Source organism: Rattus rattus, chromosome 1 (genome assembly GCF_011064425.1).
Source record: "Rattus rattus isolate New Zealand chromosome 1, Rrattus_CSIRO_v1, whole genome shotgun sequence".
NCBI lineage: Eukaryota > Metazoa > Chordata > Mammalia > Rodentia > Muridae > Rattus > Rattus rattus.
In genome coordinates this window covers 70,285,701-70,429,879 of record NC_046154.1, presented here as the reverse complement: position 1 = coordinate 70,429,879, position 144,179 = coordinate 70,285,701, and the positions used below count along the sequence as shown (strand labels likewise).

The 144,179-nt window shown below is 42.3% G+C and overlaps 2 protein-coding genes and 4 pseudogenes across 6 annotated transcripts; 2 read left to right on the top strand and 4 right to left on the bottom strand.

Moving 5' to 3' along the window:
- Positions 1-6,694: 6,694 nt before the first annotated feature.
- On the bottom strand, positions 6,695-7,097 carry LOC116888145 (annotated as a pseudogene).
- A 5,506-nt stretch (positions 7,098-12,603) lies between these two features.
- Positions 12,604-19,078, bottom strand: LOC116893982 (annotated as a pseudogene).
- Positions 19,079-39,022: 19,944 nt separating this feature from the next.
- Positions 39,023-39,193, bottom strand: LOC116888134 (annotated as a pseudogene).
- A 32,779-nt stretch (positions 39,194-71,972) lies between these two features.
- Positions 71,973-72,901, top strand: LOC116888123 (annotated as a pseudogene).
- Positions 72,902-82,009: 9,108 nt separating this feature from the next.
- Positions 82,010-109,540, top strand: Snapc3 (small nuclear RNA activating complex polypeptide 3). Its single transcript, XM_032902346.1, is given in 10 exon segments — positions 82,010-82,347; positions 82,980-83,057; positions 89,705-89,789; positions 96,484-96,588; positions 98,433-98,582; positions 103,647-103,729; positions 105,449-105,613; positions 106,756-106,863; positions 108,623-108,666; positions 108,669-109,540. Coding segments are annotated over 10 exon segments (1,221 nt in total). The 5' UTR covers positions 82,010-82,045; the 3' UTR covers positions 108,770-109,540.
- A 1,741-nt stretch (positions 109,541-111,281) lies between these two features.
- Positions 111,282-143,139, bottom strand: Psip1 (PC4 and SFRS1 interacting protein 1). 5 transcript variants are annotated; one of them, XM_032902311.1, is made up of 16 exons: positions 142,959-143,139; positions 142,407-142,616; positions 138,687-138,763; positions 132,302-132,440; positions 130,181-130,285; positions 128,930-128,992; positions 123,283-123,376; positions 122,376-122,451; positions 120,449-120,674; positions 118,961-119,082; positions 116,655-116,710; positions 115,929-115,999; positions 115,627-115,728; positions 115,319-115,532; positions 113,787-113,898; positions 111,282-112,708 (listed from the first exon to the last, which is right to left on the bottom strand). In XM_032902311.1, exons 2-16 carry the CDS (start codon positions 142,476-142,478, stop codon positions 112,648-112,650), a joined length of 1,590 nt encoding a protein of 529 aa, XP_032758202.1. In that variant the 5' UTR covers positions 142,479-142,616; positions 142,959-143,139; the 3' UTR covers positions 111,282-112,647. The 5 variants fall into 5 exon arrangements, with proteins under 5 accessions (XP_032758202.1, XP_032758208.1, XP_032758216.1 ...); XM_032902317.1 differs by having other exon boundaries at positions 118,961-119,079; positions 142,959-143,136; XM_032902325.1 differs by lacking the exons at positions 111,282-112,708; positions 113,787-113,898; positions 115,319-115,532; ... (1 more) ...; positions 115,929-115,999; positions 116,655-116,710 and adding an exon at positions 117,326-117,901 and having other exon boundaries at positions 118,961-119,079; positions 142,959-143,128.
- Positions 143,140-144,179: the final 1,040 nt, after the last annotated feature.

Sequence of the window (144,179 nt, the reverse complement as noted above, 5' to 3'; positions counted from 1 at the left end):
TAAACATGGCATTGGAAAAGACACAAGTAATAATGAAAAACATAAAAAGGAAATTTATTCAGTGTGGTCACATTAGAAAAGGAGCAAATAAAGAGGGGGCCTGGGTTGGAGAGATGGCTCAGTGGTTAAAAGCATTGACTGCTCTTCCAGAGGTCCTGAGTTCAAATCCCAGCAACCACATGGTGGCTCACAACCATCTGTAATGTGTCTGAAGACACACAGTGTATATATAATAAATAAATATATAATATTTAATAAAATTAATAATAATATATAATATTATATATAATAAATATATATTTAAATATAAATTTATTATATATAGATTATATATAATAAATAAATAAATCTTTATAAATAATTATATCTTAATAAGTTATACTATATAATAATTATATAATATAATGTATGGTTATATAATAACTTATTATAAATAATTGCATTTTAATAATTTATTATAAATAATTATATTATAAATAATTTACGATAAACCTGCGATGCCGCCCAGTTTGATCTGCAGGACACAGGCCTGAAGGCAAGCAGCGTGAGCGACTATGATGTCCTGATCACCATGTGTTGCCATGTGTTCTCTTTCAGGGAAGAAAGCTCCTTCTCAGGCTGGTACCCGGCTTCAGCTTTTTTCATTCCCCAGATGAGATTCCTGGAGAAATCTTAAGTCTTTGGGATCCAGCGTTTCAATACTCTGATATCCTCAGTATCTCTCTTTAAAGTGCCTTCTCAGCTGTCAGGGCAGGTACATTACCAACCTTCGGGGCAAAAGACTGAAACTCTTTCTCCTAACATCAAGAAAAAGAAGAATTCTCTTTTAACATCTCTTCTCAATGTTGTGCTGGAAACTCTAGCCAGGGTGATAAAAGAAAACATAATGACACACAAATCAGGGAAAAAGAAAGCCATCTTCCACAGTCACAGATGACACCATCCGACACAGGGAAGACCAAAGAAGCCACAGAAAAACTATGAGGGCTAGTGATCGAATTCAGTGAAACTGTAAGATGAAGAGGTTCTTTAGAATTGTGTGTGTGTGTGTGTGTGTGTGTGTGTGTGTGTGTGTGTGTGTAAGAGAATTCTCTCCCTCGCTAGAACCTACAGTTGAAAGTGGGAAAAGATCTGAATTGATAATTCTCCAAACATGCTATACAAATGTCTAGCAAGCATATGAGAAATACTCTACATCATTAGTCAATAGGAAAATGAAAGCTATAATAAAGTAGCATTTCACGCCCACACGAATGACTTAAGTTTGACAAAAAGGGAAGAAAGCATTGGCAAGAGCAGAGAGAAATTGCTGCTAGAAATGCAAAATGGTGTAGGCACCATAGGAAACAGATGGGCAGTCCTTGAATAATCTACACACGGGCTTTCCATGAGACAGTAACTCGCTCGTGGGTGACCCAAGGGACAGAAGGCAGGTGTTCAAGCAAATAGGAGTGTTCCTAGCAAGCCTGTGCACAATTGCAGAATGATAGAACAGATCCAAGTTACCTCAATGGCTGACTGGATTTAAAAAATGTGGTATATTTGGGCTGTAGAGATGACTCAGCAGGGACGAGCATTGACAGCGCTTCCAGAGGTCTTAGCAGTAAAACCCTCACTCAAGCAATACCCATAGGTGGTGTTTCCAGTGGCCAAGGCATCATGCTGGTTTTCCTTCCTTCTTCCTTCCTTCCTTTATTTCTACCTTCCTTCCTTCCTTCCCTCCTTCCTTCCTCCCTTCCTTCCTTCTTTTGTTATTTATCTATTTATATAAGACAGGGTTTCTCAGTGTGTAGCCCTGGCATTCCTGGAACTCACCATGTAGACTGGGCTGGTCTTGAACTCAGAGATCCACCTGCCTCCGTGCACAGCCCCGCCCCACCCCCACCTCAGTGCTGGCATCAAAGCCAATACTCCACCATTACCCAGTTCCAGCTAATTAAAAAACTACTTAGGTTTTGGTTTGATTTGGCTTTCTGAGCCCCGGCTGATATGTTAGTCTCCCTTGTCCTGGGGATTGCAGGCATTCTCAGCCAGGCCTCAGAACAGAGTGACAAGGATGATTAAAATTAGCTCAGAGAGGACTGGCAGAGAATGTCTATGACAGACACTGATAGGCCTCAAATCAGAGAAAATGCTCAGTCCTCATGAAGCCCACAGGCCAGTGCCGCAGAGAAAAATGCCAGGTAAGGCCGCATTCCTGTAATAAAGCGTTTAGGAGGCCAAGACAGGATCAGGAGTTCAAGACCAGTATGGGCTGCATATCCCTATTTTCTGACTCTGTCAGAAAAGAAAACAACCAGTCATTAATGATATGATACACACAGATAGGCACGCAAGAATGGAAAAGAGGCTAAAGGTATTGGACACTACATTGACATCACATTGAGGCACTCCTGGGAGAGCAGTCCTCCTGCAGCTAACAATTACAAACTTAGAAATGAAAGAAAAGGGGACGAGAGGGGAAAGGAAGCACCTTGAATTACTGTAAATGACCCCCCAAAGGCAGTCTTACAGTGAAGGGTTTTTAGCTCGAAAGCAGCTCCAACACAGGAGTTTCATTAGTTCAAAGAACTGAGTCCAGAGTGACCATAGCAGGTGGAGAGGAGAAATCCAGGAACAGGGTAAAGGTAAGGGGGTGGGGGAGAGGAACATGGGGCGGAGCCTGGCCGGACCTCTGGCTATTCCCAGTTACACAGGGTCAACACCCAGCTGCTTAGCCAAGGTTAAAAGAACCAAGCTTTTATAGCAGGGCAAAGAGCATTTACTGCGTGTGTTTGGCCAAGTCAACCAGCTAACTTCTGTTTTTGATTTAAATGCGTTGCTCTTCTGAGAATGTGGAGGTCCAAATCAAAGCCCTAAAAAAACTCGCCTTAAAGGCTATCTTCCTACCCACTACACGTGGGCTCCTTAGATGTGACTCTCTCTTCCCTCTTTGTCAGATGAGAAAGGGAAAGGGGGGGGGGACAGTTTGGCATCAAGACTCAAAAGCAGCATTGTGCGTGCCTTTGGCACAGTACTCCCTTTTTGAGATCTCACCTCTCAAAGATAAGCAAAAACCACACACAAACATACAAGTAAGAAATACAGGGCGGGGTTCGCCATGTCCTCACATGCCTAGGATCTCAGCTCAGGAGTCAAAGGCAGGGAGACAGATCTTTGCAAGTCCCAAGTCAGTAAAGGTTCCGTGGTAAGGCCCCGACCCCTCCTACGCGGCACTCCATCCCCCAAAACCCTCCCCTCGGAAACATGTTGCAGGGAATTTTTCTCCCCGCTCTATCTGTTCATCCAAGTTTTCTGTGGCACAGACCCTGTAAAAAAAAAAAAGTGCAGGTAGAGAAGAGAGAACGAGGCAGGGACGGAAGGATGGCTCAGAGGTTACAAGCACTGACTCCTCTTCCAGAGGTCCGGATGGCGGCTCACAGCCTTCTGTAACGGGATCCGATGCTCTCTTCCGGTGTGTCTGAAGAGCGCGACGGTGAATTTACATACATAAAGTAGTACGTAAATCTTAAAAAAAAAAGAGAGAAACAGGAAGTTTGTGACGGTGTGCACTATAGAGACAGGATAACACTTAATGATGAGGACCTGAATTTATATGTCATCATGTTAAGGAAAGAATAATAGTTCAGTGACATTGCAGGAATGAAGATCAAATCCAGGGCCTTACACAGGCTAAGCTCACCCTTTACCATGAAGCTGCATCACCAGCTCCAGAATAAGGTTCCTATTTTTTTATTTTATCTTTTTTTTTTTTTTTTTTCCGGAGCTGGGGACCGAACCCAGGGCCTTGCGCTTGCTAGGCAAGTGCTCTACCGCTGAGCTAAATCCCCAACCCTTTTTTTATTTTATCTTATTTTGAAACAGTGTCTCACTGTGTAGGCCAGGCTGGCCTCTTCACAGAGACATACCCGCATCTGCCTCCCAAGTGCACCATGCACCAGGGCACCTGGTCTGTAGGAGATAATCAATAACGTGTCAAGACAAATAAAGAAAGCATTGCTAGGAAAGTAAATATAGAGAAGCCACTGGAAAGTAATGGCTGGCTAAGAGACTCTGCCAGGCCAAGGGTCTCTTCTGTCTCCAGCATTTAATCTTCATCCTTCCTTGGTGAAGGCAGAGTGGAGTCTTCATAATCTATGTCTTAGCTTAGGCAAGTGTACAAGAGCCAAAATTAAGTCTTATTTCTGCTTCTTTTTGATTATCTTCAGCTCCAAATCTTGCTTTCTTTTATAGTACTGTTTTGTTTTGTTTTGTTTTGTTTTTAACGTTTCAGAATTATCAGATAAGCAGAGATTAAACTTTCGAGAAAATGTTCTGTTGAGGGGCTAGAGAGAGGGTTCGGTGGTTAAGAGTTCTTGCTGTTCTTGCTCAAGACCTGAGTTCAGTTCCTGCCTCCCATGTTGGATGGGCCCCAAACGTCTAACACACAGGAGGGGAGTCTAGCACCCTCTTCCGGCTTCCACAGCATGGTCACATCAGATATACACAAGCACACATAAGTTCAAACACAGTTGGTTGTTTAAAATGCTCCGTTGAGAGACTTATTGCTGTTATTGAGGTCTGCATTTATGGCCCTGTTGAGGGCAGTAATTTACCCAAATCACAAACCCTCCGAACACCACCTCTGGGAATTCAGCCTACAAATGTCCATAGATCACAGTGGGCTTTCAGTAGAATCGCTGTATCTGGGGTAAACATTAGAACGATATAGCTGTTTTCCTTGTCGCTAGGGTAAACATCACAATGAACAGTTGTTTTCCAGAAGTACTCAGACCTGGAAGACATCTTTGTGGGAAGCAGAGATCGTTTTCTGTGATTACGGAGTTTTCCGGAAGAAGCCTTACAGCCTTCGCCTGACTTCGGTCACATGACCTGGCACACCTGGGACGTCTTGCATTGCTGAGTACCACAAGTGGTACACAGTACGGACTAAAGGTGCGGGGTGTGATGTTTTCCTTTACGAAACATATAGATTAGATCAGACGCTTTGGTATGAGGAACTTGTTTTACTCAACTACAACTGCGTAACCATCAATAAACACGCCCTTCTGCAGCTTTTCCGTCTTCCGTCCACCGAGGCCGCATCGCCCCGCTGCCAGCCAGGCCTGAGCCCATCCTGCGGTGTTTCTCTTACCCAGTTGCCCCTCACAGTTCAGAACACTGACAGTAAATGACAATGGACGTGGACACTTGGGTCTCTCCTGTGCTTCTTTGAGCCAGCACTACTGTCTTGCTGGCTCCTTATTCATCTTATTTTATTTATTCTTTATTTTTTACATGTATATGCTTGCATGAGTTTATACATGCTGCATGCACGCCTGATGCCTGTATTGTGACCAGAAGCCCCGCCCATGATTGGTATCAGTTACGGCAATCAGGACAGTTCTTCAGGTGAGGATCTCCAAGCAGGTGATTCTGATTAGTGGTGACTTTAAAGCCAGCTATAGTATTCGCTAACATATATCTTAGACACTGGCTTGACAGAGCGCAATCTTGCAAGTTTCAAAAGTGTAAATTCTAAGTATATTACCATTACTTCTCAATCTCTTGGCTGAGATCAAGGGATTAGATTGGCACACGTGTGTGTATGCGGTGACGATAGGGGTACTGGGTGCTGAATCCAGGTCCCAAATGCTGAACTAGGGAGCTTTATCTCTAGCAGAATTTCCTATGTTTCTGACTCAAGGTCAGGGGTGTGGTCTTCAGGTTTGAATGGAGTTGCTCCTTAAGGTCATGTGCAGGCCCGAGTTCCTTCTACTTTGTTGTTTCTGTGTCTTCTAGGGGCTTGTTATCCACACAATCAAAACTAGATATCACTGTTATATCTATATTTCAGCCTCTAGAACAGGGCAGGGATGTGGAGAAAAAAACCTATTCCTTTAAGCACATGACCTAGAGGCTGTTCACATTGGATTTCAAATCTTATCAGACATCATTTAGTCGCATGCAAAGGAAAGTGAAAAATCTTGTTTCTAAATAGATAACTGTCTTCGCAGCAAACGCCAAGGACCACATAGCTGAAAGGAAGTTGCAGTGGACACAGGAAGAGGTTTGCAGTCTCAGTTACAGAGTTATATCCCATGCTTGCATGCATGCTCTGCATAATGGCATGCTCCTCAGTCATATATATATATGTCTATGATATAGACATAGATATAGATAAAGATATAGATATAGATAGATATAGATATGCATATACAATAGTGGTCTCATATACACATAAAAGATGAAATTTCCTTTTTAAAAAAATGTATCTTCTTTGTCAGTTTCATACGTGTATATAATACATGTCTATATAGTTTTGATGGTCTATGAGGCCTTTTTAGCCAACAGTTCATAAGGAGATGATCCACATGGCACTGGATTTTCATTTAGTAACCCATAGATTCTGGGATTGGCATTATTCGCCCATGCACAATACCTCCAAGACGAAAAACACTTATCGCCTAGAGATACTGTAATCATCGTTACATAATAGCCCAAAGCACATTGCCTGATGTGTATTTTCAGTCACACTGGTGTAAACAAACCCACCACACTGCCAAGAGAAGCATAACTCATACAATTATATACAGTGCATAATACTTGATATTTAAATAAATAATTTACTGACATGAATGTACAATTATACACTTTTTTATCATTACCTTAGAGTAAATCCCATCTATTTGGTTTTTTTTTAAATGAGCCCAAATCATTTCTTACATTTGAAGTACTCCTCGATGACATCCTTGGCCTGAGATTCTTTGTCATAGTCCTTAACCACGACACAATTGCAACCAACCGCTTTCCGTGGTTTCCCCACCTCGATCGATCGTTTTACAGAGGCCTACCCATTCCCCTAGTTTCTTGTTGTTGTCAACCTTCATCAGGTTGGTTTGGTGCTCGGCACAGAGTGCCTCCACCCGCTTGCCATACGCGGGCTCATCACAGTCGGATGCAGGCACACAGAGAGGGGCTTGGCGCTTGTCTAAGACTTTGGCAGCTTCGTGTACGCCACGTACTAGGTCATCGTGCGTGAAGGCGGTCTTCAACACCTCTTGTAGAGCAGTGTTGACATCCATTACACCAACAGCGGCTACTCCTCCCTCAGCCATGGAGGTGGAATATGGGAGACACTAAATCTTCAACGCGCCTGAGCTTCCGCCTAAGCAACTTGGCCGCCGCGGGGGAAAAGTCTTTTTTTTTTTTTAATTTTTTTTAATCTTACTGTTAATAATATTCTGTTATGCCAGAATAGCTCCATACATGTGTTTACTGTGTCCCTTCACTGCATTAAAGCCACAATGAAGCCAAGCATCGTGGTTTATAGCTGTAATCACAGCAACCAAGAGGCCGAGGCAGGATTGCAAGTTTAAGACCAGCCCCGGTTACAAAGCAAGACTTTGTCTCAAAAATCTAACCAAAAGCCTCTTTGAGTGATTGGCCTAAGCCATTCTGGTTTGCCTGAGTGCAGTCTGTGATGTTTTTGCAATGATGAAATCACCTAACATAGTGTTTCTCCAGATATTGCCTCATTAGCTATTGGCTTAATTTCTTTTCTGTTACTACAATATACCGTCTTGACAAAAGCAACTTAAGACAGAAAGGGTTTATTTTAGCTCACAGTTTAAGTCCATCCTAGAGGGGAAGTCAAGGCATTCGGAGCTTGAAACAGCTGCTGGCATTACATACACAGTCAGAAGGCAAGGGCAAAGAATGCATGCATCTTGCTCAGTTCACTTCCTCTACTTTTATGCAGTCCTGAATCTCCTTCCTAGGGAATGATGCCTCCCACAGCGGGTAGAACTTCCCATCTCAGTTAAGACAATGATAGTTTCCTACTGACATTCCTAGAGGCTCATCTTCTGAATGGTCCTAACTTCTGTTGACAGTTAGCACTAACCATCATAACTATAATTACGAAAGGGTTGAGCATTTCATTGATCTTTTACCTGATGTACACCATCCTTGTGTTTGCAGAAAAAGTAGTGGGGTCACATCTACAGACGTCTGATTAGTCAAACACAATCAGCGTTTCTCATGTAGCGTTTGAGCATTTCATTGATCTTTTACCTGATGTACACCATCCTTGCATTTGCAGAAAAAGTAGTGGGGTCACATCTACAGACGTCTGATTAGTCAAACACAATCAGCGTTTCTCATGTAGCCAACATACAGCTGCCCTCATCTAAGTTTCCTTTGTTAAAGAGAAATAATTTGTTTATCTCTTGTTTAATCATTTTGATTCATGATTTTCTATTGCTGGCAGATAAGTGCTACAAATATAGCCTGCTGCTGCTCAGCCAGTAGGTGATGAAGCTGAAAATGATAGGACCTGTGCCCCTGGCCTCCATACTGTCTCTCTATGGAGCTGTGAGGCGACATTGCCATCCTTTGTAATCCCAGAATCCATTTCTGCAAAACATGGTAGGAAGAATGCATATTTTAAGCTCTGCAGATCATCTCAAGGCTCCCAGAACAAAGGAGAGAAGATTTTTCCCCTCTTCTGATGGTCCTCCAGCTCCTGTTCTCCATGATGTTTTCCCTACTTCTCTGTCTGAAACAAAATGAAGCAGCACAGCATACGTTTCTTGAAAATTATCATGCTATTTCTTATACCCCTGCCAGCAAGGGTTCACTCAGGGAACTCTGAGACATTGATTATATGTTTATTTTTCTTAAATCTTATTTGTATATTGTATTATTTAATGTTTTATCTTTGACCTAATTATGCTTAGACAAAAACTGAGCCTAACTCGAACTCATGCTCTTCAGTGTTCCTTATTTTATTGTCCCAGTTGTATTTTTAATTTATTTTGTTTTGTTTTGTTGTTTTGAGACAGGGTCTTACTATGTAGCATTGTCTTGGACCTTACTTTATAGACCAGGCTTACCTTGAATTCATAGAAATCTATTAGCTTCTACCTCACAACTTGTAGGTAGGAATATTAGGTACATGTCACCATACCTAACTAAAATCTATTTTTTTTAATTTAAAAAATACTATGCATGATAGCATTAAATACATCAAGTACAAAAAAATAATCTTGAAAACAAACTTGTAACCGTGGTTTAGGCCAATAAGTGTAACATTTAGAAGTCTGGGGCAAGAGGATAGAGAATTTGAAGTCAGTCTGGGCTATATAGTGAGGTCCTCTTTCAAAGGGAAAGTAGAAAGAAGGAGAGAGCAAGGTGACCGTATATGGTGGGGAGGTGGAGAAAGAGAGGAGGAGGAGGAGGAGGGAGGGGAGAGAGAAAAAGAAAGAGAGAAAGAGAGAGGAGAATGTAGAACTGCATAAAAATTGCATAAGAGGATTTCTGAAGACCTAACAAGAAGAATATAGTTGTGGAGACCTGAGTAAGAGACCAAAGCTAAAATGCCAATAGAGTGTGTGGGTCCTAGATTTAATCTCTCAAAAACAAAATCAAAAAACAAAAAACAGAGAACAATACTTTTGTTTCCTAATGAGATTTTTCAGTCTATGAAACACAAAGCTGATCTCATTATGTCACCCATTAAATTGCCTAACAAGGACCACTAACAAGTGATGGGAAGTAACTGGAGGAGGAGAAAAGAAAAAAACCAAAAAACCCTTGCATGCTTGGGGACTATAGATTGGTACCGCCACTGTAGAATTTTTCCCCTTAATGTCTACCAGTATAAAGCATGGAGGATCCTTGAAAAACTAAAAGTTAAGCTGCCACATAATATACCAATTAAAGTCATGGCTATACACCCTTGAAATGAAACCAAGACATCAGAAAGATGCTAGCACTTGGAATCGATCAGTGTGGCCACCAGCAGATAAATGTGCTGTCCAGACAGCAAGCGAGTGTTCTGGAGATGGCCCACAGTTTTACATGGCAGCTTGAAGCACAGCCCCACAAACTGCATCCCAGGATGGCTTCTCACTGCTGATATGCCTTTCCTGCTATTATGACATAGCCTAATAATTGCTGGGCATCAGCCCACCCTACTGGGCAAATTTCCTGCAGATCTACATGAAAATGGACTTTTACGAATTAATGCCAATTAAATGAATTAGTGGCTTTATAGAATTCAAATAATTTTAAGTAGATAGTTTAAGGGGATGGTTTTATTCGTTTTGCCAGAAAGATATAATAAAGTTAGAATCAAGAATAGAATGTGTCCCCCTCCTCAAAAAAATAATAAGTAAAGGCTGCATAATAAGGAATACAATGAGCTTTCATAAATCACAATAAGAGGAGAAATAGGCTTAGGACAAATTTGGGATCAAGTAAAACATTCTTTCTAGGTCAGATCCAAGGATGAAGCCACAGGTGTGCTCTATGATAAAGGGAGGCCATGTGAAACTATTGCTTTGAACTTATAATGAGCTGACAGAATGAAACACTGCTTTGTACTCGCTACAGACATCCTTGTGCAACTCCCCTTTTGTGTAACATTTTAGCTATGAGGTAATGTTATAGAGAACTTTTTCTAAGAAGGTCTAAAAAGGCTGAGAGAAGAAATAAAGTGTGGCTTTTGGGGCTCTGCCCCATCCACCAAATGCATATGTGTGTATGTCTGTCTATAGACTTTTTTTCCTTAAAATGCCTAACAGTATGAAATATGGAGGATCCTTGAAAAACTAAAAGTTTAGACAGGAATTAAATTGTCAGAAGCCAGCATCTTTTGGCCACGGAATAACAAAGAGCTAAAGAAGGCAGAAATTGCCAAAAGTAAGCAGTTTTTGGCCATGCAATCAATGATAGACACTGCCAAAGGTAAAGCGACTTTAGCCACCATCACCAACTCTATACCTCCCCTTATTGCCTGCCTCAGCACCTGGGTGCCTGGATAAGCCCCCAGCACGTAAGCATAGTCACAGGAGTAGAGAGCAGTGTGGTGCACATAAGCATCCTCGGGGGGAGGGAGTAGTATGGTGGACAACAGGCTCTGGTGTGGCTGGAGAGGAGAGAGATGGGGAGGTGTTGATCAGAGGATGTAAAAGTCCAGGTCGGAACAAGCAGATGTCTTGTCTGTGTGGCAGTACCTACTCTTGAAAACTGCGGAGGGTATTTTAAGAGTTCTCATCCTCGCCATACGAATCGTGATGTGAGGCAATGCCTAGGTCAGTTTGCTACATTTGGTTATTAATTTGCTCCAAAATTCAATGACTTCCTCCTCTTTAAATACAGAGAAGATCTAAGCAGGTAGCTCAGTGGTCAGCACTTGCACACATGCCTGAAACCTGGCTACCCATACTCACAAGGAAAAGACAGGACTGGTGATACATTATTTCTGATACTGGCTACAGAATGAAGTAAGTACCCTCACCCACAATTCATGCACTTGCATTCGCTTGCTCAGCTCTCTCTCCTTACACTGCAGGAAGCCAGCTGCCATGTTGCTAGATCACTCAGGCAACCTAAGAGATGCTCACTAACACAGGGATACATGGCTCCCAGCCAACGCCAGTGGAAACTGACGTTGCCTGCCAGCAGCTACACCAGAGAGCCCAGAATTTCTAGACAAGCCTGAAGATGGCAAGAACTGAAGCCAAACTCTTAACTATAACCTCACGAGAGAACCATGTCTGAGCCAGGATCATGACTATAAGAAACCAGTGCATTTGTCTGTGTTATTTTGGACTAAAAATAAAAGAATTCTAAATTAGAGATGTGATGCTCAATGCTCAATTGCAGAGACTAAAACTGGAAGCATTTTAAGGAAAATAATCTAGTTTAGTGAATTTAGAATTTTTATTATTATTATTATTATTATTATTATTATTTTGCTTTATTTTTTGGCTGGTCTGGGTGTCATTTACTGACAGCAGCTTACATTGTGTTTTCTTTCCTTGATTGCTTCCTTTGGAGCAGTGACCCACAGCCCCTGGGAAGGAAGGGCAATCTCGGAGAGAGGGAGGGGGAGGCAGGCGTACGTGTCCCTGGCAGGTGTGCTCAGCCCCGGCAGGATGCAATCCTTCAAGCTGGACTCCCATTGGGTATTTGAGAGGACCAATGTGGGGGGTGGACAGGAAGTCTTCCACAGGGCTCGCATCTCAGTCCAGGCCTCCTGTCCTATCCAAGTCTATCCAAGGGTGAGGTCTCTGGTGGGGACAGCAAAATTAGGCCCACCCACCTTGACGGGCGGATTCTTCACTCCATGCCCTGGTCGCACGCACACTCCTGCTTCCGCTGCTCACCGTTAAGAGGGAATGGCCTTACAGTAAGACAGACCACTTCCTCAGGCCCTCCTCGGCTGCCTCTGTCCGGGGTCGTATGGCTGGAAAAATTGAGGACTTGCCTTTTGGTTCACGTGTGTGCGCCACTGTCTGTAAATCTTCACTATATAGCAGAATGGAGGCGCCGGTCTACTCAGGCTGCCAGCTGGCTCCCCATCCACCACACACACTGCCCTGCCTTTCTTCCGCCGACTGCCAGCGCCCAGGGTGGAAGGCCAGTCTGCATAGGCACTTGGCAATCTCGGATATGAAAGTGGGCAAAAGTGTAACAATAAAAGCTTCATTTGATAATTAGAGATCTGAAGTGATTTTACCTTTATTTCCTTCACGTTAAGCCAATCAGTGATTTCAGGGGTAGGGCAGAAGGAAGGTGTCATTCAGAGCGATGGAGGCCGTGGCCTGGTTGGCCTCACTGGGGGAGCTGGAGGAGCACGGACTGCCCCGCTGCCAGGTAGGTGATGTTCTGAGAGCGGGAGCGCTGTTAGGCAATGTCCAGCTTTCGTAGCTCGATCAGTCCATCACCGGCCGTGGCCAGGGAGTCAGCTCGGCTGCCTTGGAGTCCCCCTCAGCAGAGATGATGGCCGCCTTCTGCTGCTGCTCAGCCTTTTCCACTACAAATCTGGCTCCCTCTCTCTCTGCTTCCTGCTGAGCCACCTGTTTGGCTTCCACCGCCTCTGTAGTGCCTTCCTGAAGGTCAGATGTGTCAGGGACCCGTCATCCAGGATGAGCCCAAATGTTGCTGCTCGCTCTGTGAGGTCATCGCTCACCTGCCTAGACACCAGCTCTCACTGGTTATCAATTCTCCAGCATGGAATCGAGCCACCACTGGATCCCTGTGGTGATAGACGGCAGTACCCGCTCAACACAGTCCTCGCCAATGCTGGTGTAGATACGAGGTGTGGCCAGCCACCGGCCGGAAGAGGATGCCTAGTGCGATGTTGACATTCTGCAAGTCTTTGCTGCCAGTGATGACCGGCACAATCCGTGGTCGAGAGCAGCAGTCAAAGATGATTGGTTCTTGTACCCAAGCGAGGAGAAAGTGAATCCCTTCCCCTACCACATGTTCTGTACGCCACGGAATCGGTCAAAGATGACAGCTCTGTGTCCGGCATCCACGTTATATAAAGCAGAGTTCACCACGCCTCCTGCAACTAATAGCGCCAGGCCGAACTTTCCCACGGACTCAAACACTTTGGCAGCCACGACCCCTTCTGTTGCTTCCACTCACACCTGTTTCCACTCTGACCTCCACCATTATTTTGCTTTTCTACCTCATGAAAACAGATAGACTTCAAACTTTTCAGATGCCTATAGGAAAATACTTGTCTTGAAATAGACACCCACAGTTAAGCACTACATAAAATTCTACTCTACTCCCAGGTGCTGGGGAACCAAACTGGGGTCTTGCACGCATGCAGCTAGCAAGCACCCTACCAATGAACTATATTCCCAGCCCTACGATCACAAGGGGGTAGGGGCTGGCTCTTGTATGTGCATGCATGCACTCTCAGAGGCCAGAAGAGAGCATGGGATTATAAATTTAATAGTAAACTAACTCTATCTCTCTTCTCTGTCCAGGTCTTTCGAATATATATATATATAGTTTATATATTCTTGTTTTGTTTGCTTGCAGGGCCTGGAGGTGGTTTGGTTTGGTTTGATTTTTTTTTTTTTTTTTTAAGAACCATCTTTTATTGGTTTGATTTTGAAACAGGATCTCACTCTCACTGTATAGCCCTGGCTGGCCTGAAACTCTTTTTGTAGACAAGACTGGCCTCAAACTCATAGAGATCAGTCTACCTCTGCCTCCTGAGTGCTGTAATTATATGCTAGTGATACCTTATCTGCTCAGCCCAGCTTCCTCAGACCCCCCCACACACACACACTGGAATTTTTAGCTGGCTTATTGACTCCACTTCCACGCTTCACAAGTGGATACTTCACATTAGGGTATATATAACAGGTAGTAGCTAGGTTTCAAATGCAGTTAAGTTCATGTTGTGGTTTGCCCTGGAGTTATCTGTATTTTGATGCTAATTCCACTGCCCCAAGGACTGCTGCCAACTCAGGACTCAGGTGACTTCACCAGAACCTTCTCCTCATTGAATTTGTAAAATACAGGTAAGGGGCAGGTACAGGATAGAAGGAGGTCTGTCATTGGAGGAGAGGGAGGGATGGGTGGGAGAAAAGTTTGAAGGAAGTGGAGGAGACTAGGACAGAAGGAGGAAGAAACAGGAGGAAGTGGGAGAGAAGCAGTGGCAGGAGAATATGGCAGGTGACGTTAAGATTCCACACTGTACGAGGCGAATGCCAGCAGCAAACCACTGAACTGAGAACGGGACCCTCGTTGAAGGAATCAGAGAAAGAACTGGAAGAGCTTGAAGGAGCTCGAGACCCCATATGTACAACAATGCCAAGCAACCAGAGCTTCCAGGGACTAAGCCACTACCTAAAGACTATACATGGACTGACCCTGGACTCTGACCTCATAGGTAGCAATGAATATCCTAGTAAGGTCACCAGTGGAAGGGGAAGCCCTGGGTCCTGCTAAGACTGAACCCCCAGTGAACGTGATTGTTGGGGGGAGGACGGCAACGGGGGGGAGGATGGGGAGGGGAACACCCATAAAGAAGGGGAGGGGGAGGATTAGGGGATGTTGCCCGAAACCGGGAAAGGAATAACACTCGAAATGTAAATAAGAAATACTCAAGTTAATTAAAAAAAAAAAAGATTCCGCACTGTACCTTCACAGGTTGTTACAAATGTTTTTAAGAGATGGATGTTTATTGGGCTTTGTATGTTTAGGTGAGCAATTATATCTTATCAATTGGGCCAAAGGTTATCGTGTTGTGTGTTCTTTCATGTGTAGATTTAAGTGTAATGGAGTGTGGGGCAGCTGGTCTGTGCCACCAGGAAATTGGAATGTGTGCTTCTGGCAATATATTCAGCAGACATCTTGGGGCACCGCGGTGTCGGACCTAGCGAGGTAAAAGACAACCCTACTTTTTTTATTTTTTATATTTTACAACAACAAGTTCAAACAGAGCCTCGGCTCCCTTCCTCATGTCTCCTAGCCAACCATTTAAAAGAACTAGAACTGTAACCACTTACTGCAGTCAGTAGGAGCAACCGCCTCTATTGTTTGGAAAGAGTAAATCAGTCTGTTTGGAGATCTGCCCACATTGTGGGTGAGGCACTCTTCTCCTGGTGACGCATGGCTCTTGAATTCTCCTTTGCAGAGTAGTATGTATAAGTGCTTAGTACATTTTACCTGTCCTCATAATTCTTATGAGAATTATGTTCTAAAACTATGGGCTTGAGTGGGGCATGGGAACACAGACATGTGATCTCAGCTACCTGAGAAGCTAATGAAGGTGAAGACCAGGAGTTTGAGGCTAGGTAAGCAAAGTAACAAGACTCTGTGCCCAGAAGGAAAAATAAGATAAGATACAAAGCACATTTCGGACCAGCGAGATTGTTCTGTGGAGAACAACAGCCAGCCTAACGAACTGAGTTCAGTTCCCAGGATCCACATAGTGGAAGGAGAGAACCATTTGCCCCAAGTTGTTCTCTAATTTCCCTGAGCCCAGACATAGACACACAATCAATCAGTCAGTCAGTCAGTCAATCAATCAACCCATCAAAAGCAAACATAAAAAAGCTCATTCCTGTGTTAGACCAAATGTATGCTGTCTTCTTACCCGTGAGGCACAGGGAAGACTTTATTTCCTAGCTTCCTTCCATTTAAGAAAGATTCTGATGAGTCCTTTTCTCCCACAGCTGACCAAGGAGGCTTCGTGTTCCAGATGGTGTTTCTACAAGACAATGGAAGACATGGGTCTCACTGAACAGAGCCCCACACTAAGTTGCAATAGGCAGGTGTGCATGACTCAAATTCTAAAATTGTCCTAAAAGTCATTTTCTGCTGGTCAAACCCGGTGGTGTGTGATAGTTTGAATGAAAATGTCCCCCACAGGTTCATAGGGAGTGGCACTCTTAGGAGCTGTGGCTTTGTTGTAGTAGCTGTGGCCTTGTTAGAGGAAATATATCACTTGGTGGGGTGGTGAGCTTTAAGGTTTGAGAAGCTTAATCTAGGCCCGGTGTTGCTGTCTCTCATTGCCGACCACAGATCCAGATGTAGACCTCCCAGCTATCTCTCTAGTACCATGTCTGCCTGCCGTGCTTCCTGCCATGACGATAATGGACCAAACCTCTGAACTGTAAGCCAGCCCCAGTGGCGTGTTTTTCTTTATAAGAGTTGCCACAGTCGTGGTGTCTCTTCATAGCAATAAAACCCTACGACATGTTGTAACACATGTAAAAACAAAAATAGACTAGCAGATTAAAAATTTCCAAGTTGTGGGCTGGGGATTTAGCTCAGTGGTAGAGCGCTTACCTAGGAAGCGCAAGGCCCTGGGTTCGGTACCCAGCTCCGGAAAAAAGCAAAAAAAAAAAAAAAAAAATTTCCAAGTTGTTTAATGACAAATGTCTATAATTTTAATTTGGTTGTTAACACTATTATCTCCGTGTATATTCACTTGTTAGTAGTAAAAACACAAATGAGGACAGTTTAAAGAGAAATTTTGGTCAACTGTAGAAGAATTTTAATCCAGCAATCCTCTGGCAAGGGACTACATTGAAAGAACTAACTCTGTGTGATGCAGCCGGTGTCATGCAAGACACCTTTAATCCCTCTGGCTGAAATACAGACTTGCCTTTAGTGCACACCTTTAAGGTAAAATTAGTTTGTAGCAGTGTCAAAACCCAGCCTCGACATCCAAGGGGTAAACTGAGGCAGGCAGCAAGGTGTGATGTCAGCAGTTGGGGTCAGTGCTAAGGGCATCTGACTGAGGAGGGGTGGGAGGGTCAGCACTAAGAGGGGCTGATGAGGGTCAGTCCAGATAGCAACCGCTGGGGCCTGCTGGGTATGTTAGCCAGTGATTAGAAAAATTACTCAGCAAACTTTTCTCTGAGGGAACAAACCTTGGTTCACTGGAGCTGGCACTCCCTGTGGCTTGCAAAAAACTCAGAACTCTTAGGGGGCAGCAAGAGAGAAAGTTCACACACACACACACAAAGTGATACATACATGCATGTATACAGACCTACACACAGATAGACATATATACATTCATACAATGAATGGATGGAGCAAATCTCCAACAAGCAAGCTCCAAGCACTGCACATATACACATATAAACATACACACAGGTATACATATGTACACATATACATATACACACATGTACATATGTACATGTATGAACATATATACATGTGCATGTGTACATGTATGCATATGTACGTGTGTACATGTGTAACATATACATATATACACATATATACACACAGTTGGTGGATGGAGCAAGCTCCAAAATAGACTTTATTTTTCCTTCCATAGCTTACATAGCCCAGCAAAATCTTTCAAGCAGCATAAATCACAATGTAACTACATTCTATTTTTCTTCTAATGAATGACTATGAAAAAACAATGTGTTCCCCAATACAAGAAATAACATTAGGAAGCACAGGTAAAGAAAACAAATTATTCCCAAGAACCCATGTACATTTGTAACTAAGCAACATGTTTATAAGATTAATAAAGTGTGAACAGGCAAGGTAGTTTTCTCAGCCAGTTTCTCTTACTGGCAGGCAGCAATGTGTGGTTACAAAAAAAGGTTTAATTACTTTATTATTTTATGCTTAAAATCTTATAATCTTATAAGAATCTTAAAAGAATCACAAATCTAAACTTTTATATAAAAATCAGTGATATCTAATTTAAATCCTCAGAATGAATATTTACTCATTAGCAATTTTTATTAAATCATATCAGGAAGCTGAGGAAAAAATGGGTATAAGAAATGAATCATCAGGGTTGGAGAGATGGCTCACTCTCTGCTCTTCCAGAGGTCCTGAGCTCAATTCCCAGCAACCGCATGGTGCCTCACAACCATCTGTAATGGGATCCAATGCCCTCTTCTGGCATGCAGGTGAACATGCAGATAGAACATTCATACATAAAACAAATAAATAAATCTTTAAAAATAATTAAAGGGGTTGGGGATTTAGCTCAGTGGTAGAGCGCTTGCCTAGCAAGCGCAAGGCCCTGGGTTCGGTCCCCAGCTCCCAAAAAAAGAAAAAAAAATAATTAAAATGTGGAAAAACTTTAAAAAAAGAAAAGAAAAGAAAAAGAAACCAATCGTCACCAGTCCAGCCTCAGGTCAGCCAGTGCTGCCATTGTTCTTGTACCCTGACCTTAAAAGGTCCCTAGCTGAACTATTAAGAGTGTGTCTTTTTGGGGTTGGGGATTTAGCTCAGAGGTAGAGTGCTTGCCTAGCACGCACAAGGCCCTGGGTTCGGTCCCCAGCTCCGAAAAAAAAGAAAAAAGAAAAAAAAAAAAAAGAGTGTGTCTTTGTGATTGTTCCCTAACATTTTCTATATCAGAGCCAGTAGCAAAAGCATCTTAGCCTAGCTTCACTAATAATTGTATTTGTCCCAATGCTTTCTAAGGGCAATGGTCATCTCTGACAATCCCCATCTCTAAGTTCTTTCCTAGGGTGGCGACTGACTCACTAATCTGCTCTAGCAGCAGTGCCTCAAAGAGACCAAGCATTACCACTGTGAGTACCAATAATGCGGCCCAGTGAGGGGCTCGAAGCCCCCTTAGAGTTTTCATATAAGGCTTAGACTAAGAAGGAAATGAAGGCTCTAAGCAGTGAAAGCTCTCTAACAGCATGAAGTCCTTAGAATGTTTAGTCCTTGGGATGCCTCTCAGAGACACAGCCATCATGGCTGTGATAACCACTGGGCCGCATTCCATGAGTCTAAAGTTGTATGCTGTTCCTCCAGCATCGCCCTTGGCATCATAGGAAGCAGTCATGTTAGACAGTGACATCTAACTGAAGGGCAGACAAAACGATGAATCAGAGAGACTTGACAGAGTGAGTCAGAGATAGGATACACTCTACTCTCATGAGAACAAACAGGAAAGAGAAGGTATGCAGGAGCAGTGCAGAGAGAGGGAGAGTCGGTCAGTTGGGAGTCAGTGCATGACTGCAGAGCAGTGGAGCTCAGTTCCCTAGTGAGTTCATGGAGTTCGTGTTGGGGTCCAGGAGAAGCCCCACAAACCACAAAACACCCACCTCAGTCAGACAGGGGTGGTTTGTTGAACACACACCCTAAGACTGATCAGTCAGGGACGTAGCTCAGAATTTGGGGACTGAGGCTACAACCCTGAACATTTTTCTACGTCAGCTTATAAAAGCTAAAACCACAAAAAACATAACCAGCACATACGCAGGACTGGAAAAGCCACCCAGTGGTCAGTCCTGTCTCAAGCCATTTTAGATATAACAGTTAATACTAACCTTTAATTTGATGGGTCCTATATGGAGCTTATAGTTGTGGAATTTCTTAACAAACCTCATAACAGGGTATGTGGTCAGCGTGCCCCTGCTCTGCATCAAGCTACTTCTCTGTGTCAATGACTGGCAGCCATATTACAGCAACAATATGAAATAGCTGGCAGGCATGGACAAAGTGGCTCCAGCTATGCTAAGGGGGCAGGCTCAACAGTGCAGGTCAGAAGAGTCAGCTGAAGCCAGACAATAAGAAGGAGCAAGAAGATTAGAATAGATTGGCTGAGTTTGTTTGAGGCCAATTTAGTGAGAAGTCAAGAGAAGTCATTTGGATCAGTCAGCATGGAGAGGAGTTTGAGCCACAGCAGCTGAGTTGAACCAGCCAGCCAGAGTTCAGAAAGAACTAGAAAGGGTGAGCTTATTCAGCAGTAAGCCTCTGAGTTGATAACTATGTATGGTGAATAAAAGTTACTTTTACAATTAACCCCCATAAAAGTCTAAAGACAGAGCAAACATTGGGCATGCCATATGAAACAGTGTAAACTGAATATGTGGGGAGCATCATTGCAATGATTAGTGTTGTCAACCTGACAAACTTTAGAACTGAGTGGGAGATGGTTCTAGAAGACCCATCTTCCCACATAGTAGTACCTTTCCTTAAGCAAGGAATCCTAGGCTGCATAGAGTATAGAAATTGAGCTGATAAGTAGCATGAATGCACTTATTGCTCTCTTCTGACCTTGGACATAATGTGATCAGCTGCTTCAAACTCTTGCTTGGCATAAAGGCTTGTTTCAGTTCACAGATCATGGCATGTAGAAGATTAGAACAGATTGCCAGAGTTAGTTTGAGGCCAAGCAGAGCAATTCATGACAAACAATAACCAGCAAAGAATGGCAAGGTGAATCAATACCATACAGCATCATCAATGAACACTGGCATCGGCAAAGCTCAGCGGTGACCAGCAAAGAATGGTAAGGCACACCAATACCACACGGCATCACCCACTGTCTGCCAGCTTACATTTCCAAACATCACATGTTCTCTCAAGCATCAACTCCAGCAAAACATCACATATCCTTTTTCCAGGCTGCTTCCAGAAAAACACCATGTGTCTGTTCTCAGCAAAACATCCTCTTGTGTGTCTACTTCATCAAAAACATCTTCTCATGACACAGTTTCCAGAAAGACATCACATGACACAACTGACTCTCCACAGAAACCAGAAGTTTTCACTTCACATTCATATGATCAAGTATGAGTGAAATCTAAAAGGAAACAGGTATTACAGTGTCTAGTTCCCTTCTCTCATCGGTACACACACACACACACACACACACACACACACACACACACACACACACACACAGAGTATCTTTGGGGTTTGTTTTCCTGTTTGTCTTGTTTATCAGAGCCCTGGAGGTGGAGACCTGCAGTCTTCTATAAAACTCATGCATTAGCCATTTTGCCCTCTCCATCTCCCTCTCAATTGAATGATCCTTTTGAGAGTCTGGCCTCTCCAGTGAAGTAGCAATGGTCACAAAGACATGTGTGGGAAGAGTCAGCCCCTAGAGATGTGTTCTGCCTCTTACTATGAGTTTGGCTTAAGGAGAAACTGAAATAAACTGATGTACTCAAGTCCCTCCAGGGCTGGTAAAAACAGACGGAGTTACGGATGAGACCAGTTCTCCACCCAGCCTTGAGAGCACCTTCAGGATTTATAGCTGCATTGTGACGATGTTTTGTCCATATTAATGCAGCAAGGCAAGAGGTCAGAAGACAGATCTGCCTACGCTCTCATTGACTAGCAGAAACAAGCAACTGGCATACAAATGAGGCAAAGCAGAGAACGTAGTGACAGATGCCCGCAGCACCAACCAAGGACTGCAAGATCTCAAAGAAGGAAAAGATCTCCACCAGGGAGGTACTTTTCAGAGAGAAGAGAGCTGGACAGAGCTGAGGATGAAAATGGTAGGTAAAGTGACTGCTGGTGAAAGTTATGAACACAAGTAAAATCAAGATCCTTCCAGTGGACTGCGTGAGACAAGGAGGAGATGCTAAGAGCACAGTCAGTTCTGGGGCCACCACCCCGTCTTACACTGTATGCACTAGACATTTGCAGATATGGCAAGGAGGTCAGAGGAAGTGGTAAAATTGTCGTTTTTATTTCAAAAACACTGAACAATTAGTATTCATTTGCAAGATTGATTTTTTTGCACTCAGCCTAATTTCTTTGTAGTTCCTGCTTTTGCTACACATACCTGTAGATTGCTCTTTTACCCCTCTAAGTTTACAGCTTGTGTGTGTGTGTGTGTGTGTGTGTGTAAATGCACGTGCAGTGAATCTCACTATGTGTGTGTGTAAATGCACGTGCAGTGAATCTCATGGGTGCAGCAGCGGGAGGTTATTCACATGCATGTGCACACCTCCCAAGAGGCTTCAACACTAGAGTCTCTCAGACAGCCAGGAACCATTAGCTGCCTTGGGAACAGCTTACCCCTCCACAGCAGGATGTTGATGGGCCTGAGGTCCTGGGACTCCCATAGGTCTTGGGAAGGTAATTGCAGCTTCTGCAGGTCCAAGAGTGCAGCGGTCTTGGGATGCCCAGAAGCCAGTGCTCCACAACACTCCGTCCTCTCCGGCCGTTCTCACATGCTTTCCACCCCCATCCTCCCTTCCTCAGTGCTCCCTGAGCCTTGGATGGAGTAACTCGAGTTTCATTCATAGGTAAGCACTCAACAGTCACCTGTTCTCAGTTATGTGTTTCTGTAATTGCTAATGCTCACAGCAATAAGTAAATAATAAGCTTCTCTGGTCAAAGACGAGAGCACCACTGACCTACGAACATAAACATAATTTGTAAGAAAGCACTTTGATAAGCATATCATGCTCATTTAGTGTAATAGCCTGTAGTAATAACTTTCTCACTATGTCCTTTCCAGCCATGGGCTACTAACCAGGCTTGCAGCATCAGACGTGAATTCTTTCCTGTGTGCAGCATGCTCTAAGATTTGTTCATTTGTATACACATGAGTGTTCTGCCTGTCTGTGTGTGTACCCACCGTATTCACGCCTTGTTCCTGCAGAAGCCAGGAGGTGGTGTATCCCTGGAACTGGGGGCATGGACAGTCACGAGTCACCTTTAGGTACTGAGAGTCAAATCCAGGTCCTCGGCCAGAACAGCCAGTGCTCGTAACCCCTGAGCCGTCTCTCGGCCCCTGCAGCAAACTTTTAATCCATTTAAACATTAACTTAGTTGTACCTTTTAAAGATTTATTTATTTATTTTATGTGCATGAGTACACTGTAGCTGTCTTCAGACACACCAGAAGAAGGCATTGGGTCCCATTTGTCTTAGTCAGGGTTTTACTGCTGTGAACAGACACCATGACCAAGGCAAGTCCTATAAAGGACAACATTTTTTAAGGACAACATTTAAGTGAGTCTGGCTTATAGGTTCAGAGGTTCAGTCCATTATCATCAAGGTGGGAACATGGAAGCATCTAGGCAGGGACCGTGCAGGCAAAGCTGAGAGTTCTACATCTTCATCTGAAGGCTGCTAACAAAATACTGACTTCCAGGCAGCTAGGACCCACAGTGACACACCTATTCCAACAAGGCTACACCTACTAACAGTGCCACTTCCTGGACCCAGCATATAAACCATAACACCATTACAGATGGTTGTGAGCCACCATGTGGTTGCTGGGAATTAAACTCAGGACTTCTGGATCAGGAGCCAGTGCTCTTAATAGCTGAGCCAGCTCTCCAGCCCTTAAACCCATTTTTTATATAAGCAGTTGTTTATTCCAATAATAATTTCATTACCACTGTATCAGTGGGTATATATTATTGGATAGATGAACAATGTATCAAATAGAGGCACAGCTGAATAATACTGTTGATGACAATTTTCTTCCAGCAGCCTATGTAGCACCTCTGGCATTATGAAAGCTAACCAGCTTGTTCCACCTTAATTTCTCTATGTTCTGCAACTAGAGTATGTAGAGTGTTCAGCAATAGTGCTTTGTCATCTAATTCTGGTGACAACTGACAGAGATGGCATAGCGTGTATCATTTTGGGGACCTCAGTAGTCTCCTTGGCCAACAACTTACAGGGAGCACTGGATTGTCACTTAAATAATCTATGGCTTCCAGGAATAACTTTATCTAGCCATATTGAATATCTCCATTCAAACTTTCATTGTTGTAATTATGTGTCTATGTGTGTAATTGTAGTACGTGCACGTGGATGGCAGAGAAGGCACTGGGATCTTCCTCCCTTTTAGCCACATTTCTTTGAAGAAAGACCTCTTTGCTGAACCTGATGCAGATGCTCTTAACCACAGAGCCATCTCTCCACTCCTTTTGTTGTTGTTGTTGTTATGCTTTTGTATATGTCCTATGTTGAGCATAGTTCACCACAATACCATCCTACTCATCTTTTTCTTGTTCCTCTCTCTCCATTTGGTTTCCTTGTCCCCTTTCCTTCTACTCTTAAGTCATATTTCATGTGTCTATATAAGACCAAAGTCCAGGAAACACAACTGGGAGTAAATTGCCATTCGTCTTTCTGCAAATGACTTTTTACTAATATGATTGCTTTCAATTGCATCCACTCTCAGGTAAATGACATCACTTCATTGTTAACATAGAAATGCATTGAGTGGGTGAGGCACATTTTCCCTAGCACTCCTCTGTGGTTGGACACCAAGGTTGGTTCCATAATTCAGCTACTATATACAGTGCTGCCATAAATACTGATGCATAAATGTTTCTGTGATGTGTCACGTTGGTGTCCTCTGAGAAATTACCGAAGAGTGACCTAGCTGGGTCATATTAAAAACCTACTATTAATTTTTAAAGAATTCTTCATCTTGATTTCCATAGTGGCTGGGCTAGTTGACTGTAAAAGGGATTTTAATCCAGCAGCATGGCTACTCAGGCTGGAATACAGACACCCTTAGCATGCACCTTGAGTCCCAAACAGTGAAGGTAAAGTTAGTTTGTAAAAGGAACCAGCCATGTTTGAAAGTGATGTCTACTTGAGAGTCAGACAAAGTGATGAATCAGAAAAAGATTTGACAGAATATCTCATGAGAACAGATAGAAAAGAGAGGCTACTTAAGAGAGTAGTACAGAGAGAGGAAGGAAGCAGTTTTACGGGGAAAGTTTTACAGAGACAGGCTGAAGAGAGAGCAAGCAAGACACAGGTGAAGAAGACAGCATGAGCCAGAGAATAAGTAGGAGCCAGAAGATTAGAAAAAATTGCAAGAGTCCATTTAAGGCCAAACAGAGCAATTCAGAGAGAAGCTGAGAGAAGCCAGATTGAACCAGTCAGCTTGGAGAGGAGTTTGAGCCAGAACACCTGAGTTGACCCAGCCAGCCAGAGATCAGAAAGAACTAGAAAGGGCGAGCTATTCATGAGTAATTCTCAGAGGCTGAAACATTCTAGGCCTACATTAGATTGTACAGAGGCTAGAAGCTTCTAGCACTAGGCCTAGGTTAACAGAGGCAGTAACCCTTGGAGAAGACAATTACATCAGACGAATAAAAGGTACTCTTGCAGCTGGTATTCCCACAGCAGTGTGTAGTGGTTCTCTTTTGTCCACATATTGATCAGCAGTTTCCATGATTTGTTTTCTTTGTTATCACTTTTTTTTTGTGATTTGTTATCACTCAGACTGAAGTAAGATGGACTCTCAATATGTTTTTACTTGCATTTCTCTGGTGGCTTTTTTATATTTATTGGTCAATTCGCAGTTCAGCTTTTGAAAACTTTTTATTCATTAGCTTATTTGTTGGTTAAGCTGTTTGCTTTCTTATTGTTTAGTTCTTTGAGGGTTTTTTTTTCTTGGTATATTCTAGATATTACTCCTCTGGCAGATATGCAGCTTGCAATGATTTTCTCTTGTTCTATAGACCATCCCTTCACTTTTCTGTTTAGAAAAGTTTCTTTTTCTATGTAGAAGCATCTGAATTTCAGAGGTCACACCTGGCAATTGCTGGTCCTATTTCCTGAGCAACTGAAGTAATACCTTGCCTGAGAGAAATCCCTTGCCTCTGACTAGAGTTTCAGGCCTGGTGTTAAGGTCTTTCATCAATTTGAGCCTGGCTTGTCTCAATGAGGTAAGACCACTGAAGTAAGAAAGAATTCAAAAGCAAAAGCTTCCAATGGCATTCTCTCTTCAAGATGACCAAACTATGGGATAGCACTGACGAAGAGACAGATGTCTGCCTCTATCCCCTATGCAAGAAGGAGCCATAGTCTTTTGTGGTTAAGAGCATCAGTCATTTTTGCTGGAATGAGTTAAGGCCTAGCAATTTCCCACCAGTCATATCTATCTATCTATCTATCTATCTATCTATCTATCTATCTATCTCCATCCATCTATCTATGTATCTATCTATGTATCTATCTATGTATCTATGTATCTATCTATCTATCTATCTATCTATCTATCTATCTATCTATCTATCATCTATCTATCCAACTATCATCTATCTTTGTATCTATCAATCTATCATCTATCTATCATCTATCTACCTATCTATCTATGTATCTATCTATGTATCATCTATCTATTTATCTATGTATCTATCCATCTGCCTGCCTGCCTGTCTGTCTGTCTATGTATGTATCTATGGAAGGCAATTCTGAAGCTAAGCCCTTGTTCCCCAACTGGTTTGTGGTCAATCAATAAAGATGCTAGGGGTTAATTGCTGGGTTGAAGGAAAGAAGTGGGACTTCCGGGTACCTCTCTACCCATCTTCTTGAGACAGGGCCTCATATAGTCCAAGCTGGCCTTGAGGTTGCTATAGCTAAAACTGGCCTTGGATTTCTGATCCTCCTGTTTCTTCTTCCTAACTTAGGGATTTCAGGCACCACACCCAGCTTTTGAGAATGAAATTTTAATTTTGTGTGTGTGTGTGTGTGTGTGTGTGTGTGTGTGTGTGTGTGTGTGTGTGTGTTTGGAGGTCAGGAGACTTTCAGAAATCAAGTCTTCCTTCTACCATGTAGTTCTCAGAGATCAAATTCAGGTGCCATGATTGGTGGCAAGTACTTTTACCCAGTGACTCATCTCACCAGACCCAAACTGGGATTTTTAAAATAAATTTCTTCCTCATATTTTCAATGTATCTTTCCCTTGTCCCCAGGAGGACTCTATTCTATCTCAAGTAAACCAAAATAATAGTTTCATGCTGTGTTATTTGATTTCATTAGGTGTAAGGATATTTTTCTGCCAATTTAATTGCTTTTAAATTACTAAGTAACTATAAAACAGAAACTCTAAAACAGGGGACCCACAGAATTGAAATTTCTCCAGGAATTCTATGTTGGGATATTAAATCACAGTTTAACTGACAGGGGCATATTTCCTCAGTTGGGTTCAGCGTTTTCTTTTCTTTTTTTTTTTTTTTTCTTTTTTTTTTTTCGGAGCTGGGGACCAAACCCAGGGCCTTGCGCTTGCTAGGCAAGCGCCCTACCCCTGAGCCAAATCCCCAACCCGGTTCAGTGTTTTCTATAAAACTGTGATACTGTCGTGGGAAAGCCAGCAGGAAACAAAACCATATGCTTTTCTCACTCGGACTTGGACCATCCATTTTTCTCTGCCAGTTTCTGATTCCTAATTTCTCTGAATGTAAGAAACTGAGGAGGCAAGTTCAAGAACAGAAGCCTGGTAACAACTATAGTGGTCTGCCGTCTTCGAGGAGAAGGGCTCAAGGTTGTTTATTTTATTCTTCATATTTCTCTATTCTTTCATAAAAATGTATCTCTGACACACACCACTGAACCTAATACTGTGCTTTCGATGTCAACCAGTCCAAGTGATGGGATGTTTTCACTGAGCGCCAACCTTTGCTACACACACACACACACACACACACACACACACACACACACACAGAGAGAGAGAGAGAGAGAGAGAGAGAGAGAGAGAGAGAGAATGAAACTTTGAGTGTCTTAAAGATTTGTAAAAGGATCAGGAAGAACAGAAAGTCAGGAGTTTAAAGTGTCATGGGTGGGAAAATGCACTGAGCTATGTTGTTGGCTGGGAATGCCCCTCCAAGGACGCATAAACCATAAAACTATCGCCACTATTTTTAACCGCAGACCAGAACTAAAGGGTGAATTCTTATTGCAGAAGACACTATTAACCGCAGAACGTACTCTAGCTGCAGGACATGAAAAGTTCAGGCTGGAACCATGCTACAAGCTCCATTCTTGCTGACTGGATTTGTAATGCTGAAAGGCATCACATAGCCTTCTGGGAAGAGCTATGTGGTAGTTTGAATGAAACTGGCCCCTGTAAACCTATAGGGAGTGGCGCTATTAGGAGGTGTGGCCTTGTTGGAGTAGAAGTGGCCTTGTTGGAGGACGACTCTGTCACTGGGGGTGGGCTTGGGGGTTTATGGTGCTCAAGCCAGGCCCAGTGGCTCACTCTCTTTTCCCGTTGCCCGAAGATCCAGATGTAGAACTTTAAGCTACTTCTCCAGCACCATGTCTGTCACCATGATGATGACGGTGGACTAAACCTCTGAACTGTAAGCCAGACCCAATTAAATGGTTTCCTTTATAAGAGTTGCTGTGGTCATGGTGTCTGTTCACAGCAATAAAAGCTAAGTTTTTACTAGTTTGACTAAGACAGACTAGCGCCACAATCCTACCCACGTGCCAGGCAGGATGTGCTCACTGGGTGAACAGTGGTACAACTCTTCTGATTTAACCAACTGCTTTTGGATTGAATTTAAAATCTATACTCCAGGAAATAACCCGTGACTGATACTATAATACAAATGTCAGGGAAGATCACAGTGTTCATGGAAGCATTGAAGTACCACCTGATACCAGAGGAATGAGGATCCCCTCTTGGGACTCCTAGTTTCATTAATAAAAGAAATTAAGAACTGCCTCAGAAAGAAGCTCAAAGGCAATTTTTATTAAAGAAAGAAACAAACAAAAGAAAAAAACTTGAAGAACAGGGCAGCTGTAAATCCACAGTTTCACAAGAGAGATGAAGAACAGGAAGAGGAGAGAGCATGCGGTTGGAAGTAAGCCACCACGATGGTCAACCACAATGCGGGCAGAAAGGCTTCTGAGGAAGAGTACAAAAGCCAGAGAAAGCTTCCCTGGGCTCTGGCCAGCATCTGAAAGGGACAGAAAACAAGGAAATGGAAAAGCCGTGATTTTCTGAGTGATTCAGAAAAGCAGGCAGGCTTAACTGGCTGCAAGGCTGCCGCTCCATTAACAACCACATTGTGCATGTTGTTTGGGGGAAACCAAGTACCTTTCTTTTAGCTTGACTCCAGGGGAATCAGTCTTTCTGAGGGTGGGCTCTTGACCAGGTGATTAACCTACCCACCGGATTAACTCTTTAGGGAGAAGACAGGACATGACTCTCCCTGAAGTAGATTCATTCTTTTGAGCAGAAGGAAATGGTTTTCCGTTGATGGGCCTCCAACAATAAGTCCCATTGGGGAAGTGGCTGCTAGTCATTTGTTATACAGACATGAACTCTGTGCCTTTTAAATTGTTTTCAAAACATTTATGCTTGTGCCTATAGATTGTTACTGCTGTCATCCTCAGTTGATCATGGCAGAGAACCACTCCCCCAGGGGAAAATATACTACAAAGACTCATAACTGCTCAAGATCCTAAGAATAAGTGACTATTGCTCTGGCATAATGGCCCAGTACTCAGCCATGAATGGAATAATCAGGCATCTATATCAATACTTCCTAGACTCAAGGAATATTGCAGACAAAAAGCATAGAGAATATAAGAGCCAAGAGAAGGATAGTGTTGTATAGGTATTCCATCTGAACTGACACATTCCCAACCATGACACATCCTCCTCCCTTTAGGGAGGAGAGAAAGTCATATAGCTTACAAGGTCCAGAAAGTTCCTGTAACTTACATGACTCACAGGGTCCTTCCCCCAAAGTTATAAAAGCCCTAAGCAATTGCTGAGGAAATAAAAAAGTCTCACCCATCAGTGCACTGCCTATGAGCTGTGTAGGGAGTGTCAGGGATGCAGCTTTTGTGAGTTGTCACTCATTCTGGGGTGGGCTTTTGGTGGGTCTATACTCCTGAAATTTCACCTACACTACTGTAAATAACCATAGTGAACATACTATCCCATTAAGCTGAACTTCGGTATAGTAATTCTTCTTCAGTCTATTGATGGGGAACTATCTGAGATGAGCAGACATTCGTTCACACCTTCTCAGAAGTCTTGCAACAAGGAGTTTCAGTTTTCCTTTCCAGGAACTTCCCCAGGATCCCTGAACATCCATCTTCACAGGGCAGCTAGCTTTGTACTGAGCAAGTGATCAGAGAAGGTAGAAGCTACAGGTACAGTTTATTATCTGCCCTCAAACATTACTGTCTTTTCTATGTTGTTATATCCCATCATCTAGGATCATATCTGATTCTTTATGTCTGAGTCACCAAAGCTGTCATAAGGAATAATCATTTTAGAACTGGTTACTCAGCTCAGCATTTTAAAAATTAAAAATGACTTGAAACACAAATGCAAATATTTGTAAGAGTAAATTTTTAAGCTGAGCATGGTGTCATATACCTTTAATTTCAGCACTTAGGAAGCAGAGGGAACCAGATCTCTATGAATCTGAGGTCTACATACCAATTTCTAAGCCAACTGGGATACACAGTGAGACTTTGTCTGGAAAAAAAAAAAGGCCCAGGTGGGGTTGCTGGTGTATGCCTTTAATCCCAACACCCCACAGGCGTAGCTGGTGAATTTCTGTGAGTTCAAGGCCAGCCTGGTCTATAGACCAAGTTCTAGGACAGCCAAGAGAAACCCTGTGTCAAAAAACAAAAACAAAACAAAGGTGAATTATTATTGTTATTCATTTAAATAGAAAACTTGCTTGACTCAATTGTAGAAAAAAATAAGTCTACTTCTACAAACCTACAAAGTATCACTTGCTTAAGCAAATAACATTTATAATCAACCACACAACTAAGATAGCCAGAGTATCTTATGTGACATAACCTTAAGGACCACCATCATGTATGTAATCTGTTCCTAACTGGGATGTCAGTGTGTGGTCATCTATCCTTCCTCTGACTGACTTTGAGTCTTAGAATACATTTGCCATCAGGTTTCAATGTTCTGAAAGCTTCTTGGTGCAGAATCCAGAGATCTGTAGAAAAAAGCATTACAGACTACAGAATGTTGCTTCTGTGTGTTTGCTTCTTTACATGAAGCAAGACTGATGTTCAGTTATGGGGAGGAACTCAGCTTTAGGAAGTCTTGGACTTTAATTCACTTTGTACACAAACTGCTAAAGCACCAGGCATAGATTTTACTCTTCCCAACTTCACTTGGCCAATTTAAAGCTAACACGTATTGACTTCACCTATAAACGATTATAGCTTGGTGCATCTGTGTTGGGCAAGGTGCCAGAGAAAATGCTTGCCTTTGCTTACAGTGACAACATTCTTGTCATCATCAACACCCGCTTCTGGATCTTAGCACCACCATACCCCGCTCTTAAACCCATCCCCCACTCTCTCACATTTCACATTACTTGGCTGAGCCCAACCTCTACCTTTTACTTTCCTGTTTCCCTTCTCCCAAGAGCAAGATTTCGAAGACTCTAGCTCACACTCAGGCAAGAGGCCTCTTCAAACCCTATAACTCTGCTATTCTCTCAGTTCTCTAAAAATGCAATACCCCTGTAACTTCTGTACTTAACTTTCAGGTACACAACCTATAAACTCATTTCAAAAACCGAATTGTCTTTGAATAGAAGAGACTTTTCCAAAAGCTGCTGAAGATAATATGTAAGGAAGAGAGTGCATTTGGTCACTACGAGGAACCATCCCTGAAAGCATCAGGCATTAACAAGTCTCATAGCCCAAGATTGTCTCAAACTCCCTATGTAGCTAAGCTGTCCTTAGACTTCTGATTCTCCTGCCTTCGCCTTCTAAGCGTTGAGATTACAAATGTGTGTCACCATGCCAGTGGGGGTGAAAAACATGTGAACGGTGTTTTATGATGTTTAGCATCACAATATATGTTTAGCTTTAAAATGAACGTATTACCAAAAGAATACCATCTCTTCCGTCTTTTTAACTTTTTTTTTATTTTCTAAAATACTTTTTATAACTATAGGCATATTTGTCTGCATACATTTTTATGATCCTGTGCTTGCCTGGTGTCCATGGATGCTCGAAGAGTCTGGGATCCCCTGGGACTGGAGCTACGTGTTTGGGAGTCACTATGTGGGTAACAGGAATTTAGCCCAGGCATTCTGGAAGAACAGCAGTGTTGCCATCTCCTGAGACATTGATGAACCAGCCTGCCTCCATTTTAGCAACCTTGTCTTTGTTTCAAAAGTTGTTAGGAGCATCTTGCAACCCTACCTTTGTTTCAAACGGGTCTTATAGCCATGAGTTGTTATGACCACCTTGTGTTCTGCCTCTACAATCCCATCCATTTGCCTGCCAAGTCTCCTGTTTGGAAGCCCCTATCCCCGACCTATACAAGCCTTTGTCTTATACATGTCCAAGGCTGACATCTTGAACCCTGCCTTAAAGGGAGACATTTACATGAATTAAAAAACGTGCTTCAGGGGTTGGGGATTTGGCTCAGTGGTAGAGCGCTTGCCTAACAAGTGCAAGACCCTGGGTTCGGTCCTCAGCTCCGGAAAAAAAAGAAAGAAAGAAAAAAAAAAGTGCCTCAATGAATTGCCTACTTTTTAAAAATTTTGGCCGTGATGATTTATTTGGGCTGGTGATATTTCTCAAGTCTTTGTGATTAATACGATTTCTCCAATCTCTTATTTTATTTTATAAAGATTTGTTTTATTGTTGGGCCACCTTTAATCCCAGCACTCCCAAAACTCAGGAGGCAGAAGCAGGCAGATCTCTGAGTTAGAGGCCAGCCTGGTCTAAGAGTTGTCAGACAGCCAGAGCTACTTAGAGAAACCCTGTATCAAAACAAACAAACAGAAAATGTTATTTTATTTTTTATTATGTCTATATGTGGACGGGGATTGTTGTGTTCGTATAAGAGTGCAGATGCTCTCAAAGTTCAGAAGACGGTGTCAGATACCCTGGGGTGGGAGGTTTGGGAGATTATGAACAACCTTGTGTGAGTACTAGAAACTGAACTGCACTCTTCTGGAAGAGAAGTTAACGCAATCCTAACCACCAATGACAGGGGTTTTTTGCTTGGTTTTGTTTTGTTTTTTCACTTAGTGAATTAATTTTATTTTTTCTTTCATTCTTTTTTTTTTCTTTTTTTTTTTTTTTTCCGGAGCTGGGGACTGAACCCAGGGCCTTGTGCTTGCTAGGCAAGTGCTCTACCACTGAGCTAAATCCCCAACCCCTTTTCTTTCTTTTTTTATTGGATATTTTTTTATTTACATTTCAAATGTTATTCCCTTTCCTGGTTTCCAGGACATAAGCCCTCTATCCTACCCTCCTCCCCTTCTTCTATACAGGTGTTCCCTTCCCCATCTGCCCCCACCCCCCACATTCCCCTATACTGAGGGTCCAACCTTGGCAAGACCAAGGGCTTCTCCTCCCATTGGTGCCCAACATGGCCATCCTCTGCTACATATGCAGTTGGAGCCATGGGTATGTCCATGTGTAGTCTTTGGGTAGTGGTTTAGTCCCTAGGAGCTCTGGTTGGTTGGCATTGTTGTTCTTATGGGGTTGCAAGCCCCTGTAGCTCCTTCCATCCTTTCTCTAACTCCTCCAATGGGGTCGGGGGTGGGGAGGGGGGTCCATTCTCGATTTAATGGTTTGCTGCTAGCATTCGCCTCTGTATTTGACATGCTCTGGCTGAATAACAGGGTTTTGAAGTGAAAGAGTATCTTAGCAATTGGGGACAATGAAAGCCACAAAAATCACACAACACAACAGGCCTCATGCAAGAGATTATTGGTGATAGGGGATGAAAAATGGCTGCCTCTGGGTGTGAATGGAGACAGTGGCAGACAGGGTCGTGATGGCAATGTTAATTCGGGGTGGGGAAAGGGGTATGGAGCACATGCATGGGAAAATAGGGCCACCAAAGTGGAAACTTGAGGGTTCTTTGGAGAGTCAATTGTGTCGGATGGTGTTCGGCTGCTCCCGCTGGTCTCTCCTGCTGATTAGTGTTTGCTATCCTGACTCTACCGAACTGGACTGCTGATGGATCCTCGAAGTGTGTGTGAGTGGATAGCCGCTAACTGCTGCTCACCTGAGAACTGAACCGCTGACTTCCAGACAGCACAGAGTCGCTTTCTAAACGGGTTCACTCTCGGTCCCTCCCCTCCCTCCATCCTTTCTCTTCCCCTACCTCTGATGGGTGGCAGGCCACAAGGGAGGTTAAAGCATTTAAGAGCCACCACTAAAAGTGGGCTTTGAAAATTTAAAGTTACAGGCCACAGTGGTAATAATGGTGGAAACCTATCTCATTGGCTGTTAATGATGATAGCCCTTTAGCTCTGAGTGGTTGAAGGCCAGGTGGGGGATGGGGAAGCACCTGGTTCGGGAATGCCGGGAATGCCGGTAGTCTTTAGTTGACTAACAGCTAAGTCCTCTCTCACCCACCCCCAATATGCTATTTTTTTAATGAGACACAGCCTTACTTTGTAGCCCAGGTTGCCCTCGAACTCTTGGTAATCCCCTTGCCTCAGCCTCCTGAGTGCTGGGATTACAAATATACATTAAAACCTTGCTAAAATATACCTTGCTAGAATTGTTTCTTTTGAGTATTTTGAACCTCCTTCTGGTAACACCTTCGAGATATATTCAAGGTATATTCACAAAATCTTAACCGAGAAACTCAGGGTGTTATACATATATACAGCCCACGCACATTTCTATGCTCACGTGTTGTTTTAAGATTCCCACATGCCATGGTTGAGAGGGTTTGGAAAACAAACAAACAAAAAAAGCACAACTATTACCACGCAGGAGTAGGAGGCTGTGGGTTGGCTCAGATTTAGTCACCCTCTGTGAACAATGACATCTCTGCTCACTTCCTTGTGAGACAACATGTTTGCCCTGAGTAAATTCAGTTCATGACCCCACACCACAAACCAGCTGTAGAGGCAGACGACAGTGAAGCTGGATCCCTGACCTCATGTCTTAACAGCAATAAGCACGAAGCAAAACAAAGACGAAAACCCCACACACCTTCAAGCTCTGTCCTCAGTGTATGAATAGACTATACATCACTGGACAAAAACGCAAACTCCAAGACAAGACATTTTTGTTTGTGGGTTGTTTGTTTGTTGAGGCAGAATCCTGGACCAAATATGAACTCAGTACATAGCTGAGAATGGCTTTGAACTTCTGCTCCTTGTGCCTCTACCTCTCAAATTCTGGTACTATAGGAATGCAGCTATAATCCCTGGTTTTATGTAGTGCGGGAAGACTGAACCCAAGCATTAGGGTATACTGTACAAGCACCTTGCCTTAGCTACATTCTCAGCCCAAAGATTCCATTATAATGACAAGGACATCCACTCGAGTTTGCCACAAAAAAGCACAGGGGTCCCAGATGAAGCAGTAACATCTTCCCAATTGGTATCTTAAAATATGCTGTGAGCTGGGTGAGCGGTCAGACAGCAGAGAAGGATTGATCACATGCCCAGCAGCTTGGGCAATGTAGTGAGAGGCCATCCCGAAATAACAAAGCACCTAGGTTCTCCTTGCTCAGTTCTTTGAACAATCGATTTGATTTGGTTTTTGATAGCAGAGGCAGGGTTTAGCGTCTTCTACAGGGCTGTGATGCTGGGAGGACCCTGGGGTAGAGTCTAAGACTTGTTAACAACATGAATTCTCAGCTTTCTGCTAGGAATTGACACAGGGTGCTTCCCTGTCCCTTTCTCTTAGAAAGTCCCTTCCCTGTGGAGCCCTGAATTCCTTCAGCTCCCCTTAATAATACAGAGTACTGGTGTTCTAGAGGCCGGGACAATCAGCTGTCCAGGACCTCTCCAAAGCCATGTGTGTTATAGTATCAGGCTTGAGATCCGAACATTCACGGAGACCACAACGTGCAGGGCAAGAATTTTAATGCACACCCAAGCAATGTTCACTCCTCAGGGTGAGGAGGGAACAAGTGACCCCTAGCCACACCAGGCCACACCAGGCCACACCAAAGAGTCTTACAGAGCTCTGTGGTGACCTTTGAAAGCATGTATAGTGTAACAAAGGAGGGACTTTTGCGTGAGTGTTTAAAAGCCCCATTTTTCAAGTCAAGTCGACCTGGTTCTCAGGAGGTATTTGTGGTCTGTTGGTTTGGAAAACTGCACAATAGGAACATAAATCTTATTTAACCTGAGAAATATAAGTAAAAATACCAAGACTTTGGAAACAATTCTGGAAGCTGAGCCCTGGGGAGAATAGAGGCCCTGTTATTCTTTAACCCCTATTAAAATTAACAGTGAACACGGAAATGGGGGAGGCAGCTTTTAACAAGCTGTCAGACTTAGTGGCAAGTACATAAAAAGTAATTTCTTACATTGTCATTTAGAGAAATGTTGTGGTAGATATAGCTGTCTGGATAGCAATAGCCGCATGTGATGAACCAGCCTGTCTCCCTCTTAGGCTTAAACACTATCTTATAGTAAATATGCACTGGGTTTATTTCTGTTTGTAATCAAACCTATTTGTTTCTCAAGGATTGGGCTATTCCCCATCTGTAACCTTAACTACAAATGGCTCTGTACTGCCTGTTCCAGGAATAGCATATAAATATTAATAGTTGTTTAAAATAACTTCGGAAAGTTATTTTTTTTTCTTTTTTTGGAGCTGAGGACCGAACCCAGGGCTTTGCGCTTGCTAGGCAAGCGCTCTACCACTGAGCTAAATCCCCAACCCCCGGAAAGTTATTTATAACCACCTTGTAATCCTACCTTTGTTTCAAAAGGTTATATGACCACCTGTGACTACCTTGTTACAACTGTGCCCACCTTACAACTATGACTTTGTTTCAAGAAATCATTAGGACTCATTTATTTGCTTTGTTCCTGTAACCCTGACTATTGTGCCCACCAATTTCTCCATTTGGAAACTCCCTACCCCTAAACTATAAAAGCCTTGTCTTCTACACATCCAAGGCTGATCTCTGGAACCTTGCCTTGGGGGAGGCAGCCTGTGTACATGAATAAAAAAGCCTGCTTTAATTAATTGGGACAGGCTGGAGACATGGCTCAGTGGTTAAGAGCACTGACTGCTCTTCCAGAGGTCCTGAGTTCAATTCGCAGCAACCACATGGTGGCTCACAACCATCTGTAATGAGATCTGATGCCCTCTTCTGGTGTGTCTGAAGACAGCTACAGTGTACTCATATAAGTAAAATAAATAAATCTTTAATTAATTGGGACATGATGTGACTTGGGTCAGTGGTCTTTCTCCTCCCATCTTTGGGATTAACACATGCTCTACTGCATTTCCATGGTCTCTGCTCACAGTCACAAGTTAAGGTTCCCTGACCCTTCTACATTTCTTTTTCATTGTAGCCATACTAGAAACTGTCTCAAACAACCTCTAAACAAAGGAGGATAAACATAAAATATATAACAATCCTGTCAAGTCAAGCATGGTGGTACAGGCCTTTGATTCTAGCACGGGAGAGGCAAAGGCAGGTGGATCTTGGTGAATTTGAAGCCAGTGTGGTATACATAATGAGTTTCAGGCGGGCTAGGGCTATATAGTAAGACCCTGTTTCGAATAAAATAAATAAGAAACAAACAGAGATATTGTGGTGGTTTGGATGAGAAGCGTTCCTGCAGGCTGGTGTGTTTGGACACTTGGTTCTCAGTGGGTGATTAGGGGTTGTGGAATCTTTAGGAGACAGAGCTTTAAAGGAGGAAGTGAGTCACTGAGGCCAGACTTTGTGGGATTATAGCCTCACCCACTTCACATTCTCTCTGCTTCCGGTGTATGGTGAGCGTGATCAGTGCTGGTTCCTGTCCTGCCCCATGCCATGCCTTCCCACCTGTTATTGACTCTATCCCTTGGGAATCCTAGGCTAAAGTTAAGCCCTTTCTTCCTAAAGTTGCTTTCGGTTATGGTATTTTGTCACAGCAGCAGAAAAGTAACTAATACAGTTTCTCCCCCTTTTCAATGTTCCTGTAATGCAATGTTAGTCAACAATCATTAATGTCCCTATCAGTGGACCCTGCTCCCTACTCATGTTAGAACCCCCCACATTCTGCAACCAGGTGCTCCCCACCCCCACCTCACCTTCAGTCATCAGCACCAAAGGCCAGTGTGATACATCTTTACTAAAGACATTGCGATATGTCTTCCAGGTCATGTACTTTTCTTATGCACATGCTTCATGTTCACCCGTATAAAGTCCATGTTCTTTCTTTCATTCCCCTCTCAGAGGCAGCCTTTTGATTCCCCGCTTCCCCAATAATTCTCTTGCAAGAGGTCTGTTGTGATTTTTGAGGCATTCCTTGGCCCCCCTGATGGCCAAGATACCAAGATCATTACATTGGTACCATGATGTAGATAGACTCTCCTGGTGCCAGTGCTTCCCCTCCGGGTCTGAACAACCCAGAGAGCCTACCCACAATAGACCCATCTTCCAGCCCACTGATTGCTTGGCCTTCCATCCATCACCAGCAGTGATCCTTCTCGGTCAGTGTAAAAGCTTCCCCGAGTCTCTGGTGCTCTTGGAGGCACAGGTACCCACCTCACTCGCAACTCTTTCCATTGAGTGAGGCTTCACTTTTGAGTTCACTGGCTCAATAGCTGACATACCGGGCACTGAGTCTTCTCATGATGAGCTGATGAACAGCTTGTGTCTTTCTCCATTGGCCCTCTTGAAAGCTGGGGATGCCCTAAACTACAGGCTTAGACTCTTCCTCTCTTCCTCATCCAGGGGAACTCATCCACACTTTCTGGCTCCCCTTGGGATGCATTTTAGAAAACCTCCAGCTTTTCTACCTGGCATCCAACCTGAAGGGCTGCAAATGTATTCAAGTTTGCACTCAGATCTGACCTCAATATCCCTTAGATAGTCCACATGTGGCACCTAAGATCCCGGCCTTATTCTGGACCTTTACAAGTTCTGCAAGGGACGTGGGGTGAGGAGAGGGTCTCTGTTTCTCTTTTCTCTGCTCCAAGCTGTTTGGTTTTGTCTGGTCTCCCCCTACACCCTGTAAATTTGTTATCTTTAAGTTACAGTTGATGGATGTGTACGTTTGTTGGGAAGTGGGAGCTGGGAGCTGGACCTAGCAGGAGAGGCAGAAAGCAAAGGAGCAGGCCAAGCCCAGGGCACACATCCTTCACTGACTGATGATGCATCTCTCTGCTCCTCCATGCAGTGTCCTCTCCTGAGTTACATACAGAGCATTTGTTTCTGGGGGCTTCTGCCGCCCACAGAATTTTTTTTTAAAGCCTTCACTTTTTTATTCTTTGTGCACAAAGACCAGCGTGATTCGTTTCACTGGGTAGACAGTCAAATAAGCCATTCAGGTTGCTTAGTCCAACTTAGTGAAGCCCATGTCCTTCGTGTACTGACAGAAGCCCTGGCGGCACATGTTCAGCCATTATTTATGGCTCAGACCATGGCAATTAGAGCAGACGAGGCAAGAGCAAGAACCCTGGCCAGACTTCTGTGGGTGACTCCAGTAGAGCTGCTGGTGAGCCATATTGCCTTCAGATGCCCAATGAGAAAAGGGAATGCCCACAGAACTTAATTACAAATTCTAGAGTCCAGTTCTTCAGTTGCCACTTCTCTCTCCCTACTTTCTAACCACTGGTCCCTTGTTTCTCCATCTTCTGGTTTGCTATGCTCTCCGCATGGGCACCTACATGCTTCTCTGGCCTCTCTTGCTTCTTCATAGCTGTGATTTTGCTACTGTTATGACCTGTACTATAAATATCTGATAAGCAGGATGTCTAATATGCCGCCACTGTGACAGGGTCGTTTGACTCCCAAGGGGGTTGTTGGGACCCACAGGTTGAGAACCACCACTCTAAAGAAGCAGAGCTGATAGAATGCATCTATATATAGGTATAGAAAGGGGATTCACTAGAGTAGCTTACAGACTGTGGTCCAGCTAATCCCAACAATGGCTGTCTGCCGATGCAAATTCTAAGAATCTAGTAGCTGTTCAGTCCACAAGGCTGAGTATCTCAGTTGGTCTTCGGTATATACTAAAATCCTCAAGAAGTAACCTCTGATGCCAGTGAGGAAATGGACTGTCCAGCAAGAGTAAGGACGGTCAAGCAAAGAAAGAGCAAGCTTCCTTTTCCACGTCTCCTCCCACCTCAAAAGATACAGATTAAAAGTGGATCTTCCCATGTCACATGATTTAATTGATGAAAAAAGAAATCTCTCACAGGTGTACCCAGTCATGTGGGTTTTAATTAATTCCAGATGTAGTCAAGTTGACAACCAAGAACAGTCATCACAGTTACCCAAGACGATGTTTTCAGAATGATGCACCAATGTACCCAGATGCCTCCGTGTTTGTGCATGGAATGCAATGTCATGTGTTTGAATCATGAGCCCCAGAAAGCCATAAAGTTGTAAGTGCACGGCAACAATGCATTATAAAATGGAAGTAGTATATTATGTGATCAGGCCTGAGCAGGTCCTAAGGGTACAAACAACTTACTTAAACCTGTCCAAATGCCTGTGCTCCTTACTCATGTTACAAGACTTTCTATACACAAGCATGCATCTGTGACTTCATGGAAGACGCCCTATGATTGATAGAAGAGGAGAGTGCTAGGGCCTGGCTCACTGCTGGTTCTCCACTCTAGGCAGGAATGATCCAGAAGTGGGCAGTTGTGTTACAGCACCTTCCTGGGATGACCCTCAAAGGCTCTGGTAAAGGGAAATCATCCCAGTGAGCAGAATCCCAGGCAGTTCACATAGATATACATTTTGCTCAGTGTCTTAGTGAGGGTTTTACTGCAGTGAACAGACACCATGACCAAGGCAACTCTTTTAAAGACAACATTTAATTGGGGCTGGCTTACAGGCTCGGAGGTTCACTCCAGTATCATCAAGGTAGGAACATGGCAGCATCCAGGCAGGCATGGTGTAGGAGGAGCTGAGAGTTCTACATCTTCATCTGAAGGCTGCTAGCAGAATGTTGGCTTCCAGGAAGCTAGGATGAGGGTCTTAAAGCCCACACCCACAGTGATGCGCCTACTCCAACAAGGCCACACCTCCCAGTAGTGCCACTCCCTGGGCGGAGCATATACAAACCATCACCCTTGGTAAGAGGAAAATGGCCAGATGTATGGTTACATCTGTATTCATGGCTGTAGCCACTGGTTTGGCTAGATGACCAGGGACTTGGAAGGAGCATTGATGATAAAATTAGTGAACAGACATCTGTGGAAGAGGTATATGGATGGCTTTCTCTAAATGGGCAAAGGACAGGAAAATAGTTGTATCCCATGGGCGGTCATGCAACAAACACAGAACCCGGGATTTCACTGGTGAGAGCAAGCCTCCAGATGTGTCCCACCATTATGTTCTGCATCCAAACGACTAAGAAAAGCTCATCCCTGAGCCAGATAGTAGCAAGGTGCTGACAGGATGTAAGTCACCACTTTGCCACTTTGGCCACACAAAGAATTGTCTGGGAAGCTCTTTCAAAATCCTGGTGCCTGCCTCCAGCATGATTCATTCGGTCTGAACTGGGCCAAGGCATTAACAATGCATAAACTCTACAAAGACTAACTCTGTACCCACGCTACAAACAGCCGGTTTGCCTACGTCTATAATTGGGAAATCCAGTGATTTCACTGACAGAGGAAATAGCTTTTGTTTTCAGGTCTCTAAGTGGTATAACCAGTATGATGGTAGCCAGTGGTAGCTATGATTACCTGACAAACGCAAGATTGGAAAAACCATTAGGAAGCTACAGGTAGCAGCACATACTCATCATAATTTAAACATGAAATGTCTCCCATAGGTTTATGTGTTTGAACATTTGGTCTCCAGCTAATGGTACCTCTTACTAGGTTATAGAACTATTAGAAGATAAAGCTAATAGTTTTATCTATAGTTTGCTGGGCAGTGGTGGCACACACATTTGATCCCAGCACAGGGGACACAGAGGCAAGCAGATCTCTGTGAGTTCAAGGGCAGCCTGGTCTACACGGTGAGTCTCCAGTCACCAGTCAGGGCTATACAGTGAAACCCTGTCTGGGGTGTGGGTGTGGGTGGGGAAGGAACTTGCTGGAGAAAATATATCATGAGAAGATAGGGCCAGTATTTTTATAACCTGGCCCTGCTTCCTGACTACCTCACCTTCCTACAGACTTGCCTCTCCATAACGAATGACTGCTCTCCTCCAGGACTCTAAGCCAAAATAAATTCTTTATTTCCTAAGTTGACTTCTTAGGTTGTTCTGTCAGAGCAACAGAAAAGAAACAAGCACACCTGTCATTCACCTACTTGAGAAACTGAGGCAGAAGGACAGAGAGTTCAAAGGAAGTCTGGGCTATCTGGCAAGACCTGTGTCAAGAAGACAAGAGAAGAATCAGAGCTAAAAGGCAGTGAGGACACATATTCAGCAGAAGTAGATGAGAAGAGAAGAGGTTTGATTGGCTGTGTCCTAAGCAATGGGTTCTTAAAACGCTTGCACTGTGGGAGGAAGCAGACTAGTCAGAGGGTGGGTCTTTAAAGTGCCCGAGGCATCAAAGGCACAGGAATACCAGCTAAGGCCCTGGCTATCCCTCCAGATGGAATCAGCAAACTGCCATACCCTGGTCCAGTGTAAGAAGTAGTCCAGGCCGGTGAAATGGCTCAGGGGTAAAAGTGCTTGCTGCACAAACTGGAATTCAGTCCCCGAAGCCCACGGAGGAAAGAAGAAAGCCAGCCCCAGAAAGTTCTTCTGACATCCTCACATGTTCCATGGCACGAGTGTACTTATACACATGTACAGATACAAAGCCACTCCCCTAGTGCACATACATACACACACACACACACCACCACCACCACCACCACCACCACCAACAACAACAACAACAACAACAACAACAACAGCAACAACAAAATTAAGGAATATTCTTTTTTTATAATTTTTTATTGGATTTTTTTATTTGCATTTCAAATGTTATGCCCTTTCCCGGTTTCCAGGACTTAAGCCCCCATCCCAACCCCCTCCGGTGTTCCCTCCCCACATGGGAGGGATGGGGTGGACCAAGGGCTCTCTCCTCCCATTGGTGCCCAGTAAGGCTGTCCTTTGCTACATAGGCAGCAGGTCAGTACATGTGTACTCTTTGGGTAGTGGTTTAGTCCCTGGGAGCTCTGATTGGTTGGCATTGTTGTTCTTGTGGGGTTGCAAGCCCCTTCAGCTCCTTCAATCCTTTCTCTAACTCCTCCAGTGGGGACCCCATTCTCAGTTCAATGGTTTGCTGCTAGCATTCACCTCTGTATTTGTCGTGCTCTGGCTGAGCCTCTCAGGAGACAGCTATGTCAGGGTCTCAAGGAATATTACTAAAAAACATTGTGACCCAGCAAAAGAATTCTCTCAGAACAGCTGGTCAATAATCACATTGGTTTGGCTGGTGTGTCTTCTAAGGAAGAATTCAGGTCTTTCCCTGCTTCAAGTATGCCCAGGTGTGGCAGAGCATGATTGAAAGCCAAAATGGGTGTATTGTAGAGGAAGTTGGAATGGAGAAGTTTGTTCATGGTTAGTTGGAGGTTCTACAATGTTCTGACAAGGAGAGGAATATTGTACCAGTTGAGAAAGTTGATGATCATGTTGGACAGTTTTGTGTCAACTTGATACAGGCTAAAGTGATCCCTGAGGAGGAAACTTCAAATTAAAAAAAAATGCTACCAGGTATAGGCAAGCCTATAAGGCATTTTCTTAATTAGTGATTGATAGGGGAGGGCTCAGCCCATAATAGGTGGGCAACCCGGGGCTGTGGATCCTGGGTTCTTTTATAAAGCAGACTGAGCAAGCCAGAGGGAACAAGTCAGTAAGCAGCACCCTCCTTGGCCTCCACCTCTGTTCCTGCCTCCAGGATCCTACCGTACTTGAGTTTCTGTGCTGACTTGTTTGATGATGAACAGTGATATGGAAGTGTAAGCCAAATAATTCCTTTCCTCCCCAGTTTGCTTTGGTCACAGTGTTTCATCACATCAATAGCAATCCTAACCAGGACAGTGATCTTTAGAGTAGTTTTTATAGGAGAATGATGTATGGTCCTCGAGAAATTTTCAGTGTCCCAAATCATGAGTTTAACGGGCTGTGAGAGTGAAAAAGAGACATCAGGGTGAGAAGAATCCTTATAAGGGTGTCGGAGATGTGGAGATCAACCCGGTGGAGGGAGAAGTGAAATGGAGCGCTAGGCACCACAGACTCCTGCACTGCTTAAAGAGTCTGATCCACCTGTACACAGTGTGTGGTCTGACATGGCTCCAGAATACCAGCGAGCCAAGGCTGGGGCGGTGGCCAGCACAGTGGCTACTTGCTCTGTCTGCACAGAAACCTCCTGCAGCTGCATTTCCCATAGTCCTCCACCCAACGCAAGGGAGAAATCTTCCCCGGCTTAAGAAGGAACCCTACTCTCTAGAGACATTACAAAAGTTTAGGAAAGCTGTGGGGGAGGATGGACCACATTCTCCCTTTGTAGAACAAATGTTCAAATCCATGGCGCCACTTTGAACATCCCGTGGGATCAGAAAACCATTATGAGAGCTCTCCTATCTGGGGTCCAATTCCTTCAATGGAAGTCTGCGTTCTGTGACAGGGGGGTAGTGCTGGGTGATGGTAGTTTAGAACGGGCACCCAGCTGCCACCGGATTCCTTGCAGCTTAAAGGAACTGTGCTTCTCCAACCGTACATATGCCGGGGCCCTCCTAATCATTTTGATCAGGTGACGCTATGTGTGACGTGAGCTGTGAAAAAGGTAACAAAAGGAGCAACAGTGTCTCTTGGTAAATGAACCAAAGGCCCTCAGAGTCCGTTGCTGATTTTGCTTTCTGAGTACAGCAGTTAACCACTGCATAAGCCGTCATGCAGCGGCAGAGGCTAAGGAATTGATTTGGGAAGGAGCCACTACGGAAGCTCAGAAGCCCATAAAGCAGTCGTTCCCATAAGGAGTAGAGAGCTGGAGGACTAGATAAATGCTACCAAAGACATAGGCACTTGCTCAGGCAACGCTGAAGGCTTGGCGGTCGCTTTCGGTGTCCATTTGCAAGCCAAGGATGGCAAATGGGAAAAGGGTACTGGTGCTGCGGGGGCCAAGGCCGTTTTTCTAGGTGATGTCCCAATTAAAAAAAAAAAAAAAAAGACGCTCTCAGTATGCCCTAAATGTAAAAAATAATTTCATTGGGAAAGGATTGTCAATCCAAGAAAACTAAAAATGGCCAGCCTTTAAACTCCCAACAGAGTGGGCCCCAGCACTGACAGTAAGAGAAAACAAAAGGTGGGCCCTGTCATGTGAACTCTTCCCACAGGGCAAAATCAGGCCCAGATGAGGCTTAAATTGAAAGGTATTTGGAGGTATCATGGGCAATAGGGCAGAACAAACTTGCCTAGGCCTAGTTAAAAGGCCTCAGTCCTGGCCGACTGCCTGGCCCATAACTTGGCAAGGGAAGGATGGTAGTCAAGGAGCCATCCGACCTTTGGTCTTAGTCAAACCTGCCAAATAACTTATGGGACAGAGATGTACTTGAGGACATGGTTACAGCAGACAATAAGGTCTTTTATGATGACTACATAGTCCAAGATAAACTGGATCACAGCACCCCCAATTCTAGCGGCTGTTGCCACCACAGGGTTCCAATTCCCCCTCAAACTCACTTAAAACTCTTGATGCCCCAGTGGGTGGAGCAATGGCCTGTAGGGGGCGACAAATATATTAAATTATTAAAACTTGTAGAAATACAAAACAAAAACAATTACAAGTACGGCATACAGAACCCCCCCCCAACAAGCCCTTAAAATTCACCAATTTATGTCATCAGAAAGTTTTAAAATTTTAAATTGTTACATAATTTAAGAGCAATTGATGCAACCAGTCACTCAACCAGGCTTCCCTGCATTGTCAGCTATACCAAAGACCTGATACAGAATAACTATAGATATTAAAGACTGCTTCTTCTCCGTACTCCTACATGAAGAAAATGAGGGGTAATTTACATTCTCAGTACCAGCAATCAATCATCAGACACTCATACAGTGTTATCAATGGAAGGTGCTGCCTCAGGGAATAAAAAATAGCTCTATTATCTTCCAGGCATGTGTGGGAGGCCTGGCGATCCGTAATAAATAATTGCTTTGCCATCCATGTATTGGAGGATATTTTTTTAAAAGACTTATTTTGGGGGTTGGGGATTTAGCTCAGTGGTAGAGCGCTTGCCTAGGAAGTGCAAGGCCCTGGGTTCGGTCCCCAGCTCCGAAAAAAAAAACCCAAAAAAAAAAAAAAAAAAAAAAAAAGACTTATTTTATGTATATGAGTCCACTGTCACTGTCATCAGACCCACCAGAAGAGGGCATCAGATCCCATTACAGATGGTTGCGAGCAACCAGGTGGTTGCTGGAATAGAGCTCAGGACCTCTGGAAGAGCAGTCAGTGCTCTTAACCTCTGAGCCATCTCTCCAGCCCTTGGATGATATTCTTATTGGCTATGTTAACCCTGAGCAGCTCAAAAGCAAAAACAAAAACAAAAACAAAACAAAAAACAAACTGCTGTTGCTGCTGACTTGCAAAAGCAGCAAAGTCACAAAGATGGGAGGCTTGTCTATTTCTGGGTCACACCACCACAGATAATATTATTAGCCTCAAAAGCTTCAACTCACCTTTCTTGTACCTACTCCTCTAGCATCTATGCAAACCTCTCTGGGAAATTTGGCCTGGATCTGACCTAGTGAGCCTATCACATCTGGGCAATTAGTCCCCCCTTTTCAGCTCTTAAGGGGGACCAAAAAGGCAAAAGATGGTGTCATGATCACCTCAGAAGCTAAAAAAGACCTCAAAAGAGTCAATGAGGGGGCTGGGGATTTAGCTCAGTGGTAGAGCGCTTACCTAGGAAGCGCAAGGCCCTGTTCGGTCCCCAGCTCCGAAAAAAAAAAAAAAAAAAAAACCAAAAAAAAAAAAAAAAAAAGAGTCAATGAGGGCCTTCAACAGGCCTGCCTTTGCAAATCTGACCCTACTCTAGAGCTCCAGGATGGGATGGGGGCGATGGGCTGGTTTTCCTTATCAAAGGCCTCCCTGCAGGATGGAGCTTTCTCAACCTGACAGGATCCTCTATTGGATTCACCTTGCTTACTCCTCTGCACCCACAATGAACCATCTATAGATGGTGTTTTTCTTACAGCTCTTAAGGTGAAGTGGCCCTTACAGTCCTTAACAGATCTCCCCAAATGGCGGTACTGCCCCTTTCCCAGGACCTTCTGCTGCCTGAGCTCCCGCCCACCAGCCCAGGTGTTTTCAATAAACTATCAAAAAAAATTAGACAATAATTTTCCAAGGCATAAACTCCTTTCCATTTTGCCCATGATAGACACGTCTGTATGCCACCAATTTTTTAAAAAAAAAGCCTATCCCTAAAGCAGCCATTGACTTTACAGATGCCTCTAAGTCTGCATTTGGGTATACTGTTGACCCCTAGGAAAACAGAAAGCCTTGAGCAAGCTTTCATGGAGTCCGTGCAATTGGAAAAAATTGTTCATAAATTGGTCAGACCCTATTAACATATTTAGTGATAGTCAATATACAACAAACATGATTAAATCCTTCCCCTTAGCTTCTCTCAGAGCTGCCGATGGGCCCTTATATCCAGTCATCACGGAACACCTTGACTGAGATGCACTCTGAACCGTTTTATATACACCATGTTTGGTCTCACCTTAACCTCCCTGGATGCCTCACGCTGTGCAATGAGGAATCAGAGCACCTGGTGACATCCTTCCTCACCTCACAACTGCATCAGGCTGGAGCCTTTCACTCTGCAGTCCACAAGTCAGCCATTTCCCTACACGAGATGCTTCCCCAGTCAACGTCAGCCTCATCCAAGCATTGCGTACCAACTTGCAAGGCTTGTGGACATTACTGCCCTTGGGACCCCTCCAGCCAAATGGAGTAAACCCCTGTGGCCTGAGGCCAAATGCCCTGTGGCAAGTAGACAGGACACATTCCAAAATTCAGCTGCCTCAAATACATACATACAAATGTTGATACCTGCTCCTCTTACAGCTTTAGCATGACACGACTCCCCCAACATACAAAAATGGTCATTACAGCTATAAAAATAGCAATGTTAATGATGGGTGTGCCCTTTGCTGTAAAAACAGACAATGGGCCTACGTATGCCAATAACGAAACTGCCTCTTTCTACAGAAAATAAAAAACAAGCCACTCCACCAAAATGCTTCATGGCCTCCAAGGACAAAACATCATTTAAGGAGCCTACTCCTCCCTCAAAAAGCAAATAAAGAGGGGGTTGTAGGGCTAAGGCCTCAAGACAAATTTGCAGATGCCTTATTTACACTTAATTTTTAAAACTTTGACAAACAAGGCCTATCTCCTGCCTAAAAGCTGCCCTACATCACCCCTCTGCCCTTGGTTTACTGGAAGGATCTCTTAACCAACAGCTGGGAGGGACCTCAGCCCCGATGCTAACCATGGGACAAGGGTTTGTTTGTGTTTCTCCCAGAGGAGCTGAGAAATCCATCTGGGTTCCTGGCAGATCCATCAAGCCATGTGCCACCTATGGCCCAGGTGGAACAGGTGGAGCTACTGGGGACCATGTTGCAGAACCTCTCACTGAGTGAGTCTGATGGAGAAGAGAGACTGTTGTCATCTATGGAGCAGCACTCTCCCAACCAAAGCAAGGACGAGGCCCTTAACTCCACGTCCCCACCCAGTGAAATGGGGGAGCTCTCCTAAACCAAGCCTAGAGAATGTCCCCTGCAGGGGCAGAGACGGGACCCTACACCCTATTCTTGTTCATGTATGCCATCATAACAGGCAACTCGCAGACACGTGCTACTCCTCTTTTATGGACAGTGGTGGAAAATGCACTGATTGTACTCCCTGTGACTTGGGATTCCAGACTCTCTGTGCTATACAGTGATAATCCAGTGATGGGGGGAAATTCTAGTTAATTCCACCCTAAAGGTAGCCTTTAATGGTGTGTACTCTCTTACAGAGGGCTTGGTGGGATTCTGCCTAAATGAAACCACTTGGTCACTGGGCTTTGTTATGCTCACCAAAGAAGTAACAGGTGATTTTTCTAACTGGATTAATTGACAATGTGGACCCCAGAAATGTTGGACTTTTAAAATGGTTCCATGACAGGCATTAATGAAACTTTTCCAGTAATCCCAGAGAACTCCCTTCCTTTAACTGACTCTATGCCTTTTGCTCACCCAGAGGTCTCCTAACTATGTGACTCGTGGAATCTGTGTGAGGAGTAGTACCTTTCTCCAGAATGGAAACCTACTCACTTGGGGTGCCTCTCAATTGACTTGCCAGTACCAGTGGCCTCTCAAGTCATTCTGGGGCGGAGAATTTCACAATGTGTCAGACCAGTCTCTACCTCACTTTTCCCAGCAAGACCCATACACATAAACATACCCTAATTAGCTAAAAAACTATATATAAGCTTGTGTAATAAACGATAAAGTTAGATCTGCACTCTGATGCCGGTCTCCAGAGTCTGAATCCCTGGCATCTTTGTGGGCTCCGTCTCTACCCCACCCCCACCACCGCACCCCACCCCACCACCACCACCCCATCCCACCCCCCACCCCCAACTTCCTGGTCTCTGTTTGCATATATGGGTTATGTGTAGGTAAACAGAGAAGGCAGTATCAGTGGAGAATAGAATGTCTCATCCTAAAATGGAGACAGGATAGTGAATAAAATTCACATGTCTTCAGACACAGGAAAGAGGCTGGGGTTTAAGGGGTTGGGAGGTAAGGCCATCCGTCTCCACAAAAAAAGACAAAGGATGAAGCCATTCGTCCTGAGTATTCAGTTAAGGATGAATGGGTCTAAAAGGAAAGGAATTGACTGACCTGCAGCTGTGATGTTTATTCTAGGTTCGTCCTTACTGACAGCAATGTCTGTGAGGGCTTCTGAGTCTGGCAACAGCATCTTCATTGTCTAGACCCAAAAGGTTAGTGTTCTAGTTTGCTTTCTATTTCTGTGATAAACACCACGACCAAAAGCAACTTGTGGAGGAGAAGGTTTATTTCAGTGTAAAGCTTACAGTCTACCATGAGAGGAAGTCAGGGCAGGAGCTCAAGTCAGGAACCTGAAGGCAGGAACTAAGTCATGGGCCTTGGAGGAATGTGACTTATGCTGACTTGCTCCCCACGGTGTGCTCTGCCTTCTTCTCATACAGCCGAAGAGCACTTACCCAGAGGTTGCACAGCCCCACAGTGAGCAGGGCTCTCCCACAACAATCGCTTACCAAAATATTCCACAGGCTTGCCAACAGAACAATCCGATGAGAGCATTTTCTCAGTTGAGCTTTCTTTTACTGGATAACTCTAGCTTGTGTCAAGTTGACAAAAAACTAACCAGCCCAATTAGGTGTTAGGAATCCTCAGAGTTAATGTCTGGAATAGCTAGCCTCCACTCAAGGGTTAACAACTGTCCGATTCTCAGTGTCCCTTAATGGTACATGCTAGTTAGTGTCCCAGTAGAGTTCATGGATCAGGACAAGGTTTGACCCACTGTTCCTCCTGAACATACTTAAGCAAGGTATGTTTAAGTCATGGATGTGGTTGTAATTTATTGGTATTTAGCCTGATCTTTTCTGTGCTTGCTTTCTAGTTATTATTATTAAAGACCTCCTTTACTAAAGCTTTTAAGGGCTACTCTAATAAGGTACTTTTGGGAAGTCTAAAGGCCAGTCTCAAGTGTGGGAGGCATTTTCCTAATGTGTGGGGAGGATTAGGAGATGCTTGACTGAGTGTGTAAACACAGATTTCCTGCCTTTGAATTCCGATCTAAGGTTGTTATATGTGGAAAGGCTGGTTTTTCATGACCCTCTAGGTGATTTCTTAGACCTTAGTTCACTGCCTTAAGGGAAGCCTTTTCCACACCCTGGGTCTGCAGGTGAGGAAGTGAGTGCCAGGTCTCCGGAGTTAAGATAGTAATACTATTTAGGATTTCTGGAGGGGACAACTGTATTCCCAGCAGGGTGACAGTGGGGATCCTAGGAATGGAGAGAGTCTGAAACAAACAAACAAAACAAAACAAACAAACAAAACAATGCCAAAGTCCAGATTCGAGCTTTGATTTTTTTTTTTTCTTTTTTTCGGAGATGGGGACCGAACCCAGGGCCTTGCACTTGCTAGGCAAGTGCTCTACCGCTGAGCTAAATCCCCAACCCCGAGCTTTGATTTTTTAAGCAACATAAATGTCCTGGAACATGTTTTTTTGTTTGTTTTAAAACCAAATCTCAATTTTACCAATGAAGACTCAGGAACTTCGAGAAGCAGAGAGAACACCCAGCTGCCCTTCCTCCTCAGCCTACATCCCAGCAGGAATGCCTCTCTCTCAAGCTATCTCAAAATCATTCCTTCAAACTCAATCCCCTCCCTTTTACTTCCTGTGTGTCTCTATCTGTCCTCCTGACTCTCTCTTACTCTCTGTGGGTTTTTTGATTTTTAATAGTCGTATGTTCACTTCCTTCCAACTGGTTGCTTGCTCTGCCTCTTGACCTATGGTTGAGTTTATTTAATCCTGGTTACAGTACTCACACAGGAAGCTCTTGGATTAAAGGTGTGTGCTAAGGCTGAGCCACTCCACAATGAACAACAGGTCTTTCCAGTAAATAACACAATCTCTGGGTTCACGGTGTGATCGAATACCCTGCAACAGGAACGTTAAACTGTAAGAGTGCACGATGCGCTGGAATGCCTTGGTGAACCAGGGAGGATAACAGAAGAACCCAGACATGTGTTGATCCAGGAGAGATGAGGCGTGGGGTGTGTGTGTGTGTGTGTGTGTGTGTGTGTGTGTGTGTGTGTATTAGACCCAGTAACCTGGATAATGGAAGGGTCCTAGAAATCTGAGAGGTTTGGATTCTGAGCCAATGGCAGAGGAAAAACAATGAGAGGAAGGGAAGGGTAGTAAGGAGTGAGTGCTGGAGGGGAGGGGAGGAGAAATCTGGCTCTGTGTGATGCCACAGAGGAAAAGGAGTTCAGGCAGTTTTGGTGAGTGAGTGGCACCAGAGGACTAGGGGAAGAGGAGCAAAGAGGCAGTTCTGATGGGGTAAGGATGAGTAATTGAAGGCAGCTCAAGGGAAATACGGGAGGGAGGGGAGCACCGGAGGGAGCACGGAGGGGCGTTGGAGGGGGAGCGTTGGAGAGCTAATTACCTAAAAGCCTCAGGTGGACTGAGCCGCTCTGCACAGGAAAGTTGACGTGACTGATGACACCTGTGGAATATTCTGGTAAGAAGAGCCACACACCAAGCCTCTACCATTTCCAGACTGCAGGTGAACTAACCTGCAAATGGAATCTTCCATCCCCAAACTCCCCTTTCCCATACTGTAAGACCCCCACACCGTGTAAACACAGTCTCACTGGAGAGACCACACAGCCTTTCAGGTGTTCTGTTTGTCTCCGTCAACCCTGATCTAACAAGCATAGTCAGTGGGGTCAGAGCTGGTCTTCCAGAAGAAAATGTCACTACGGAAGTGTGAGTGCTTTGCCTCTGAGCAGGGTTTGGAAGGTGACTCAAAATTGATACAGAGAGAGGGTTGGTTGTAAAAAATAAAAAAAAAAAAAAAAAAAAAAAAAGCCCAAATATAAGGAATCTCAGCTATGTCATTGCCCTGAATGAACTTACATAAGTCTCTAAGAATTTTAATGTCCAAGGTACCATTTTCAAGCCACTGACTGCCATTGTCTGGTTAGTACTGTTGTAGCCAGACAGTTTGAAATAGAAGAACAACTTCCTAGGTAGATCATCACTCGCAGGGCGTAGTACTTTACAAAGAAGGCAATAAGCAGGGTGCGTATCCAGGCAAGTGAGACTGCAGTAGCCATTCTGAAGTGTGGTGACTCAAGCAGGCATAGAGGAAGGGGAGTGAGGGAGGGGGAGTTAGCACCCCCAGGTTCCCTTCCAGTCCCTGCATCCCACAGGCAAAGGGACAGACTGAAACCCAGAGGAACCTCTGACCAAGCTCCAAAATTCCTGGAAGAGACAGACAAGGGTCTCAGAGGACCTGGGAGAGTCATCAGAGGGCAGCGCAGGTTCTGGGTTAGAGGCAGAGAGACCAGCAACAAAGAAGGAGGGCACCCACAGGACCAATTCCTTAAAATTACCTCTCCCACGTGTTAGGTTTGGGAAAGAAAGTCGAAGAGAGAAGCATGGAGTCTCTTTGTACTTATCGGAGTCTGAGGTAAAGCTTTGGACCACTCAGGGAAGACAAGAGGGTCTTCTTTAAGACCACAGCCATGTACCTCAAGAGATAGACAGGCAGAGAATTTCCAGCTATGCCTGGGGCTTCAGCTCAATTCAGTCCCCAGCGTTTGACCCAGCCCACTCAGTCCAATTATATTTCATATCAGTCCATCTGTGCATTCATCCTGCAGACCTGGTTGTGCACCTCACCTCTGTGGTCCTGCACCTCTTCCCCAGAATCTCCTCTGGCCCCCAAAGGGACTCTGTGGCTAGCTTACCCCACAGTGTTGCAGCTCAGCTCTGCTCACTTCCAACGCTGGATCCATAGCATCTTATTTAATCTCCTGTAGTCGTTCTTTTACATCTGTATCCATGTTCTGTCTCCGCCTTCTAGAAGGCTTCAAAAACAATCAATCAATGCCTCCTTGAACTCTACTGTGGCCTCTTTAATTCCATAGCCACCATATATAACCTACACACATGTAAACATACAGATATAATTACTGTGTAAAATGTGAAAGTTAATATTGTAAATTAACCTTTGAAAGTTAATAGTGGTAACATGGACTGGTATAAAAGAATCTGTTCTCTAGAAAATATCATCCTGAGGGAGGCCACCCAATCAAAGAAAAACACACTTGGTACGCACTCACTGATAAGTGGACATTAGCCCAAAAGCTCAAATTACCCAAGATGCAATCCACAGACCACAGGAAGCTCAAGAAGAAGGATAAGCAAATGTGGATGCTCCCACTCCTTCTTAAAAGGGGGAAAATATCCATAGGAGGGGATATGGAAGCAAAGTTTAGAGCAGCGACTGAAGGAGTGGCCATTCAGAGCCTGCCCCACATGTGGCCCAAAACTAGATAAGATTGATGAAGCTAGAAAATGCATGCTGAAAGGGATTGGATGGATCTCTCCTGAGAGACACATCCAGAGCATGTCCAATACAGAGGTCAATGCTAGCGGCAAACCACTGAACTGAGAATAGAACCCCCTTGGGGGGAATTAGAGGAAGGATTGAAAGAATTGAAGGAGCTTGCAACCCATAAAAACAACAATGCGAACCAACCAGAGCTTCCAGGGACTAAACCACTACCCAAAGACTATGGGGCTCCAACTGCATAGGCTTGTTGGGGCACCGGTGGAAGGGGAAGCCCTTGGTCCTGCCAAGGTTGGACCCCCAGTGCAGGGGAATATGGGGGGGGGGCAACAAGGGGAATGTATAGGGGGAATACCCGTATAGGGGAGGGGTAGGGAAGGGGATGGAGGCTTATGGACAGGAAACCAGGAAGGGGAATAACATTTGAAATGTAAATAAAGAAATATATCTAATAAAAAAATTTTAAAAATTTAAAAAAAAAATCTGTTCTTAACAGCTAGCTTCTGGGCTGGAGAGGTGGCTCAGTGGTTAAGAGCACTGACTGTTCTTCCCAGAGGTACTGAGTTCAAATCCCAGCAACCACATGGTGTCTCACAACCATCTGTAATGAGATCTGCTGCCTTCTTCTGGTATGTCTGAAGATAGTAACAGTTAAATAAATAACTAAATAAATAAATAAATAAATAAATAAATAAATCTTTTAAAAAAATGAATTTGCCATTTAATAAATTCTGACATTGTAGAAAGCCATAAAAGTGTCTACTCATGTTTCTGGCAAACTGTGCTCAAGACATTGAGGTAGCTGAGCCTTGGATTTCCTATCCTTGGGCCTCTGCTTCTCCGGGAGCTAGGATTCTGCTGAAGAGTCCGGTGACAGCCCTTGTCCGGCATGAGTCTCCACACACAGGACCAGCAAGCATCTGATGCCCTCTTCTGGTGTGTCTGAAGACAGTGACAGTGTACACACATGCGTGAAAGAAATAAATGAGTAAATGAGTAAATAAATAAATAAATAAAGATCATCTCAGCCCCTGTGCCCTCTGCTAGCACAAAACTTCCCCTAGTTCAGACTTTGAATGTCAGGGTCCAACGAATTGAATGATGTTCTTTCCCGTTGGGTTTTTAAAAGCTAGGACGAAAACAGCACTCCATGTTACATGAAGTTCTGAAAAATGTAGATGATCAGCAATAGAACATTAGTCCTGTGCTAATGGACTCCCTGCGGACAGGCCAGTTGAGATCTGAGTGAATGTGTAAAAAGCAAAGGAGAAAAATCTCTAGAGCTACCGGACACAGAGATTGCATCTTGCTCTGCTACAGGTTCCAGTACACTTCCTTCAGGTCATGACAGAAAACATTAAAATAGCAAAAGGCTAGGTTTGGGCCATTTTCTTGGGGGTGGGGCAGGAAGTAGGGAACATTTGCTCAGCTGAATGGCCAGATCACCACAAAAACATGACCCACCGCCCCCACCAATCTGCTTTTGTTTTCTCCCACAAGGAAAAAAGGTCCTTACCTAAATCCCTTCCCTTTTTTTTCATTTCTTTTTAAAGTACAGTTCTTGGAACCAGAGAGATGGGTCTGGGTTTAGATCCTCAACACCCACATAAAAAAGAAGATGGTGGCGGCTTGGTGGCCAGTCAGACTAACCAAATGGGCCAGCTCTAGGTGAGAGAGCTTGTCCCCAAAAGTGAGGGGAAACTGACAGGCAGGGGCAGGCAGATCTCTGAGTCTGAGGCCAGCCTGATCTACAGAGTGAGTTCCAGAATAGTCAGGGCTACACAGAGAAATCCTGTCTTGAAAAAAACAAAACAGAAAGAAAAACGAAAAGGAAAGAAGGAAAAAGACAGATCCGTGATCTTGACTTCTGGCACCATGTGCAGCCCTGGAATTTGCTATGTAGCGCAGACCAGCCTGAGCCTGTAGCAATCTTCTGGGTATTGGGATTATGGCGTGAGCCACTGAACTTAGCACATTTCCATATGTGAATTTTATGTGTGTTAGTAAGTACCATTTAATAAGCCTTGTGAAATATGTTCCCTCTAAGCCACCATCCTCAGAAACAGCTGTTTTTGCTCCTCTCCCAGTTTGGAAGTCTCCTAAGCATGATGGGACACTGAACAGCAGCCGTTTGCCTTGACTTCTGTGCCGTTAGTTGGTGGCATTTTGTCACATTAGCTCCAGACACAGTGAGCTTTAGGAAGGTGGTACTCAAATTGGGCCATTACATAGTTCAGTGTGTATCAAGTCATGCTGGAGATTTTCTTTCTAGTCTAGTGCATCAGCTTAAACCTTTTCTCTTTTCTGTTGAAGACCTTTTAGGCTTTCCTTTCTTTTTTTTTTTTTTTGGTTCTTTTTTTTCCCGGAGCTGGGGACCAAACCCAGGGCCTTGCGCTTCCTAGGCAAGCACTCTACTACTGAGCTAAATCCCCAACCCCTAGGCTTTCCTTTCTTAAAGTGGCATTTGGGAAAACAAACATTGCCCTGGTGGCTTTTGGTTTTGAAAACAAAAAACAAACAAACAATGACAGATGTTAAAATGATTCTTAAACGGAGGGAGCTTTAGCACTTTTTTTTCCCTTCCTAAGTTCGTAAACACTTCAGTTCCATGATCAGTACTCAAACCTGTCTGTTTAACGTGCAGCTTGGTCTTCATGTGGGTCCAGACAACTGGAGCAGGGATCCCTAAAGCTGTTGTCTGTATGTGGGGTATGTTCTTCTAGCTGGGCTGCCCTGTCCAGCCTCGGTGGGAGAGGAAGTGCCTAGCCCTGCAGAGACCTGAAGTACCAGGGGTGGGGGGAGTTACCCAGGAGACCCCACCCACTCAGAGGAGAAGGGGAGAGGGGATGGGGATGGACTGTGGGAGGGGGGTTGCCAGGAGGGGAGCAATATGTGGGGTGTATAGAGAATAAATAATTTAATTAAATTTTTTTTCTTTTTTTCGGAGCTGGGGACCGAACCCAGGGCCTTGCGCTTGCTAGGCAACCGTTCTACCACTGAGCTAAATCCCCAACCCCAATTAATTTTTTTTTTTTTTAAAAAAAAACCTGTCTGCTCTTGGATACAAACAAGGAAGAAGGAAGGGAGAGAAAAAGAAAATAATAGAAAAGAATGGAAAATAAGAGGAAACAAGAAAGAAAAAATACCAAGTCAGGTGCTAACCCAGATCAACACTCCATAATCTCATTTTTATGCCCATAAGAATCTGCTCCCTCCTTCCCCACACTAAAGTCAGTAAGGAATGCAATTTAATAATACTTTCAGGGCTTGGCAGGTAGCTGCTCCGTTTATAAAGGTGACCACCACCCTCATTTATTTTAGCTTGGAGATATTTAAGGATGCTTCCGACTTGCCCGAGGGACTTACATGCTGCTTGTGTCTTTGGAACCCTCCAAGCTCGCCTATTAATGAAGCACATTAGAGCGTACCTTACCTTCGTATTCTGGAACATCGTCCATGCATAAATGATCACTGTAGCTGGCTGCTGCCCCATGGAGATTTTGAATGTACTAACTTGCTATTGGCGAGCTCACCTCAGGCTGTAGTTGATATTCGACGTTCATGGATTTTTTTTTTTTTTTTTTTCGGAGCTGGGGACCGAACCCAGGGCCTTGCGCTTGCTAGGCAAGTGCTCTACCACTGAGCTAAATCCCCAACCCCCATGGATGTTTTTAATGTGAAATTGAGTTAACTAAATTTGGCCTGAGGCTGCCTCCATACTTTGAACTCCTACCGTAGCAAACTGGAACCTAGTTTACTAGGGAATCTGAAAACCTAACTTAAGTCTATTTTTGTCACAAATAATGGAGTCTCAGCCAATCACAGCCCTGAGTGTCAGTCACAGGCAGCCAACCAGCCAGATTAAATTCAAGGTGCAGGTCTTACCCATCAGGCTGTCTCCAGAAAGATATGTATTCTTTATATGCATGTGCACTGCCCACACTCTAAGGGGTGGGGAGAGGGAGGCTCTGAACTTTTCCTGCTTCTGGGGGCTGCTGAACTTGAGAATTCCTCTTCACAAAAATATCCATGAATCTAGACAGAGTGATTTTCTTTATCTGTTATGTATTGAAAATGAAATTAGGGGCCAGGTGTGCATGCCTTTAATCCCAGAACTCAGGAGGCAAAGATATGTGGGTCTCTGAGTTCCAGGCCTGCCGAGGCTACATAGTGAGATCTTGCCTCAAACAAACAAACAAACAAACAGGATGAAACTAGGAAATATTTTGAGGGAAAAGCTATCAGAATTGGGCCTGCTGGTGCAGGTTTATAATCCTAGCTACTGAGCAGTGTGAGCTGAGAGGATTGTAAGGGACTGCCTGGGCTACAGTCTAAGTCTAAGGCTATCCCACATCTAATATCCTGTCTTAAATTAAAACTTGAGTTGGGAAAACAGTTTAGGGACAATGTGCTTGCCTGGCATGCACAAAGTCTGGGATCCAATTCTCAGTGCTACATACATACACACATATATGCACAATGCCTACATACATGCATGCATGCATGCATATATCCAGACAGACAGTAAACCGAGATTGCTGACATAGTTTGGAAATCCCCAACTCAGATCTACCTCTAAGGAAATATACTCCTGGTATGGTTTATGGGAAACCAATCAGGTATATTCGCTGCTGGTATGCAACACATTCTAGTTTTGAAATATAACATTGAGTTTGTTCCAGCTCCAACAGGATACACATACTTTGAACTCCTACCGTATGGATGAATTTGGGTGAATTGTGACAGTTCTGAAAGTATAGTAATTTTGGTTTCCAAAACTGAAGCAACTTCTTTCCTCTCGATTCTGCTCTCCCACACTACGGACACCCAGGAACAGCCTGCCAAGTGAAATGCCTACCCGGCACCTGATGGTCTTCATCTCCTGCTCGCCTCTGGTTACTAGCAATGGCCAATCATGAGCCCAACATGCACTTTCCAGTCAGCGTCTCATCCCTCCCACTTCCAGCCTTGTGCAGACACCAGCCTGTAAGTAGATGGTGGGCTCCAGTTCACAGAGGTTTTTCTCTGAATGAAAGTCCAAACTATCTTCAAGTTTCTCTTTACTTTTTCTTGTTGCAGCAAATCTCCAACCCCAATAAACCCATGCAAAAACACACAACTCAGTTATCATATTTATAAGCTGCACACCCAGATTGGGCAGATACACCACTACATTACTCAACTCCCCCGCTATGAGATCTCTTGATACTTGTGGCTCCTCCAGGCCATGTGGTTCTGCTTCAGCTTCCTTCCACCTCCTCTTCCTCTGCCCTTCCCCTTCCTTCTTCCACTCTCTAAGACCTCCAATCCCACCTTTCCATTCCACTGCCCAATCACATGCTCTAGCCTTTATTTGACCAGTTGAAATGGGTAGAAGGTTCACCTGAAATCACCTGAGTATGTGATCCACTCCTCGCCAGGGCAGCCCCTCTTGAGGAAGCAGAATTAACATCAGAATACGAACAGCACCAGGGCAACCCACACTTTGTCCTTCAGTCCTGTCCACCTTATAGTGCAAGGTCAGGTGATTTGTTAATCTGTTGATTGCCATCAACTCAGTTCCTATGGGATGATTGCTTCCATACCAGTAGTTAGGCTTGCCCTCTTGCGAACTGACCCTATCTAGAGGGAAGATTGTTATCCTTGCAGGTGTTGCTCTTCCTAGGCTTCAGGGTAAAAAGAAAGGACAATGACTAATCTGTGTGCCTGTGTGCTTTTTTTTTTTTTTTTTTTTTTGGTTCTTTTTTTTTCGAGCTGGGACCCGACCCAGGGCCTTGCGCTTCCTAGGTAAGCGCTCTAACCACTGAGCTAAATCCCAACCTATGTGCTTTCAACCAGAGAACTGGCCATAACGTAGGCAGAGATCTATGCAGAAATTCCAGGTTTCTTGTTGTCTTCTTCTCTTTCTCCTTCTCCATCTCCCTCTTCTTCCTTTCTTCCTCTTCTTCTTCTTCTCCTCCTCCTCCTCCTCCTCCTTCTTCTTCTTCTTCTTCTTCTCCTCCTTTTCCTCCTCCTCCTCCTCCTCCTCTTCTCATTCAATTTTCATTTTTTAGATTTATTTGCTTTTAAGTTTTTGCCTGCGTGTATGTCTGTGTACCATATGCATACAGAGTGCTTGTAGAGTCCAGAAGACAGGATTCCCCTTGGAACTGGAGTTACAGAAGGTTGTGAGCAGCCATGTGTTTGCTAGGAATCGAACCTGGTCCTTTGGAAGAGCCGAGCCATCTCTCCAGCACCAACTTCCCTCCTCCTTTTAGTTAATTCATGTGCCCAAGTTCGAGGAGTTAATACTTGAGAGCAAAAACAGATTCTACACACACATTACATTGCTTCAAGCCTAACAACTCAGCACATTTCTGCTTACTTAAAAAAAAAAAAAGCTTTTTTCATCAAATATAAGCTGTGCACAGCTATTACTATAAAAAACCATCTAGATGACTATATTTTCTCAAGGTTAATTAGCTTGGGTAGGCTATGATACTAATTAGTCTTCAACTCCGTCAGAAATCTGAGAATGACCCAATATCTATAAACATAGGAAACCTAACACAGCTTCCAGAACTGAGACAGGTTGTGAAGGACTGAAATGTAAGAGCTATTAAGAAGCTTGGCCGGGTAGAAAGTAGGTAGGTTATGGGGTTCCTGTGAAGGACCCTAAGGGCTTTTGTCAGGCTTACACCCACCACCTCAGATCAAGATTAGGCCAAGTACCAGCCTCCCGCCTTGGGTCAAGGCTAGGCTAAGTTCCATTCTCCACCCACAGTTCTCAGGAGGAGCAGGGACATTCTTGAAAAACTGCAGAATGTACTGACTGATAGTCACCTGACCCACTGGTCCCAGATAGAGTTCGAATGCAAGTCATATGCTTGCTACCTAATAGTTTAAAGGTCAATATGCTTGGCCAATATGTTTGAACTATAACCTTGCTGATGTAACCTGTGTCCCCCAAAAGTATAAAAACTGCTCGAAATAGCCAATTGGGGTCGCCTTCTAGTCACTCGCCAGGAGGGGCTGATTGAAGGTTGGCCCCAACGCGCTGGAAAACAAACCTCTTACGTTTGCACTGAACTCCGTTCTCCTGTCTCACTTGGAGGATCTCCCGGTAGTTAATTAAGACTCATTTCGAGCCTTACAGTTACAGAGACAAATTTCCACTAGCACAGTCCCCTGTTAGCAACATGTGAGAGAACATCTCCAGCCTTCAGGCCCAGGATCAACTGACAGAACTTTGAAATGCAGAAATTTTGATGTGCTTATAATTCTGGCTCAGCAAAGATTATCAGTTGACTATTCTGCATAATGTGTCCCTTTTTGGACAGTTTTAGTCTGTAGGTGAAATAGGCAGTTTTTTCCCAGTGGCTGCCTACCCAGGAAGTGTTACATCACCTAGAGGTAGAGATATTCAATTTCTTCATCAAATCCACCAAATGGCAACTGTTAGGAGCAGATATGTCTCAACAAAAGATATATAACTTTAAATGCCATATTTCGTGGATTGCTGATGTTTTTGAAAACCATCTACCTATATAAGATAATCTGGACTGCTGTCCATTAACAATTCTCAGCTATCTCTGATGAGAATATTTTAAAAACACCATAATGGTAAACTAGAAGCCATGAATTTGTTATTTGGCCCCTAATTCCTATGTTTAATCAACTCAGAAGTTTGTAACAGCATCAATAGAAGGACTGGGTCCAAACCTTGTACTTTTAAAATTTTTGTAAGAAGTACTATACCAATGTAAAGATATAACTTTAGCTTAGTTACCAAATGAAATAATGGCTGTACAAATCAATCTAGCTAATTCCACCCAGTTAAATTATGACCATTTCTAAATTCCTCATAAAAACAACCTTAGAATAACCACCTTCAGCCCCCCAAAGTCCAGGGAATCGGGGCAATGACTCTTCAATAACTTCTTCAAGCTGCACATGGGCGTTGAGATATCTTTGGGGTGTAGGAGGTATGGAAAATGGAGCAATGTTGTAGCCTGGTGTGTCTGTCTTGACTGGACCCAGCTGAAAGTCCTTGAGATCAGGAATCCAAGCAGGCACATTCTGAAAAATATAATTCTCAAGACAAAAGTTTTAGCATCATCAAGATAATTTTTTGTTTCATTCTCTTGAATCTAGTTTTTTAGACGGTCTCCCTCTATCAAATCTGATCCATATGACTCTGGAAGGTGTCCAGAGCCTAATCACCCTTTTTAAATATACAAAGACAAAACCTTTCTCCCCAAATACTGTGCTCTTTAGTCTGTAACCAGAAAAGCTTGTATCTTGTACTCTCTCCCAGAGGAATAATATAACAAGACTCAAAATCACAGCCATTATGAAAATTAAAACCATTTTTAAAAAAGAAGTAAGCTAAACAATAGTGTATGAGCCTGTTAGGCTTCTCTAACCTGTCATATCAGGAAATTAACCCAAAATTCCCGTGGAGCCCACGTTAAGAACCTGAGCTTCCTGTTGTGGTAAATATCAAAAATAACCACAAACCCTCGCTAGCTGACGTCAATGAGCCATATGGCCTTTACCAGGGTAATTCATAAAACAAATTAAACACCTCTATCAATTCCAATACCAATAAGAAGTAAGTAATTTATCAAACCAGGGCTTTAGCCCAAAATATATATCAATCTGTCAAGCTCTACCTGGAATATCAGATTTTTATTTATTAATAACTTCCATAATACATGTCTGAATCCACTCTGCCTGGTGTACAGCTTCTATTTTTAATAACCTTATTAACTTGTAAATATCACCACTCTCTACTTGGAGTCAGTGACTAATTTTCCCTATCTTAGTTCCGAATCAAAGGTGAAAATCCCCACGTGATTCGGGTAAACTCTGTACTCTCTTCTAACTATAAAGATAAACTTAATCATAATCCCATTAGTACCTGTCATTAAGAAGCAGGCAGCTTGTCTAACCAGGATTTTAACCCAGAATTCCTGCGAATCCCACGTTAGAAAGAATATGAGAAATAGAGCATTAATTCTTTCTACTATCTTTAAAGCAATTAAAGCAAACCTAAATTAAATCATTTTCCAAACAACTTTTGTTAAAGAAGCAAGCAGTTTTTAATCTCTAACTCTCTGAGCAGTCAGTACTTCTCACAGCAGGAGACCTACAGCCTGCAAACCTAGGCAACTTCTTTGTTTTTGTTGTTTAAGGTTCCAGTGCTTGAGACATCGTGTGACTCAACATGGCGCTGGTCCCCTCTTAGAAAAGAAAACGTTCTAACTCCTAGGCTGATAATCTTAACTTTACAGAGGATTCTTGACCTAAACGTTTGTTCGACACCAAGCCACTCCTTCCTGGCTGTCTCCCTTTTAGCTGCCCTCTCCACATGGTCCCCCTAGGTGGTAGTTACTATATATCACACACACACACACACACACACACACACACACACACACACACACACACACACACCTCGTTCTGTGGGCCCTGCACATTCTCACTCCACATTGCTACAACTGCCTCTCGGCCATTTCTTTCACACACTGTCCTCTTTAGTCCAGTAAATCAAAGTTCCAGAAACTTGTAGTTTAGCAATTAGATTTACATGTTAAATTCCCAATCCACAATACATCCACAGAATAAGTTCACTGCCAGTTAATAAAGATAGAGACCGCCCACCTAGACAAGATAAATTGACCCAGACCACCTGGATTGGAATCATCCTCCTCCATCCTCTTCGTCTTGAATCTTCTCCCATACTAGACCTTTCCCTGCCTACCTGTCCCACGCACGACTTCCGCCGGCAAGAAGCACACGAGACATAGAAATTCTTACTATGAGTGACTTTATTCCTGTCTATTCCTCTCTCATGGTGGAAGCCCGCTTGCGCCGCCAGGCGCCCCCTATTTATCCCCGTGTGCGCCCACACCTGATTGGTTGCTTACTCATGACCTCATCAGGTACGTCCCGGAAATGGGCAAAGACCTGGCATGAAGGCACTCTTGCACATGCGCACACAGTTAATCTCCCCATAGGGAGCCGGCTTGCGCGGTAAAGGCCAGCGCCATCTTGACTGACCTGGCCTTCCACGTGGGGCGCAGTGGAAGCCAGCGCCATCTAGTGGTGGCGAATGTTATTGCGGCCCTCTACACCTACCCTTCCTTCTCATCCAATGAAAGGCTTCACCTTATCCTGGACCCGCCTTGCTGCATAATGACACCATGCATGCTTCAGCCTGTCTACACAACTACTTTGGAACACATAACCATACCCCTCAACTAGGGGACCACAAGTAGTCAGTCACATAGCACAGTACTTAAGACTGTCTCTCCACGCTAATAAGGTATCTCAGTAGCCTTGGCCTTCAGCCAGTAGCCAGTGACCTCCCCTTCCTGGATATTCCCATGCCCTTCCCCAAAGTTATATAATCCTTGGTTCACTCTGAGTAAATGCATGTGCCTTCGAAACGCCACTCCCAATAAAGAAATACGAACAAACTAAGACTGAGAACAAACTAAGATAAGAACAAACCAAGAGTTGCTTCATTAAAGATGGCCACAGGGAAGGCCTTCTCCTAAAGGAGCTGTAACACTGGGATTCTTAAAGACCTCCCACCACCACCACCACCACACACCTGGCACTCGCTCTATACTGGACCAGGATCTGCTTTCTCCTTCGGTCCTGTTGAACATCAGAATCTGATGCCTCAAAGGAAATTTGGACTGTGGACCCCTATTCCAGACTTTGCCTTGTCCTCCCTGAGCCGGTGTATGGGTGGCGTCCAGAGACGGCAAAAGGAAAGGCAGAAAACAGCACCACAATTCTATCCCCCAAAGTCCTGGCCCTAGAATGCTTCCCTGGAGAGATGTTCATACCTTTTTAGATCCTTGCTACCCAGTGATAGTGCCATATAATCACAGCTGTCATTCACTAATGGGCACATTTGCGACCTCTTTGGAGACACCTGAGTCACAATCTTGACAGAAAATTGTACCTGTCTCAGCTGGTCCCATCATAGACTCTAAGGAAGGAGGAAGGGGCCACCATATGGATTACAGAAACAGGCTGAATGGAACACAGAAAGGACTGTGTTGTCTGCAGATCTGTAACAGAAGAAAGCCATTGCCGCCCCAGGCAGGGAAGAATTATGGAAGAAACTACTAAGCAGAGATGGCCACGATTATTCCCACCACTGAAACCAGCGCCGGGGCCTATAATAAAGCAATAAAGACTATCAAGGAGCAGCTTAGATGTGTAATTCTGGAGGGATGCTGGCACTGCCAAAGACGAAGCATGGCTACTGAGAGGCAGCCAGGGAGAGATGCTGAAACTCTCTCCTCCTGCTCAACGAGAAACTGCCAGAGCCCACACTGGCCGGTTCAACTAGGAGCCAGCCAGCAAGGGAGCTTGAGTAAGAGAACCCGGAGCAGTAGCCTCCCCAGGGAGTAGAATGGATGTGAGAGCAAAGACTAGCCATTGTGGCCCCTCACGGGAGAGCTCCCTTTGCTTTCCCAGTGAAGGCAGGAGACTCTTTCTCAACCCTCTCGGGGTTAGTCCTGTAATAGCAACAGCTTCTCTCTACAGAGGCCCACAGGTCGCTGTTCATTTGTTCGCTGTGTACATGTGATGTTTACTACTTAATATTCAACATATGATATTTCAGATCTGTTGCAGATAATATTCACTATTCCCTAGGCACTCGCTCAGTACAAGACTTGTGCTAGGTGCTACATGCCGGCTCCTCAAATCTCACAGTAGCTCACCACGGCGGTTATTATCCTCCGTAATTAAAGCCAATGATTAGAGGAGAGAGGAGGAGAGAGATCCAACCCATAACCACTCAGTGCTTTACTCAGGCCACAAACCACATCCTGTACTAAATGGCCCCTCAGGACGGAGGAAACAGTATTTATTTGATAATCATCTGTTTCATCCTGTGCACACCTCATCCTTGCCTGGAACCAGCAGGAGCTGAGATTGGATACCACGAACAACTGATCTTGGCTGTGAGATCCAAGATCTCCACCTGGGACCTGCCTTATGTCTTCAAGTAAGTAGAGAAAACCAAATTCTGGTAATTGCTAGCTTGTGCTTTTCGCTCACTGGCTGTTTTATTTGGAGTTTGTGAAGGAGGAACTGACCATCCTGTTTTCCCTGACTTAAGGGTTCTCTCAGGTGGGCTGGAGAGATGGCTCAGTGGTTAAGAGCACTGACTGTTCTTCCAGAGTTCCTGAGTTCAAATCCCAGCAACCGATGCCCGATGCCCTCTTCTGGTATGTCTGAAGACAGCTACAGTGTTCTTATATATAGTAAATAAAAAGAGTCCTCTCAGGTGTCAAGACAACCAGTAAGATACGTCACGTCTCACAGGCGTGACTATCAAGTGACAGAGCTACCTAGTTCAGGAGAATTCTAAATGATAATGCTCTAGTCTTGTCAGGAAAATGGCTTCCCTCCCAAGACAACCTAGGCCTGAATACAGCTTATTCCCACTGACATGAATGCTCCCCTGGGGCTCCCTCCAAGTGTGGAGGGGCGTGCCTAGCAACTCCTGTTAAGTCTCTTTGTGGGTTTTATGCTGTTCTATCTTTCTGATTTTGTCCAGGTTTGGTTTGGTTTCTGAGGCAGAGTCTTATGTATCCCTAACTAGCCTCAAACTGCTGGCCCCTGCCTCCACCTCCCCGGTGCTGGGATTACAGGTTTGTATTCCCATGGTCAGCCTCTTCTGCTATCTCAACACGTCTCTTTCTTTCCAGTGCATCCTGTAGAATTTTACTCTGCATACTAATAAAGATAAGGCCTGTTTTTCTTCCTTTTTTCTTTCTTTTTCCCTCATTCCCAAAGTGCTATATAAGGTACTTTATTTTACAGAAATGAAATTATTCCTTCTAGCAAAGGTACAACTGTCTCTTCCCTGAAAGTAGTTTTACTAAGGTATAATTTATATACATGTCATCTTAAACAAACAATCTTGTAATTACAACCAAAATCAAGATATGGAATGTTCGTTGGGTATGGTGGTCCATGCTTTTAACCCAAGCTCTCAGAAGGCGGAGGCGGGGGCGGGGAGGAGCGGGGCGGGGCGGGGCGGGGCGGAGGCGGGGACAGAAAGATCTTGGTGAGTTCTAGGCTATTAGATCTACACAGTGAATGCCAGAACAGCCAGGACTACATGGGGAGACCCTGTCTTGAAAAAACAAAAACAAACAAACAAACATGGAATATCTCATCACCCCCAAAACCTTCTCTCACATTGCCCTATGCTCATTCCTTCCCACAAGCCCAGACCAAGCCTGTCTCCTGTCGTCATGGACTAGAATTTCGGTCCACCATACTGAGTGACACGGTGGCCCACCGTACTTATAACACTCAGGAAGCAGACAGAAATCCCTGGAGCAAACTGACAGCTAGACTGTTAGTATGGCAGTGAGCTCCTGTTCAATGGAGAGACTCAGTAAATAAGGGGAAGACTGCCAGTATCAGCTTCAGGCTTCCACATACAAACACATGTATCCCACATATGTAAACACAAATACACTCAAACAGAACAAAAAGACTATCGAGTCTGAACATATACATATCTGTATAGAGGATGTCTTGTGTATTGTATGGCTGCATCACCTGTCAATTTAAGAACCTACAGCCTATAGGAAAGGGTAGAATAGCAGATGGGACAACCTGAGGCAGAAAGCATGCTGGGATGGAGCCAAGTGTGGAAAGAGTCAATGGGAAGATGTGAGGAGGGCAGACACATGGCACATGATCAGACGGAAACTGACAGCCATGTGGCAGAATGTGGGTTAGTATAAATGGGTTATTTTAAATTATTAGCTAGTCGGGGAATGAGCCTAGCTATATGGCCTAGGTATTTATAAATATATTTTGAGTCTGAGTTGTTACTCTGGGAGCTTGGGGCCAGGAGGAAAATGGCCCATTATATATTTATCTCCAAAGTATATCTGTAATTCCTGTCAGTGATACTTTAGTTACAGTGTGTACTTCTTACACTTATTCATTACATTCATATCTAAGCATTTCACACTCTTGGATAATAATTTAAATTATATTTAAAATAATATTAAACAAACTATTAAATTAAAATATTAAAATAATATTTTAAAGTTTATATTGAACAACCTGGTTATTCTGGTGGCTCTGCCTTTATAAGTGACTTGACTTTTCTTTCAGCTTTCAATGCTTGTTTTCTTTTTATGTTTTCAGGGTTGCAACTACAGTATGTCGTGCTGAGTTTCTTTTATCATCTTTATTTGGTATTATGTATCCCTCTTCTACTTGCATGGGTTTGGAAATTTGTTCTTCTATAATTTTATTGAAAATATTCTTTCTTCCTTCCTTTGTTTTTCAAGACAGGGCTTTTCTGTGTAGCCCTAGTTGTCCTGGACTCACAGTTTAGATGAGGCTGGCCTCTAAATCACAGAGGTCTGCCTGCCTCTGTCTCCTGAGTCCTGGAATTAAAGGTGTGCCCCACCACACTTGACTTGAAAATATTCTTTATGCTTTCAGTATGGAACTCTTCTTCTGTGTCCGTAATTCAAGGGTTGTGTCTGTATACGGTGTCATGAGGCTCTCCCATATTCTGCTCATATTTTTAAAGTTGATCTTTACTGAATGATCCAACTTGTCGTCCCACCCAACACTGTTTTCCACAGGAGCCATTCTCTTGGGAAAGTGTTCCACGGAGCCTTTTTATTTGTCATCTGCCATCATTTCAGTTTGGACCTTCTTTAGCAACTCTCTCTCTGTTTATTGAATTTTATTTTTAAATCTTGGACTGACTTCCTGATTTCATCAAAGTATGTAAGATGAACAAGTCCTAGGGCAGAAACAAGTGACCCACACACACACAAAAATTAATCTGTAGTAATGACCTCAACGAGAGTGATGTGGAAAAACTTTCAAAGGAATTAAAAAGAAGGGTTAGAACGTACCCCATGGAAACAAAAACAAGGCACTGGAGAAATCAGAAGTTACTGGGGGCACACTCTTGAAGAGGATTGTAGGACACTGGTCTCTGTGGTCTTTTTCCCTCCTTCGCTTCCCGGTTGCCAGGAAGGCCAGCTTCCTCAGCCGCGTGCTCCGACCACGATGCTCTGCCTCGTTAGAGGTCCCCAAAAGCACCTGGCAGTGGACCGGAACCTGTAAAACTGTACCTCTGAGTAAAGCGTCCTCTTTTTTCTTCAATATGTGTGGGTGTTTCGCACCTATGCATGCCTTTGCGTTTTGTATGTTCAGTGCCCGTGGAGACCAGAAGAGAGTGTCGGAACCCCGAGGACTGAAGTTAGAGATGGCTGCTGGGAATCAAACCTGAGTTCCCGGGAAGAGCAGCCAGTACTCACACTTTTTTTACAGTAATACAGAGATGAGTCATATAAGGGGCAGGCCGCTGTCGTGATGAGCAGCAGACTGAAGAAAAGAGAACTTGGAAGCTTTACTCATGGTAGACTGCCCTTGGATTGGGGAGACCAAAAGATTCTACAGTACTTCTTGGTTTTGTGAGCCAATATTACTGCAAACCATTATATTAAGCCCCCTCTTGAACAGGTAGTAAAGAGAGATAAGGCCTTGGGCATATTGTTGAAGTTATTATGGAAAATGATAAGCCTTTGGAGTGAGAAAGCACATTTTCGTTATGGGTAGGATAGAAATTGTGAATTTTTTATTGATGAGAATATGACTTTACTTTTTTTTAAGGCAGGGTCTCGCATACACATTGTTTAGCCTAAGCTGGCCTTGAGCTTATTAGGCCTTGGGTTCTCAATCCTGCCCCAGCTTCCCAAGTTCTGGCAAAAGCCACCTCCTGTCATGTCTTGACTGTCTAAACCAAGCTGGTGAATAAAATGTCGTTACATATGCAGTACTTTTCTATCTTGGTGTGCTTAACCGTTTCCCCTTACAGGACTCAAACTCAGTTCACATGACCTCTCTCCTGCAAAGTTACCCCTGAACCTTCTCCTTCTAAAATCTCACATAATGCCCCATGCTTTATTTCTTATGACTTTTTTTTTTTTCAGTTTTCTGAGACAGGTTCTTATTCTATTGGCCAGGCTAGAATTCACTATGTAGTCCAGAGTAGCCTAAATTCACAGTGATTCTCCTGCCTCAGACTCCCAAGTGTTGAGATTACAAGTATGGGTCCTGATATCCAAATTTTTATGTAACTTCCTCCATTGTACCTTCTTAGGTAATACAATTATTATGTACATCATACAACCCGATGTCTGTTAGCATTACAGACCACACTTCATTTTTGTCCATATCCCAGAATACTTTGCAAGTAAAAGAAACTTAAAATGTGTGTTTGGGGGCTGGAGAGAGGGCTCCGAGGTTAAGAGCACTGACTGCTCTTTCAGAGGTTCTGAGTTCAATTCCCAGTAACCACATGGTGGCTCACAACCATCTGTAATGGGATCTGATGCCCTCTTCTGGTGTGTCTGAAGACAGCTACAGTATACTTATATATAATAAATAAATAAATCTTTTTAAAAATGCGAGTTTGGTATATGAAATAATTAATTAATTAAAAAATAGGTTCGACCCTTTCCCGTTCTGGCCTGAGTGAAGCAGGCTCGTGGGCCAGTGATAACGCTGGGATTAAGAAGTTTTTAGAGACGGCAACCAACAGATTGGGAAAAGATCTTTACCAATCCTACAACAGATAGAGGCCTTATATCCAAAATATACAAAGAACTCAAAAAGTTAGACCAGGGGAGACAAATAACCCTATTAAAAAATGGGGTTCAGAGCTAAACAAAGAATTCACAGCTGAGGAATGCCGAATGCTGAGAAACACCTAAAGAAATGTTCAACATCTTTTAGTCATCAGGGAAATGCAAATCAAAACAACCCTGAGATTTCACCTCACACCAGTGAGAATGGCTAAATCAAAAACTCAGGTGACAGCAAATGCTGGCGGGATGTGGAGAAAGAGGAACACTCCTCCATTGTTGGTGGGATTGCAGACTGGCCAACCATTCTGGAAATCAGTCTGGAGGTTCCTCAGAAAATTGGACATTGAACTGCCTGAGGATCCAGCTATACCTCTTGGGCATATACCAAAAGATGCCCCAACATATAAAAAACACGTGCTCCACTATGTTCATCGAAGCCTTATTTATAATATCCAGAAGCTGGAAAGAACCCAGATGCCCTTCAACAGAGGAATGGATACAGAAATTGTGGTACATCTACACAATGGAATATTACTCAGCTATAAAAAACAACGACTTTTATGAAATTCGTAGGCAAATGGTTGGAACTGGAAAATATCATCCTGAGTGAGCTAACCCAATCACAGAAAGACATACATGGTATGCACTCATTGATAAGTGGCTATTAGCCCAAATGCCTGAATTACCTAGATGCCTAGAACAAATGAAACTCAAGACGGATGATCAAAATGTGAATGCTTCACTCCTTCTTTAAAAGGAACAAGAATACCCTTGGCAGGGAAGAGAGGGGCAAAGATTAAAACAGAGACTGAAGGGACACCCATTCAGAGCCTGCCCCACATGTGGCCCATATATATACAGCCACCCAATTAGATAAGATGGATGAAGCAAAGAAGTGCAGAAGTGTAGATCGCTCCTGAGAGACACAGCCAGAATACAGCAAATACAGAGGCGAATGTCAGCAGCAAACCACTGAACTGAGAATAGGACCCCCGTTGAAGGAATCAGAGAAAGAACTGGAAGAGCTTGAAGGGGCTCGAGACCCCATATGTACAACAATGCCAAGCAACCAGAGCTTCCAGGGACTAAGCCACTACCTAAAGACTATACATGGACTGACCCTGGACTCTGACCTCATAGGTAGCAATGAATATCCTAGTAAGAGCACCAGTGGAAGGGGAAGCCCTGGGTCCTGCTAAGACTGAACCCCCAGTGAACTAGACAGTTGGGGGAGGGCGGCAATAGGGGAGGGGTGGGGAGGGGAACACCCATAAGGAAGGGGAGGGGGGGGGATGTTTGCCGAAACCGGAAAGGAATAACACTCGAAATGTATATAAGAAATATTCAAGTTAATAAAAAAAAAAAAAAGAAGAAGTTTTTAGAGGGGCTGGGGATTTAGCTCAGTGGTGAGCGCTACCTAGGGAAGCGCAAGGCCCTGGGTTCGGGTCCCCAGCTCCAAAAAAAAAAAGAACCAAAAAAAAAAAAAAAGAAGTTTTTAGAACCCGGGAGGTCGAGGACCGCTGCCTCGAGGCTGTCATCATGCCACAGAATGAATATATTGAATTGCACCGAAAACGATATGGATACCGTTTGGACTACCATGAGAAAAAGAGAAAGAAAGAAGGTCGGGAGGCCCATGAACGTTCAAAGAAAGCAAAAAAAATGATCGGCCTGAAGGCTAAGCTCTACCATAAACAGCGCCATGCCGAGAAAATACAAATGAAAAAGACCATTAAGATGCACGAGAAGAGAAACACCAAGCAGAAGGATGAGGAGAAGACTCCACAGGGAGCAGTCCCTGCCTACCTGCTGGACAGAGAGGGGCAGTCAAGAGCAAAAGTACTTTCCAACATGATTAAGCAGAAGCGGAAAGAAAAGGCGGGAAAATGGGAGGTCCCTCTACCCAAAGTTCGTGCCCAAGGAGAAACAGAAGTATTGAAAGTTATTCGAACAGGAAAAAGAAAAAAGAAGGCATGGAAGAGAATGGTTACAAAAGTCTGCTTTGTTGGTGATGGTTTTACAAGAAAACCACCTAAATATGAAAGGTTCATTAGGCCAATGGGTCTACTTTTCAAAAAAGCCCATGTCACACACCCTGAGCTGAAAGCTACCTTTTGCCTGCCTATACTCGGTGTGAAAAAGAATCCCTCACCCCATTATATACAACCCTGGGTGTGATCACCAAAGGAACAGTCATTGAAGTGAATGTAAGCGAGCTGGGCCTTGTGACACAAGGAGGCAAGGTCATTTGGGGAAAGTATGCTCAAGTTACCAACAATCCTGAAAATGATGGGTGCATAAATGCAGTCTTGCTGGTTTGACAGTGACATCATACAAGTCATTCCACTCACTATGGAAGACTACAGTGTCAGGAAAACACCATCGCTGTGATCTTTCTGAACTACCAATCAGCCTTACTCCATGTGCAGTCATCAAGAAGTATATATTAAATTGTAAAGGAAAATAAAACACTGCCCAATTAAAAAAAATAGGTTCGATCTCTAAGACAGTACAGCAGGTTTTTCATGGAAAATCTCAACTAGATAGGGTATCATTTTAGATAGCAAAACATTTTCACATATACAGAAGAACACACCAACAAACTCAGTATACCTCTAAGGGATCAAAAGAGAGACAAATATTCAAATGCAAATGTATGTAGCCGCCTTTACGTTGGAATTGAGCATTTCTATAATGTTTTCTGCCACCAATGAAACTCCTACAGTAAGTATTGAATGACAGACTTCTTATGGTATCAACCTAAGGCTATAAATACAGCTGCTTACTGACACGCTTTATTGCAGGGCTTTCTGGGTCCTGACTGAAGTTTAAAAAGAATAACAACATGCTGAGTCTCTCTGTATAGTTTAAGGTTGTTGGCCTTTTGCTCGGGCAGTTTCTAGCTAGCCTCTAACTTAACCCAACTTCCCTGCCACTACCATGCCACATGGCTCTTTCTTTACCTCCGCTCTGTGCCCGTCCCTGCTTCTGTGTCAATATCGATCTTTCTGCCCTAGTCTTAGCCATGATGCAAAAGCAACACTCCTTATTTATTCGGTTGGCACTGGGGACTACATGACCTTACCGTGGGAGCTTGCCTTTGATTTGGGACAGCTGAGTAAATAACAAATATTTACATATCCTGCTAGTCTGATGCCACCTGCCCCAGCTAACAGTTGAGAACACAGGGTCACACTTTTTCATAGGCAGTAAACACAGTATCTGTGGGTCACACCCGACAACAGTGATTACAACCTGTCTCCTCTACCCTATTACCTGGCCCCTATTTTTGAGCCTACAATTTGAGTCCCATTGTATGGTTTTGCTTCAGCTTCCCACCTACTTCTTCAAGGTGATAGCATCATTGTCCCACATTCAGGTCGAAAACATAAGTTAGTACATTGTAAGTAGCCCATGGGCGGCATCTGTCAAACCAAGGGAGTTTAGGGATGAACTTAGGAACAAACAGGGAATTGTCTAATTCAGAGAGACATGAGTCTGACAATCAGATATTATGGTGGTGAAATAAAGGATTTGAATGCTACTGGCTGACAGCCATATAAAGATAGGCCACCAACTCATGGGAACACAATGGACTAGTCAATTAAAGGGGTTTTATTTCTCTCTTTTATAGAGTCTGCAAAGTTCGATACCAAGGGGTCAGTATTCAGTAAGGGATTCCATGTTGTATAAGAGCAGAAGATTGCAGGGGAGGAGAATATGAGAGAACAAACCCAGTAAGCCCAGGACTGTGGGTGCAAGAGCGTTGTTAAACCAATTTGGTTCCCAGCAGGCTGCACCTGCCCAAGAGCTCTCTGGATTTGAGAATGAAACACACACACACACACACACACACACACACACAGAGAGAGAGAGAGAGAGAGAGAGAGAGAGAGAGAGAGAGAGAGATCAACATCCCTATAACTTAGTAGAACTAGACTATTTTCTGATTTTTTTCTATGATTATGCAATTTTAACCACATTTTCTCCCTGTCCCTGCTAATCTAAAATCTCAATGTCTTACAATAAGTTGGGCACAATTCTTGTCAAAGCTATTCCTATTTTTACATAGCCATGGAACTGAGATGTCTGTGGTAAGAGAACAAAGAACTGTGAAGATATTTTAGGACAATTTAGAAAATAGAATCATTATGCAAATATCTATCTATTTAGTTATCCAAGCTGTAAGAGAAACATTGCTCAGAAGAGAGGAGAATCCTGGAGTCAGGTTTCCCACCTGCTGGTTAGAATTCCTTATAATTAATACCAGGCTTCTGGGTGGCTTTATTTTACATTGTTTCTTACAGAAATGGCCATTACTACTCTGCTAACCTGCCTTCACAACCATGGGCTCTTTGCTGGCTTCCTGTCGATACAATTCTCTTCCTATAGACTCTACTACCCTTTGGCATAAAGTAGATGCCCTTCTGGCTTCAGGAGAAATGCCAAGCCAATGTGTTTCCATTTTGTATCCTCAAGTATAACAACAGCAGAAGAAAATATAAACTTAAGAGCAGTTACCTGATGTTTAGAGGTGTATGAGAAAGTTACTTGAACGGTGCTTTGCCAGAGAATTGTTTTAGATAACCTTTTTAAAAAGGGACATACACATGTGTATGTCTTTATGCATGTGTGTGTGCCTGAATGTATATACGTGCAGAGCATGCATACAGACACTCATGAAAGTCAGAAGAAAGTGTGGGTGTCTTCTACCGTCGTGCCAGGAATTGTTGTTGAACCCCAAAAGACCATCAAGGAGCCGTTTCTGATATAATCACATTAGGGTCTCTTTATTACAAGCTCAGGGTTGGGCTCTCCTCCAACCCAATCCTCACACAGCAGGACCGGAGAGTGAGGCAGCCTTGAACCCTCAGCAGGACTAGCTTTGATAGGGAATGGGAGTAAGTGGTGGTGGTGGGGTACCCAGTCTGGCCAGTGTCTAAGAATGACTATCATAAGCCCACAGGTGGGTGTTCTGAAGCAAGACCATGAACAAATGGTCTGAATGTAGCCTGAAACAATCAGACTAATCTTTGATTAACTGTTGTTAGGGAGTAACTCTGGGGGACGGGCCAAGAACAAGCCATGGGGTCCTCCCTGGTACTCAGCTGCAGGTCAGGTTCTCAGGCTTTTGTTTTTCTCTTAAGATGGAGGCTGGTCCAAAGCTGGAGTTGGGATCGACTTCAATTAGTCCTCAAGGCGAGTGACTGGAAGGCGACCCTAAATGGCTATTACAAGCAGTTTTTATACTTTTTAGGGGCACAGGTTGCATCAGCAAGGTTATACTTCAAACTTAATGGCTAGGAGTATTAACCTTTAAATCTATTGGCCAGCAAACATCAGTCAGTACATTCTGAGAATTTTCTACTCAAGAATGCTCCTGGGGGTGGAGAATGGAACCTGGCCTAGTCTCCACCTAAGGCAGGAAGCTGGAACCTGGCCTAGCTTGACCTGAGGCAGGTGGGTGTAAAGCTGGTGAAAGCCCCTAGGGTCCTTAATTCCCATCTCCCTCACCCCCTCTCACTGATTTAATTTTTTTTCCTAACTAGTTCCCATACTCAACTCCAACCATACTAGAATGGTCAAGGGTCCCATCTTGTGGCAGGCCTTCTGCTGATAATCACACCAGCCGAAAGTTCAGGTCATGTGTAAAACATGATAGTTCACAACCATACTGGCTTTTTTTTTTTTTTTTTTTTTTTTTTTTTTTTTTTGCCAAGTGTACATAAACTTTAGTCATCTGAGGGGAGGGAACCTCAACTAAGAAAATACCCAGCCTCCAGACTATCTGGGCTTTAAACAGACAGGCCTATGGGACACTGTCTTAAACGGTGATCCGTGGTGGAGGTCCCTTGAGATGGTGGTCCTGGAATCTATAAGAACACAAGATGAGCAAGCCTTGAGAAAGTCAGTAAACAGAACTCCTCCATGGCCTCAGCTCATGCCTCCAGAATCCTTCACTGCTTGAGTTCCTGTTCTGACTTGCCCTTACATTCCTCTGTCCCTCTTCACTGATATTCCCTGAGCCTTGCAGTAGGTAATACAGCTGTCTTATTTGTTTTGGTTTGATTTTGTCATTTTGGTTTGAGACAGGGTTTCTCAGTGTACCCCTGGCTATTCCAGAACTCACTCTGTAGGCCAGGCTGGCCTCAAATCCAAAGATCTGCCTGCCCCTGCCTCCTGAGTGCTGGGATAAAGGTGTATACCACCACCACAGTTGAGTGGAATGTGGTTGTCTTGTTTGAGGCCATTATAACTGAGAAAGTTCACAGGCAAACTTAGAGGGCTCATGGGTATCTAGTCTCGTTCACCTGTTGGTCTTTTCTTTGATAAAATGACCAAGCCAGCTCACTCAGTCTACAGGATTTCAAGGGAGGGAGTGGGGATTGAAAATAAAAAGATAATTAGACATTATAACATGACTCCAGGGTTGGGGATTTAGCTCAGTGGTAGAACGCTTGCCTAGCAAGTGTTCAGTCCCCAGCTCCAAAAGAGAAAAAAAAGAAAAAAAAAACCAAACCAAAACAAACAAACAAACAAAAAAAATGCAATGATAACATGACTCCAGCCAATGCTGAGACTGAAGTGAGTTTATTTTTTTCCAGTCTGCTTTTCTATCATTCTAGGTACATACAAAGAATGTGGTCAGTCCTACGGCATAAACAAAGTAGTTTACAAACAAACAAAGCATAAACAAAGGTCCCACGATTACTGTATTCAGAGTCCTAACAAGACCCAACAAAATGCAATGAACACAGTCCTCAGCTGTACTCATCTTGAGCCTACTTTCCTGTCCTTGCCCAATGTCAAATTCTTGCCAAATTTCTAGATGTGGCCCCAAGAACTCTCCACCATATAAGAGTTAGAAAATCAAGAGCCAGATAACATTCCATGACCTTCTTGCCTTGTGCCAGTACTCAGAACTGCTGAGTCTGAATTCCACACCGTGATCACAACACAGTGGTTGGTTCCAATAGCCACAAATATGAGGTCATGAGGTTGGGTTTATTTGTTTTGTGTTTTGTTTGTTTGTTTGTTTGTTTATTTGTTTTTTGTCCCTCCCTCCAAGTTAAGGATAAAGGCTAGATCAAAGAACTATAGGGAATAAAGCTATCCTGGAAGTGGGGCTCTTTCCACCTCGTTCTGGTATCATCTGGTCCTACTGCCAGGCTTCACAACCCTCTTTACCATAAGGCTATAAGGCCAGAAGATGTCTTTGCTGCCTCTTCCTAGGAAGGGACAGCAACTGACTAAACCCATCTGGTGAACATGTGGAGTTTCCAGTGATGTTCATCATCAGTCTTCTCGGCAGCTTCTCAAGGTGCAGCTTCCCAATAGGAACCTTGAAGTGACACTTTCCCCTGCTTTTCTCTGATGGCACCCACGCTGCCACAGTACCGAGAACCAGGTGTAGGCCTGTGAGGTTTAAGAAAAAACACATACTCGGGTCATTCATGTTACGAGAATATCAAAGCTTTACTGAGGTTCACAGAATATATACCCCAAGTCCACCAGGTGGAAAATTCCAGGAAGTAGTGGAAAACAGGTTTATGCCCTCAGGAACAAAAAACAGAAATTGATTCAAAGATGTTACTGCCCAGGTGTCAAACTGAAAGGTCAGGATACTCCTTTGTTAGGAACAAAAGGCTTCCACAAGCATCAGCAAGGCTCAGCAGGGGGCAAACACTGACAGGGCCCAGGATGTCCGACATTTCTCATTCTGACCCTGCCCTCACCCACTTTTGTCCACTTCTCTGGTCCCTATTTCTGAAACAAATATTACTGTACCTTCAGATAATATGAAAGAATTCTACTTGAAGAGTATATCTGGAGTGAGAGCTCCCTCTGTTGAGAGATCTGGACCAAGTCTTACAGACCCTGAGATTAAAGGTATGTGCCACCATGCCTGGTTCATGTCCTGCTTTTAAGAAACAAGACCTCCAGCATATCCTATTTGTGTAGGGAAATCCTGTCTCAAACAAGAAAATCAACAACGAAACAGAATGGGAATATCCCCTTGAAAGATCTTTTCTCTTTTTTAAAAAGATTTATTTATTTACTTATTATATATAAGTACACCGTCATTGTCTTCAGACACGCCAGAAGAGGGCATCAGATTCCCATTACAGATGCTTGTGAGCCACCTTGTGGTTTCTGGGATTTGAACTCAGGACCTCTAGAAGAGCAGTCAATGCTCCCAACCACTGAGACATCTCTCTAACCCCCTGGTTTTCTTTTCTTTTCTTTTTTTTTCCGGAGCTGGGGACCCAACCCAGGGCCTTGCGCTTGCTAGGCAAGCGCTCTACCACTGAGCTAAATCCCCAACCCCCTCTTGGTTTTCTTTTCTAATGAAGAAACTTTTTGCCATCTAAGGTATGTGAGCTTTTCTGCATGATCTGCATTCCAGTTTTCACAGTCAGCAGAAGTCCAGGTTTGGTCTGCAGCTTCCCTTCAGCCAGAAGCAGCTGAAGGAGTTCAGAGCAGAGAAAGTAGACTGAACAAGGCCAGCAGCTGGACAGGGACAGGGCTATCTTCGGTAGAAGGGAGAATAGCAGAGCATAGAGAACAGAGAAAACATGGTGATAACTCCAGGAGCAGAAGTCTAGAGAAAGCATGAGACTAGCAAAGTAGTAGGGAGAGTAGCTGTGGGGAGGAAGAGTCAAGAAGGAGGGAAATGGGCTGGGGATTTAGCTCAGCGGTGGGCGCTTACCTAGGAAGCGCGCAAGGCCCTGGGTTCGGTCCCCAGCTCCGAAAAAAACAAAAAAAAAAAAAAAAAAAAAAAAAAAGAAGGAGGGAAATGTCTAAGTAAGGGAGCCTGGAGGGTAGCGTGGACCTTGATGTACTGAGAGCTGACACTGGTATATGCTAATTGGAGAGCCAGATGTCCGTTTTGTCAGAAGTAAGGGAAATGACTCCTTTGGTGACTCCTTTGGCAGACAGAAATGGCTTCAAAATTCCTGAGGAATGCTGGATTTTATCTAGTTGCCAGAGACCTTCTTACGGTCCGATTTGAGCTTATTTCTGGTTTCGACTGCCTCTTGGAGTTTGGGGAATTGACAATTGCTTTCGAGGTTCATTCTGACTCCATTTTTAAATTCTTTGCTCCAAGAGACTAAGTCTATGAACAGGCACTGTATCTCCCAGTGACAAAACCATACAAAACTTTGCTGGACGAATGCTGTTAGCCATTAGGTAAATGCAAAGGAAAGGAGCAATGAGGTGCTGTTTCACATTTGCTAAGATGGAGATGATAAATTCAGATGGCATTGCGTTGGAAAGGTTACGGAAATTGGAACCCTCTTGTGCTGCTAAGAGGAATGTGAAGTGGGGTAGCCATCTTGGAAAACCTTTGCCAACTAGGCCCTGCCAACAGGTTAGCTCAGGGAGGGACTAAAGAATGCCCCTCACCCTCAAAACAGGAAGGAAAGAACAATAGAGGGTGGTGGCTGCTTCTCCTGGCCAGTTTAGTTCAAACTGGATCAGTTCAAATTTAAATCAGGGACTTCTTTCTGTAGGTCTAAAAGGAACTCAGGACAAAAGGCTAACTGTGGGGCTTATTAGCATACCAAAGCACAGATTGGCCTTCAGGCCCTCCCAGGGTCTCAAGGTATCTGTAACTGAGTACATGCTGACTTCCAGGCCCTGAACCCTATCCTAAACTTCTCATTCCTACAGGCCCTGCCATTTCCCCTGTGCCTTGGTCTCCTTTGCCCATATTCTCTTGTCTGTCCGCTTTTGTTCTTCCCCTGTGTCTTAGGGTTATTATTGCTGTGATAAAACACCATGACCAAAGCAACTTGGTCACCTGCAAAGGAAGTCAGGGAAAGAATGCAAGTCCGGAAGGAACCCAGAGGCAGGAGCTGATACAGAGCCATGGAAGGGTGCTTCTTACTGGCTCACTCCCCACGGTTTGCTCAGCTTGCTTTTTTATAGAACTCATAACCACTAAACCAGGGGTGACCACACACACACACAGACACACTCAGACACACACACAGACACACACACACAGACACACACACACACACAGACACACACACACACACACAGACAGACAGACACACACAAACACACACACACAGACACACACACACAGACACACACACACACAGACACACACACACAGGCACACACACACAGACACACACACAGACACACACACACACACAGACACACACACACACACACACACACACACTATGGGCTGGGCCATTCCCCAACAATCACTAATTAAGGAAATGCTCTACAGACTTGCCTACAGCAAGATCTTACGCAGGTTTGGAGGTATTTTGTTTCCCCTTGGGATGACTCTAGGTTGTGTCAACTTGACATAGAAGTAGCCAGCACCCCACCCGGTACCACCCTCTTCTTATGGCTATCGTCAGTCTGTTGGTCATGTTTACTACTCTCTCTCCCTGCTCTGGACTCTTCGAGGTGCCCTCAGCTCTACTCTCCCTCAAGTCTACAAGGAAAGCCTTCTTTCTTCTCAACCATCTTTTTGGAGCTGTCATGTCCTCACTTTCTACACCTCTTTCTTTCTTTTTTCAGATACTTGTCAAAGCCTGGGCATATTTCTCATGATGCTCTGGGCATTTTTATTTTTTTTCCAGAAGCAGCCCCCACTTCTCCCCAGTTTCTGCCACATGGCTATGTGTCTAACCTCCACATGTAACTCCAAGGGTCTGGCTGTCTTCTCTTTCTCTTCCACCTTTGCTCTTCTGGAAGATGCTTGTCCGCACTGTTGTTTTCTCTCTTAAACTCTAATAAAAATGTCCTTAGGCTTTCTTCTGGGTCAAATTTGTTTGTTTGTTTTGTTTGTTTTCTTACAGACAAGGTACCACCATGTAGACCAGACTGTCCAGGAACTCATAGTGATCTACTGCCTCCCAAGTGCCGAGATTAAAGACATGCAATACCAAGTCTCACTCTTTTTGGTTTTTTAAACCTTCTTTTATTAATGAGACTAAGAAGGGGCTCCAATTTCCCTGATAACTCTGAAACAGCAATTAGTTTAAGACTAGAGGAAATTAGGGCCTTCTTCTTAGTACTCCTCCATCATAGCTATCTTAATACACTCCTGAATAGTGTGTAAGGCACAGCCGACGTTCGAAAAGCTCACGCAGGTATACAGCAAAGCACGTATACAAACACGCACGGGCCTTTCAGAAGATTCTGGACAAATCGATCTCAGTGCCCCTGGTCCTTGTCCTCCAGGGCTCTGTAGCTCTAGGATAAGAGGAACAGCACAGGAGGAACAGCAGAGCGGTAAGCAACACCAGTGGGCAAAAGTCCCGCCCCTACGAACCAGATTTGAGGAAACTCTGAGAGAATGCCCAGTGATTGAGTCTTCAGGTAATTGTGGGTCACAGTACCAGGTCAGCTCCGCACCCAGCAAGCGGCACCGCCCTCGGACCAGCCAAGAGAACAATGCACCCAGCCCTGCCCACAGCGACCGAGCCTCGCCCAGGCCGTAGCCAGCCTGCCGGGAGATGTAGTTTCTGAAACACAGCTCACGCAACCGCCCGCCGCCCCGGAGCCCCGCGAAACTACAAATCCCGTCACGCCCCGCGACGCCTGCTAGCCAGCTTTTGCCGGAAGGGATCCTGGCTGACATGGCGGAGGACCCGCAGGGCGGCGGTGCGGGTGGCCCACAGCACCCAGTCCCCAGTGGGAGCCACAGCAGCTTTCCAGAGTACGAGCTTCCCGAGTTGCACACGCGCGTGTTCCACGTCGGCGCTTTTGGGGAGTTGTGGCGCGGTCGACTAGGAGCCCAGGATTTGTCGCTGAACGAACCGCAGGCAGCCGCTCAGCCGACGGACGGAGAGGCATCCAACAACGGCTTTGAGGATGCTGCGGTAGCTGAGGATCTGGGTTGCAGTCTGGAGGCAGCGGCAGAGCTGAGGGTCGTGTGCGGGTGAGTGTGCGGCCTTGGGGACTCTGCGTGGATCCGGCAGGGCGCAGCCTCGTCCCTGCGCTTCCCGAGGACCCTTAACCTTCCGGAAGGCCGGAAGAGGTCCTAGAGTCCAAAAGCACTTTTCTGAGGGTGGATCTAGTAACGGGACACTACAACTGCACAAAAGATTTCTATTCTCTGGTCTTTAAGGTGCTTGTTGAAGTAACAGCATCTATCTGTCACTGATATTTGGACAATGGAAGCACGTAAGGATGGAGAAGACTTAACAGAGCTGGGTTTAAAACCTTTATTAACCGTGGCCTCTAGCGGTCCTCGTGAATATGTTATTACTAAAATTTCCCCAAAAGTTCCTTCCCTGGGGGAAAAATTATAAAACTACCTTGTAATGGTCCTTCTCCTATTGACAGTACTGGCTGTCCTCAAATGAACATAGATTCTTTTCAGTATAACATTGGCACAAAAACCATTGTCTTGAATTCTGGCCTCCTTTGAGCCGCCTGCTGGATTTCATAAGACTTAATTATTCAATGATGTATTTAGGACAAGCTCTGACCCGCTCTTGAAAAATGCATGGCTGATGATAAAACGTTGCTTTTCCTTTCTCCCTTTTCCAACCCCTCCCTCTTTCTAAGCCTTGATAAACTGAGATGCCTCTCGGAAGATGAAGACCCAGAAGTCATCCCAGAGAACACCGACCTAGTGACTTTATGGTATGATTTCGTTTTGTTATGTGCTATTTGTTTTGGTGCTGGAGGTGAAGCACGACCTCCCACTAAACCACAGTTAGCCCTTCTCCTATTTATCTGAACACTGAATATTTTACTTTGGAAAGTATTGTATTGTTCTCCACATCTCTACCACTTAAGTTCAACCATTGGTTTAATGTACTGGCTTTTGGCTGTAGTCCCAGCACTCAGGAGGCTGAGTCAGAAAAGTTGTAAGTTAGAGGTTAGCCTTAGCTACGTACTGAGTTCCACGAGGATTGATGAGTGATTGCTGTTGTTTTAAACATTTGGATATGCTTTCTTTAGCTCTGTGAGTGTGAGATACAGTTGTGGGTGATAATTTACCCATTAGTATGTAGCTTCAAAAGTGCCATTCTGCATAATCGGATGATAGTCTTATATCTAAAGAAAGACATTTAAGAACACAGAAGCCCTAATTCCCAATACATATTTGAATTTGCATTTATTTTTCAATGTAGATTTTATCTACTTTGATTTGGAATGCAAGCCAAATACTCGGATAGTCATTCTCAAAATACCTGTGGTAAGGAACCAGTTGTGGCTGGGAATGAATTCCTAATCTTGGGGTGGTGGCTAAGCACTCAGGAAGGCTGATCTAAACAAATTACCATGAATTCAAGGCCAGACAAAGTTCCAGGCCAGCTTGAATTAAATGTGAGATCCTGTCTCACATATAATAATAAAGTAATATATCCTTCTTAAATATAATAATAACAATAAATTAGGAAAGAAGAAAAAATTAAATCAAAATAATAGAAGTCCAATTTTTTTTTTTAGAAATATATATTTATTAATGTATACAGGGTTCTGCCTGCATGTATGCCTGCAGGCCATAAGAAGGCATCAGATCTCATTATAGATGGTTGTGAGCCACCATGTGGTTGCTGGGATTTGAACTCAGGACCTCTGGAAGAGCAGTCAGTGCTCTTAACCACTGAGCCATCCCTCCACCCCCCTGGCTTTCTTTTCTAATGAAGAAACTTTGTCAGGCTTTGAAGAGGGAGAGAAGACAAATGTTAGGAGTTGGCTCCTGCTGTGCGCCATCCCTCTTATCATAACAAGCTAAAGAACTTTATTATTTAAGATTTTTGTTAAAAATTGCTTTGGCTCTTTCTTTCTTCTTTCCCCTTTTTTGTTTTGGAGGCAGGGTTTCTCTGAGGAGACCAAGCTGGCCTGGACTCAGATAGATCCGTGTGCCTCCTCTTTCATCTCTGCGGCTCCCAGTATTCCCTCAAGACAGGTTTAATTCCTGCAGGCTGCGAGGGAGTTGTTAATACCGCCCATGTTAGCAGTGAACTCTGTTCCCTCAAACCTTATACCTGTCCTCCTCACTGGTGTGGCTTGGAGAGCACTGTTTCCTGCTCCGACCACCATTTAAAGGGTAAAGGAAATAAACTAGGTGAGTTCTGGAAGAAAGAGCCACAAAACTGTAAAATTCATAACTGTCACCCAAAGTGGGAATGTTTTAAAAGTAGATTTTGAGCCACCGAGATACATTTGCTACTAGACCTAACAACCTTAGTTCAGTTCCTGGAGTCCATATTGTAAAGGTAAGAGAACCAGCTCCCCATAAATCCTCTGACCTCCCTATGTCCATAGCATGAGGTCACATACTCAAGTCCACATAGTAAACAAAGAAATGTAAAAACTAAAGTAAATCAAACCTTGGATTTTGTGGAAAAGTAAAAGTTTAGCCTTTGTTAGAGTGACAGAAGAAAAGCACCATTGAAATAGGAATCTTGTAAACCAATCCAAATACCACAAAGACACAGGAAGAAATGAGGCTCCAAAGAGAATTTACTGCAGGACTGAGATCAGCTGCAAGATAGATCTGAGTGCAGTAAAAATGGAACTTAAACTCACAGAAAGTGAAAAGAAATGGATAGAATGTTTATATGGCAGAAGCAGACAAAAACACCCCATGGGAAAATGAGGGGAAGGGATATGAACCAGTAATTTACCTTTAAAAAAGTAAAAATATATTGTATGTGGACCACAATTACACCCCCTCTAGTTCTGAGAGGCTGAGGCGGAAGGACCATTGCCTGGACGATGGAATTTTGGACCCTGTCTCAAAAGACCCCCAAATAAAGATGTAGTTGGTGGCAAAACTTGCTGAGCATGCACAAGGCACAAGGCACTGACTTTGACCCCCTCTGACCATCTTAGGACGTAAAAACAAGAAGTGCGGCCACAGCAGTGAGGAGTCGAGAATGCTACATGTTTGGTCCCTACTAAGCTGTTCCCAGTCCCTCGTTTCCTACCCACTGACCCCTGCAGATAGCCAATCTCTCCAGCATTTGTTTAGTGTTTGTCCAAATCAGTGGATGCTTGTTCATTTTATCTCCTATGGCAGTCAGTCCAATCTAGAGGAAAAACGGGAGTCACTTTGATGGAGGAAGTTTAATCTAAAGGACTGTTAGTTTTATGGCTGGGCATAGTAGTTCACGCCTGTAATCTCAGTACTTAGGTATGAGAGGCAGGAAGATTACTGTAAGTTTGAGACGAGCTGGACTACATGGGAAGTTCCTGTACAGCCTGGGTTATTCATATAACTTAGCAATTTCAAAAACAACTAAACAAACAAACTTTCAGGAAGGATCAGAACAGTAAGGCACTGACAGAAACTACAAAGGGAATATGACTAAGTGGTAGAGCACATAGAAGGAGCCTCCCACCCTGGGACTGAGAGTGCTGGAAGAGATCCTTTCTTCCCCTAGACTTAGACCCAGTGCCATTAAGAGAGGGCCTGCCTGTGTTTCACTGAGTGGCCGTGATGTTGCTTTGGTAGAAGTCCGTGTGCCAGGAAAAGCTATTGAGGGAAGTGGTGGGAGGAAGCCGCTGGGTGCTCGGTGCAGCGAAGGAGCTGGGTACTGACACAGGCAGCTGTGCACTTTAGGACTCTGCTGCACTAGCTTGTCACCAGGAAGCAAAACCTTCCCTCAGGTGCTACATACAATACACGTTTTCTCCTGTATTTATACATTTAACGAGTGCCAGTTGGCAAAAGAAAACTATTTCAACTGTAAAGGTTCATCTTTACAGAACAGGTTAAAACGTGTGTTTGCAGATATGAGCTAGTGAACTGTACCCAGCTTACCTCCTTCCAAGGTTACCATGGTGGCTTTGCTTTCTTCACTCACAAGTACGTCTTGGAAACCACTGACTCATCCTTCATCGCAGCCTCATTACCCACTGTGTGGACCTCCCATAATATATTGAGTACTCACCTATATGGATGTGTTTAAGATAAAACAAATATTTTGCAAGTTGAATGTGGTGGCTTACATCTGTAATCCTGCACTTGAGAGGTTAAGACAGAGACCGTGAGTGTTAGGCCACCCCGGGCTAGTGAGACTTCATCAGAAATAAAAATAAACTAAGCAGGGTGAAGGTGGTACATGCCTTGAATCCCATACTTCTGAGGCAGAGGCAGGGAGATCTTTGTGAGTTTGGGGCCAGCCTAGTCTATATAGTGAGCTCCTGGATGATCTAGAGAAACCGTGTCTCAGAAAACTAAAAAAAATAAAACTTAAAAAATGGATAGCTCCCGAGGAACATCACCAAAAAATTGTTCTTTACCTTACACACACACACACACACACACACACACACACACACACACACACACACCCCAACAAAGGACATGTATGCCTACGTTTGAGTACATAAACCTAAAATAGGATACAAAAAAGCAAGAGAGCCCATGTGTTTTACAAATGTACACAGCACCAAGGAGGATGCAGAGAGCTGCTCTGAGTCTGCATGGTGGTGATGATGTAAGGCTGAAGGAAAAGGCCCTTCTCACTTATTAGTGTTTATCACTGTAGGTAGCAGCTGGGAAGCTGATGTACACAATTACTGCACTTGAATAGAGAACAGTTGCCAGTCCTCTGAGCCATCTCCTCACTTGCACAGAGGAGTTGAACACTATGAGTCTTGCAGTTGGGTTCTGGGATTTGAAGTATCCAAATAGAAGGCTTCAGAGATGGCTCAGCCAGGAAGTGCTTGCATGAAGACTGAATTGGTCCCTAGCACCCATCTTAAGAGACAGCGGTGCCCATCCTGGGGTGCGTGAAGCAGAGACGGGCTCTTGAGAGCAGTACAGTAGAGGGGTGGCTTGGGTTTAGAACACTGGCTGCTCTTCCAGAGGTCTGCGTTCAATTCCCAGCGCTTCCATGCGCTTCACAGTCATCTGTAATTTCATTCTTGGAGAGCTAATGCTCACTTTTGGCTTCCATGAGCACCAGGCACTCAGGTGGTATACAGACATGCATATAGGCAAAAGCACCCATACTCACAAAATAAAATAATAATTTTAAAATAATAACAAGGTATAGTCAGGTGTGTTATATGCCTTGAAGTGTAGTAGCAGATCTTGATCTCCAAGGCCAGCATGGCCTACAAGTTCCAGGCTAGCAGAATAAGACCCTGTCATGATTAATTAATTAATAATTGAAAGAATTAAGCGTGGGGTTGGGGATTTAGCTCAGTGGTAGAGCGCTTGAGCGCTTGCCCAGCAAGCGCAAGGCCCTGGGTTCGGCTGGGGGGGGGGGATTAAGCGTGATAAAGACCCCCTTTGTCAACTTCTGGCTTCCATACACAAACGTGTATCCACACATACATGCCTGTACCACATGTACATAAAAGTATCCATATCTTTTTTTTTTTTAAAGATTTATTTATTATATAAGTACACTGTAGCTGTCTTCGGACACACCAGAAGAGGGTATCAGATCTCATTACAGTGGTTGTGAGCCACCATGTGGTTACTGGGATTTGAACTCAGGACCTTTGGAAGAGCAGTCAGTGCTCTTAACCACTGAGTCATCTCTCCAGCCCCAAGTATCCATATCTTAAATGCACAACAAGCACACCAACAATAATAGGTGTTTGTGCATGCATGGTTTAACATCCATCCATCCTGCCTGCCTATCTCAGCTGAAAGGCTTAGAAGCAGTAACTCTGCTGATAACAGGCAGTGCCTAGATACTGCTGAAACAGATAGACGAAATCTGTCTCCCAAGCTGGGCATGATGGTGTAATCTGTAACCCAACGCTTGGGATATAGAGGCAAGAGGATCAAGAATTCAGTGAGTTCAAGCCCAGATTGGGCTACCTGAGACCTTGGTTTAAAGTAACATAAACCCCACTCTAGTGAAGGAACTCAGGTTCCTTAAGTGTTAATGCCAAGGTTTGGATAGGAAAAGTAGAAAATGAATTTTGGGTGTCTGTGGTTCCACAAACCAAGAAGTGCATGCCCTACTTCCCTATCAAAAATAAAAGATCAGAAAAAAAAAATAAAAATAAAAGATCACAGCCTGTTGCATGTTTGGAGCAACTTATGACTATTTGAGCAACAAAATAATAGATTTTAACCCATGGAATAAAATGAGTGAGTGGAATTTGTATGACTAGAAATGAGCAAGGGAGTAGGGACAGGTTATTTGACTATAGAACTTCTGTGGTGGGGAGGAACACCGTTAAGCACATACCATAGTAAATGGTGTTGGGGGTGTCAAATGGGTGCTAAAACTCCTGCATGAAGAAGCTGTGTTTGTATGGTCTCAAAAGTACCTCCCTCCAAATCTTTATCCATTTCAGAGAAAATAAAATAGTGCTGTTTCTAGTTGAGGCCCTTGGCAGACAGAACTGAACTGAGGCAAACATCCTTAGTACCGGGGACTCATTAACCCCAGATTCCAGAGAGGGCGCGCCAGAAGGTCATCAGTCCTGTAGGCGGTCATCTCAAGATGCTCTCTACTCCAGTCTCATTTAAGCTGGTCACCCAACTTAATGGGCATTCTGTAAATTGAATCAATTACACTCTTCTGCAGTGTCAGGATCATGAAGGGATCTAACAGGCTTAAAGAGACCAAGGGAAAATAGTCAGTGCACTGTAGAATCCTAGATAGAAATCTGGGACAGGAAAAAAAAGAAAGCTCTAAATTAAAAATTGTGTGGGATGTGGAAAACATCTGTAGCTAATAATTATTGTGCTGATGTTAATTTCTCTTCATGATTTTGTGATCATAGAAGACATTAGGAAGAGGAAAGCTTGGGGAGAGATATAAGAATATACTCTCCCCCCCCAGACTGGGGACTGAACCCAGGGCCTTGCGCTTGCTAGGCAAGCGCTCTACCACTGAGCTAAATCCCCAACCCTGTTTTTTTTTTTTTTTAATATATACATCTTTTTTTAGGAGTATACTCTTGATGTTATTTTTGTAATTTAAGTCTAAAGGAAGTTTAAAATGAGAAGTTAAACGATTGAGGCTGGTTAGCATAGCTCAGTAGTAGAGTGCTTACCTAGCATATATGAAGTTTGGGTTTGATTCCCAGCCCATGTATGCTAAAGCTTAGAGATGGAGAGCTCAGTGTTTAGCTGCACCTGCCTCTCTAGACTCAGGACCTGGTACCCACATAGAAGCTTGCAACTCTGTAACTCAGGTTCCGAGGGATCCAGTGTTGTCTTCTGCCCTATAGGCACCAAGCACACGTGGTGCAGACATGCATGCAGGCATTCACACATTTAAAATAATTTAAAAAGATATTTAAGTAACGATTGTAGAGAGCATGCTGACCATTTTATCTCCCTATGTCTCTGTCAGTGTGAGGAAGGGGCTCTTAGACTATCGGGAAGAAAACATCACGATAGATCGTGCCTGTAGACAAGAAACGTTTGCTTATGAAATGGTAAGTCTTGCCTTTCCACCCCTCCCTGAGTATGTCATTGACTGTTAGTGACAGAGTCTTACCCACAGAACTGAAGGGACCACTCTTCTGACTCCTTGGGCTCTCTGCCTGACTTTTCCCTTTAGTTCAGTCTCACTGTTGGCGGTAGACCAAATTTACACCTGTCTACCACCCTGTTCCTGGAACTCTATGTTCTGTTCCTGATTTTATTATCATATATTTTTGGGAGGCAGGGGTCAGATTTTGGTACTTGTTATGTAGACCAGGCTAACCTTGAATTCTCAAAGTCACCTGCCTCTGTCTCCTGAGTGCTGGAACTAAAGGCATACACTACCACACCCAGCTTTTAAAACCATACTCTTAATCTATTGCTTCACGAGTGAAACGCCAAGTGAAAGTGACAGGTGTTAAAGAATGCGGTGCTAGCAGACATGATAGTTCAGAAGCAGTCACATGCCACACTTCTGGGCACATGATAATGCCCAAGGGCAGCTGTCTGCTTCCACCTTTCACCATGTAGTAGAATTACATAACAAATACCACGTTGACTGGTCATGGTCGTGCATGTCTGTAATCTGAGCACTCTGAAGATGAACAGGAATGTCCCTGCAAGTTCCACTCTAGCCTTGTCTACATAGCCAGCCCCTGGGAGGGTAGGATATGGGGGTGGAACACACTCAAAGTACACTATACATTAACTTTGTTGAAAATACCCTAATGAAACCTAGGATCATTTATGAAAATAAAAAATATGTTAAAAAATAGTAAAATGAAAACATTTTTGCCTATTTCAAGAGCTCAGTAAAGTGATACTGGGGCTGGCAAGATAGCTCTGTAGTCAGAATGCCTGCCACTGAGCCCCACAATTTATCAGCTCCCCAGAACCCACATGGGAGTGAAAAAGAACTAATCTTCAAAAGTCGCCCTCTTGCTTCCCCACTCTCACTGTGGCATGTTCTTGCACACATGCACACATGCACACATGCACAGACGCACACACAAGATGTAGTAAATATTTGAGGCTATAGTGATGGCTCAAGTGGACTGCTCTACCAAAGTACCCAGATTTGATTCCCAGTACCCAGCCACATGGTGCCTAACAGTGGTTTATAACTCCAGTTCGGGATGGGGTGTAGGGGGAGTAGATATCCTCTTCTGGCCTCTGCAGGCATTACATGTACATGATACAAGGACATACTTGCCGGCAAAGTACCAATATATATTAAAAAAGAGAAGAAAAGGAAAAACAATGTAACACAAAAAAAATGTTTTAAAGAAATTTTAAAGGGGCTGGGGATTTAGCTCAGGGGTAGAGCGCTTACCTAGGAAGCGCAAGGCCCTGGGTTCGGTCCCCAGCTCCGAAAAAAAGAACCAAAAAAAAAAAAAAGAAATTTTAAAACAAGGCATGGTATTGCTTACCTTTAAATCCCAGCATTCGAGAGGTAAAGGTGGACAGATTTCTGAGTTTGAGACCTAGCTTGTAGCAAGTTCTAGGCTAGCCAGGGCCACACAATGAGATACTGTCTCAAAAAAAAAAAAAGTCGACTGACCAACTATTAGGTACATTCACCATAATGTTTACTGTTCATTATTTCCAGGACATTTTTATTATCCCCACACAAACTCTGTACCCAATAAGGAATGACTTAGTCTCTTTTCCTGGTGACCTCTAGTCTGCGTTCTGTCTGTATGAAATTGCTATTCTATATATGTCACGTGAGTGGACCTACATAATATTTTTCTTTCTCTTTTGCTTTTCTTGAGACAGCGTTTTTCAATATAGCTTGACTGTCCTGGAACTAACTCTGTAGACCAGGCTGGCCTTGAATTCAGAGATCTGCCTGCCTCTGCCTCCCAAGTGCAGGGATTTAAGGTGTGTTTCTTTTTGTATGTCTCCTTTAACATAAAGTTTAAAGGTTCATCCATGTTTTAGCATGTGTTAGAACTTTATTCTATGGCCAAATGAAATCTTTTGTTGCATATATTCCATGTTTTATTTGTTAATATGCTGTTGACTTTTTAGTTCTTTGAGTCTTTTGATTATTATGAATTACTGATACTGGAGTATAAATAAGTGTTTGGGTTCTGTTTTTGTGACTCTGTCTTAACACTGCTGTCTTCCATAAAAAGCTGCATTTTCTGTTCCCATTAGTGATTGGGGAAGCTTACATTTCTCCAGATCTTTTTCAATTCATACATTGTTTGTTTAGAATAACCCTACTACTTATTTTATAATTTTGATTTGTATTTCCCTAGTGGCTAATGGTGCTAAGCATCTTTTTATTTAATTAGTAATGGTTGTATATCTTCTTTGAAAAACATCTATTCTAATTCTTTACAATTAAAGTACCTTGTCTCATTATTGGGTATTCTGAGTGCTACAACTTTGCCATATTTTTGCCTTGAAAATATATTCTCTCCTTCTGCAGATTGTCTTTTTCACTCTTTTGATATTGCCGGGCATTAAACTTTGATGAGATCAAGAATATCAATTTTTCTTTGTTTACTGACTTTTGGAATATTTAAGAAATAGTACCTAACCCGGTACTGTGAAGATTGTCCTTTGATTTCTCTGTAGAGTGTTAGCGCTTTAGTTTGTAGGTTAGCTCTTTGATTCATTTTGATTTATTTTTATTTTATTATTTAAATTTTATGTTTGGGTATTTGCCTGAATGTAGGTCTTTACAGCACGTGTATGCCTGGTTTCCCACGGAGTCCAGAAAAGGGTGCTGGTTCCCCCAGAACTGGAGTTTTAAAGATGGTTGTGAATTGAACCCTTATATAGTTATTGGAAACCAAACCATGGTCCTCTACAAAAGCAGCAAACACTCTTTTTTTTTTTTTTTTTTTTTTTTTTTTTTTTTTTTTTTTTCGGAGCTGGGGACCGAACCCAGGGCCTTGCGCTAGCAGCGCTCTACCACTGAGCTAAATCCCCAACCCCAGCAGCAAACACTCTTAACTGTTGAACCATTTTTCTAGCCTCAGTTTGAGTCAATTTTAATATATGATGTAAAATGGTTAGCTTTTATTCTATTGTACATAGCAACCAGGTGGAGTACAAGGCACCCTTGCTCCCCAAAAGCATGGTTTCAGAGTTACATAGAGTGTGTGTGTGTGTGTGTGTGTGTGTGTGTGTGTGTGTGTGTGTGTGTGTGTGTGTGTGTGTGTGTGTTTGTCTTAGTGAGACCTCAGGCCCTCACTGTGTCGCTCTGGCTACCCTGGAACTTTGCTACGTAGAGCAGACTGATCTTGAATTGAGAGATCAGCCCGCCTCCATCTTCTCAGTGCTGGGGTTAAAGGCCTGTACCACCCCACTGCCACTCAAAATGATACAGAATAATAATACATGGGAGCGATTCAATATTTCCCTAGCGTAGGCTGATATAAAGATAATAAGACACTTTAGAAACAGCAATTTCAGAAAAGGGAGACAAGATGAGTTATATGTGGCTAAATCAGTGGTTTAAAGATTCCATCCATCCATCTCTGTCCCGTCTCCCTCCCTCCTGCCTATGTTTCATCCTAGGGGCAGCAAATACTAAGTGGTCTCTCAGCGTCGAGGGCCACATGATCCCTTTTGTGGGCAGTCAGGAAGGAACGGAGACAGATTCTGTCTGGGCTGAGTGCTTGCACACTGTGTCATGGGTTAGACTTCCATCCTGTGAGTACTGGGGTGTCTCACTGGATCTCGATCTCATCAATACAGTGAAATAATTAAGACATATAGTTGCCCAATCACCTGAAGCCAAAGACTTTAGCATAGAATTGGCCTCCTTTTTAGCACCTTCTAGAAACGCCCTTTCTGCTTAGCTGGCTTTGCTGCAGTGAGGCTGTCAGCTGTCAGCAACAGTGCCTTCCCCCACTGAGCCATCTTTACAGCCCCTGCTTTTACTTCTGATTTTAGTAACTCAGTGTTTTTAAAGAATTAACTTTTGTGCTGAACCAGTGGTTCAGTGGTTAGAAGCCCTCCTTTACCTTTCCCAAGGATCTGAGTTTGGAAACCAGCACCCATGTGGGGAAGATCACAACCTCCAAGGAATCCGACCCTGCCACAGATATACTCACTCAAAATATTGCTTTTGTTAACTTTTCTATTTTGTTTTTTCTACCTTATATTATTTCCTCTTTTCTGCTAACTTTGGAATTGGTTTGTTCTTTTTGTTATTACTTAACACAGTTATTTTATATGTAAATGTTTCCAGATATAAATTGCCTTTTTACCATAGCTCTTCTGTCTTTTAAGTATATCTAGGCCTCACAATGTCTTCTGACTTCCTCTGTGTATTTTTTCGATGACTCACTGGTTGTTTTAAAAAAGGGTTTTTTGTTTTGTGTTGTGTTTTTATTGTATTTGTGTGTGGCTTTATGAATATGAGTGCTGTGCCCTTGGAGGCCAGAGGGCATTGGACTAGAGGAGCTAGAACTGTAGGCACTTGTGAGCTGCCCTACTTGAGTGCTGCAAGCCAGCCCCAGTCCTCTGCAAGAGCAGTACATAGCTTAGCCTCTGAGCCACCTCTCCAGCCCATTTTGGTTTTGGGAAGGGTTTCTCTGGATAGCACAGGCTTTGAAATCTTCCTGCCCCAGTCTTCCCTGCCCCCACTTTTGACAGGGTAGCAGACACATGCCACCATGTAGAGCTGTACTATTATATTCCTAAGATTTCCAAGCATTTGGGATTTTGAGCTTGCCTTGTTACTGATTTCTAGTTTTATTGGTGATCAGAGATACTTTGTATGATTTTAGCTCCTTGAAATTGTTGGTCTGTCCTATAGAGTGTTCCTCTGCACTTTTAGGATCCTTTTGTTCAGTGTATGTCTGTAATCGTATGTTCACTGCGTTTGGCAACATTTATCAGCATGCAAATACCCTTAGACTCATCTTAATGTAAAGTCTGTTTTGTCGGAGAGTAAAACAGCCTACAGCAATTTGCTTTTGTTCCAGTATCATCTCCCCTTTTACTTTCAGCCTATTTGTATCTTTATATCTAAAATGAGTCTCCTGTAGATAACAAAGCTGAATAAAGTTTCTGTAATCGTCTATCAGCCTTTCAATAAGAAAGTGTCCTCTATGTACAGCCATACTAGTTACTGGGGAGAAAGGGCTTGCTTGTCGTATTCAGCTCTTTGGCTGTATTTGTTCCTCTGTTTTCCTGTTATCTCCTTGTTTAGATTCTGATTTTGTCCTGCATGTTTGATTCCCACCTCCTTCCTTTTCTGCATATATTGAAAGTATCTTCTCAGTGCTTACAGATCTGTGCGCCTTCAGTCTGAGGGTCTGCTGCTGCAGGTGCTTCCTCGCCTCCGTGTGCCTGTGCCTGTCCTCATCTCCTCTCCGTCCCTAGGGAGTATAGTCTTGCCAGATCTTGACAGAGTTCTGGGTAATGGTTTTCTTCTGTGGTTTGAAGTGTTTCTGACTTATTTCTTGTCTTTTTTCTGCTGAGAAATCTGCTGTTAAATCAGTTGAGGAAGCTGATTTCCTATAGTTAAAGAAACTGGTTTCGATTAGTTAATTGGCCATGCTTATAATAGCTGGCTTAGCATCTCATTTTATTTGCTTCTTGTCTTAGTTAGGGTGTTATTGCTGTGAAGAGACCATGACCAAGGCAACTCTTATAAAGGAAAACATCTAATTGGGGCTGGCTTACAATTTCAGTGGTTCAGTCCATTATCACCATGGTAGGAAGCATGACAATGAGTGGACAGACTTTGTGCTGAAATAGCCAAGAGTTCTATATCTTGATCTGCAGGCAGCCAGGAATGAGAGTCTGGATCACACTGGCCAAATTTGAACATATTTATGAGACCACAAAGTCCTGCCTCCATAGTGACACACTTCCTCTAACAAGGCTATACCTCCTAATAGTGCCATTTTCCACGGGCCAACCATTTACAAACCTCCACACTTATTCAGTAGACTTGTATTTGTGTGTGAGTTTAGACTTTGCTTGTAGGAATAGTTAGTTACCATATTAGATTTCTTACTAACATTATTGAGAGAGTGTGTGAGACTGTTGGGCGGGGTGTACATGTATATGCATAGCGGCTACAGCTTACACTTCTCTCCTTCCCTGTACAGGTCTCTGGGGTCAGGAACACAGGCTGCCAGGCTTTTCAGCAGGCTCTTTATCTGCTAAGCCTCTGCCAGCTCTAATAACTCTTTTCCTTCAAGACACTGTTTAGTTCTGCCTGTCCTGGAAGTCACCATGTAAACCAGGCTGGCAAGAGAGAGCTCACAGAGATCAGCCTGACCATGCCTCTGGAGTGCTGGGATTACATGTTTTATATACACATTTTCAGAACAGTGCTGTAAAGTATTTTCTGTTACTACAGTAGGTGAGGCTGAGCATAAAGAGAGTAACTGTTCGCCCTCACCACTCAGGAAGCAAAGGCAGGTGGGTCTCTGAGAGTGAGGCCAGCCTTATCTACAGAACTAATTCCAGAACAGTCAAGGTTATACAGAGAAATCCTATCTCAAAAAACTAAAAATGAAAGGGGGGGGGATGAGGGGAGGGGAGCAGAGAAAGAGAGACAGACAGACAGACAGACAGACAGTCAGAGTCAATCCAATCAGCCATTCTTCACTTTGAATTAGACATCAGACCAAGGTTGACTGGAGTCCTCAATGATGGCTCTGTTATGTTGCCTCTTAACTGCGTTACAGTGGCTGATTTCAAGGTCTTGTTTTCTTTCTCCAGGAATCTCATGCACTAGGAAAAAAACCTGAAAATCCAGCAGACATGATTGAAGAAGGAGAGTCTATCCTATCTGTGAACATCTTATATCCGGTTATATTTAATAAGGTCAGTGGTGAAACCTTCTGGTTTTCATGGCTAAGTAACTTTGAGTATTAAGGATAGAACCTAGGACCCCAAGCATGCCTCCTAGGGAAGTACTTTATCACTATGACCCCACAAGTCCCTAAAAGGACCTTTGACAAAGCATTTACTATTTGAAGTCCTATCTCAGGCTTCAAACTAAATATTGGCATATACAGTCTGACATCTTATTTTTTAAGACAAGATGTATTTGTGAGTCCTTTGTTTTAATAAGGAATGTTCTGGACTTGAGAGATGGCTCAGTGGTTAAGAGCACTGACTGTTCTTCCAGAGGTTCTGAGTTCAAATCCCAGCAACCACATGGTAGCTCACAACCATCTGTAATAAGATCTTATGTCCTCTCCTGGTGTGTCTAAAGATAGCTACAGTGTACTTATATATAATAAGTTAACCTTTAAAAAATGTTTCAACAATCCCAAAAGTTAAATTTACATCTTTTCACCAATGAGTATTACATTTGTGACACTGGAATGTGTAGCTGGTTTTGTACTAGAAGAAACTGAAAGTATGCATACACTTCCTAGATTCTCATTCTGTGAATTAATGAGTTTTTGTTTATTGGTTGTTTTTGCTAAATAGTTTGCTGGTAGAGGAGTGGAATGAACTTTGTTCATCAGTTGAGATGCTAAGGACGTTCCTTTTTGTTACAAATACGTCACAAGGATGCCAGTGTTTCTTGTGTATTGCTGTGAGGCAGCAACTGTGATGTAGACAGTTCACAGTTCACGGAAGGGCTGGCTAGATTAGCTTCTGTATCAGAGAAGCAGAGGCAACAGGGAGCAGACATGGCTCCTGAAGCTGAGGGCTCACATCTCAGACAACAAACTGGAAGCAGAGAGGCTTGGGGCTGGAGAGATGGCTGAGCAGTTCAGAGTACGTACTAACTACTCTAGCAGAGGAAGTTCGGTGCCCAGCACACACATATCAGGTGTCTCACAACCACCTGTCCCTCTGGCCCCAGAGAATGCAACATCCTTTTCTGGCCTCCAGACAACTGCAGTCATGTACGTACTCTGTAAAAATAAATGTACAAACATCGTCAGTGACACACTTCCTCCTCAAAGCCACACCTACTACCTCTCTTAACAGAACCAGCCATTAGGACCAAGCTCTGAAATGCTAGAGACCCTTGGGGACATTTCTCATTCAAGCTAGTAATTTCTTAGAAGTTCCTAATAAAATTATTCTAGCTTTACATGTATATATACTTACTCCTCCCCTTCTTTTACAGGTGAGAATTGAAGGCCAAGCTTTGCACACGCTAAGCAAGTGTTAGCTTTTATATGTTTTTGCTCCTTCACAGAGGTGTCTGTGGAACTAATCCCATAGTTTATGTATACACAGAGTTTGCACTTACATAGGCTTTTATGAAGCATCTTGGTATTACTTACTTAAGTGCATTGCTTGGTATCTCAAACTGCCAGTTTTTAAGAAGTTTTGGGGGTTTGTAGCTTGGGTTAGGATGTAGATTGCTATCTTCAGTGATATGTAAGTGTCGACTTCCAAATGTGATTTGTTTGTTTTCAGTACTCCTGTACATACTAGGCAAGTGCTGTTTACTACTGAACCCTGACTCCAGCCCTAAAGGATAGGTCAAATTAAGAAATTATGCCTGGCAACCGCACCTTTAATCTCATCACTCTGGAGGCAGAGGCAGGTGGATCGCTTGAGTTTGAGGGCAGTTTGGTCTACAGAGTGAGTTCCAGGACAAAAAGAAAAGAAGAAGAAAATTAGTGACTTTATCAGGTCTTGGTGGGATTTGTGTTAACTGGTTTTTCAATGGGCACTTATTTCCTGTTTGCCTTTAGCACAGAGAACACAAGCCATACCAGACAGTGTTGGTATTGGGCAGTCAGAAGCTCACGGAACTGAGAGACTCAATTTGCTGTGTCAGTGACCTCCAGATTGGTGGAGAATTCAGCAATGCCCCAGACCAGGCCCCCGAACACATCAGCAAAGTAAGATGACCTCTTCTTCCTCCTTAAAAAAACAAGGGAGTAATAGAAACGGAGACGGTGACTGCTCCTTCAGTGAGTGTTGAATGAGTGTCCTCACTGTCTGTGTGCCGCACTTGTCTCTCCATCCGCCATCCCTAGAGCCTTCCGAGGCAGGAGTCTGTTCATTCTCACTTCCCACCATTTACAGCTGTAATGACACCACCCTTCTGAGCTACTGCTGGCCATCTGGCTGTAACCGGTCGCTCTTTCCCTTTTCTCACAGTCACAATGAAGTAGCACTGTAACTTCCTTATTTACTCATTTGTTGGTCGTAGGGATTAAACCAAGTAAGCACTTCGAACTGAGTTATAGCCTCAGCCTTATTGTTGCTTTGGTGGTGTTCTCCATTCTCTCCTGTTTAAAATGCTGTGAAATTTTCAGTCCACCTTTACTACCTCCAGGAAAAGTTTGGGATTGGCCAAGAGCCTTGGTCATTTGCACCTGTTATTCACTGCTTGTAGGGCTGAAAAGTACAGGGCCGATATCAGACAGGAGGTGGCACAGAGTTGATCTTTCCCGTTGCTTCCTGGTACTGGCACCCCCAGTGAGACAGATGCCTCCGTATTCTTGAAGAGGAGCTAAGTATCGAGCAGGCTGCCCAAAACATGTTTAAAATTGAGGGTTTACCTAAGCTAACAGAACCACCTGATGCTGCTGAATCTCAAGACAGGAAAGGATGCTCTGGTTCTTTCTTGTGGTGCAGCCTGGGCAGAGGACCCTGGGTTTCCTTGCCCACTAAGGAGAGGGCATCTCTACAGGCCCATAAAAGGACATTAAAGCAAGTAGGATGAAGGTAGAACTTGGAGAAGGATCAAGTCAGCCTCCTGGCTCCATCAGCAATGTACATTTTTAGTTCTTTGATTTTGAGTCCCATTAACTAACACTTCATTAGTGAATTTGTGTCTTCTCCATGCATTCCATGCTCCTGTTTCGAGCATTTCAGTGTGGCAAGAAGCATATCACCATGCATCTGGGATGGGAGTGGGAGTCATGGTCACATTTCCAAACTTGGTTGCAGGCATTTCGTGTCTGTTGTAGTGCATATCAGAATGTCTTGGTGCTGTTTGTGTCTGCCCTACAGACCCACCATGTTCTGTTCTTTTTAGTCTGATGCCAAGATGAGCATCATGGCTCATGGAGAGATTAAACAAATCTCATGTGGTTGTGTTGAAATTGGTTTTAAGATACCTAAACTCAACTGAACTGCCATGTGAGTGCTTGTGGAGATAACTGCAGTGCTCAAGAGAAATAAGTGGAATTTTAAGGAAATAGGTTTATATTTTCTTCAAGGAAGAAAGCACTGATCTTTTGCAAGCTTTCTTAATACTACCAGAATAGAAGATATAGCTATAAATAAATTAATGTGAGCTGGGTGTTGGTGGTACATGTCTTTAATTCTAGCACTCAGGAGGCAGCAGCAGGCAGATCTCTGATTTCAAGACCAACCTGGTCTGTAAAAGTATTTTTTTAGGGCTGGAGAGATGGCTCAGTGGTTAAGAGCACTGACTGCTCTTCCAGAGGTCCTGAGTTCAAATCCCAGCAACCACATGGTGGCTCACAACCATCTGTAATGGGATCCGATGCCCTCTTCTGGTGTGGCTGAAGACAGTGACAGTGTGCTCATATATAATAAATATATAATATTTATTATTATATATATAAATATATATAATATATATATATAATAAATAAACACATCTTTTTTTTTAAAAAAAAGTATTTTTTTCTCTCTCCCAATGACGTAATGTCATCTCTGAGACTCACGGCCTCTGTCTGCTCTTGTAAGCCTTGTCCTGGAAGCTTTAGCCTCCGTGTAGTCTAGTCTAAGCCTAGAGTGTCTGCAGCCTCTGAGACATGCTACTGAGCACGTTCAGCCTTTCTTGTTCTTTCTGATCTCTGGCTTGCTGTTCTGCCTCAGACTCTTCTCTAAGCTGACTGATTCAATCTGGTTTCTCTCTCCACCTCTGCTGAATGGCTGTGCCTGACCTCATAGCAATATGTTCTAATCTTCTGTCTCCTTGTCATTCTATGGCTCTTTCTGCCTTCAACTGTGTCTAGCTTATACTTTTCAACCTGTCTCTTTAAGACTTTCCCAGGAAATCTACCTGTTTCCTTTTCTGCATTGTCCCTTAAGTAGCTTCCCTTTCTTCCCTCCTTGTGAGAGGCAGACATATCCTGTTCTGTCAAATCTTTCTCTGATATGTCACTTTGTCTGCCACTCACTTTCAAACATGGGTGCTCCCTTTTACAAGGAGGCTTCCTGTCACAGTTCTCAGTGAGCTGGACTGTTAATAGTCCTTGTTGATGTGCATTTGGATAACTCTGATGTATTTAATTAAGTCTCTCTGGCTTTAGAGTGGAAAAGGATTTGCCAATAAATCCTTTATCCTCATCCTTTGGGATTAAAGGTGTGTGCTAAGGGCTGAGCCACACCACAACCAGTAATTTCCAGTAAACAACACGATCTCAGGTTCACAGTGTGATCAAATATCCTGTAACACTGGTCTACACAGCAGATTCCAGGAGAGCTAGAGATAAAGAGAGCTTTAAAAAACATTTTTTTTATCTGAAGAATCCCTCTTTGTAGTAACCTATCAGCTTGGTTAGAGCAGTTATGAGGGTGCTGGGAATGAAACTCAGTTCCTCTAGAAAAGCAGTAAGTGCTTATAACTGCTAACCCAGCTATCTAGCCCCTATTTATTCTCTTAATATTTACATATCTGTGGCTATTCTTTCTGTTCTCTACTAAAATAATAGTGTGATAATTGAGCACATGCCATGTGCCTAGTATATGTTGGCCTTAAAAAGAATTGTCACTATTTTTATAAGAAAAGGCATAATCCTGAGCTGCTCAGGTTCAGCAGTCAGTGGTGGAGGCTAGAGTCAGATTCTTGTTTCCCCCTTCAAAGCCCACACTGTTTCTTTGCCCTGCTGCTGGCAGTGTGCTAGCTGTGGATGGTTTGATGAATCACAGTGTGATTAACTCACCAGCAGGCTTCTAGCACAGGGCCTTGTGGGAAATGTATCTGTTCAGAAATGTGTTTTGCTTTTTGTTCTTCAGCAGTGTCTTAGAAATATGTTTATGATGGTAAAAGCATTTAGAAGGGCAGATTCCTATGAATGAAGTATTGACTAAATTTAACGTCTTTTTGTTGTTGTTACTGGGCTTTTTGTTTTGTTTTTTGAGACAGGGTCTCTCTATATTCTTGGCTGTCCTGAAACTTACTATGTAAACCAGGCTGACCTTGAATTCATAGAGACCTCAGTGCCTCCCCTTCTCAAATGTTGGAATTAAAGGTGTGTACCACCTTTAGTACTTAGGCTTGAGCCTACCTTTTTGCTGTTTGTTTTGTTTTATCAAGACAGGTTTTCTCTGTATCAGTAGTCTTGGCTGTCGTGGACTTGGTTTGTACACCAACTGGCCTTGAACTCAGAGATCCACCTGCCTTTGCCTCCTAAATATTGAGATTAAAGGTATATACCCGGCTGAGGCTAACATCTTTATGAGCCTTAGAAAGACCATTTCACTGATATTTGTATTTTACAGTACTGTTGGCTGTTGGGTTTATTTTGTTCTCCTTTGTAAGGTTTCTGATGGAAACATTTCAACTCTGTAGAGAATAATATAATGAGCCTCATGCTCTCATTGCCTATGTCCAGTACTTTTTAGCTTTTTCCAAAACTGTTTTGTGTGTTAACACTATTGCACCCCAAAGAAAAGTAAAAGTAAGGCCCTGTGTTGATGTCTTTGTTGGTTCCATGGCATGCACCCCACTAGCGGTCAGTGACTGGTTTTCTGGTGAGTCGCAGCTCTTACAGTGAGCTAGACTGTTACGTCATTGTTGACGTGCCACATAACTGGATAACTCTGATGAAGCTAATCAAGTCTCTCTAGCTCTAAAGTAGAAAAGTATTTGCCAATAAACCCTTGGGTTTGGGGTTTTTAATAACTGCTTTGAGAATGGAACTGTATTTTTAAAACAAACATGTAAACAGTACAAGTATTTTCTGATCTAGTATCAAAAACATTGTCTTCCAGTGTAGCCCACACTGCCTTGGGATTTGTGATTCTCCTGCCTCGACTTCACAAGTGCTGGGATTGCATGTGGGTACTACTGAACCTGCCTGTCTGCTATTCCTTGTATAGTGAGGAACAGTTATTAATTTTTTTTTTTCCGGAGCTGGGGACCAAACCCAGGGCCTTGCGCTTGCTAGGTAAGCGCTCTACCACTGAGCTAAATCCCCAACCCCGTGAGGAACAGTTATTATTGGTGAAAACTACTTTTGTTCTAGCGTTTTCTTTGTAAATAAGCAATTATGTGAGAAGGCATTAAGTTGTGCAAGTCATTTCTAATGGAGGTTTATATGAGTGTTGTATGATTAACAAAACTGAGTGTATACCAAACTTGGTTTCCAAAATAAGGCAATAGTTATTGTTAGAGCATGCATGCATTTATCTATCCCATCCATCCATCCATCCATCCATCCATCCATCCATCCATCCATCCATCCATCCATCTTAAAAAGGAGAGTCTCACTGTAACCTAGGCTTGCCCAGACCTCACTATGTAGCCCAGACTAACATCAAACTCACAGCATTCTTCTTGCCCAGCCACCTTAACAATAGGATTATTCTTAGGCATCGCTATGCCTAGCTCTGGATCATTTACCTTTACAGTGACTTTCTACCTTGAGTGACCAGTGATCAAACTTAGGTACCCAGGCTTGTCAACAGTCACTTTACCTCCTGGGCCGTCTCACTGTCCCTTTCTCAAGTCTTAGAACACACTTTAAAATCAAGAGTAATGATTAAAATAGCAATAAGATAAAGCTGGAACAGAGCCATCTCTCTCCCTCCTGTGTGTGTGTGTGTGTATGTCCAGGAAGCAAGGTTTTATTGAGTGGTATCAGAGAAGTCCATATATGAGTTTTCTGGTTTGTATCCGAGTGGTTTTATGGTGTGTTGTGAATATTTGAATTATGAACTGGTTTTGCTTAAACACTATATATCTTGTTTTCTTGTAGGACCTATACAAGTCAGCTTTTTTTTATTTTGAAGGAACGTTTTACAATGACAAAAGATACCCGGAATGCAGAGACTTGAGCAGGTACTACTCACAAAAATCTTTTCAAAGTTTTTAGTTTTGTTTTGAGGAAGGGATTCACTATATATCCCTTGATGGCCTACACCCAGGCCTGTCTGCCTCCCAAGTTAACATGTACCTATCTTAACTATACAAATGTCTTCCCTTGAGACAGAGTTTCTACCCACTTACCTCTGCCTCCTGAGTGCTGAGATCTAAGATGTGTGCTGTGACAGTTTATTTCTAACTCTTAAATTGGTATTTCCATTACTCTTACTGTATGTATGTTTAAGGATTCCATCCCCCTACCTCAAGGAACTGTTAACTTTGGATGGCTCATGCCTCTAGAAAGATTAGGCCCACGAAGGTACTGATATTCTCAGATAACTGTTCAGTAACTTTCTTCAGTTTTAAAGATTTATTACTTCCACCCAGCAGCCACCTCCCCATTCTCTTCAGTGTTTTTCTGCATGTCCTATACATATGGATATGTGTGTGATGTTTGAGTATCTGAATATGAAAGTCTGTCATCTCTAATAGCATTTTGTTAGCATTGTTTTGTCATCAGTGGCCATGTCCTTCCATGCACTGGTTCCAGCCATCTTTCATCCAGTTTGATTGCCGTTTTCACACTTGTTCCAAAGAGCTGTAGCTTCTGTGGGTCATAGTGCTCAGCACTTGCCATGAGTTGTGTCCATCGTCTTGTCCCGCCTTCCCCCAGTTTTTCAAGACAAGGTTTCTCTGTAGCACTGACTGTCCTGGAACTCACAAATCAGCTGGCCTCTAACAGAGCTCCACCTTCCCTGCTTCCCAAGTCGTGCGTTACTGCTGCCACCACCCAGCACCATAACTAGAATTTGAAGCTAAGAAATACTAACACTCTAATCTCAGTACATGTTAAGTTTCTGTTTAAAAAAGAAAAAAAACCTAACCTGTTGTCAAAAAATGAATGAAATGTGGCATTGTTACACATTTTGTGTTTGCACTAAAGTAGCATGCATCATACAGCCTTCCAAAAAACTGGCCTTATTGAGAGAATAATAGATCAATGGGGGGTTGGGGATTTAGCTCAGTGGTAGAGCGCTGGGCAAGGCCCTGGGTTCGATCCCCAGCTCCGAAAAAAGGAACAACAAAAAAAAAAAAAAAATAGATCAATGGCAGACAGATCTTTCCCTAGTGGACCAGACTTTAAAAAGGAACCAGGCATGGTGGCTCTCACCTTTAATCCCAGCAGTTGGAAAGCAGAGGCAGATGAATTTCAAGTTCAAGGCCAGCCTGTCCTACATAGTGAGCTCCAGGGCAGCTAGGGATATATATATATATATATATATATATATATATATATATATATATATAATGAGACCCTGTTTTAAAACACAAACATCCAAAATGCAAAGAATAAAAAAACTATTACACAGATGCAAAGTTCAGTGTCTAACCCTCCTGAAAACCCTCCGTCCCCCTCCCGGCAGAGGACATTTCTTTTCTCGAGAATTTGGGTCTATGTGTATGCTATGGCATGTGAGCAGAGAAGGCTGGTGGGAGACTTCCAGTGTGAACCCAGGTCATTAGGTTTGATGGCTACTGGTTTGAATTCACTGTTCCTGCTCCAATATTTATTAACCACTATAAATGGCAACCATCCATTTAATTAGTAGGCCGGATTGTGTGTAATTGCACTGTGTTTTCTTTCCTGCTCAAGTTCTAATAACAATGCTTTATCCTTGTCCATCCCCAAAACAGAACTATAATAGAGTGGTCAGAGTCCCATGACCGAGGATATGGAAAATTTCAGACCACTAGAATGGAAGACTTCACATTCAATGACTTGAATATTAAACTTGGCTTTCCTTACTTATACTGTCACCAGGGAGATTGTGAGCATGTTGTTGTCATCACAGACATAAGGTATGGGACACCATTCAGAATATTTTACCTTAAAGCTGTCTTCTTAAAAAAAAAAAAAATTGGGAGGGGAGGGGAGGATACATGCTACAGCTGGAGTGTAGACAGAGGACTATTGCAGGAGCCTGTCTTTGCACCTTGTCAGTCCTGAGGGTTGAACTGAGGTAATCATGCTTGGCAGCATAGAACTACTTTTCTTTCTCTTTATTTTTGTTTTTTTTTTTTTTTTTTTGGGGCTGGGGACCGAACCCAGGACCTTGCGCTTCCTAGGCAGGCGCTCTACCACTGAGCCAAATCCCCAACCCCTTCTTTCTCTTTAATAGTACATAAGTGTAAGTAATTTATTAATGTGGCTTAACTTGGGTGCAACAAATATACTTTCTATGCAGTTGGAAATGGGGACCTTTTTTTTTTCCAGAAAAATCTAGACATGGTAGTGTGGGCCTTGTCTTAGTCAGGGTTTCTATTCCTGCACAAACATGACCAAGAAGCAAGTTGGGGAGGAAAGAGTTTATTCAGCTTACACTTCCACATTGCTGTTCATCACCAAAGGGAGTCAGGACTGGAACTGACACAGGGCGTGCAGCAGGAGCTGATGCAGAGGCCATGGAGGGATGTTAACTTACTGGCTTGCTCAGCTTTCTTATAGAACCCAGGGACGGCACCACTCACAATGGCCTGTGCCCTCCCCCCTTGATCACTAGTTGAAAGAATGCTTTACAGCTGGATCTCATGGAGGCATTTCGAGGCTCCTTTCTCTGTGATAACTCCAGCTTGTGTCAAGTTGACACACAAACCCAACCAGTACAGGCCTATAATCCCAGCACTTGGGAAACAGCCTGGTCTACATTATCAATCTCCAAGTCAGGCAGAACTACATAATAATAAGAGACTTGTCTAATATATGTATATGAAAGTATTTACTGGAGGATTGAATTTTTAAGTATCTCAATTTAAACAAAATCATAGTCAAGCTGTCTGGGGAAAGTGTTTAGTGATGCAGGTGATTGCTCATTAGTAAGCAAGCTAGACAAGACCTCTACTGAGTTACATCCCCAGCAGTGGGTATTTTGTAAAATACTGCCTGCGTAAATGACAGGTGAGCCGTGCTCATGTAATAACTCCATGTATTTTCCTCATAAAAGGCTTGTGCATCATGACGACTGCTTGGATAGAACACTTTATCCCCTTCTTACCAAGAAGCATTGGCTATGGACTAGAAAATGTTTTGTCTGTAAGATGTATACAGCTAGGTGAGTGATGCTTTTTCTTTAAGAAATTCTGATTTTCACAGTATTTAGTACTCTGGAGATCGTTCAATTTTAGATTTCAGTATTTTATCTACTAGAGTCAGTGTTCTAGTCAGTGCAGTTTGCTTAAAGTTAGCATGTTGTTTTGAATAAAGAATTGAACCCAGGGGTTGGGGATTTAGCTCAGTGGTAGAGCGTTTGTCCAGCCCTGGGTTTGTCCCCAGCTCCAAAAAAAAAAAAAAAAAAAAGAAATTGAACCCAAAGCCAGATGCCTGTTAAATGAGTTTGTTTACATTAGGTGTACACATGGCATTTCAACACAAGGAAATATACATGAAGTCAGAACAGACTTCAAGGTTGTAAGGAACCATGCTTCTTGCCTGTTGTTACAAAATCAGTTCCAGCCATAAAGCCAATTAAGCTTTTCTGTTTTGAGCAGTTATTGTGACATGGACCTGTAATTGTAATTACTCAAGAGGATAAGGCAAGGAAAGTTTGAAGTCTTAATCCACTCTGAGGCTCTCATGCAGCCTGGGCTGACTGTCCTCCTCAAACCATCTGTGTAAACAGACTTGAACCTTGGATTCCTGATATTTTTGCCTTGACCTCTTGAATGCATCACTGTCCCAACTGATTCTTACTATTTTTAGTATTAGTTGGCTTTCAGTTTCTTACCACAGTATTAAAAAATTAGGAAGATAGAAATGAGTTACCAAAATGAAAATCCAGAAACTGGATCAGATTTTCAGAAAAGACTTAATAAAATAGAGAAACTTAAGAGATTGTGATTTCATGTGACCAGTGTGGCATTCCGAGGCATGAAACAATCTCAGGTGAATCTTATACTCCAACTGCTGTATTTTTATCCTCACATCTCAATTAAAAGCCTTGTGTTCTCCAAATGACCAGCCTTTGCTAAATTAAAGATAATATTGTATGGCTCCTGTGCAGGGATGAAATGCAAATTTAGGCATGTCTGTATTTTAATGGCGCAATAAGGTAATGTCTCCATTCATCCGCTACATTTATTGTAAAATTACTGGAAGAGCATGGATATGGTCCCTCTAATAAAGAACACTATGTTATACTCTCCATATATTCTATACTAATGTGTAAATTTGCCCCATCTTAAAGTAAGTATCTGGGTATATGGACACATGTTTATATTCCCAACACTGGAAACTGGGGCAAGGGCAGGGTTAAGGCAACCCTGGATTACATCACTAAATTAAGGAAGTCCTTCAGGGTCTGTAGCATACGGAGTGGACTAATAGAAAGTAATTGAGGGAGAACTTAAGGACAGTTATCTAGGCAAATGTGTGGTGCTTTCTAATAGATCAATTCCTTACCTTATGAAGAAATCTCAGATACAGTTCTGTAGCATTTCTTGTTGGTGTCCCTACTGTGTTGGTATAGTCTGTTGAGGCAGTAGTGAAAATGTTCTTTATGTATTTTTATAGGACAGTAGTTCTCAACCTTCTAACGCTGTGAACGTTTAATACAGTTCTTCATGTGGTAACCCCCAACTATAAAATTTGTTGCTAATTATAACTGCAATGTTTACTGATATGAATCGTAATGTAAATATCTAATCTGCAAGATAACTGCTATGTGACCCCTATGAAAGAGTCCTTCAAACTTTGCCTCCAAGGGGTCATGACCCACAGGTTGATAACCACTGTTAGAGAACACAAATTATACAATGTTGAAGCATTTTAAAAAATGCTATAATATACTTTTTTTTTTTTTTTTTTTACTACAGATGGGTGACAAACAATGACACCTTTGCACCAGAGGATCCATGTTTCTTTGTGATGTTTGCTTCAGAATGCTCCACTATGATTCCGAAGGCAACAAACTAGGGGAATTCCTTGCTTATCCTTATGTTGACCCAGGAACCTTTAATTAATACCACTAAAATATATATACATATTTTTCCTACTGCAGTTTAGTTAAAGTTACATTATTTATTACAAGGGGTTATGGCTTTTTACTTCAGTTGTTTGTTACTGAGATGTAGAAATGTTTTGAATATATAAACATTGTCAGAAACACAACTTCTGATTCTTTTCTCTTGAGTCCTATGAATTTTGTACCCTGAGTGGACTTTGCTAATGAAAGAATGCAGTTAATAATGCATCTTCTGGGGTAGTCTATTGAAAGAAATCTTTGAAGGATATAAGAGCTACTCCTTCTACTGTGAAGCTTCCAAGGTAAAGACCCTTTAAATATCTGTAGTAAGGAGGAATTACAAACAAATTATTTGATAAGCAACACAAAATCAAGAAGAGTTACAATTTAACATTGGGCTCATATCTTTAAAGCAGACATTAGGCACACGAGATGACAAAATGAATCTAAGTCACACAGTGTAAGTGAGGCCTCATTTCTTGAAAGAATCACAGAGATAGGTGCACCAAGTTTTGATTGTCATTTAAAGCCATGGCTGGAGAAAACAATGGCAGACTTACATTACCATGGACATGTCAAAATTGCTAAGAAAAGCTTTTTCCTGGCTCAGCTCCTCCATTCTTCTGTCCCCTTAGCATAGCAAAGGCTTCTCATTCTGAGCTATAGAAAAAGAACACTTCTAAACAAATCTAACAGAATATTTTATGGAAACTTTTGGGGTAGAAAATTATGTGTATAATAGTAATATAAAATAGACTTTGAACTATTACTTTCTCTGTCCTAGGTTTAAATTAGATTCAGCCGAATCCTACCTTTCTCTGGATGGCTAAGAACAATTATCATAAATAAACTAATGAAGCCTAAACATCTGTTTAAAAGACTGTGAAGTTTAAAAGAAGGTGAAGCACGTTTCATGGATGTAAATGTTACAAATCCAGTTATGGCGACTACATGGAGCTGACAAGTTCCTGCTTGTGGTATGTCTAGAAGTATTCTCATTTAGTGCTGTAGGCAACACAGGGTACCATTTACTTGCCAAGGCTAATTTACATTGTGCCTAAGTTTCTTACTTTGTTTTGAACAGTGTTAAGTACCCTGAGAATTCTGCTTCATCATCACACATTCATGATGAATGGTTTTACTCAGTCCCAAGATTAAGATGGCGGTTCATGTGGGTCTTGTACTAATGGTCATACTGTCCTAAAGTAAATTCCAGCAAGTTATCCCTAATGCATGTATAATGCCAATTTTACCCCATTTTATTAGACAAGGATGACAGATAAACATAACTCTATGGAATCCTTATTTATTTATTGAGAATGCTATTCTACTTCTTCCATTTCTCTGATGGTGAAAATGAAGAAAGGCTAATCATGTTAATGCAGGTATTTCGTATATATCAACTAGCTCACATCAAAAGAATTTCACCTTTAAACTTACAAGCTGTAAAGCCCCTGACTTCAGTTTTTCTTTATGTCAGTATCAATCTCTTAAATATAACATATCAAATTTCATGTGTCACTTTAAGGACATAGGTAAATACGAATGGAACAGTTTTATCAGTTGAACATCCCTGTGAATACACCTGCATGGAAAATAGCTGTTTCCTCAAGCACCTTGCTTATGCTTCACAATTCTTTTAAGGATGATTATACTTTGCAGTTTTACAGCAGGGGTCAGTCATCTCTAATATTTGTTGGAGAATTACACAACACAAATTTAAGTACATTTTTTAGTTAACTCTCATTTCTTAAGGGTCTCAAGCTACAATTTTGCTATTTTCATATTCTGACCATTGAAGCCCAGATTTGTCTTCACCTGCATCTTTACTCAGGTAAGTTGATGGACAGGAACATTTTTAGTGTATCGCACATGGCCTTGGTGACATCTATTATTCTATTGAATTCCTAACTAGAGTAGCAGATGTAGTCAGATGAGCTCTGATGAAATTGTTTATACATACTGGCTTACACCAGATTCTCAGTAGGGACGATATCAGAAATTGATCCAAGCAATTGAGAAATCAAAATAGGTGTCCATACATGCACACTATACATGCACACTATACATGCACACTGGGAAAGGTGGCTATCTCACTGTAGCACTAGTTCGCTTAATTCAGAAAGTGTTTAACTAAGTAAGGTCTAAATAAGTTTGGTTATTAGTTTTGAAAGTGATAGCTTGTCTGTGAATAAGCTTGACAGACAGACTATTCCAAAATGAACATACATGGTCAAAGCAAGGCAGCCTCCCAAGTAGGCTCATAACTCAGAAGTGCCATTAATGTTCTGAGGTTGGATATTCTGTAGCTCACTGATGAAACTAACACCTGTGGTTAGGAAAGAAAAGGGAAGTCAACACGAGGCAAGTGACAGTTCTTTCTTGAGCTTACTACTATTGCATAGCTCCTGTCTCCCCTCACAGGGTCTCAGTGAGAGCTAAGGAGAACACAATTACTTCCTCAGCAGGAAATCCACATTCCTTTAGTAATAATAATTTACTAATAAGAGTTTGGTAGAAAAACCTTTTAATTAAAACAATTTACACATTGACACTTATGGCTTAACTAGGATAATTTTTGTCCAAGTTAAAAATGTACTAAGGACAAAACAGAAGACTGGCGTAAATATAATGTACAGCACTTGCTCAAAACAGTAGTGAATTGTAAGAGCTATCAAAGCAAAGTCCAATTGGAGTAATTAAAGTTTTACATAGGTAAAAATAACTATCTGAGAAATCAAGAACATATTTAATCGTATAGCACACAAACACTGGTATTAAGTCACCTTCCTACAAAATTTCAAAGCATAAGGATAAACTTTTCTACCTACCAGAGACCAACAACTGACCTGATTACTCAGAATATCTTTGAAATGTTATCCCTTAATTTAACAGAGCAATAGTCCATGTTTGTGTGTATGGACTATCTGGTTACTACCTTGGAACAACTGATGTTTGTTTTTTTCTGTAATCATCCGATTATGTTTGATAGAGAAACAAAAATCCCATTACAATATGGCCATGTCTTCAATTAGGTTAGTTTCCTTATTTATTACTTATAAGCATCATGGATTGATTCTAATTAAAAAAGAAAGAAAAAAAACACACCTTAATGAGTATAAGATTAAAACAAACTAATTTTAGGTTTGTGTGATTAGTACCTTTATAAAGGATTGTAGATGGACTTCCTATATGTATATATAACCAGTCTGTTCTCTCTAGTTCTAACACCACTGAAATCCCAGTCCTAAAACTAAATTACTTTCAAAAGTAAACAAATCTGTACCTTCTATAACAACCCGATGGGCATCTAGCTGTCATACTACACATTATTACAAAGAGGCACGCTAATGTAGCACAATGGACTGAGGTTATAACTGTTGATAAAAGGGAGTGAGTACTTAGAAGTAACATTCATTTTATCATCCATAAAAATGCTCAACTTCTAAAACACCCACACAGTGAAAAGACAGTCTGGTAAATCCAATATTTGTAAAAACTATGCACAAAACGCACGGTATTTGGGAAAAGAGGAAAGATTTATACAAGTAGCAGTTTTAAAATGTAACTGCCCTACTACCAATTACACATTGACACACTAACCAAAAATACACTACAGTCATGTCTATAAAGCAGGTTAACCTTTCTAAGTAGGTTTCCTTACTCTTAAACTAGATGGCGGAGCTGTTAATACTGCACACGGAAAATTAGCAATAATTGACTTTTACACAAATATAAAGGGTTTTTCTATTCCCAAACTACTTAAACATCAAAACCTATGCTTATAAAACTTTAAACCTTTCAGCAGCCTAAGTATTTCAAATGAAGCCACTCACAACAGACTTCTCACACGCTTTACATCTGAAGTCTGCAGACCTAGTTATCTAGGGCAGACTCCTTCAGAGGTACTTCAGCCTCTCTCTCTTCTCCAGGTGTCCTAAAATAAAGGAGATAAAAGAAAGTCATTACAACTAGGCTTGGGGGTTTTTCTCTTGAGCAAGAAGGGCATTAAATCTGTGTCCTATTTAATTTAGAAATAGAAAAAAAAAATCACAAAATTGCTACCAATGTAATGCACAGATCTGGTGAGATAATCTTAGGAAACATTCTAGATCTGGTGCTAACTTTTATGATGCATAAAAATTGTTTCCTTCATTGTGTTCCCACCTAAATCCATTTTCTTGAATAAATATACAAGCCAGCTGTGGCTGGAGGACTGCTACAAGTTCAAGGCCAACCTGTACAATACAGGGAGACCTTGTCTCAATAAACCTTTTTGGGGTGTTGGAGATGAGATGGGTTCTCACTCTATAGCTTTCTGTCTTCTGATGATAGGGATTGAACACAGAGCCTTAGCCAAGAGCACTACCACTAAACACATCCAGTTCTTCCTCCTGCCTTTTTGATTCAAAACTTTTTTAAAATTAGTAAGGCTGATGATGATGCAGTAGCATGCACCTCTAATTCCAGCACTCCAGAGGCAGACATTTCTGTGGGTTAGGACTAGCCTAGTCTACATGCAACTTCCATGACAGTCAGGGAAATAGACAATCACAAAATACACAAGTGAGATCTTGTCTAAAAGGAGTCTGGGGGTAAAGGCGAGTAAAACAAAAATCACTGGGTATAGAGCTCAGTGACAGAGTGTGACTACCATGATTGAGTCTCAGGGAGAAATACAAAATAAACACTGATTATTTTCTTAATACTAATAAACTTTGGGGCTCTATTGTGAATGATGAGCAAAGCACAATAAATAGTACACTTCTGTAGGATGGCAGTTGGGAAAGCCAAGGTAGGAAGATGATCTCTAGAACCCAGGAGTTTGAAGCCAAATTCAGCACCAAAGCAAGAACCTTTACATTTTCCTATCATGTCTGAGCGTTCCTCCTGAGTATACGCCACAGACAGCTATATGGTTGCTAGAAATCCAGGGAAGAGCTAGTACTTTTCCTGTGAGCCATCTCCAGCCTGCCTCTGGCTTAACTCAACGGGACAGTCATAACATGCCTTACTTTGTCTTACTGCCGGCCTCACGGCTGTCTTTGCTTTCTTCCGTACTGTCACCATTATGTTGTGGATGATTACTCTCCTGAGCATCAGATCCTCCATTTAGGCTCTTTGTACCTTTAGAACGGAAAAACTGTTACTACAATACAAAAATGGTACACTAAATTATCTTAAAAAGTCAAAGCATGGCCCTCACGGTGCTAACGATTCAGCCTTTGAATAAGTGATTAGGTTGGAGCCATTTCATACAGCAATGAAAAGATGGACTACTAATTCATACCATTCAAAGTCTACAACAGCACAATTAGGATTTTTTAATGGACTTACTACATTGAGGAACAACGTTAACTCTGTAGGACACTAGCATGTAGTTTTGGGGTTTGTTTTACTTTAGGAGAACCAAATTTTGTCTTAATAGTAGAGCACAATGTGCTTAAAGTATCCAAATGACAAGACTGGGCAGGGCGGTTTCCTGTAAAACCCAGTAATACATCTCTTAAAAAAAAACACAAAACTATCAAATAAATGAGATTTTTTTTTTTTTTTTTTGCTGTAGTTTGTCTTGAAAGATAAGTATAAGCCTGTTAAAGTGTTTTTTAACATTGAATCGGGAAGGCTGATAATGGCATGCTATCCTTAGGTACATTCTGAACCATTTAATGTACTTGGGTTGACACGAAAAAGACCACAACATGTACATACTAAGCAACCCTTTACGCAACACCTTTGGAGCCTCAGTATTGTATTGTATCTTGACTATACAACTCAATTTAATATGCACCCCAAACTCCCTTCCTGGCAGTTTTATTCACTGACATATCACAAAGCACAGGTGTGTGTCAGCAGCCATCTATTTGGATAATTTGTCATCACTGTTCCTCCTGACTCTATTTAGATGCTACCCATTGCTAACCAACTATTTTCTTATAGCACAATAGAAAAGTACAGCTTATATCAACAAGCACATAACCATGTAATTAAAAGTCATATATTTTATTAAAACATTTCCCAAAATGCCTATTGGCTATAAGAAAGAAAGAAGCATTTTTAACTGCCTAGGATGCTGCAATTCTGGTCATGTGCATATATATGTGTGTGTGTGTGTGTGTATATGTATATGTATATGTGTATATATATGTGTGTGTGTATACATATATATATATTTAAATATAACATTAAAATATGTATGTAAAATATATACATACTTTCCCCACCCCCTCGCTAAAGCAAATTAAGGAGGGAATTGGTTGGTTCTCTAGGAAACATCCTGATTTTCCTCAGAAGTAAGCTGTCATTAACAGTGTTTCTTTTAGACATTTCCTTCACAGTGCCCCTCTAAACCTTCTTACAGGTCTTACACAAGTACTCTGAGCTAATGGCGTCCACATGGTTGTTTCCAGTCAATGACCATGCAGTGTCGCTTCACTAATAGTAGAGGCTTCTTCATTTCTAACACATTAACAAAACCATTTACAAAAGCAGTTCTGGCAAATAACTGACAAGCAGGACAGCAGCAGCTTACCATATCACCACATACCTGTTTGTTCCTTTTCTAGCTTTTTGTTTGGCCCTTTCTTCCCTTGATCTTTGGTTTTATTTGCTTCCTCGTGCTGTCTTTGTTCAGCAAGAGATTTGTTTAGCACTTGGGTGATGACGGAATCCCCTTCACCAACCAAAAACATATTCTTAAACTTGTTATACAACATTGTAGACTTCTCCATGATAACTTGACTGACTTTGAACCGCCGGATCTGAGAAAACAACAGTCACAGTTATTTTCCCTGGTTGATTTACACTTTCTTTAAAAGTGAACTGAGAAAAGACGTTACATTTGCAGGCACTTACTTTCTTCAGGGTTGTGATCATCTCTGTGTGTTTCTGAGCTTGTTGCATTGTTACCTGAAGTGAAGCAAGTTCATCCAGTGCCTCAATGCATCTGTTCACATCCTTCATGACAAAACAGCAATGTCACAACTGTTAATTACCACAGCATCTTGTAATCTACTTCTGAAGATTTAAAAGATCTTACGGTGGTACAAAAATGGCCAGGTATTGTTCCTTTTATCTTAAACTTATACACTTAAGTCATGTGAGAATATATATAAAGCTGTTAAAGCAGTGTATTTTAAATGACGTTAAACACTTACTAGATTATCAATTTTGAGTGAATTTTTAATTTCAGCATGTATCCTTTGAAGTCGAGAATCCATTGATGTTTCTATAAATTGAAATATGTGAAAAACAGTAAATAGTTTTTCCCCACACCATATCTCTGTACATTTAAACACATAAAAGTAATGGTGTTATAATAATTCTCTTCATAATCTTTAATAAACTCATAGATGGAATAGTGTAAAAGTTACCTGCTAATTTTCATATATGGTTTGGAGAACATACATGCAGCATAAAAGCACACAATTACAGCATGCTGCATTTGTTCAATCTCAGATGATAAGCTTCTACTCCTACAAGTCAGCTCTTAAACTGCTGTTTCACCTCATGCATTTAACTGCAAGGTATTTATCAAAAGCCTCCAGCTCTTAGCTGGGCTGCACAACTGACACCAAATAAGTATTAAGCTGTTAGCAGGTTTATTTTAATTGCTTAAAATGCAATTTAATATAGAATCTAGTATGTTTGTGAGCTCTAAGAACACGAAATGGGATTCCAAGTCATTTTTAAATTTTGGGTCAATTTACTGTATTTTGTTTTTTTAAAGTCAGGATCCCACTTTGTGTCCCTGGTTGGCTTGGAACTTGAGGTTCTCCTGGGTGTGCTTCCATAGATGCTAGGGTTACAGGCATGTGCCATCTCATCCAGCTTCGGTAACTTTCTGTGTAATTCTGTGTGTCTTAGAAAGTAAAATAACTAACCTCGCTTCTTCTCCACTTTCTTAACTTCTGGCTTCTTTCCTTCATCTTTATTCTGCCTATCAAATGTTAACACAAATATTTCAAAACACTGTAACTTTGTGACTGAGGTTAGCAAATGCCCATATTCCCGTGTAAAGGTTTAAAAAAATGTTCCTTAAAAATAATACATCAGCCTACAAAACAGGATGCTGATTAGTTGCTAGAAGCATGTAGCTGTATAGCATTAACATAAATACAGAAAAAACTAAAACATGCTAAAGTAGTCTTTCAGTCACAATGAAATATTCCAATTTCAGGATCACTGGGTAATCCACAAAAGATGGTCTACAAATTTGTAATGAATTTTAAATTAACTTTCTTCACTACATTTTTTAAAGCATATTAAAGTAGACCAGTTACGTTGTACCCCACATCTCCAAAGAACAGGTAACTCAAGGGCCTTAGCAATTGGCTCCAATAGTAAATAGCCCTGCTTTAAGCTAACACTATATTGGTTTTGGGTTTTTTTAAGTTGTAGAGGAGGCCATTGTTTTCGAGGTAAATGACATCCACAAGTACCACTTTACTAAGATTAACAAAAAAAATAACCATTTGAATTAGAAATTTTACTTTCTAGTACCTTGGCTTGGCATTCAGGCCCTATTATGAACCAATTAAAATAGACAAGAACAAAAAATACCTAAAAATCAGGTTTTTTTTTTAAAAAAAACTTTATTTTAAAATTTTGGTTACAGTTTCATATTTTTACTTAACAAGTCTACTGTTTAATCTCTCAGGATTAAAAAGAAAAAAAAAAACAAGACTCTAAAGAACTTAACAACAAAAGAATGTCAAGGGAAGGGCACACCTGCCCCATTTTTCAAGAACGTAATAGCTATTTCAGTTTAATACCTATCTTCAAAACAAAATGAGTTTTCATATTTTCTAAATGAAATAATGTACAACCACCGACTTCATCTATGTTTGTTATAACTTCAAACACAAAGCTTCATTTTAAGCTTGGCTAAAAAAAAAAAAAAAAACAGGAATGATGGCCAACCTTAATATGTAGTGTGTACCTTACAGGATATTTTGTTAACAATCATAACACAGTTAATAATGCCATTAATAGTGAAGTCCTCAATTTAGAATCTGGAACATTTCTTCCATCAAGGGGGGAGGGGAAAATTCAGTCCAATGAGTCTGTCTCAAGATCTTCATCGCTTGTATGCTCCACTCGTATTCTCTTTTCAGTTACTGGATTAATGCTTTGAGCCCAAAATGAGATATATTTTTATTACTGTAGATTACATGTTGTTTGGCTGGGAATACAATACAATAAACTTTATTTTGCATAATGCATTTCACACAAGTTGCATCTGAAATGCTTTACAGAGCAAAACTGTCCAAGTACAAAGTTTGTAATAACAGGAGAAGGAAAGAAAACACAAATATTAGAATTTGAGAAAGTTACATTGGAGGACATTCAAAAGAAACTGAAATACAAAAAAGATATCTTGAGATTCTGAAGAGAATTGGGCTAGATTCACTAGGCAACCACTAATTTATGTCTGAATTCTGGGAGCACAAAGTTAAAAAGCAACAACAGTCACAGTATTCAGTGGAAAGAAAGGACAGGAATAATGGCATTTACAGATGTGGCCATAATCTGGCATTTTAATCACTTAAAAAAACTTCCTCAAGCAGCTAAATTGCTCTGTATCCTCCAAATAGCTACAGAAGCAGAGAAATGTTTATTTTTTCTATTTGCCACTGTATAAGTAACTATCTCCTCACTACCAATAAAAAGCCCACAAAAGTTTAGAGTAGGACACTTTAAAAATGAGAAAAAGTGACAGTGATAAACTAGGAAAACAAGTGTGTAAGAGACATGAAGTCTAATCACTGCAGTGACCATTCCTTGCTGATAAACTATTTACTGTATAGGAAAGAGGAAGAACGTCCTCGTGGTAAATGTACATATCTGAATGTCAAAGGTGCCCTGTCGGCCGTGGGTTTACTCTCACTGGCTTCCAGGTTTCCAACTGGGGTTGCACTCTTTCAGCACCAGCATATTTTCATAATTCTGCTTAGCATGTTACACAAAACCTAATTATACTTTCATTTATATTATAAAGCAGTTCACAAGAGGATACCTCAGTGAATTTCATCCTCTTGAAAAGTGAACAGAGCATGAAATAGCACGTGTGTAAGGTTTTTTTATATGGGAAGTCACTTCAAAAGGCTTCATCAACTCTGGAAAGTGAGAGGCTAAAGGCCACTACTCTTTAAAAGGATGCAGACTGAAAACTAAAAAGAATACTTACTGCTCAGTCTCCATTTGTTCCTCCTGCTTGCGTTTCCGATCTGCAGCTTCTTTCTCGTGTTGGCCTTTTAGCATGTTCCTCCTGTGAGCAGCCTGGAAGTTTCTTCCACCCTTTCTCTTCTGCTTGAGAATGAGGATGTATTTGTTAACTCTCAAGTCAGTGGTTTGAGACTAATTACAGTTATGGTAGGTAGGGAAAAAAGCAACTAAGCTTAAGCCCATGCTTGCTTAAACAAGAACACAGATCTAACTCTTCTGAGTACATAGGAGTCCATTACTCCCCTTTAGAAGTGAGCTGAGAAGCTAGCCAATTACAGTTTTTGGCTTTGAGCAGTCCATGGTGGCAGACACCTTTAATCTCAGCACTTGGTAAGCAGAGGCAGATAAGCTCAATGCCAGTCTGGTCTGCAAAGCAAGTTACAGGTCAGCCAATGATGAATAGTTAGACCGTCTCAAATCCCTCCACAAAGCTAGGTTTCTAAAATACTGAAAAATAATCAGAGAAGCCCAAATATACGACTCAAGGCTATTAAAAAAATGTATTTTTCCACAAAAAAGATAAAGCTAATAAAATTTAATGTCATCTAAATAAAGTTATACTTCACTAAAAAATTACAATAGGAAAAGATTAAAGTTTAATGTATAAATGCACCTCTTGTCTTTGATCCCAGTCATCTGGATTATCTACAACCATTGTTTATAGCAGGGGTACTGGAAGTATATCTAGTTTCTAGAAATTAACTATAAGGGGGCAGGATGAATTCAAAATATAAAAAACATTTCAAACAAGCCTTAATTGGAATTCTATTAGGAAAAATAAAGAAACCCACAAACCTTTAACAAATATTAAACATTCACTAAATAAGATTTTAAAAAGTACCTAAACTATCTAGGAAACAAACTTACAATGTATTTAGGGAAATAGTTCAGTGTTTTAAATGCTTCCTGTCAGATCCCAAGTACCCCTACTAAAAGTTGAGTATGTTTTTGGGGTGGCAGGGATGGAGGGCAGGAACACAGGTAGATAAGCTAACCAGCCAATCTAGCTTCATATTCTTGGAGAGCCTCGAAAACATAAATGTGGCAGGGCCAAATAGATGACATCTCTTAGGCTCAGTTCCCAACACCCACATGGAAGGAAGGCCATCTCCAGTTCCAAGACATCTGTCTATACATTAGCATGAGGAAGAGGGCTCAGCAGTTATGAGGACCAGAGTCTGAATCCCGAAAACTCAAAGATTACACATAATTGTGGTGGTCCACCTATAATTTCAGCCATTGTAGGCACATACACATGGCCTCCAGATCAAAGTTGCCACCAGGATTCACCACACGAGGAAATTTTTGAGTTTGCTTGAGAGACACTTCAACCCTAGGCCTCTACATACTATATGCTGAACATGAACACCTCATACAGAAATACATGCGGAGAGGTCATTTTACCAGTGGGCTGATTTACACAAAGAGGAAAGAAATGTGAATTTTCTACCTTTTCACCTTCTTGATCATCATCTTCTTCTGAATCAGAGGTTGACGTAACCCCTGGTTTAGCTAAATTTTTCCGTTTAGATTCGACTTCTTTCTTCCCCTCTTTCTTATCTGGTTCTTTTCTTGGCTTCTCTTCTTCCTTTTGGCCTTCTTCCTCCTTTTTAAGCTGCTTTTTGGGTGGTTTTTCCTCTGGCCCCTTTTTTTTACTTTTGTCTTCATCAATAACCCTATATTAAGAGTGCAACAGTGGAAGATTCATTTACACTGTTTTGAAACAATTACTAGTCTTTATTCACGTGGTGTGAGAAGGTGAGCTGCTGGATGTGGGTGCTGAGAACCAAACTGGGCTCCACTGAAGGACAGCAGGGCTATGAATTGCTAAACCATCACTCTCTCCTTTACCAAACAAGCATTCCAGCAGGAAAAAGCATGGCAAAATTTATGTTTAAAAAAAAGTTTAGGGGTTGGGGATTTAGCTCAGTGGTAGAGCGCTTGCCTAGGAAGCGCAATGCCCTGGGTTCGGTCCCCAGCTCCGAAAAAAAGAACCAAAAATAAATAAATAAAAAAAAAGTTTAGACAGTTTGCCATCCATAAGATGGAATTTACATTATGTACAATTTTTGGATGTTTCTTGCAACTATTTAGCATATATTCCAACACTGAGGTATAACCCAAGACCCCATTTAGTAGAATTGCATTGTAGATGTTTATAAAAATATTTGTTTTAGAAATAAAACCTGTCAGTCATTTGTAGGGATTGAAAAAACATTAAATAAATGTTTACCTTCATTAAGCAAATCACCATACAAGCCATCAAGTAGCAGCCACTCAGAGTAGTGACACAAATCTGTTTTCTCTGCTACAATCTAGTAACTGTTACTAAATCTACATTTTGTTGTTATTAGAGACAAGGTTTACTATGTTACCCATGCTGGCTGCAAATGCCAAAGGTAAACAGTCTTGCAAAACAAACAAAACAAAAAAATCTTGTTTCGGTGGTGGTGATGGTGGTTTACCCCTTTGAGAGTACCTGTAACAATTAGCTTGGAAAAAAGCTCTTGAAAAGTTCTCTCTCTCAAGCAGTATTTCAATAATTAATAATCCTTCAAATATTCAATTCAGGTGTGGAAAAATGGCTCAGTGGTGAAAAAGTGCTTTTTGCTCTTTTAGAAAACCAAAGTTTACTTCCTGAGGCTAACCTCAGCTGGTTCACCACTGTGCCTTTCAGGTCTCATACCTTTCTTAGACGATAAGAGCATTTGTGGTGTACATATACATGACCACAACAGATCCATTCCTAAGTCATCCCTACAATACCTTTAAAACACAATCAACACAACAGTCTCTCCTTTTCCTGATTTATATCCCTACAAGTTTCTCAAAACAATGCAAGGTGAACAGATTTTCTATGTGGAAAAAGATAACTAGCCCAGGAGATGGCTCAGCAGGTACAGATGCTTGCCATTAAGGCATAATTACAGGATCTCAATTCCCGGGAGCCAAACTTTAAAATGACCATAGGCCTTGCACACATACACAAAATAAATAAAATGTAATAAAAATGATTTATAAAAAGAAAAACAATACTTTCTTTGGTAACTAAGTATCATTCTAAAAATATTTAAAATTAATTTTTAAAATAGTATAAAGAACCTATTACACAGAACAGTAGGTCTCTGGTCACTACTCAAATATAATCAGCACAGAAATTTTTTTAGCAACTTACTTTGCCCAAGTTCACAAAAAGCACAAATGAGCAGACTCTGAATCCCTTACACACAAATGCTGCTCCAGTCTCTCATCAGTTTTAGAATAGAACAGTGACAGAAACAAGTACCATATAAGACAAAAGAAAAAAACCTCAAAAACACAAACTAGTTTCTACTATGCACAGGTCTCAAATAATTTTGTATTCAAAGTAAACTCACATGTCACTTTCTGACGGACAGGGCTGTTTTACCACTTTAGGTCTGCCTCTTGGTTTTGGAATCTTGACTTCAGTAGCTAGAAAAAAGCACGATTTTTTTTCTTGAATGTTAGGCTCATGTGGAATACAAGTGTTACAGGATACACGTACCCTAAACACTAGTGTGACCCAGGGACAAACAAAGTGACTATTTAGTGGTTAACAAAAAATTTCCCTTTGTCCCTATGTTTGACAGAGACTGAAAAGTGGGAGGAGTAGAGGGAGTGACTGCAGTAGGGATGGACTGTATGAGAAAGAAGACATGTATGTATAGTATCACTCATCACCACTGTGTACTATACTACACATCTTTGGAATTTTATTAGCATTCATAAAGATCTTTACCACAAAACATGTACATACATCTTTCTTTCCTATCTGACTATTCCTCTTTACGGCTTTCAGTAAGGATACTATTGTGATGTAGGAAAAAAAATATTCTCGTTGATTTTCAGTGTTTTATTCTGTATTAGGAAGAACAACTCAGTATTATTTACAAACTATGAAGACAATATCAGAATGCGGTAATCTGAAAGTAAAAAAAGTAAAATAAGCCCACGAGTCATAGTATTTATAATCTCAGGAGATTAATTTTCAAGTATTTGGAGAGATTTTAATTTAACTTGGATACAAAAGCCACAATTATTTCAAGCTTAATAGTAGTCACAAGCAGAAACTGTTTCTCCTTTAAAACTGTTTTTGTATATAGCCGGAGGCCTACATGGCATTTTTCTCAGACTTGTAGCATAGTGGTAATGTCTTTAATCAATGTCTGTTAATATTATCCTAAACATTTGAGCCCACAGTGTTTTCATGGACTGGAGTATTAATCACAGGCCAAACAAGTACTTAGGCATGAATGACCCTACCTGCAGGCCGTCCTCTCTTAGGACTTGCTTTCACATTGGAAGCGGTCGCTGCAGTCACCACTCCTGCCTCTTCAGTGTCTACTTGTTTTTCAGCCTAAATCACAAAAAGTTAACTTATTTAGCAAAATTGTAACCATAAAAGCATAATCTGTATGATTTGTATTACTTTTGGTCAATAACATTAAATCATCTCAGTGTTTTCATCAACTTTTAAAAAGTTTCCTAACCTAAAACAATTATTTGAAAAAATAAGACTAACATTTTGGATACAACAGGAAAACTGAATAATGCAATTATACTTTAACAACTCACGCTGCCACTTCTAACTAACTCTGCTTCATGTTTCAACTGAGACTGACCTTTGATGCTAGTACTTTTTTATTTATAAACTTTAAACTTTAAGTGTTACGGAAAACTACAAGGCTGAAAAGTTAGTGGCCCCAAATGAGAATCAGCTATTACTGACTTAAAGCCCTTCAGGAAAATATTAAGAACCAGAAATCAGATATAAAATTAAAACACAAGGAAATAGGTGGTAATGGTTATAATTGCAAAGGTATGAAGAAAACTGAAGAACATCAACTGAGGCATGTAAGGACATTAAACAGCCACTTGGACTTCAGTATTAATGCACCACCAGAGCAAGAATGTTCACAGAAGCATGCAGAACCACATTCAATAAGTAAAAAAAAATTGTCAACATAGTTACAAGAAACAGCATCGCTTCTCTATTTGAGGGGCAGAAGTTTGCATCTTTCCATGTAGACAACCCAGACTAGCCTTAAAACTATCTTTTCCTGCCTCAGAGAGTCCCTCCCAACTATTGTGTTTATAGTCATGCCTCCAGGCCCAGGTCAATCTACCTTTTATCAATGATGCCCAGGATGATAAAGAAAGATATCTGCCTCTAAGAATTTATGCACAATGCCAAGGTTACTATGTGATTGTTCTCAGAAACAAAATAAACTTTCTCAGGAGATCTCAGGTTAAGAATGTATGAGATCATGCTGCCCTAATTCCAGATCTGAACCTGCAACCCCATGTTAAAGAGCCAGACATCTGTATTTCCATGAAGCCCCAGAGATGCCAAAGGTTAAAATTCTTCCTGATGACTAATAAATAGGTCAGAAGTGCTTTAAATATAGGTTTAAACAGATCGGCTCCAGGGCAAAAAGAACTTATTCACTTACCCTTTCTGCATTTGGAAATAATTCGAAAGCAAGTAAGAATTACAAGTACAGTGGATCATTTGAGAAGATACCAATAAACAGTGAAACAGTCATCAATAATACAGTACAATAATCAACTTAATATCAAATAAAGATTGGCCCTACCATGGATTATGTTTATGACTATTACTGCAAAATCATTTAAGTAAAAGCCTTTACTCATGAAAATATTTTATCCAGGGTAAAGACTAGTTATTTGAAATACATGCATGGATATATTTAATGTTCACATTATAGGTTGACTGTTAAAGTAACTTATTTGACTGAAGCTGTTAACACTGGATTTATTTCTCATTGTTACCCTGCTTTTCAACTCTATCCTTTCAACTCTTTCCATACCCATCCGAGAACCACCGTTCATATATATCCTTTGCCAAGCCCACAATCCTGGCCCTGCTGTACCTGTTTCACAATCTCCAACAAAGACTAAGTTGATAAGCACCAGGAAGATAGGAGGGATAGACACAAATATACAATCATTTTCTGTATTTCAGATTGGAATCTCAAATACATGATTAGTCCTTTGACCTTCTACTGCAAGTCCTGAGTAGCTAACATACTTTTTATCCATTTATTGATTGAACCAAAGTCAGAATGGGGAAAGGGAAATATAGCCAGAAAGAATTCCCTTGATTTCTAAATCCCTTCCTGAGTCATATATCTCTTCCTTCTTAAATCAACCCCTTCAAAATGAGCATTGCTTTTACATTTACTTACATAACTATCATTTTTCATTCTAGTTAAATGTTTCCCTGTATGTATGTAATGCAAAAAAATATACCCGCAACTACCATTAAACTTTTATTCTCCAATCTACTTCTTTTCTGTCCTTAATGCCTAAACAAAACTAAAATCTCCTGAGTAGACTAATTATCAAGTATCTTTCTGGACTCTTTGCACTGGAACAGTACTGTCAACTCCCTTGTTAATTCCCCCCTTTCTTAGCTAGATAACTTCTCATCTCTCTTGATGCTTCTTCCAAGCCAACATTTCAAAGAGGTATGGTTCTCTCATCTCTTATTATATCCTGTCTCAATTCTGTCTTCTGCATCTATAAACATTCTCTTGATCTCCTCTAACATCTTACCTTTATAGCAGTGGTTGTCTCTCTTCCCCCTTTTGTACTGTAATCATAGGTATGTTCACTATAATTCCCAAGAGTACTTAACTTTTTCCTCTGAACACAAACCAACATGCTTTATATCCCCACATCAAGTATACAGTCCCTGAACAACTTGACGTCTTCCTATGTTCTGTTCCACTCTTTTTTAGCATCAATCAGTTATAAACTCAACTTACTGAAGTGTTCTAAATTCTATCTCACTAACAAAATAAGTAACTTGAGGTGAGGCCTGGGTCCCTGGAATTTAATGGTAAATCCTAAGGCCTTTCATGACCTACTCAATTACTAGGTCACTCTGATAGCGCTCATCTTAACTGTCATAGGCAATGGAGCAAATAAGCCTCTTGGCTCCCCTGTGTGTATCAAAGTCATGTGTATCACGCTATTGTCTGAAAAGAACAATGCACATATCTCAGTTTAGGGCACTTAATTAGGAGGGCATGGAATTCAGCCTGGGACCTTGCCTAGCATGTGCAAGCAAGCACTGATAGAGCCTCAGCACCACAGAACAAAACACTGCTTGTTTAAAATGCTAGCACACTGAGCTTGGGGTGTTCACTCAGTGGTAAAGCTTAGCTTAAAGCACGTTGAAAGCTCCAGGTTTGATTAACACAAAAAACCCCACATACATCAAAATCATCTATGCCTTCAGTAAGACATAATGGTTGCCTTACCTTGGTGTTGATGGCTACAACTTATCAGCATGGTAGTTACTAAACGTAGGGGTACCTGTGGCAATTTCTTAAAAGGAAACAAAATGAAACCTATCCCATCAACTGATTTATTCCATGCACAGAAAGTTGTTGTATAATGCAGTATTTTGTTTTTTTAAGATTTCTTTCAAAATTGGGGTCAAATGTCTCAAAATCCAATGCTGCTTCATCAGCCATTTACATAATATGTGAAATCCTTTAATATCATTTCAATATTCATAGTACCTTCGACCAGGAGGAGGCTGTCAAAAAAAAAAAAAAAAAAAAAAGGCACGGACTGCTAATCCACCAGTGCTGATGGCTTCACTCACAGGTATGACTATCCGCTCTGTATGCGTGTACATTTCCAGCACAGCACAGCACCTGGCAGCAGGTGATAGTCAATGGGTACCTGGACAAAGGAGTCTTCCTGGGCAGCAGGACTGACTTCCTCCTAAACCATGCTGTCAACAGCCATCATCAGGGTTCATTTAGTGTAAGTCCTAAATGTCCTAGGATTTCCAAAGTGGGTTCATATTCAAGTCATTAGTAGTTTCCAGACCCTAGGCTTTGAATATAGAAACTGACTATTCCTAGCTGCAGCTTCTTCCAAAGTAAGGCTGTCTGCAATGAAAACTTCATAGTGTGATCACATTCTTCAGTTTCCTTAGCTCTGGACACCTTACTAGAACTTCTCCATCAGCACATGCTACTCCCTGCAGCTTCCTGCTGCACCCTCACCTGCTGACCCAGGAGAGCTCCATCTGTACCTTTTTTAAAAATCAAAACAAAAAACCTCTCTCAGCATTCAGAAAATTAAAGACAGGGCCTCGGCCTGCATTGGGCTTGGGCTCACACTACAGCAGCATTCTGAGTGGCTTTACTTCTGCCCTGACTGACCACTAACACTCTCTCCTCAGCAGCAGGGATCTGTTGTGCTTTCTTACCATTCCAGATTCACTTGAGCAGCACTCTGCATTTTGTACAGGAGTTTCCCTCTGTATTTGCAGTTGCACCTTGGCTTACTGGCCCAAGCAGTTCAGTTTTCAGTCTACTTCAGCTTTTTTTTTTTTTTTTTTTTTCTACTTCAGCTTTTAACACACCCTCCTCTAAGGGTAATCATTTATACCTTTTAGTTTAAAGAGGCCTCGCTGGCTTTTCCCACCAGAAGACCTAGAGGCCTTTTGTAAACTGACTGATCCCAGTATTTTCCTAAGAATGGGAATGGCCTGTGGAAGAGGGGAGCAGTCTGAACATTTTCCAATTAAGGGTGCTGTCTATGTAAGCAGTTTGTGGTGGCTCAAGTATTACCAACAACCATTAGAATACCTTAATATAACAAAATCTATGAATAATAAAATTTAACAAAATGTGACAAAGTAAATACATACTCTTATAAATACTAACAAATGTTCAGTTTGTAAAACACTGTGTGGGCTGAGCATACGTCTTTAATGCCCACCTCTCAGGGAGCAGAGGCAGGTGATTTCTGTTGGTTTAAGGCCAACATGATAAGTCCCAGGACAGCCGGGTGGTATACATAGAGAGATCCTGTCTCAAAACAAATAGACCAAGCCAAAAAACAAACAAACAAAAAAACCCCAAAATGCTGCAGTTTGTATTGCAGAGTACAACACAAGCAAGAAAATAAATCATTCCTGTATTTTCCTATTCTGGTTAAAAAAAAATTAACAGGAGGCCTTGTCTGCTTTACTCCCTGTGCAAGTAAGTCTACCTGTGCCAGTGCAGTCAGTTCTAAAATCCTGACTTTATCACTGATCTGTTCTCATTGTCCTAATAGTCTCCTATCATCATCACACTGCCGTGAGTCAGAGCATTTAAAACAGTGAGCTCCCACCCCAGCAGTTCTTCAGAAAACATTGTACATTCCCTCTAACCTTCAGCCTTAAAGCCTATCAGTGGTGAAATGCATCATCGTGTTCTGCATTTCTGTTTGTGCCTGAGTGTGCCCTCAGAGGACCCGACCTGCTCCTTTACTTGCTCATTGTTTAACACTGTTAAAGTTATAAGTTATAAGGTCATTTCCCTCATACATACATCAGGGGACAAAAAGCATCTGCAGTTGTTTTCTTTTACTTCATAAGACATTAAGTTATTGGCTTAATTTCTATCATTGGCATACAAATGATTAGGACGTAATAACTAGGTCAGAGAAAGGTGTGGACAAACCTAAACTCACATTAATTAAAAACCTACAAAATACCTGGCCCAAACTGTCGCTGCCCCTCTTGTCTCACATAACATTGAATTAGCACAGTGGACAACAGTCTATGCTAGTATTGAGGAGTCAAGATTTACTATAAAGATTTCACGTGTATTATATCATCAACAGTTTGATTATGTACTGTTCATTTTATAGAGAAGATGAGGCAGGTGGACAGGAGTAAAAACTGGTTCACTTTCTTTCCCTTCATCATTCACTTAACTTGAGGGTGCCACAGCTTTATCACCAATGTTTTACTAAGTAACCAACTTACCCTCTAATTCTTAAAGGGTAGAGGTCAAGTCTAAATAATATCTCTGTTCTTCCTCAATTTAAATAAAATTCCTTTGAAATTCCTATACCATATTTAAGAAATTACCTTTCTCTTTCTTCCTCGCCTGGCAGCTTTTGGAGTGGTTATGTCAGCTGCTTTAGTCACATCCTAAAATGCAAAACAGCAGACAAAAAACAAGAAAAAAGTCACAGAAGAAATTGAATAAATTATACAAGAAACAAACAAATTTTCATAAACAAAAATTCCTAATACCCGCTTCACTGAAAGTGCTGGGAGAGGTCTCTAACGCTGACCTAGTGTCTTCAGGACAAAGATGCCTTATGGAATGCCTGCTGCTTTCAGGTGTGAGTAAGAGCGGCCTCCATAGGCTCCGATCTGTGCATGCTCAGTCATCAAGGACTGGTACTACCTGAGGAGGACTACAAACTGGGGCATTGTTGGAAGTGCATCACTGAGGGTGCACTTGGCGATTTCAAAAGCCCACAGTTAGATCCAGTGTCTCTCTATTCCTGCTGCCTGCACATCTGGACCTAGAACTCTCGGCTAATTCTTCAGCACCATGTTTCCCTTATAATGATACTGAGCTAAACCTTTGAAACTATGAGCAAGCCCCAATTAAATGTTTCTTTTTTTTTTTTTTAAATTGAGTTGCCCTGGTCATGGTATCTCTTCAAACCAATAGATCAGTGACCAAGCAGCCTATAATGGATCTCTACTCAGACAATAACACAGGAGAAATAAGCCTAGCTTTAAAAAATTTCAGTTTAATACTTTTTAAGCACTTCCAGCCCATAATACTCTAAACAACTATTTAATAAACACTAACCTTATACCTGATTTGCTTATAAAAACAATTTCAAATAAAAATATCCATGCAAGGGCTAAAGGGAAAGTTCAAGGGTTAAGAGCACAGAGGATCCATGTTTGCTTCCCAGCACCCAAATGATGGGTCACCACCATTTTTAACTCCATTTCCAGGGTGTCTGTCCAGTGCCCTCCACAGGCTTCAAGAATGCATTCAGTAGACAAGCATACATACAGGAAATTAAAAACTTTTTAAATCCATGCATCTTAAAAATGCAAACTGTATATAACACCCTATTTAATAGTTGAGAAAATTAGCATGTTTTCATTCACTTTTAAATATTTTAAAGATTACCTCCTACTTTGCCAGTTAATTTACTTTATAATTTCTTTCTTGCAGAAACTGTAAAATTCACAAGCAGTACTTAAGATACCCCAAGGCCTATTCCTCCCTTGCAGTATACTCAATCAACTACTATCTATAGATAGTTTCTTCATTTCTTCTTACACCAGAAAAGATACAAAACATACTTCATTGCTGGCTTTTTCTTCCTGATCAGTATCTTCCTTTGAAACACTAGTTTCTTTTTCCTCCGCTTCAACATCAGATGATGCATTTGACTGTTTGGTTGATACCTATAAAGAATAAATTATTCATTTTTTAAGATATGGTTTATCTAACTTGAAATTTTTCTACATGTAAAATCAAAAGCTTGTTATGTATAGATATGGGAGTGCCCCAATTTCTGTTGCAAAGGACATTTAATACATAGAATTGTTAAGAGTTTTAAACCAGGGAGTGGTGCTGCTGTAATCCCAACATTTTATGTAGTGGGATGCCTGCAAGTGTGAGGCAATCCTAAGCTAAAGAGCTAGGTATAAGCCAAGCTGGAATATGTAGTTAACACTTACCTTAAGGAATTTTAAAGCCATAAATTACAACAGTCAGTTTTGGCAAGATAGAGCACCTCTCAGGAAGAATGAGGCAGATGAGTTCTGAATTTGAGGCCAGCCTGAGCTTGGCATCAGCCAAGTAAGAAAGATGGGGGTTGGAGGGGTGTTATAACCTTAAATGTTGAACATACCTAATCAGAAAAGTCAAATGTTTACAAAATCCAAAAAACTTTTATTCTTTTGTAAAGGAGGGAAAAAATGTAAAAATCTTTAATATTACTAACACTACAAAAAGTTTTAAATCACAATGACCAGATTTGTTAAATCAATTACTGGTTTCTTCAACCTGTGCAGGCCTGGGAATAACACATCAGGCATCACTTTGATCACACTGTAGGTGAAGACTGTGGCGGTTCCAACAGTACACCATGCTGAGGACCATGAAGATCATCCAAGGCTGCACACTGTATCAAAGATTCCAATTGCACAGAACATCTGTCAGTGCCAAGAACAGCATGGTACATGTGACATTACATAGGAATTTTGGTTTTTTTTTTCATCTCCACCCTAGCCCAGACAGGGTTTCCCTGTGTAGCCTTGGCTGTGATGGAACTTGCTCTATAGAGCAGGCTGGCCTCAAATTTAGGTCCATGTACCATTGCCTTACTCTAGGGGTTCACCTTATCTAAGAGTTCTAGAGCTTTCATACATTCAAGAGTACAGATGGCAATATAGAAAGCTAAGACACAATTAGAAAAACATTAGTAAAGTATCATCAGGGGACCACAAGATGGCTCAACAGGTAAAAGCACTTGCTAAAAGCACACTCAAAAACCAACCATGATAAAAGTAAATAAAGAAGCAACTTCACGATGTTGTACTCTGACCACTATACACACACTGTAGCACACGCACACGTTATGCACACCCAGATAAACAAAATAAATACAGCAAAAACTATTAGCAATAGCAGGAGAAAATAAAAATGAAACAGGCAGAGCATGGGCATGCATTCATGCCTTTAATCCCAGCATTTTGAGTGGGTGAATCTGAGTTTGAAGCCAGCCTAGTCTACAGAGGGAGTTCTAGGGCAGCCAGGGCAACAGAGAAACCCTGCCTTAAAAAAAAAAAGAAATGTAACAAACCAAGTAAAAACAGACCACTCTGAAAATATAATGCCATATATAAATTAAAAGCTCCGGGCAGGAGGCTCTTTAGAATAGGTGGAATTCCTATTGAGGATGTAAGTACTTCTGTTATATATCTAATTAATGAGGTCTATTCTAATACCACTCAATGAATCTGTAAAAAAAAAAAGGGGGTTGAGGATTTGGCTCAGTGGTAGAGCGCTTGCAGGCCCTGGGTTGGTCCCCAGCTCGGGGGATAGAAAAAAAAATTTAAAAACCCCAAAAGCAAAAAAAACAAACTAAAGGGCTTTAAATTTGCAAAATCATTAGTCCATTGAGATGGCTCAGCCAGTGATACAAGCCTGCTGACCTGATTTTTATCCCAGAACCATGTAAAGGTGAATGGAGAACTAACTTCACAAAGATGTACTTGACTTACACACATGCTTTAAATTCACTAATAGTTTAAATAAATTATTGAGATCTCTTTAGACATTCCATTAATAACCATTTAGACAGAAACGTCAAGGAACAACCTAAAAAGAACACAACAACCTAATATTGGTTATGTATTTTCCAATGACAATATTTTTACTCTAGTGTTATTAATAAATTTTCTAAAAGGACTCACCTGTTGACTTGAAAATTTCACTTTTGGATTGTTATCTATCTCCCACAATCCTTCATTAAAACCTTTTCGTTTATTTGGTTTGCCATACTTTTCCTTATTTTCTGAATAAGGAAATATGTCCTTTGGTCCTAAAAAAGCACTGTAAGAGAAAGGGAAGATTTAAGTGCAAAGCAAACTCAATTAAATTATATATTAAGTTACTAGATGGCATTATTCAATAAATGTAACAAAAAAGTTTTTGGTGTGTTATTTTTTAAGATACAGTTTGTCTGTGTAGCCTGGCTGTCCTTGAACTCTGTAGACCAGGCTGTCCACAAATTCAGAGATCTGCCTGTCTCTACCTCCTGAGTGCTTAGGTTAAACCTGTAGCCCGCCACACCCAGCTCATCCAAATTACAGAATAGTTTTAAATCCCAGTGATCTCATTAGTGAGAACAACTTTGATGGGATAGAAAAAGTCTGATAAGAGTGCTTGGTTTTTCTGCTGGAGAGATGGCTCAGTGGCTAAGAGCACTGACTGCTCTTCCAGAGGTCCTGAGTTCAAATCCCAGCAACTACATGGTGACTCACAACCATCTGTAATGGGATCTGATGCCCTCTTCTGGTGTGTCTGAAGACAGCTACAGTATACTCACATAAAATAAATAAATTCTTCTTTAAAAAAAAAAAAAAAAAGAGTGCTTGGTTTTGCTTTGGTCTGGTTCTGATTTCCAGTTCATATATCTTAAAGTAACAAGAACTAAAGTACTATGCCCTCCTACCAAACAAGACCTTTATAAACCTAAGTAATTTATACTAACCATACGAAACGTTAAAGACTTCTGTTCTATTAGTACTGTGTATATGGGGGAGGCGGGATGTACCTGAGTACAGTGCCCACAGAGACCAGAGAAGATGTCAGATGTAGTACATGCATGTACTTGTGGGCGGTGGAAAGTAACTTGAAGAGCAATTGTTCTCTTAACCACTGATGAGTATCTCCAACACTCCCCACCCCACAAACAAAACAAATTTTGTTTTTGTCTTTTGAGAGTCTCATTAAGTAGCACTGGCTGGCCCGGCACTCTGTATGTGTATTAAGCTAGCCTAGAAATCACAGATATGCTTGTCTCTGCCACCCAAGTGTTACATTAAAGCTGTGTCCCATTAGGCATGGTCCAAGTTTTATTTTATTTTAAGATTATTTTTATGTGCACTAATGTTGTGTCTGCATGTATGTCTGTGCATGGAGGCCAGATCCTTTGTACTGGAGTTGTAAGGTGACATGTGGATGCTGGGAATTAAACCTAGGTCCTTTGAAAAAGCAGCCAGTGCTCTTAACTGCTGATTCATCATCTCTCCAGCCCCACCAAGATCTTTTTTAATTCACACAAAAGACACTCAACATCCCTAACTAATCACAGAAACATAAATAAAAACTGCACAGACATCACTGTAACCCACCAGCACAGCTATACTAAGAGTGACAGTGTATGGCTGGGATACAGCTCAGTTGTTAACAAGCTTGCCTACAATGCAGCAAGTCCTACATTCAGTTCCAGTACCAATAACGTTTCTCCAATGACTGGACAAGAAGATGTCATTTGAACCAGGAATTCTGTTTCTACATAGGTGGAACCATCTACGCATACAAAGCATACACAGTGGCTGACTGTATGTAATTCAGTAGTAGAGAGCTTGCCTAGGCTATGCAAAGCCCTGGGCTAGATCCAACATCATCAAAAAAAAAATGTGCGTAAGTGCTCAGATCAATGTTATTCACGATAGCCAACAGTGGGAAACCAGATGTCTACCAAGTGATAAACACAAAACGGTAAATTGATACAATGAAATATTAGCTGGCACAAGTAAGGGAAGCATTATCATATGCTACAGTATTAATCTTGAAATATCGTGTTAAATAAAAAAATTAAGTGACAAAAAAAATCATTAAATTGTTTCATTTTTATGAAGCATTCGGGAAATACTTTAAGGGTTGCTTCAGCTACAGCAAAAACACTGAACAGAAGGTACCTGTTATTATGTAATAAGTACATAATGGGTACATTTCTTTTGAAATGATAATAATATAATGTGCTAATGTATCCACTACTTTCTATAACTGCAAAAACTACTGAATTTCTAAACTTTTAAGTGGGTGAGCTATATGAAATGAATCTCTCAATAAAGCTGCTGTAACTTTTTCTGGGGAGGGGGTGGAGGAGTGGGAGAGTGGGGGAAGGGTTGGTAGCATGAACTTGTAATGCTACTCTCAGGAGTTTGGAGACAACATCAGAAATTCAAGGTCGCCACTGCCTATACATCAAGATCAAAATCAGGCTGGACTACATGAGAACTGACTCAATTTTTAATTGTTTTTTTTTTTTCAGAGAATACCATTTCCTACTCTCCCACCACTCTAAATGAACACACACAAAAAGTTTTTATCTAAGGCCAGAAATGTTGGTGCACTTTAATACCAGTACACCAGAACCAGAGCCAGGGGACTGTGAATTCAAGATCAGCCTGGTTTATACAGCAAGTTCCAGGCCAACCAGAACTATAAATAAACTTCAAATATAAATCAGTTATGAATTAGTACATTTTTTCAAATTACTACTTTTCATATTCCTTCTTCCCCATCTAACTCCTGATCATTACAATAGACTTTCATCTTTGAAAAATCCAAATTTATTCAAATGAATAATTCCCCTCCCAAATTTTGGGAACAGGAAGGATCATCATACACCTATTTTTATCAATAATTTTTTTTTTTTTGGGGTTCTTTTTTTTCGGAGCTGGGGACCGAACCCAGGGCCTTGCGCTTCCTAGGCAAGCGCTCTACCACTGAGCTAAATCCCCAACCCCTTTATCAATAACTTATTAAAAAACATTGTTTTGAAAAAGTTAGGCCAGGCCTTCTGCATATGTCATAGCTGCATAGCTTGATGTTTCTGTGGGATTTCTAACTGTGGAAGCGGCAGCTATCTGGGACTCTAGCCTGCTTGTAGGACCCTTTTCATTATGTGCCTGGTCTAAATGTAACTTGTTATGCCAAGTTTGGTTGATGTACCTGGGAGGCCTGCTTTTTTCTGAGGGGATGGACCTGAGGAAGAGTTGTGGGGAGAGACTGGGGGGGAGAGGAAGGAAGGGGGAACTGCAGTCAGGATATCATATATAAGAAAAGAAAAAAGTTCAGTGGTAGTGCAGGCCTTTAATCCAAGCAGAAGCAGATGGGTCTCTAGATTAGCCTACCAGGATTACACAGAGAAACCCTGTCTCCAAAAAAAAAAAAAATCACCAAACAATAGTAATAAAGCAATGTTGTCTTTCTAAAGGTAAATGGGGTGTCCACTGTGGATCAATATATTATAAATCCATTTTGAAATAAAAGTATCATTAACTTTAAAAGCCTTTTAATTAAACATATCCATTTCTTTCCTGTTAACTCATTTTCTTCATTAACCACCTTTATTAGTATGGTGCTAGGAGTGAGCCTATAGCTTCCTGCATTATAGGCAAATACCAGTAATTGTACTCCCAGCCCAACACTGACAATGTCTTTTTTTCCTCAAATGTTTATTTTTATCTTATATGCATTGGTATTCTGCATGTATGTCTGTCTGATGAGGGCGCCAGATTCCCTGGGACAAGATTAAACAGTTGTAGGCTGCCATGTGGGTGCTGGGAACTGACTCAGGACCTCTTGGAGAGCAGTCAGTGCTCTTAACCGCTGAGCCATCCATCTCTCCAGCCCCTAGGGAGCTTTTCTTGAAAGTCATATTTTCATATACAAAATATATGTGAACCCAACTCAAACTGAATATTGTGAAGACCAATCCAATCTGAGATCCAAAACTGTGTTTTTTAAAAACTATGGGCAAGGCAGTGTTGGCACATGCTTTTAATCCCAGCACTCTGTAGGCAGGAGGATTGCTTTGAGTTCAAGCCCATCCTGATTTACAGAGCAAGTTCCAGGATGGCCAAGGCTACACAGTGTGAAATCCTGTCTCAAAAAAATAAATAATAACTAAATAAATAAAAAATTTATGTAGCCAGGTATGGAATCCCAGCACTAAGGAAGCAGGGGCAGGTGGATGTCTATGGTTTGAAGCCTGCCAGGCCTACAGAGTGATTTCCAGACAGAGAAACCCAGTCTTAAACCTTCAACCAAAAAAAAAAAAAAAAACAAAAACAAAAAAAAACCAAACCAACAAAAAAAAAATGTAATGTCAAACAGTATCATTAACACAAAATATCCGTAAGTGGCAAATCTACACTACACAGATGGTAGATTAGTGGCTGTGTATGGCTAGGAAATGGAGAGTGACCTTAGTAGAAAAGGGAACAATTACACTAAAATCCAATGAAATACCAAAATCAAATTGTGTAAACATTGTGTAATATATATAAATCACATCTCAGAAAATTTATCAATTTATGTGTATGTTAAGAAAGTAGAGAGCAGGGGTTGGGGATTTAGCTCAGTGGTAGAGCGCAAGTGCAAGTAGAGAGCAAGTGCAAGGCCCTGGGTTCGGTCCTCAGCTCTTGGGTGGGGGGGTGTTAGAGAGCAGGAAACAAATGAAACCAAATCCAAATGTTGCCACTTTTATATCACTCTTAAGAACACAGAGTGAAAAATAACTAAGTAGACAGTGGGTAGAGAGAGCCGGAAGCTCTGTCAGAGGACCCAGACTCAATGCCTAGCACCCACTTGGGAGCTCTACTCCAGATCTGACACCCTCACACAGACAAAGACACAGGCAAAACACATAAAATTAATACATGAGAAAAGAAAGAGTTCAAAAAATACAGTGTTGGGCTGGAGAGATGGCTCAGCGGTTAAGAGCACTGACTGCTCTTCCAGAGGTCCCAAATTCAATTCCAGCAACCACATGGTGGCTCACAACCATCGGATCTGATGTCCTCTTCTGTCATGTAGGCATACGTGTAGAAAGAGCATTCATACACATATAATTAAAAAAAAAATACAGTGAAAATGAATTATTCACAACTCTGCTGTGTGTCAGTTGAACATGAAGTTGTATTAAGTCCAACTCACGTGGATTATACAGTGCACAGAAGCTGATCAATTCTGGGTATCTAAGAATATAAGCTTTGGCAGTTAGCTGAGACAGCCTCCAAAGCAGTTTCATGTAGTTACGGGAAACAAAGCAGCTCAATGTGCAGCTGTAACCGCATACAGGATTAACCTCTGCCAGTCAGTTCTCTAACTATGCACATCCACCTGGGGCAGCGGGTCAGATAGTGTGTAGTCACCACAGACACACAAAGGGCACTGTCTGGCTTCCCTCTTCTGATCTTCCCACCATCTGTGTGGCTAACCTCAAACAGCAGCAGGCAGGCAGTCCTTATTTTACCAACAGGAATACTCAATGCCTGGCTACTTTCAGCCATCAATCTTGGGAGTATTTCAAGCCTAACTTTTTTGATCATGTAAGCATGTATTCCATTAAATAAACTTATTTTTAACTTTTTTTTAACCTTTGAAAACTTTATACATGTACACAGCATATTTTGAACTGTCACACCCATCCCTCATCCCTTGCCTCCAACTTTCCCTTTAATTCTCCCAAGACGTAGTGCTTTAAATGAGAATGAGGGCTGGGGAGAGGGAGTGTTGTTAATCCCAGCACTTAGGAGGCTGAGATAGGCAGAGCTCTTTCAATTTGACCAGCCTGGGCTACAGGGAGTAACAGAACAGACACAGAGAAATCCTGTCTCAAAATAAAATAAAATAAAATAAAATCAAGGGAGTGGCAGGGGAGGAGGGGTGACCATGGTGGCACAATGCCAACCAGGTCTATATAGTAAGTTCTAAGCTAGCAATACATAATGACATTCTATCTCAAACAAACAAAAGAATTCCTAGCATCAAACTGAAAAATACATTAAAAAAAATTTTTTTTAAAGATTTATTTATGTGAGTACACTGTCTTCAGACAAACCAGAAGAGGGCATCAGATCTCATTACAGAGGACTGTAAGCCATCATGTGGTTGCTGGGAATTGAACTCAGGACCTCTGGAAGAGCAGTCAATGCTCGTAACTAGTGAGCCATCTCTCTCCAGTCCCCTAAAAATTTTTAAATGAAACTTAAAAGGCTTATTCTAAGATTCAAAAAATGGTTTTTAAAGTTTTTTATTCCAGCCTAGGTACATGGCATTTTCTCTCCAAACATGAAAGGCAATTAAGTTGATCTCTATGAGCTCAGACCTGCCTAGTCTGCACGAACATCCCAGGCTAGCCAGGGCTACCTGAGACTCTGTCCTTAACAATAATGAGTTTTTAATTTCATTGTGACATCCCCCTTAAAATTTGCTTTCTGTTTTATACCTAACTTCTGCAAGTTAACTGTCATTCAGCTTAAAGCCAGTAGGACTTACGTCTCGTGGGTTCCAAAAAAGAAAATGGGTAGTTTGTTTGTGGGTGGTTTTACAGCTCCATCAGGAACTTCATCTACCTATAAGAAAGAAAAGTCAATTTTTTTTAAAATCTTACAAACCTTAGTACACTGGAGTGAATTCATAGTAAAGCACCCCAAATGGATCTAATACAAAATCAAACCATTTTACAATCGATATTTTCCTCCCAGCTTCCAGCTCCCAGAATAACGACTCAGGCCAGCTCCCTGACTAGCTAATAATTTAAAATAACCATCTCTACTAATCTACGCTGTCCAGTCACATGGCTGGTTACCTCTACTCAGGTGCCTTGTGTCTGTCCTCCTCAGGTCTTCTTCCCATGTTCTATCCCAGCATTCTTTCTGCCTCCAGATGCCTCACTTCTATCCCACCATTTCCTATAGACCTTAGGTATTTTAATTGACATGTGATATATCCATACTATACAGAAGATAGTCTCTCTACAGCCCACAATCTCAAACAAGTTCTAAAAAGTAAGATCTTTTCCCCAGAATTCATTTGGTGGCAAAATCTGTCCTGACATCAAGACCCTTTTCTTCTATGTATCTAAAATTTTTATCATTGTTTCTCTGGAGAAATACAAAGGTTATCTACTCAAAATCATCCAGAAGCAAATCTGAAACACACCTACTGTAATTGGTTTCAATTTCTAAAACCCACAGTTACTTAATTTTTAAAACAAATTTGACACCAAACATTTCACATAAGGAGTCTGAACGTGGTGTGCAGTCCTGCAGGAGAGCTGTTCAAATAGCAAGAGTAATGAGGTAAGAGAAATGGCTCAGTGGTTAAGAGCGCTCACAACTCTTCCAAGAATCTGAGTTCATGCCTAGGCGCAAGGCCCTGGGTTCGTCCCCAGCTCCGGAAAAAAAAAAAAAAAAAAAAAGTCTGAGTTCAGTTCTCAAAGCCCCTTACGGTCACTTAACGCAGCCTCTTGGGTGGGCGGGGGTACCATCATCTCTTTTGACCTTCTTGGGCAACTCATATACAAGCAAACATACACAAAGAGGGAAAAAAGTAACATAAAAGCACACAGGATCCAAAATTTAAGGCATATTTCCCAATGTTGTAAGAACATTAAAACAATTCTACTTCAGTTTGTAGAAGTTAAAAATAATTGGATAAGTGATGTGACCCTTACAGCTGAGAGCTTAAACATTTAAATACTCTTACATTCTCTACAGCAAAAATTAAGAATATCTAAGACTGAAGTTTGGGGGGACAGGTTTTGAGACAGGAGACAGCATTTCTCTGTATAACTGTGGCTGTCCTGGAACTCACTCTGTAATAATTTAAAGTATATAAAAACCAAATTCAGCTGCTTCTAAGGAAAAGAAAATGAGGGAGAAAAAATGTCCTATCCCAATCCAAATGAACTCATCACAAGTAGAACTTGGGGCTGGAGAGATGGCTCAGTGGTTAAGAGCACTGACTGTTCTTTCAGAGATCCGGAGTTTAAATTCCAGCAACCACATGGTGGCTCACAACCATCTGTAATGAGATCTCATGCCCTCTTCTGAAGACAGCTACAGTGTACTTATATATAATAAGTAAATAAATCTTTAAACCAAACAAAAAACAAGTAAAACTTGTAGCTGGAAAGATGGCTAAGTGGTTAAGAGGACCCAGGTTCAGTTTGGTACCCACATAGCAGCTCCTGACAGTTTTGTCCATAGGCTCAAGTTACAGAAGTGGTATCGACATACATGCAGGCAAAACACCCATAATCAGAGAACTTTAAAAACTTGTTAATTCTGAAGAAAAAAAGGACTTGTTTAAATCAAGAGAAAAATGACTCTCCAAGGGCTATTTTTACCTTTACCAGCACCAACTCTTAAGTCACCTGGAACATACTGCAAGAGGTAGGAAAATAATATAAAAGAGAGCTTATTTAATTAACTGTAGGTGTGTGTACCTGCACAAGGGGGTGTGCACACGAGGAGGCACTGGCACTGACACTGACCTGAAGTCACAGACAGATCACTGTAGTTGTAAGCTGTCTCAAATAGGTGCTGGGAACTGAAATTAGGTCCACTGAGCAGCAAGTGCTCTTAACCACTGAGCCATTTTTCCCCAGTCATGAAAAATAGAAAAATTCTAAAGTATTTCCACCTGGCCTCTAACTACATACACTGTGGCGTGGAACTCTTGAATATGAGTATCAGATAACCCTGATTTTTTTTTTTTTTCTTTTTTTCGGGGCTGGGGATTGAACCCAGGACCTTGCGCTTCCTAGGCAAGCGCTCTACCACTGAGCCAAATCCCCAACCCCGATAACCCTGATTTTTAACACCTCAAAATAAGGATACCTTGAATCATAAAGTGTCTCCTGGGGGACTTCACACCTTCCCAAGCCCAGCAGGCCTTACCTAAGGTTGAAATGCAGTGTTGTACAAGTGCATGATTGTATAACTAAGAGCTGCAGGATAAACAAAGGCAGCTTTAGTTCACTGCCCTAAAAGACGTTTGCAACATATGTAACAGTCAAAGCATACACAAAGCAGTAAGTAAAAAGTTTTCCTATAGGAAAACAAGAACACCAATTATATATAGAGACAAGGCTTTATGACTAAGGGCTGTCCAAGAAAGGCTCTACCAAACAAGTACACCTGAGGCCGATGGGAAGTTGGGGAAGCAGACTGAATCAGTGTTCGTACATGGCTGCCAGAGCTAACACTATGGAATTTATTATTTTTAAGTAATACCTTTCAAAGATTAAGTTAGTTATGTGCATAAAAAAAACAACCAAGCAGTGGTTGTGCACACCTTAGGTCCCAGCACTCCAGAAGCAGAGGCAGGTAGATCTTTTGAGTTCGAGGCAAGCCTGGTCTACAGAGTGAGTTCTAGAACAGTCAGAGCAACTCTGTCTTGAAAATAAAAATAAAAAAATAAGTTGTATAAAAACAATAATTACAATTTTTGAACATCAGTCTATTTTTTGAGTTTATCTAATCAACATTCTTATAAGTCTTATCTATCATGTTCTGAACCTTGACACCATTATAAACTAACAACAAAAAACCCTATTTTTTTTTTTTTTTTTTTTTTCTAAAAATGGAGCTTGGGTGTTTAATGTCACATCTTGAGTCCTTAGGACTTCTCCTGTTAGGTTAACCCAGTGTCTGATCTACTCCCCGCTTTGGCTACGGGGAACAAAAAAATGGAAAACAACATCTTCAAGGTCATAAGCCAAAGAATGTGAACATAAAGGTCCCCGTGCATCACCAACTGCAAATCCTGTACTAAGTAATTTAGTTACATCTGACATGCAAGGGCTTGTGATTTGCATATTTCGTTGAAATTTTGTATTTTGTTCAAAATTCCAAAATTTAAGGAAATGTCATGATTTCACTCATTTTTTAAACACAAAAATCATACTTGATGATTTCGCCTCAATGAAACATTAACTGAATCCCTAAATAGTCCTATATAGAACACCTGTCAGAGACTCAAAAAGCAAGCCACAGGAAAACCAGGGAAACCGCCGCGGCATGTATGCAGGAAAACCTAGAATTTTACAATTGCATGAGAAGAGTACTGAAAAAAACTAAAATGAAAGGTTCCAAGTAACGGTAAAGGGAAAAGGAGAGGAAGGACTGAGAGGAAGCCGAGAAGAAACGATGGGAAGCAGGCCTCAGGAAAGGCGGCCACACCGCTACACCGGGGCTACAAATCACTTACTCGAGCTGGCCAATGAGGATAACCTTTCATCTTGGCGAAGATGAGGTCTCCAGGTTTGAAATCGCGAGTCATGTTTGAGGGGCGACGCCGGGAGTCCCAAGACCAGAAGGGGGAGCAGCGCAGCCGCGATCAGTAGATGCGAGCACCGACGCGAGCTGGGACTGGCGGGCCCGCGGGCGGGGGAGGATGCCTCGGGGTGTCCCGACGCGCCTGCGAGGGACAGCAGGGAGGGCGGTTAAAGCGCAAACCCCAGGGAGGGGCCGCGGGGAGGAGGGCAGGGGGAGGGGAGGCCGCGGAGGGGGAGGGGGAGCCGCCTGCGCGCCTCCTCAGAGCGCGGCCTCGGCCCTGAGCAGCGCCCGGGCCTGCGGTCGCGGCCACCTGAGGCAGGGATGCTGCCCGCCACCCGGCCGCCGGCCTCCCACCCCGGCGCTCCCAGGGCTTTTCCCACGGGCCGCAGCCCACGAGGGAGGGGCGCGGCGGGAGAGGAGGGAGGCTGCGAGCGCGGCCGCCCCGCTTCCCACCCGCGCCGAGCGGGGGCGGGGCGGCTCTCACCTGCCGGGCGGTGGCGCTGGGGCTGCGGGGCGCGCTGGCCGCTTCTGCCCACGTCCACGCCGGCCACCTGCGCCACCAGCTGCCGCAGAGGCGTCTCAACGGCTCCGAGCTGCAACCGCCACCGCCACTGCCGCCGATGTCGCTGCGCCGCTCCCGCGCGGCTCCCGCTCGGCGCCCGCTAGCGCTGGGCCGTACCAAGTGCTCGCCCAGGCACGGGTGGCGCCGCCGCCGCAGAGCGTCGCGGCTCAGGAACTGAGGGCCTGAAGCCTCTCGAGCTCTCAGGTGCCCCTCCTTACGGCTAATTGCAAGCAGATGCCGTGGAAGAGGAGGGAGGGGAAGGGCCTAGAGAGAGGCGCGCGGGAGCGGTCCCCCTCCTCCCCCCCATAGCTGGTACAGTGGTCGCACCCGGCCCGCCCCTGCTGGCTGCTCTGCGTGTGTGTATTTGTATGTGTACTGTATGTAAAAGGCGGGGAGGGAGGAAACGATTGTTGTGGACCCGGTTTGGGGGCGGGTATCCGGGCCTGTAGCCCACGGCTGCATGTTTCAGAGAATCTGGCAGCCCAAGGTGCTTGTTCTCCCATCCTTCTCCATGGTGCGAGTGCTGTAATGCTCCTGCGCGGTTTACATCATCCCAAAAAATGAAGAGCTGTGCGAAAACCCAGAGATGAAATTGGAATATGGAGCAGATGCAGGGTGTGCACCTTGTAGGCCTCTTACTCCTCGCAGAAAGGGCTTTGCAGTCTCCTTTTCCTAGGGACTGAAACATGAGAAAGCCTTATTTCCCTGATATTTCAACCACAGAGAACCGTTAAGAAAAAAAATGCAATCCTAATGAATGCAAAACGTCAAGGGTATAAAACAATGACAGAGAAAGCGCAGTTAGCTTGTTAGTTCGGATGTGGATCTGGGCCCAAACTAAATTTTAGCCCTGCACTTAAATGTTTATTTCTCTAGAAGAGTGATATGGTAGTAGGTGGTACAAGTGAGAAGTGTTACACCTAAATATTTCGTCACGTAAATACTCTTAAAGGGTATTTAAAAGTGAATTTATTTTTAATCTTTTAGCCAGTGCATGCTTTTAATATTTTGTAATATACCTTATGATATAGATTGGCATTTTACGATCTTTACTGTAGCAGAACTATCTAATTTTATTTATCCATTAATATCCAGGTTCCCAATAAGTATAAGGTAAATTAGAAGATATTTAAGAATTTAAAA

Coding starts and splice junctions, on each gene's coding strand:
- Psip1 (XM_032902311.1), bottom strand. CDS start 142,478: ATGACTCGCGATTTCAAACCTGGAGACCTCATCTTCGCCAAGATGAAA. Junction 120,675..122,375: donor TGTCCGTCAGAAAGTGACAT/GTGAGTTTACTT, acceptor CTCTTAATATAG/GGTTATTGATGAAGACAAAA. Junction 116,711..118,960: donor GAACAAATGGAGACTGAGCA/GTAAGTATTCTT, acceptor AACATTTGATAG/GCAGAATAAAGATGAAGGAA.